At 36.5% G+C, this 144,179-nt stretch overlaps 1 protein-coding gene across 1 annotated transcript; it reads left to right on the forward strand.

The window, feature by feature from the left end:
• Window positions 1–10,448: 10,448 nt before the first annotated feature.
• On the forward strand, window positions 10,449–100,157 carry Vegfc (vascular endothelial growth factor C). The gene is made up of 7 exons (XM_090354167.1): window positions 10,449–10,651; window positions 71,533–71,758; window positions 73,249–73,439; window positions 85,728–85,879; window positions 93,391–93,497; window positions 93,804–95,712; window positions 99,657–100,157. Exons 1-7 carry the CDS (start codon window positions 10,502–10,504, stop codon window positions 99,769–99,771), a joined length of 2,850 nt encoding a protein of 949 aa, XP_090210293.1. The 5' UTR covers window positions 10,449–10,501; the 3' UTR covers window positions 99,772–100,157.
• The last annotated feature ends 44,022 nt before the right edge of the window (window positions 100,158–144,179 follow it).

Consider the following 144,179-nt stretch of genomic DNA (forward strand, 5'->3'; position numbering starts at 1 on the left):
TATATTACATAGACTATGACAATTTCCACAGTTTAACACTAAGTACTAAATATTGCAGAATATATAAACCTAACAAAAATAGAGACTGACATACACTAGGAAGTATATAGAAGATAATATTATATTCAGATATTGTTGTAGCAATTTTTTGCTGGAGGTGTTTCAGAAAAAGTTGATACTCCTATCTTATATCTACTTTAATAATTAACCATGGGATAAAAGTAAAAGAAGTAAATGTATAAATCTTATATCTATTTAAATAATTAACTATGGGATAAAAGTAAAAGAAATAAACAGAAGTAATGTTGATAACACATGAGATATTAACAACAAAATTATCTATTAATGAGTAATTAGTATTACTACTCTATACAGAATTTAATGAGACTTCCAAATGTCAACTGTCATTTTAGTTTCTTTCCTGTATTACTTAATTGAGTGTTCTCATAAACCCCATGTGTTCAAAGAAGGGTTCATGAAAGGTCACTGAAGGGTGATCTGATACCCAACAGTTACCTACATAGTAAGCCCTTCTTTTTAAGGTAGGTCCTAAACACAAACCATCTGTTTCTTGTTCCTTTCGAGTCTTTCATGAATGTTTGTTTATAAATGTTATCTCTAAGCAGGAATCCTCGAGCTTTCAGTGGAGGCACAAACCATTTCTCTTTCCCTAGAGCTTTAATTTATTTGTCCTATTGAATCCTCTTCCATATAAAATGTCTATTAGTGAATGATTGCAATTATGATTGAAACCAAACAATTTTAGATAAATGAGTGGTACTAGTTGGGTGGTTCTCACAGGAAAACATTTGCAAAAGAACACAGAGCTTGATTGTTTGTGTTGGCTACATGATGTTTGCATTTTCCCCAGTATGTGAGTTATACCAAAGTATGGCTAAGGAGTCAGAGAATTCAATTGCTCAAGAAAAGCTTGAGTGTTGACAATCATTGGCTAATTGTCCAGATCCTTGAGTCTACAGGGATGAAAGAAAATAGCTTGAGGAGAAAATGGAAAAGAAAAACACAAAAGCCATGTGTCATGCCTGTGTTCTATGGAGGACAGGCAAAAGCAGCCCATGTCCTTCAGGCACTCTCTGGAAATAAAGCATCTATATATACTAACATGGAAAACATGAGACTAGATATCTATGCCTTCAAATCTAACTGCTGCTCCAGTTAAACTTTCCTTCCATTTCTCCCCAGTGTTACTCTTTGGGATATTTTTCTCTGTTGTCTTTCATGAAGACAAATCCTTGGATTTTCGTAACAGCAGCCATGATGAAGCTGCAAGCCAGGTTCATCTGCTGGTGAAAGACTTGAGCTTGTTGTTTGAGTCTCTTGTGGTGCTTTTTCATGTCTACCCATGTACAGTAAGGATTTGCCTGCAAATGCAATATCCCCTAAAAGTCCACATTGTTGAAAATTTTCATCCTCCCATTCAAATGTCAATAATACTTCATGGTGAGGTCTTTGGGAAGTTAAAATTAGTCTTGGAAGAGCTTATGAGAGTGAGACTCCTATTATGATTTAATCAGATTCTAGGAGTCACACCTGGAAAGTTGGCCCCCTCTCTGTCCTGTGATACCTTCCACAATGTAACAAGACACAGTGTAGGCTCTTACCAGATGCTGGTTGTACTAGCATCTCTTGAACTTCCAAATCTTTACACATTTGAGCTATATAAGCCTGTTTTATTCTTTATAGATTATCCAGTCTATGATAGCAGTAAATAGACCAAGACAGACCCAAAATTAATGAAGAATATTCAACTTCAGAGGGAGACTTGTGAATTTTTCTTGTGGAAAAAGTCACCGAACACTATAATTTGATTTTTAAAATACAATGGCTTGCTGAGGTCTCTAATAACTATGAAATTCTCCCAGGTTGAGAGCACAAAATTAGTAAGTTCAGGCATTATTATCTTAACCAGAGTATATTTAATATTGTCATAATAATAATTTTTTTTGCTAGTCCCGGGCCTTGAACTGAGCACTGTCCTTGGGCTTTCTCAAGGCTAAAGCTCTACCACTTGAACCTCAGCACCACTTCCAGCTTTTTTCTATGTATGTGGTACTAAGGAATCAAACCTGACAACCACTCTACCACTAGGCCAAACTCCCAGTCCTAGAATGATAATATTCTTTAGGCAAAAGTTTCACCCTGCTATGGAAATCAGTGAACATTGAGATATTCAAAATCCATGCCTTGGAAAGAGTAAATGATGTCTAATGTGGAACTCTGCCACATCTTTATAGTAGTGCAAGAAATACAATGGTGCAGATGAGATATGCCAATACAGCATTTCCAGAAACTGTGATAAGATTTTCCCACAATGTGGATAAATATTCAGTGACCAATTTATTTCCTGTGGATGAATAATTTCATGAAAATTATTTGCAAGATTTCAGCTTGGCACCGCTGGTGCCAGTGAACAGCTATTTTGCAAGTGAACCAGATTATTTTATGTGTTTTATTCCTTTAATTCTTTCCATGCTGAAAAGCAGGTATAGTAACACACACATACACACACACACACACACACATTCCCAAGGAACTACATAAAAATGATAAATCTAGGATGAAACAGAGGTCTGAGTGTGAGTTATTTGATTGCTGTCACATGAACAGATGAACTCTGAAAAGGAGTAACTGTACCAAAGACAGCAGGCCTTTTGGTTCATCATATAGAGATGGTACCAACAAAATATTTACAATGCTACATTCATTAGTTACATTCTCTGTGTAATTTAAGGGTCAATAAAACCAGAGTGTTTGAATCACATTTAAAGTAGCTTCATTGATTGCCTACTTCCTTGTTTATGTGTAGATTTTACTCAATGGGAATTTGGAGTCTGACAGTAGGCCAATTTTCTGTTCTAGTTTTTATTTGTTTATTAAGTCTATTTCCCTGATTTAAAGCTATTTGGAGAAAGTGAGATAGGAGCTGGAGTTCCAGCTATTCTAAGGTGTTTGAATATTTTCTTTCTTTCTTTTTTTTTCCAGTCCTGGGCTTGGGCTCATGGCTTGAGCACTGTCCTTGGACTTTTTCAAGGCAAGCACTCTACCATTTGAGCCTCAGCACCACTTCCGGTTTTTTGCTATGTATGTGGGGTACCGAGGAATTGAACCTAGGTCTTCATGCATGCTAGGCAAGCACTCTACCACTAGGCCAAACTCCCAGCCCCTGTTTGAATATTTTCTAAAGGTCTGCAAAAAGCCTTCTCCCTCAAGCCTCCAAGATAGACATTTCTTTGTTTTTGTGCACAGCTTCCAAAAGGTTTGGAATTCTTCTGATTTTACTATCAATTTTGAGGGAATTGCATTGTTCTTTCCATCCCATCCATCTAATATGAAAAATGTAATCGCATATAAATCAAAACAGAGAAAGAGATCTTGAATTTGGTTCCTAGAACCAAAGGAAACTGCTCTGTACACTTCTACCTGTGATTCACAGCACTGGAAACTGTTAGCTCAGACTACACCTAGGGCTTAAATCCACTAGAAGAAATTCTTTCTAACTTGGCTGATTTTAAGATCACTTGAACTTGCAGTGTTTCTACTCGAAAGAAAGAGAAGAGAGTTATCAGAAAAAGTGCTGCAATCAAAATGGTCATATGATCAGAGAAGAATGGGAAGATCCAAGAAAGAAGATGTCTTTCATATCTTTCATTTTTCCCTCCCCTGGAAGAAACATTGAACCAATTGTGAAGTTTGGATTTCTTTCATTAGCTTGTTCAGATCAATCATAAAACTGAGAACATAGGTTTGTTCACTTTCTGTTCTAAGCCTGCCTATCTCCCTCCCTCTCTCTCTCTCTCTCTCTGTCTCTGTCTCTCTCTGTCTCTCTCTGTCTCTGTCTCTCTCTCTCTCTCTCTCTCTCTCTCCCTCTCTTTTCCTCCTTCTCTCTCTTCCTCTGTCAGTCCTTGGGCTTGAAATTGGGGAGTAGGCACCATCCTTGAGCTTCTTTTGCTTGACCCACAGTACTACTTTTTCTGTGTATGTATGTGGTACTGAGGAATCAAACTCAGGGCTTCATGTATGGGAAGCAAGCACTTTATCTCTAGGCCACATTCCTGGCCCCACTAAGCCATATCGATTTTTTTCCGTATATTTTTATTGTAATTAATAGAGGAGTCACATTATATTCACCAGATAGAAGGTGCGTTACTTCACATACATTGATACCCTTTCTCATGTCTTGGTCCCCATTTCCCTCCCCCTACCCCCACCCCTCATCTTATTTTCCTCCCTTCCCTATCGACTTCAAAAAACCAAATATGCATATATACAATATATCAGATAACAAGGTGAAATGCTGTAACAATATGAGATAACCAAGACACAGCAAAAGAGATGAGAGATAACATAGTACATCAAGGACAACAATCACTCATTATATGGCTTTTGTTTCTATATCCTGGAGGTCCTTTCATTTAGCATCATGCTATATGGCCTTACATATCTACATTTTGTTCTATTGTAAATCTCTGCTAGGAGAGCCCAAGGTTTCTACTGATTATGACAAATGAGAGAAACCATTGAGCCTATGTTCCTTTGAGTCTGACTTACTTCACTTAATATGATTTTTTTCTGTCTTTCCATTTCCTTACAAATGGGGCAATGTCATTCTTTCTTACAGCAACATAGAATTCCACTGTGTGTAAATACCACATCTTGTTGATCCACTCATCAACTGAGGGACATCTGGGTTGATTCCATATCTTTGTTATGGTAAATAGCGCTGCAATGAACATTGTTGTGCTGGTGGATTTAGTTTGTCTTTGTTTCTGGTTGGTTGGGTAAATGCCAAGAAGTGGAATTGCTGGGTCATACAGGAGTTCTAAGTCTTTTGAGGAACCACTATACTGCTTTCCATAGTGGTTGAACGAGGTTACACTCCCACCAACAGTGCAGTAGTGATCCCTCCTGGCCACATCCCCTCCAGCATCTGTTATTAGATTTCTTGATCATGACCATTCTAACTGGAGTGAAGTACAATCTTGTGTTGTTTTGATTTGCATTTCTTTTATGGCCAGAGAGGATGAGCATTTCTTCCTTTGTCTATAGGTCATTCTTATTTCTTCTTCAGAGAAGACTCTCTTTAAGTCTTTGGCCCATCTTTTAATAGGATGGTTGTTTCTTTGGAGATTAGTTTTGGAGTGATTCAAATTTTTGAGCTGTTGATATATTTTAGATATGAGGCCTTTGTCTGTTGTATGATTAGTGAAGATCTTCTCCCACTTTGGAGGCTTTCTAGTTAATTGGCTAGCTCTGTCCTTTGCCACACAGAAACTCTGCAGTTTAATGCAGTCTCACTTATCCAGACTTTGTCTGATTTGTTGTGTTTCTTGGTCCTTATTAAGAAAGTTTCGACCTGTGCCAGGGAGACCTATTGTATCTCCTATTGCTTCTTATAAAGTTTTCAGTGCATCTGCTTTTACCTTGAGGTCCTCGATCCATTTGGAGTTAATCCTGGTGTAGGGTGACAAATAAGGATCCAACTTTAGTTTTCTGCAGGTGCTTAACCAGTTTTGCCAGCACCACTTGTTGAAGAGACTGTCTTTCTTCCATCCTATTTTTTTGGGCTCTCTTATCAAAGATTAGGTGGCCATAGGTCTGTGGGCTAATATCTGGGTCTTCAGTTCTATTCCATTGGTCTTCAGGCCTGTTCTTGTGCCAGTAAAAAGTTGTTTTGTTCACTGTAGCTCTGTCATAGAGTCTAAAGTTTGGTATTGAAATTCCTCCTGTGCTGTTCTTTCTGCTAAGAATTGTTTTTGCTGTACGGGGTCTTTTATTATTCCATTTGAAATTTTGGATTGCCTCTTCTATTTACTAAGCCATCTCTTACATGAGTAGTTTTTGTTTTTTTATAAAAGGCCCTTACATGTCTACTGAAATTCTAATTTACCATTGGTAACATGATGGAATTTATAAAGAGAGTCAAGTGTATTATTTAAAGTGCAAGTATGGCCTGAAGCAGAGATGAGTTTCTGTACATCATGTGTTCAGCCCCTCCCCAACCCCACCTCTCCAGTGGTTATGTGATCTTTAGTGACAATACTGATAAACCTGTAGGTTTTGGAAGATGGGAAGTTTAGAATAGAGAACTCATTTATGCCCTTGTTTCATAGACTAAACAAAAGTTAGAACATTTTATAAGCTTTTGATAAAGTAAACGTCAGTCTGAGGAGACATTCTGTAAGCATCTAGCCCTCAGGGCGAGCTCAATGAATTGATATAACAGGGTTTATACTTTACCCTCTGTCTTCTCAACTTCTTGTTACCAACTCCCAAAGGAAAAATGAACACAGTAGTGATAAAAAGCAATAGTGTTGGTAATGTTTCATCCCTGAAATGGTATCTTAAGGAGTAAGATACAGTGATCTTTTGGTAGCTTGATGATTCATGACTAATTTTAATGCAAGATGTATTCCATCCTTGTAATTGTTGAACCGATAGTCCTGGGAGCAATAAGACAAATATCAACAGGATAAGAGTGAGGAATATTAGCAGAAAAACTTCTCAATAAACAAAATACAAATTTAGTAAAAGCTACTGCAGTGATCAAAAGTACCACTTTAACAGTTAGACCACTGTCTCAGACTGTTAGCACACTAACTAATGGGCTTGGGGTAATTTTAAGTAATTTTAAGGTTGGGGAAGTGTATGGGACAGTTTTCTAAGGTAGAGTCAAATGAAGGTTGTAATAAGTAAAATTGTGTCAATAAGCAATGAAATTATTATTTTATTTTATACATTTATTTGCTGGCATTTCTTGAAGCAAATAGAAAATTTCATTACCTGATTTCAATTGCATTCTATCCAGAATAAAATTTCAAATCATGTTGGCATGAATGGTTTCTAGTTTTGTCTATGTCACATTCACCAACTATTTCAGTTCTGAAAGCCTGCAATTTTCAGGAAAAAAATCCATCATTTTAAAACTGGAAATTATAAGGTATTAAAAAAGAAAAAGAGATCAAAATGACCTAGTATTGGGGGGGATATAATTGTAGAGTCTTGAAGTCATTCACACACACTATTAAAATATTACACACTTTATGTTCAAAATTAATACCTAACAAAAACCACACACAATTAGTCCAAATGTTCAGCCACGTATAAGACTGCAAAGAAAGCCTTGTTGTATTTTTGAAACCTGCATCATGGAAAGTATCATTCCCAAATAGATAACACAACAGCAAAATTCAGTATCTGCAAAAGACCTTTCGAGGCTTGAGACATTAAGAAAAACTACAATGTGTTCAAGATTCCAGGAACTGTGCATCTTATAGGTAAACCTTGTGATTGGAACTGTCATGAGAAAGCCATCCTCCACAGACATTCTCCTTAGTCCCCCAGTGGAGGCAATTGTCTCAGGCAGGAATTGAAGGAACTGAATTACTCTTTGACACTGAGTTTCCTGGAGCCTGGGGGAACTTCTCTACTAGAGTCTGAACTATTAACAACTGGATCTCAACTTCTTGATCATACATGAGGCTTGTCTCAATACCTTGCATCCAGGTCTTAGGATTCTGATTCTCTTCTTTCTTTCTAGAATGGTCACAGTGAATAAATTCTATTCTTGCTTTTCTACAATGCATCTCTGATTTGATTCTGGAAGCAGCAGGTGGCGGGACTCATAGAGTCTCCAGTAACAAAAGGACCACAATTCTAATGGTGCAGCCAAGCGGACTCCAGAGTTCAAAAGTTGAGAATCACTGTTCTGTGGCAAGATTACAAGGGACTTCGGTATAAATCTTAGCCCATTGTCCTCTGCTGTCCCCTTTCCATAGTTTGACCAAAGATTGAAGACAACAAATGTGGCAAATTGATAAATATGCATATGACAGGGAGACAGAGAAAGGAATTATATGCTGAGCATGGGAAGAAACAAATGTCCCAATAAGCCATGACAGACTGAGAGGAGAAAATTTCCAAAAGACAAATAAATATTTCAAGCTTACAACTTATTGAACCAATTCCACAAATGCAGAATAATATTGATGTGACTAAATAACAGTGCATATGAAAAATTCTGGTGGAGCTGAACGCTGGTACCTCATGCCTATAATCCTAGCTACTCTGCAGACTGAAATCTGAGGATTGTGGTTTGAATTTTCCCCAAGCAGGAAATTTCATGATACTCTTATCTCCAATATACTGCTCAAATAAAAGCTGGAGGCAGAGCTGTGGCTCAAGTACTAGCTTTGAACACAAAGGGGACCTAGGGATAGTGCCCAAGCCCTCAGTTCAAGCCCCAGGATTGCCTATCCACCCCCACCCCCTAAAAAAAAACTCTGGTATAGTTTGGTTGTCTTTAGAGTAGTTTGAGTCAACAGTGATTTGGCTTTCAGAAAATAAACTTGATCCAAGGCAACATCAACAATTGTGTGCTGTCTACATAAGAAAGATCATTCTCTGCATGCTTTGCTGAAGCACTTTAAGTCCTGAGTCGTGGTCCTAGCAGTGTACTTTATGAATGTAAACATGCAATATGACTGATGAGGGAAAACTGGTGTGTTGTCACGATGGAAAAACAGATATTTTGCTGGGAGGAAAGCTAACACAGCACAAACGTGACAGATTTTTCAGCACATCTGAAGGAACTTATATGTGGAAGTTAGATAAGATGTAGAATACACACTCTAGAAATCAGAAGCTGTGAATAGATGGAAGCAAACACTTTTTAGCAAAGCTGACATTCAGTTAAGGGACTGGACAGCCTTTAAGTTGCCTAGTAACTCTTCAAAAGTAAATATAGGTAAGAACTCCACATTTTCTAAAGATTTGAGTGTAATAAACCATCTTCTCAGCCTGAAGTTTCATAAGCCCGTGGGACTCTGCATGTTCTAATGTCATAAGCCTCTGGTGTCAGAGTATGTAAAGTAGTTTGAGGGGTAGAAGCAAGACTTTTCTTGTTGTTCACATTTTCTGGGTCCTCTGTGATTGGCTTCAACTTACCCCAATGATGCCACCAGAGCCACAGCACAATTTTTCCAGTTGGAAAACGCAGCTAAGTTTCTGCCAAAATCATCTCCTTCCTGGAATATGCTTAACACATGTCATTGTCCCTGTTTATGGTCTTCTTTCTCTTGTAAACTCAACTTTTTACAGAAATTTGACCCTGTGTTTTCTCTTCTCTCCAGGAGGATTCTAGCACTGCTCTTCATCTGCCGGAAGTTGAAGATTCCAGAGGGGTCATTCGCATCTGTCCCAACAGGCAGCATTTGATTCCCACAAGTCTGGTAGCTCTGCCTTGCAGCAGCTCCAAGTTAGGTTGGGGGGGGGGGGGCAGAAGAGAGGGGGAGGGAGGAGGAGGGGGGAAAGAGAGAGAAGAAAGGGGGAGGGGAATAGAGAGGAGAGAGAGAAGAGGGGGAAAGGGGGAGAAAGGGAGAAGAGGAGAGATGCTAATTCCAAGATGACTAAAAACGTTTAGAGCTCCAGGCGGTTTCCAAAATGTGCAGGGCACAGAGGACTTGGCATGTCCAGAGGCAGGGGTGGCCTACCTGCAAAAGAGCCAGCTCTCCCTCTCTCTCTCCCTCTCCCTCTCCCTCCCTCTCTCTCTCTCTTTCTCTCTCTCTCTCTCTCTCTCTTTCTCTTTAGCTCAAGCATACCAACTCTCTCTCCCCCTTCTCCAACTTGGCCGAGCATGGTAAATGGTGGGATCACCAGCCCTGAAAGTGAACTTGTCCCAAGTCTTCCGCAGCTCTCCCCCTCCCCCCCCCAGCAGCTCCTCACCCTCCTCCTCTCCCCCACCCACCCCGCCCCCGCCTCATTCCCAGGAGGAGGGGGAGGGAGGGCGGGAGGGAGGGGCTGCAGGGAAGGAGGCTGGGGAAGCGAGCGGGAGCCGCCGGGAGAGCTTCCGAGGGAAAGTGAGAGGGGAGGGCGGCCGGGCCCGGCACGCGCCCTCCCTCGCCGGCTTTCTCTCACATAAGCGCAGGCAGAGGGCGCGTCAGTCATGCCCTGCCCCTGCGCCCGCCGTCGCCGCCGCGCTGCCCCGCGCGCTCGGGAGGCTGCAGCCCCGCGCGGAGCTCCGGGGCCCCGCCGTCGCCGGGTGCCCCGCCGCCGCCGCCCAACGCCTCCCACCCCGGGCCGCGCCGCCACCGCTCCCGCATCGCCCGGCTCCTTTCACGTCGCGCAAGGGAAGGGCGGAGGGGGACCCGGGCTGCGGGGAGAAATCGTCGGTGAGCGGGGCCCGCCGGCTTCCCGCGAGGCCCGGTACCCGACGCCCGCTCGCCTCTCCCCGGGGTCTTGAGGGCCACGAAGACGGAGATTTGGCAAAGTCGGGACGCCCCGGAGCTCCCGCCGCGCTTCCCGCCGCCGGCGGCGCGCCCAGGGGGGCGGGGGGCGCCCCGGGGAGGAGACCCCCGGGGTGGGGAGGGAAGGGACGAGCCAGGAAGGGGGGAACCTCCAACCTCGCCGGGGCGGCCACGCCCCCCCGCCCTGCCCCCGCCAGCCCACCGGCCGCCCCACTCAGTCCCCGGGCCCGGCGTCCACCATGCACTTGCTGGGCTTCTTGTCCCTGGCGTGTTCGCTGCTCGGCGCTGCGCAGCTGCCCGGTCCGCGCCAGGCGCCCGCCGCCGCCGCTGCCGCCTGGGAGTCGGAACCTGGCTACTCGGAACCGGAGTACGGCGCCGGCGAGGACCAGGTAGGTGCCCCGGTCGCCCCTGCGGATCTGGGGAGCCCCCCCTTCTCCCCTTCGTCCCCCCCTGTCCCCGGGCCGGGGCCCAGACGTGTCGCAGGCGGCAGCGGGACTGTGGGGTACGGGTTTCCGGAGCCGAGGGGAGAGTTTGGATTTCCCCGTCCCGGGTGCCCCGAGTCCACGGCGGAGGCGGGAAAGCAGCAAGCTGTTCCCAGGCGGCCAGTGACGCGGGTGGAGAATGACAGGGTCGCCGTCGAGGGTGGTGGTGGTGGTCGTGGAGGGGAGGGCGGGGAAGCCTGGCTCCCGAGACCTTTCCCATCCTGAGCCGGAAAGGCAGTGCCCGTGGGGTTATTTTTCTCTTGGGCTCCTTCCTGGGGATCTCAAACCGCGCCTGGGACCCCGAGGCTGGTGGGGTCGGTGGAGACTGTTTGCCGGGGTGTTGAGGTTGGGGGAGCACCCGGAGCTCTGGGGAATCTAGAAATGGGTTGAGGGTTGAGGGCTGGTTGCAACTGGAGAATTACCGTCGTTTAGTTCGCCATCTGACCAGGCTTTTTTTTTTTTAATTTTTTTTTTTAAAGTTTTTCCACGTTGTGAACTCAGCACTTGTAAACTCTAGTAAAAAAAAAGAAGGGGGGGGGGGAAACTAACAACCGGAGGCGTACTTTTCCCAATTTGGATTACTTTGTTTTCCAGTATGAAGTGTGTAATTATTCCCCCCCCCCCAAAAAAAAAGATGGTGTCAAGATCCTTTGAAGACATTTGGATATTCTAAAGGAGTTCTCTGACCTAAATGTGTTGCACCTCAACAGATTCTTCTGGAGCGTATGCATTTACTTAAAAAGTTCATATCTTACATAGCCATGCTTAGGAGAGTTCGCAACTCCTGAAGAAGTTTTATTATATTTAACACACCGGGAAGTCTGTGTGTTTAAACACTTGCAGTGCCCCTGGCTGGAACCAGACTGCAGTGGTTTATTTAACTCGTGGAAAAAGTGGCAAAGTGCCAAGGGGTGTGTGACACTTGGCTTTCTGTTGACTTTTCTGATGAACGTATACCCAATGGGTGAAAGTAAAGGCCTCCTGAGATTCATTTGAGGATGCATTGAAACCTTTAACTTATGAGGATGCATTGAAACCTTTAACTTACATTGAGGGAAAAGTTAAAATAGAGCGAATAGAGCTCAATATAAGGAGTCGACGGGAGAAAAGTCTTTTGCGTAAAAACAGTGTGTGCAGAACTCAGTGAATTATGAGAATTGTAATTATTTAAAAAGACAGATACATGGGTATGACTAGAGTGATGAGGGTTTCCTTCAGGTCCTTAAATAGCACCGAAGTGTAGTTTGGGACCCAATAAACCTTCCTGTAATTTGAGCCCTTGAAGTTTGCCACACACACATTCACTTTCTGCCTCTACAGTCAAGCTAGCAGAAGTATGACTTAGGAAGGCAACATGTCTCCATCACCTGGTGAGAACTTACTTTAGTTTGCAATGAGTCAATATGAAGATTAAGTAAAAAAGAATTTATGGATAAGTCAGTCATGGATCCACAAGTCAGTCACTCTGGATCAGTCCTGAAAGGATTTACCTTTGAGTGTGTATGTGATTGATGTGTAAGATCTATGAGATTGGACAAAAGAAGAGTTATTTTCAAAGCTGTATTCATTAGTGATGTAATCAAGTTTTCCCTTTACCATGCCAAGTTTCAAATGTTGCTTTTGAAATGTAACTGTCTACTATATCCTGTATGTTGATTGTGGATTGGTGCTCTATAGATGATGCAATGATCTCCCTGATGTCTTGAAACACTGCCTAAATTTCTGAGTTCCATAGACTAGACAAGAGTGTACTATTGTCAGAGTAAACTTCTCCAGTAAGTGAGTAGAACTTTGACAGAGTCATCAGCAAAAATCACTATGTCTCTCCCTAGTGGTATATAAAAGCACTTCATTTAAATTTAGTAATGGAGAACTGGGAAGAACCAATTGTTAGTCTTCTTTAAGGGCCATCTATTTTACTCCTTAAAAATTGTGAAAAAGCTCACATGCTACTGTAAAGCAGGGTTTGCCATCTAGTGCTTCTGGTGACCCCAAAGCTATTCAGATAATTGGAGCTGAAATCATAAAGTGATCCAATGATTTGCAAAATGAGTTTTGGTAGGCTTTATTTGGGAAAGTTGAGTTGAAGAGTTTGATTTTAAGTGAAACCTGGTTTGTGACCAAACAAATGAAAGTATTACCTCAAATGAAGTATAGATATAGAACTTTCTATTCTTAGATGTGGCCGGATTGAGAATATTAATACCAGAGTCCTTTCTATATGTTAAATTTTAGTACACTGGATTGTCTTTCTCTGTTATTAACAATTCTATATACCTTTCTGCATGTTTTGTTTATTTACTGTTTCAACTTAATAACTAGCAGAATTCCTCAAGATACCACCACATGTGCTGATTGTATGTGAATTCTCTGGATATCTTTAATTTTTTCTCCTATTCTGACACCAAGCAAATCTTTAGGCTTGGATCTAAAATTTATAGATTAAATGTATATTTAGTATTTAAATTACAGTTCTCCTATGTAATAAAATTAGATACAATGATCTAATGGGTAATGTCCTTGGTTTTTTTATTTTGTTTTGTTTTTTGTTTTGTTGTTTTTTAGTCTGGGGTGTAAACTCAGGGTCTGAGCACTGTCCTTAGGCTTCCTGAAGACTAGATCTCCACCATTTGAGCCACAGCACCACTTTGGGCTTTTTCTATATATGTGGTACCGGGGAATCCTACCCAAGTGCATGCTAGGCAATCACTCTACCACTAGGCCAAACTCCTGGCTTCCTTGTTGTTGTTTTTTTTTTTATTTTTTTAAAACTCATTTACATAATTGTTTACTTTGCAAAGTAATCTATTGAGCATGGACCATCTTGAAAGTATAGCATTTTCCCTCTCTTCAAGGAGAGATCACATCTCAGGTGAAAAACTAATGAATTTTAAACAGAAAATACTCTGAGAATTAATTACTCTTTTGTTATGGGAGTTGGTATTGAAGTGCTGTCTGATTTTTGACATTTGGGTGAGAAACTACTCTGTGTGACTTTCTTTCTTCCTCTCTCTCTCTCTCTCTCTCTCTCTCTCTCTCTCTCTCTCTCTCTCTTTCTCTCTCTCCCTCCCTCTTTCTTTCTTTCTTTCTTTTTTTTGTTCTGGGAATCTTGAGATGAGATCAGAGCTTGATTTGTCTCTTGGATGTGAATTCCACATGAGATGAACTGATCAGAACCAGAGGTCGAATTCTACTCTCAGAATGACAAGCAGAAAAGGAGAAGTTTGGAAGTGAAGGGTTGTGTGGAGTAACGGTGAATTGTCTGAAGTTTAGAAAGATATTTCGGGTGCTATTGACCATTGAGAAAGTTTCAGAAGGCTAAATGTCATTCTGTGGGTAATGGGGGGTTACTCATAATCTGAGCAGTTGAATAACATAGGTAATAAAGAGAGCATTGAGGTCATTCATGGTTAGAAGACAGAAGGACTTTTACTGGTGCTGTCAGTGGAGGAGAGAAGGAGTTGGAGCTGTTATAGAATAGGAACCCATTGTGAAGATCAGCCTCAGTTAACAGAGTGGGAGAAAGTAACCCAGGCCTCAGTGTTTTACCCAGAGCAAGATGTTGGTTCTGTTCAAAGGATTAGCGTATTTCAGAGAAGATGATGGTTGTTAATGGCTTATCATAACAATTACTCCATGAATCTCTTAATATTTGCCTAGACATAGGACATTGTTTGAGAAGCAAAAATAAGCTTTACAAATTTACATCCAGTTAAGAGAAGACTTAAACTGTGTAGTATACTTAACATACTTGAGCACTTGACAGTTATTACTGCAATCCATATGAAAAAATTAAATGTGTGCATTGAAACTCAAATACATTTTATTCGGGCAAAATAGGCACCACAAACACAGCTGTAACATCTAATCATTTATTCATTTATTTGTAGTTTACTCTGTATATTATATTATGGTTCCTATATTTCTTAGCACAATATGCCCTGCCCCCAGTCCAAACTCTCCCTATCAATCTTGGATACGATGTTCAAGATTAGGAAAGGGAGCTTTTAAGTCTCTTCATTTTCCCTGTATCCATTTATGTTAAGAGGCTCAGGATTTGACTTCCAAAATCCCTTTTCTGAGGAGAGCATAATCACAAACTTGCATCCTTGTCCCTTTTTTCTGAGTTATATGATACTCCTACAGTAGCATTCTCATAATTTTTTAAAATGATTATATGATTATTTTTCTCAAGTTTTTGTCTTGTCAACTTCTTCCCTTAATTTCTGACATTTCTCTATCTAAGTGTGGTCATTAATGAATTTTGACATAAAATGCTCAAGTTATCTTCCAGTTTGCTAGTCACTTCTTTATATATTTATTATATTTATATTTCCATGATATTGATTGATTGATTTTTATATTATTTTTTAGTTGTTGTTTTTTTTTTTTTTTTTTTTTGCAAGGAAGGATGCAGGTCTGGGTTTGAACTCCTGGTTTCAAGCTTGGTAGGCCAGTGTTTTTATCACTTTGGACTTACCTTCAGTGCTCTATACTTATTACTTTTCTATAATGTCTAATACTTTTTTTGCCTTGGCTGGCCTGGAAACTCCTCCTCTTTTCCTGTCTACTTGGGACCATACTCTACCATACCTGACATGTTCTTTGAGATAGGTTTTAAATAACAAAAGTTATTCTGGTCTGGACTTAACTCATGATCTACATATATTCATCTTCCAAGTAGCTGTGATTACAGGCATAAACCACTTGGATCTTGATTTCCAGATTGGTGGCTATTTGTTCCTGAGACAGCATCCAGACTGCTTTAGAAAGCAGACAATTGCTAACTGATCTCAATGGCCTTTTTTTTTTTTTTTTTTTTAAATGACCATGGGTCTCTAGTCTTACCCTTTCAAGTTGATTTGAGTAGAGGTAGGGTAGTAATTATGGAAATAGCCTTTGGCTTTCTAGTTCAGGACATTTGGGAGAAAGGTCTTAGTTTCCTTGTTTTCAATGTGAGATTGACCTAGAAACTTTTGTCAGCTCTTTTTACCATCTTGGGGAAAACAAGAGGCAGTATGAGTGGGATGGCACCTTTTTGTTACTACAGCTCTGCTTTTGCCATAGGCAACTCCAGATGCCCTTAAAATTCAGCTCATCTTCAAGTTTTTTCCTACGCATATGGACGACAAGTATTTTGTAATACTCTGTTGTCATCCTCAGTACCTATAGGTAGGTACCCTGCACTCTGCCAGAGCTTTAAAACTTCATTTTAATTTTGGCTTTCAATGTAGCTGCATAAGATGGATGTTACATTTCAAGATGTTACATTAAAGCTGAGGTACTTAGGATTTATATGACTTAACGAGGAATTAAAAAAAAGGTTGTCTTTTGACTTTTGAAACATGTATGTTCTAGGAAAATGTGGGAATGGGCTTGACCCTTTCAGGATGATGAAAAACTCTCTGTGATCCCTTCTCTTTCTAGAAAAATACTACTCTCCTCTTATACATTGGAGCAGTGTACAAAAGGCAGAGAGACATATATTACTTCGCACTTAAGCCACCTTTTTACATTTATTTAGACTGTAATTCCCCATAATAGGATACATTGAAATGCACACAAACTTCTTTCATGCACTAGAGAGAAAGTGCAGTAAAATAGTAAAGACCCTTTGAGTAAAGATAGCTTATTAATGTCCTAATCTATAGAAGTATTGGAAGGAAAACTGGCTACTTGGAGCCCTAACAAGAGTTTATGATAGCAATATTGTAAGATTACTGAGATTGTATTCACATATTACTAATGATCTATCACAAATAAGTGGTTTAGAAATGAACAATTTCATGGGGAAAAATTTTACTCTCCAGCATATTGTGTTTTATCTTAAACCAGTTACACTATTCTTGCCAGTACATATGGCTCATCTTAAAGGGGTTTACCTTTTGTTACCTATCTGTAATGTGTCAGTTGAGTTACCATTGACTTTTATAATTGAGCAAATACAAAGAATGCACAGAAATTTGTTAAGGTTTTTGACTTATAAGGTAATTTAAAATGACCTTACAGATTTACTCAAAATAGTTTAGGTTTGTGTATATAATTGTATCTTCTGCAAATTATTTATATACATACATTTTATTAAGGTTATTTGATTAGGAAAGCAGAGATTTATTGATTTAATTTGCTTTGTTGAACATCTATGATAGATGCCAAAACATACTTTAAAGTATGTTTGGCTGAGAGATTCTTATGGTTTCTTTGTACCCTGTTTTGCTTTCAACATGACACATGATCCTTTCATGGTAATTCTGAAATCCAAAAGCTCTTTTTCATAAATTATTTGATGATACCACCCTAACATGAATTGACATAGCTATTTAAGGTCACTATCTTCTAAGTTTAAATATTGCATTTTTATGAGATGTCATTCTAGATGCTGCTTTGTTAAGAGGTAGTGCATATTGACATGTATGTACATTTGGTTCCTGACAATTTCTCTCATCTGAGACTCACAATCTCCCAAGGATTTAGAATAAGGGCTTGTATTGTAGAATTTTTCTTGTCCAAATACCTTCTTCATCCGTCATATAAGTCTGTGGGACTTTCTGACAGAAGCTGCAGAAGGAAATTGAGGACACCATATACACTTTGGTAGAAGTGCTTTTCCGACTCTACTTATTAGTTCTGGGTGTGCTGATCCAAATTCTCATATTCAATCCAGAAACATGTCATTTAATTCTCATTAGTGTCAGCTGCAATTAAAAGCAGGAAAAGAACATGGAGTGACAGATGTAGAAGGGTATGGAGTACTCTTGTTTATAGAAAGCACCTGCATTCATTTTTGAGAGACACTACATATGCTCATGAAAAAAACAAATGCAGACAGTGTAAGAGATTTTTTGTGCGAGGGCCATGACCACTTGTTTGGATAGGCTTCTGAGAGTTGTGTGGAGGCCTGGGAGAAGCAGAGCTTCAAGATGAAATGTGAAAACGAGTCGATGTTAATTGCAAGCATGAGAGACAGAGTCATATTTTGGATGTTGAAGAGAAGCAGTGAAATACAGAGGTAAGAATTGCCAGGGATGTTTGGGAAATACAGACAGAGCTCTTTAACTACAGAGACAAGAGCTTGAAAGGAAGCAGGAACACTGTGCAAAGTAAGAAAAGGCAAAGAGCCAGACTGAGTTTAGGGTGAAAGTGATGGGAGCCATTAAGAGCCCTGAATGGTATGCTGTAAGTGAGGGCCTAGGAAGTTTGACCTGTGCCCAAGTGTCTAAAGAAAGAAATTGGGAAATTGGGAAAGAAAGATAGAAAGGGAGAGAGAGAGCGAGAGAGCGAGAAAGCGCACACACGCGCGAGAGAGATCCACCCCTCAGACCCATTCCAATTGCCTTTCACATTCTTTGGCCACCCACGTGTGGTATTCTCATGATTTCTGATGATAACAGTACTAATCACTTTTGATTTATGCAATCACCCATTTGACTCTTCAATCTGAATACATTTATAAAATACATTTATAACAGAGCATGTTGCTATTATGGTTTTCTTTCCAAATAGAGTAAGCAGTATAAACAGAGGTCATGCTAGGATACACACACACACACACACACACACACACACACACACACACACACACTTCTTAATAGCACTTTGAACTATTGGGCTTCCTTGCTAGGCTAAATAGTGCACACAGTACATTTAAGTAGAACTTTAAAGAAAAGTTCCACACTAGACTGAATTATCCACACAGATCTATAATTGAGCTGCAAAATCTTGAAAGAGAAAGAGGTAATCCTAAAAATACCGTTAAAATCTGCTTGAAAATATCTCTGCACATTTTAAGATTAGAAAGGTAATTAATGGAAGAGGACCTAAATAAACTATACTTTTATGGAATGAGTGGTACCAGGACTTGAATTCAGGGCCCAACACTATCACTAGTCTTTTTTCCCTCCCTCACAACTGACACTCTACCATACCACCCATGTATCTTTTCTGATGCATAAATGGATACAGTGTTTCTTGTACTTTTCTGCTGGTGTTGGCTTGAACCCACAATCATTTAGATCTCAGCCTGTTGAGTCACTAAGATTGCAGGTATGAGCCACTGGAACTCAATTAAAATTCTTACAAGTGGGCAAACAAATTACCCCACCTGAGAAATGACCTAATTAAAAATGGATATACTATATTGTAAGAGGAGCATTTCAATTTTCGACTTTCTTTAAATAGCAACAGCAAAGCATTGAAGCATCAGAATTTTCTACAAGTTGATCTTCAACACTTCCCTTGTTTGCACAGATGGGTAGTGTTAAAGGTGATCAGAAAGATGTGGTTCGTGTGACATCCATACTTGTAAAGACATTTATTTTGTAGTTTATTCTATATTAAAACTTCATCCTCAAGTAATCATTTTCCTTTGATGTGGTACTAAAGCTTGCAGTTCTAAGAGGGGAGTCTGGAATCCAAACTCGTGTGGATTTATGTATTTATTCAGGCACAGCTAATGTACTTTGCATTAGTCTTCCTATAGTAGTATCAAGAACACCTCAGTCTTTGTGCTCTGATTATAGTCATAGAACTGTCAAGGAGTGACATAACTGCCACTGGCATAACTGTTGATATAGATATTCTGCATGGTTGAGTAGAATTCAGGTTCTGGATCTTTCCTACAGTTACTGGCATACCATGCCTACCAATGCTACCTGTGTTACCTGGAACATTTATTTTCCTTGATATATAAAATGAAAACATCAAATAATGACTACTTCATAAGAATATATTAGAGAGAGAAAGAGAGAGAGAGAGAGAGAGAGAGAGAGAGAGAGAGAGAGAGAGAGAGAGAGAGAGAGAGAGAAATGGTATATTGTAGACAGAGGAAAAAAAGATAGTATAGAGACAAAGGAAAGGAGAGAAAATGAGTACCTTTCATAAGTGAAGTTCGATATCTATAAACTTTTGTGAAGCAGAAAGAGTTCATTATGAAAATAAAACAATAGTATGAGTCATACTTTAGGCATATGAAGTAGCTGGTTCTTAAAAACCTAAAAATTGTCCATATTTTAAAGATTATAAATGATGTGAATATTTAATAGTAAGTATCTAACATTGATTTCATGTTGAGGCAGAAACAGGGGTTTAATCGTCCGTGGGAAGAGGCTTTGTGCATATTATAGTTCTGCTTGGAACACTTCCCCAACTTCTACTGGGCATTTGGGTTTATGCTTATGGCTTCCCTGTCCATGCAATAATAAACTAAGAAATCTAGGATTATGAGCAGCGCCTCAAAGAACTTCCCACTGAGGTCACTTGAGTAAACACACTTGAGTACACCCAGGGCTTTCTAATACAATGTCGTTTCACATGAGCTCATCCCGAATGTATTTGAAACTTTTCAAACACATTGAAACTTAACATGTTTATTCATGAAACACGCTAGTATTGCCGCTTCAGTCCATAAATATCTCAGATCTTCATTACAGGATTATATAGTCTAAATCTGATGTGATGTCTTTGCAGAGTATGTATACAACGTTGAAAATGTGCCTTGCTGGAAGAAAGTAGGAAGAAAATATAATGGTGTGGTGTGATAGGGTGTGATAGGTGTGATAGGTTAAGGGTATGTGAATTTGTTAGAGGGCTCTCTGCTTCCTCCCAGGTTGATTCGTGTATGCTTTTCTCTGTTGTCAGTGCCATGAACCATGGTGCAGACTCGTTCATTCTTTAGAGGCAAGTGAGGTCTGCTTGGATATTCTGATTTACTCCGAGCACTGCGGTAGATTTTGTTTGATGGTTCCGTTGTGACTTTACTAGTCAGGCACTGCTATGAATTGCATGGTCTCTGTGTACTGAATGAGGCTGGTGAGACGAGGGGATTCAAAATACACAATCGACAATCACAGTTCCCAGCTCTTGAGGAGCTGACAGAGTAACTGTTACTGAGAAGCATCTTGAAAGTATTCACTACATAGGAACTAGTGAGAGTATTTAGGAATTTGGGGTACTTTTTTTGCTCTCTGAATAGGCATTTGAACTCAAGACCTTACACTTGCCTGGAAAGTCATTCTAGTATTTGAGCATATCTTTGTGTCTTTCTTTTTTTTTTTGCTTCAGTTATTTTTTTGAACAAGGTCTTGCATTTTTGCCCAAGACAAGCCTTGTACGGAGCCTCTTGTGTTTATACTCCCACAGATCTGAGATGGTGAACATGTCCAGCTTGTTTGTTGAGATGGGAATCTCACTAACTGTTCTTTTTCCTCCCTCCAATTGTCATCTTTCTGCTTTCCATTTGCCTAGTAGCTGGGTTTACAGGTATATACCAACAAGCCTGGCAAGATTTCCTCTTTCTATACAAATATTAACAGGTACTCATACAACATGTGAATGAATTCACACTTAGTGCTATCTTATGCATACCTATCTCCATGAAGCTACTAGGGTTGGCTTCTTTAAGTGCAGTTTTCACCTTTTATTTCAAGATCAAAGCTGTATGTGATATTAGTGGATATGTATATCTGATCATGCTATTGCATTTTCCTAGTCAAATATTTAATTTATATACTTGTGGAAAATAGTTTTCTTTACAGCAGTTTTGCATTCTTATACTAATTTCCCTTTCTGACAAAAGTGCTATGCATTCAGAGTTCTTTTTCTTTTTTTATTTGATCCAAAATGTCAATAAAGTAACATGACTTATTTAATGTCCTTTCCTGTGTAGAGAAAAACTTCATGAGTTTGATAATACTTCTGGTTCTAAAAAAAAAAAGATGAAAGAAATAAAACAATAGCATATGTGAGTATGTGCCATTCCAACACAAGAAACACTTTCTCCTTGGAACTCACTGGAAATGTAGGAAACTCACTGCTTATCTGCCTCCTCAAACAAGTTTAATATCTTTACTGGAATGGGAAACCCATTTAGCTTACTTAGAAGATGTCATGGTAACAAGCCTCTAAAGGTTTGCCAAGGAAATAGTTCCCATTTTCTTTATTTTCTTTAAGCATATATCAGGTCAGACCCCTACCAGTCTCCCTCTCCTCTAAGATAGAGCTAATACATTTGACACCTAAAATCAGACTGACAGCTTAAAGAAACTGTCATTTAGCTGGATTGGCTACACAGCTGCCTTGCATCCTGTGCCTGCGTTTCTATCATCTTTGGAAAGCCAAGCTCTTTCCTCTCACTAAGAGTTCTTTGGAAGTAGCCAGTTAATATCAAATACCAGATGTTGGCCTGTTTAAAACCACTATAGTTTACTTTACTACAGTATCATCGCCTGCATGGAATATTTTCAATTCTTTCCTTTTGTTTGTGTCTGTTGTGTGGATTTAGTTACTTGATCCTTTTAAAAAGTCTTCTTCCAAGTTTATGTTTTGAAAAATAGAACACTTATTTAGATTCATGTTTGCTTATGGGTCATGACATTAATGACATCCATGAAAAACAAACTAATCCTTTTGCCTCCAAGCCAGATTTTGGTTTCAGAGATGATAGTGATTCATTGTTCTCTTTGAGTCCTTCCAATTTTCTTTTAATTTTGGTATTTTTCCATGCCAAATTAGAATTTTAGGCCAACATTGTTCATGAGTCATGACTATCACAGTTAAAAATTGGGTAATTTGAAACGTCTTTAGATATACAGATTGAGCAAATCATGATGTCATATCATAGATTTGGATGCAAGATTTTCCTCCCTTACTATTGGTAGAGGGGAGGCCAGCTCTGTTGGTATCAATTCCTATTTTGCTGTAGAAAAATGTGTCTTCCTGCCATTTACATATGAGCACAGAATTTTTATTATATTACTGCATATAACATATAGTGACCTATAGCTTGAGGAATTCAGTCACTTAAACCGATGGTCTCTTTGAGATCTCAGATGTATAGAAGGTTTGTAGTTCCATCATGTCTTCCTCTGAAGGAGCTACGTGGTCCTCCTCTCTTCTTATCTTTTCTTCTGTGAGTCCTTTTGATTTACCATGGAATCCATATGGAAATGTTCTGCTTTCTTACAGGCTCCAAATAGCAAAGCTAGTTGTCCAAGGACTGAAACCTCTAAATCCATGTTCTCAAATTTGTGTCTATTTCTAAGTAAAGATTACCTAAGGCATTTTGTGGCAATGATATAAAGTTAAATCACACAGGACAAGTTTAAAGAACCCTCAACCTCAGTCTAGCAGACAGTGTCTCTAATTCAGTTTGATGCCTTGTTGGCTGTTATTAAAGGCACCATTTATGTGGATTGTATGCTATTCTTGTGGGAATGAGGAAGATGTATATATTCATGACAAACCTGAATTAATATTCCAAACCCTCATAGCACTGGAATATTTTCTCCTTTAGGATTGAGGAGACTAATACAAACCTACTATAAGAATATATATATATATCTTTTTATTTCAAAATTGAAATGATCACCTGATATCTTACGTCTGTAACCCTAGCTAGTTAGGATGGTGAGATCTGGAAAATCTTGGTTCAAGACTAACTCTGGCAGAAAATCTCAGGAGACTCTATCTCCAAAATATCCAACCTCAGGCTGGGAGCGTAGCCTAGTGGTAGAGTGCTTGCCTAGCATGCACAAAGCCCTGGGTTCAATTCCTCTGTACCACCTACACAGAAAAGGCTGGAAGTGTTGCTGTGGCTTAAGTGGCAGAGCGCTAGCCTTGAACCAAAAGTGACACTGCCAAGGCCCTGAGTTCAAGCCCCAGGAGTAGCAAAAAAATAATAACCAACCTTAGGGCTGAAGGTGTGGCACAAGTAGTAGGATACCCAAGCAAGCTAAGGGATGGTGAGATCTTAAATTCAAATCCTAATAACCCTAATTTTGTTCCCAGGAAAAAAGAACTGAGGGATTGAAAAGAAATGACATCTCACAAATTATTCATATACCCAACTTAAATCTGTAATATTGAAACAAACTATACATTTTACCATGTTAGCGTTAAATACTTGGTTACTAAATAGGATACATTGAGTTTTAGTAAATATCTCTGTAAAATGCTCGGTCAGTTGGATTTAAATACATCTGGATCCTGTTTAGTTATCACATGTTGACTTGCATTCTGAGGAACTGATAACTAAGAGATAAGTAGACAGTAATCTTTATAAGTCTTGTTGAACAAAATAGCAAAGTAAGTCTCCGTTGTTTTATCCCATAATTTTAAATTACATAATACTCACTTCACATTAGATTATAATTCATGTGGTGGTACTAAATAATTGTGGCTCAGAGGGAGTTTTTTTCTTTTTATTTGGACATATGAAAGAATGGTTTTTCTCTCCAATAGGATTCTTTTCTAGAAGAGCATCCTATTTTAGCTATTTGCCGTTTTCCTAAATGTGTTTTGTCGTTGCTATTGGCATTGTCTTTCTTGCTTCCAATTACAATTCTTGAGTGTTTGGCACCAGAAAGCTTGTGTAATTCCTCACATAGTTTAAGCCATGAAAGTTTGTCAGTAATTGGGTCTACCAGAAGAAAACTGTTTGACTCAATGAGACCAGCAGCTTGTGAGCCACACATCCTTTGTGGTGCAGGAGTTTATCTACTTAAACTTTATTCTGACTAAATGTCAGTGTTCTGCTTATTACATTATGAACAATATAAAAGCCTATTTCCAGAATTAAAAATGTTTAGAGTTTCAAAACTACTTTAGACTTTGCTTCGAATTTCAAGTGAAAGAAGCAAAAGAACCAGGTGTATAGTCACATGCTTATTATAAAATTAATGCACATATGCAGAGTAGCTGTTTAATTTTTCAGTAAATAGCTATTACTTCTTAAGTTCCAGCAACTAGATGTTGAGAAAAATCTGAAGAAAATGGCCTGTAAGATGGCAGGTGTGTAAAGTGTCCCCATTTTCAAAAATTTCATAGTTGTATAAGAATGACTCATTTCTCAGGGTACATAACCAGACAGCATTGAATCTTAACCAAAAAACATCTCTACTTCAAATTTCAAATAACATATTAAGCTTGTATACAATATATCAGGTTTGAAATTGGATAGGGAAGGGGGAAAAACAACATGAGCGCCGGGGGTGAGGAGGGAAATGGGGACCATGACACGAGAAAGGGTTTTAATGTATGTGAAATAATGCACCTTCTGTCTGGTGAGTATAATGTAACCCTTCTATTAACTACAATAAAAATATATGGGAAAAATTATTTTTAAAAATCCCATACTTTTCCTGGAAAAAAATAACATCTTTGTGTGTGGCTAATTACAAAAGTTATAAAGTTATTTTTTAAATCCATATGTCCAGTTATGCCAATATTAAGTATTGAATTATTAACTATTTAAGCATGATGTAAATCTATCATTTAAGATATTAGTTAGTGATAAATATTTTAATAAATACAAATACAAATCCAAAGATGAAACTTCGCATTGAATGCATTTAAGTGTTTTTCTGATATATACAGGCAGAAAAGCCAACTGAACATTGTGTGTCTATTTTTGATGTAGTTCTTGGGCTGGAGTCTCATCTTTGCTTCGTAGAAAACAGCCTTTGTGCTAGAGCCACGCCTACAGGGTCAGGGTCAGCAAGAGATGATTCCTGTCTATCTTTATATGTTTCTCCATCTTCATTTCTTTAGCTCTTTGGGAATGTTTGTTGGAGGCATTGACAAAATCTGTGAACTATACCAGATAGATGTACTACTTTTTCTCCTCACAGACTTGATCATATGTTGTATCTTTTAGTGCAATTTAAAGTTTTAAAGTATTAAACTATTTACTTGCAGTAGGAATTAACCTGCATTTGGAGGCATGGCATGGTACCCTATGGAAAAAGCAAGTTTCCAGCTTCCAGTACAGCTTGTATTGCCACCATGGACTAAATGTGGCCAATATAATTTTAAGAATAAATTAAGTAGAAAACATTTACTTTTCTGCTAGGATTCACCATTCTTATTGTTCCCTGACCTTTCCTAAAGAAGCAGAAATCTTTTTTTAAAATAATTTTAGGTTTACATTTTTTTCCTAAACAGTACTTTTAGACTTACATGGACAAAAACTTTTCATAATTATTAATGTAAGCTCTTGACTATGGAGTAATGTTACAAATTTGTATTAGCACAATCTTCGTGGATGACCTCCAAGGTCAAAAGAAGTTGTATCTTTGTAATCCAATATTCTTACATTATATAACAGTTAGTTAAAATATTTATTATGTTTAAGCCTGTTGTAGAAGGAGATACTGTACAAGAAAGTATTTTATGAATCAGTGCATTTTGATCAGTTGTCATCCCTTTCAACATTCTCTGTCCCCACTGACAGTACCTCGCCCCTTACTTTTCTTAATTTTGTGGGATATACAATGAATTATTGACTACATTCTTCCCCTCTTCCCCTTTCATTCATCTACCCCTTTTTCATTCACCTCACCCCTCCTGTATGAACCCTCTTCCTGGTATTGATTTTGTTTGACTATTTTTGCTTAAATTTTATGTACACATAGAGAAAACATTCTTAAATGCCACATTTTAAAAAAATAACAGTTCAGTCTATTGGTAACCCTATACCTTTGTCCATTCTAGCTGTTAGAAGTGGTAGTAGCCAGGATGATCCCTGACTATCACTAATGGTTTGGAAAATAGTAACTAGAGAAGAGATGAAGACCAACTCTCATAGGATTGAGAGGGAAAAAAAGGTTAGATGAGACGTCTCAGAAGTGACAGGAAAAAATGTGAAACGAAGAAATTTTTGTATGTTGCTTTCAGAAGAATGAATAAAAACCGATTCAAAAAAATTCGGCTTCTCTTGAGTTTGCAAGCCTTCAATTTGTCATTGTAGTCACCAAGAGTGGAAATTAGGAAAGAATGTTCATTTAAACCTAAAACAGCTGGAAATACAATATATGGCTTATAAGCTTATCTCTGCATCTGTCAACAACTGCTTGCAGATGTCACATGAACTGTTTTAACTGCCCTTGTAAAACTCAATGGAATGTTTAGAGGTGACTCAAAAATGTGATTGGCTAGCATACAAAGGATCATCCTGAGAAATGCACTGCCCCACATCATTTTAAATATATCCAAACTCTGCTACACTAATTAAAAGTTTCAAGTTAGCAGTTTGGAGAAAAAAATCAATAAAGATGAAATATACTGTTGTTTTAAATGACTTTTCCTTATAATAGTTTATGTAGTATTATCTCAAGATGTTTCTCTCTTATTTAAACTTTTCTTTTTTAGCAAGTAAACTAGCACTGGAGTCTGAGGCTGCTCTAGTGTAACTGAAATGATTAAAGATTTTGTACTTGACAAGGCTTTTTCCTGTACATTATTTGCTTCTCTTACCCTGTAGGTCAACTTTCCCTCACTCCAGTATAAATGTCTACAATCACTCTTGCCACATTTCTTCCAATTTAGCTGATTGCTATAACAGCTCCAAGCCAGCAGTATTTGTTCAGCAAATTTCCTATGTTCAAAGCACTTTGACCACATCAGTTATTTAAATATGATCAGTTGCAATGAAACTTGCCCTAGTTTGAGGATACCTTACTTGAATTATTTCAAGGATACAAATAAAGTAGAAGAAACAACATTAATTAGAACAATGTTTTGATACATTCCTTCAAAACATCTAGATCATGAATCATGTTTAGTTAGGGTCTTTACATGGGGGTATCAACCATTTAAATTTCTAAGGTTGGTCATAGTTTTCCATTTCTTGATATTTTTAAGTTTTTATTATTAATTTCATATCTTCAATTTTACAGGTTGTCTTACTTAACTTATATGAAAAGGCAATTGTTTACCATATGGACATTTAACAAACTCCACACTGCATGGACTCACTGACATAACTGAACACAGTTGTTGAATAACAAGCAGAAATAGTTACCTTATTTATCACAAAAGCTTCTATACTCACTATATTATATATCATTCTTCATTCTGTCCCCCCAAAAGTACTCAATTTTCATAATTGTTGAGTTTAATGACTCAAAATATGAACCAGAAATTATTTAGTTTTGGGGCCAGGAGCATACCATACACAAAGCTCTCTGTTTGACTCCTTGGTACAACATACTCAGAAAAAGCCAGAAGTGGTGCTGTGGCTCAAATGGGAATGCTAGCCTTGAGCAAAAAGCCTCCAAGGTCAGAACCTAAGCCCTGAGTTCAAGCCCCAGGACTGGTTTAAAAAAATTACTTAGTTTCAATGCATTGAAATCACACATGAAATTATACAGCAAATATTATTTAAGAACTACTCTCCTAGCAGAGGATTACAATAGCTCAAAACCTATGGACATAAGGCCTTATAGGATGAGACTAAATGAAAGGATTTCTAGGATATGGAAACAGAGTTTTATCTTGTGTGATTGTTGTTCTTAATGTACTATGTTATTTCTCTTCCCTTTTGTTGCCCTTATGGTTAATCTCATATTGTTACTGTATCTGACTTTGTTACCTGGTATATTGTATATACATTTATTTATTTATTTATTTGAAATAGGAAAGGGAAGGGGGAAAAACAAGATGATTGGGAGGGAGACGGGAGGGAAATGGGCACAAAAACATGAGAAGGGGTAACAGTGTGAGAGAAATAACTACCTGACGAATTTAACTGTAGCCCCTCTATACATTATCCTGACAATAAAGAAGGATAGGAAGTAATAGAACAAAAAGAATTGCGAATAATGATCTGGCAGAAATCCATTGCAGAATGTGTATTCTATTTTTATTGTAATTAATAGAATGGTAACAGTTATATTTGCCAGATAGAAGGTGCATTACTTCACATACATTGATACTCATCAAATGTTTATGTCAGAATGTGTATGCTTGATTCCATTTTTTTTCTAGAAATTCCCTAGGAGCGAGGAAATTTCACAAGCAGAGAATGCTAAGAACAAATAGTTGTACTAAGGGGTTTCAGTTTAACATGTCTATGCATACTTACAGTGCTTCTTGATAAGTGTACCCCTTCTATCAGTCTCTTCCTCAATCCTGTCTATCCCATTCCACATGTTTCCTCCATTTGATCTCTTCACATATGTACATTATTATGACCGTGTCTGTGTACCATTTCTCTTTGCATTCAACTATCTCCTTCCTTTAGGCTTCACTCCCTTTAGTAAAGATATCTTTCAACTTCTTAGTACGCATTTTATTAAACTATAAGCTAATCATTCCAAGGGGTTATGCCATAAACCTCTCCCATCCTGTGTATACCATACTTGGGTCAGTTTGATTAGATACATAGCCATATGGCTTTCTGTGTATGTTCTACATGTTTATATTGGGTCTAACTTCCACATATAAGAAATAAAATAAACACGTACCCTTTGTCTTTCTGAGCCTAGCTTATTTCACTCAGTATGCTTATTGTCAGATCCAAATATTTCCTGGCAAGTGACATAGTATTCTGATGGATGAATAAAATTCCAGCGTGTATGGCTTTGTGTGTGTGTGTGGTGTATATGTATATGTGTAGACAGTCCATTTGAATTTGTCTTAATCCATTTTTGAGATATCTAGACTGTTTTCATAACTTGTCGATGATGAATAGTGCTGAAATGAACATGAGTGCGCAAGTGTCTTCATTGTATCCTGATTTGCAGTCTTTCTAATAAATACCCAACAATGGTATTGCCAGATCATAGGGGAATTCCTTTTTTAAGACTCTTCATACTGTCTTCCATACTGGTTGCACTGATTTATATATACACTAACAGTGTGTTAGGTTTCCTTTTACCCCTCATCCCTGCTCACATTTGTTGCTGTTTGTATTCTCAGTAATGGTCATTGTGATTGGGAAGAGATGGAATCTCAATGTTGTTTTGATTTGCATTTTCTTAATAGCCAAGGATGTATACTGAGTATTTCTTCAGCACATCTTAGATGAGAAGTTATCTTTCTAAATTCTTCATCCATTTATTATGTTGTTGACTCTTTGGAAGCTTAGTTTATGAGCTCCTTTTATCCTCTAGTTATTAGAAATTTGTCAGACATAGCTGGCAAAGATCTTTTATTCTGTAGGCTGGCATTTTAACTTAGTGACAATATTCTTAGCAGTGCAGCTTTTTAGCATGCTGTAATCTCATGTGTCAATTTTCTGTCCTGTTTTCTGAGTCCCTACAGTTCTGTTCAAGAAGTTCCTATCTATCAATGCTATTGAATTGTAGTGTTTTTGCTGCCCTTTCCTGTAGTGGTTTCAAGTTTTCAGGTTTTCACTGACGTCTCTGATACATGTTAATTGATAGTAGCACAAGATGAGAGACAGGTATCCAATTTTGATCTTCTGCATAAGGTTATTTAGTTTTTTTCAGCACCATTACTTGAACAAGCCATCTTTTTCCACCACACATTTTTTGACTCTTTTTGTCCAAAGCCAGATGGTGTAGTTGCATGGGTTCATTATGGAATCTTGGAACTTCTATGCTTTCTAAATTTTGATTAAAACATGAAAGGACAGTAAGCAGCTCCAGGTTGGTATATGTGCTCTGTTACATCATCAGTATGCTAGATTTCTGTTCTTCTGTCATTTGGTCACTTTTCGAATATGGCTTTCTTCCTCATGCTATATGTTCTCCATGATTTCTCCGTAGAACGATGTCTGTTTTCAAGGGAGGACAAATATAAAGAAGGAAAGTTAGTGCTCTAACAAGAAGGCTTTACTGCTTTACTGAATAAAATTGTGTAAGGGCTATTTCAAGCTGCTAGCAACACTGAGAAAGAAAAGTACATGTAGTTTCAAACAATAGTCAATTTTTCTTTGTTCAGAAAGGAGGATGGATATTGGATCAGCTACTGATACATTTCTCACATCTGTCCCTGTGATTTTTACGTATCCCCCACTATTGTTTGTATTTATAGAGTAGACTGAACATTTTGTTATCAAAATATTGATTTTCAGCTTAGGATAAACATTGGTCCATGTGACCTTATAAATATACAAGAAATAAATTTCCAGTTGGATAGAGGGTTCTGGCATGAAAATAAAATGTATGGAGATAAGAACTTAAACTTCCTATTTTTTACTTTGCTACAAGTTAAGTCTGTGATAAAGAAAAGAAAAACTTGGGCATGTTTCAGCTGAGCTAAATATCACATTAGGTAATTGTAACAATGGCATTTTTCTTTGTTAGTGAGTGAGATTGGAAACAGAACATCTTCAGATTTTATTTGACTTCTTTATGAGGATTTTCTCCCATTGGTTATAGTGTAAACTGTAATTAATCTTTCTTCTTCAGCCAACATGGTCACTTTTTCACAAGTGTCTACACAAATGGAAGAGGCAGCGATTGTCAGATTACACATTACTCTGTTCATGGAGTAAAAAAAAAAGCTTAGATTACAGATTACTCTGTTCATGGAGAATGCCATAATCCTGCCTTGATTGCCAGTTCCTAGACTGCATACCATGTGATTCTAGCAGAAGCTTTAAGTATAAAAGGAAAAGCAGTGGTTCTTGACCCAGATGGCAATCTCCAACATGGATGCCACAGATGAAACTCTTCACTTGAGTAGTATAGGGTCCTTCCTGTCTTTATCTCTTCCTGTGTCTCCTTCCTTGAATCATCTCTAAAGGAAAAAAAATAGATACATAGGACATAGAAGCCGCGGCAAACAAATTTAGTGTATTTCTGATGTTCATGGAAAACTTGAACACATTTCTCTATTGTTGCCTTGTTACTCTTGATATTATTATTCTTGAATTTATTTCCAAATTTATAATCATGTGTATATGAAACACATTTTTCATTAAACCAATGTGTAAAATTTAGTAAGGATTTGACAAAAAATTTGGACAGACAAATTTGCTTCAGAGATATTAGGACTTTAATTATTTTCTCTTTTGTATTTTCATGTCACTGTCTTGCATACTAAGATTTCAATAGCTTGTTACTTAAAACCTTTACCTACATGGTTTTATCTGATATGAATGCTTTGAATTATTTTTATACACCTAATACGTTTTGACCACATAAGCTGATGTTTTTAGTGGAGCCCACATTAGAATTGATTTCAAATATTGATTATTTTTTGACAAAAAATTAAGCAAATATCTTGGGATAAAGAAATGTTGCCTGTTTATATCTCTCATGTGTGCTGGCATTTAAATAAGGGGTAAGAGTAGGTTGGATTATTCTTACAGCTACTACTATGAAGTTAATTTGTTATTGCCCTGTAATTGGTAGAGGAATTATGGAGAACAGCTCATAATACAGAAGAGTATAAAAAGGTTCAGCATTCACCAGTTACAGTATTATTCATGTATTGATTGAACTCTAAATTCTAATTTCTTTAAGCCACTCAGGAGTGTGTCAGTTGCTAAACTCAGAGGTCAGTAGTTTTTCAGGGGCAGCGAAGGTACTAACAAAAGTAGGTAATTTCTAAGTTGAAAATATATCTGATTCTATTTTTGTTTTCTGTCTGGAAAGTCTGTATTAGAGTGTTGTTCTCCTGTCCCACGATATTCTGTTAGTTCCTTGGCAACACTATGTCAGATTGCAAAAGAGACTTCATCTTAGCCTCATAAAACTGCTGAATATATTTAAAAATCATTCTAGTGGTTAATATCATAAATTATTTGCTTACTAACAATTTGGGTAATATGGAGACTTACTTTTTGCATCGAAAGAGACTTTATGGTAACAAGATATACTACGTAAGTGTGCTTTGTAAAGACTTCTATATAATATAAAGTTAATTTTTTTTTTAAAAGAGTATGGTTGGCTGCCTGTGCCTTACACCTAAAATACTAGCTTAATACTCAGGAGGCTGAGATCCAGAGGGCTGAGACCCAACCTCTCTGCACAAAGATCCATGAGGCTTCCTTTCTAATTAATCATCAAAAAGTTAGGCTGTTGATGTGGCTCAGGTCATAGAGGACAAGTGTAAGAAACAGCTGAGCATGAGTGTGAGTCCTGATTTCAAGCCTTGGTACTGACAATTTAAAAAGTCTTAATATTGAGCAATCTTAATGACTGACATCATTTCAAACTTGTGAAATGGAATTGCCCTGTTTTGTGCTCTAAATATTTTGAGTTCAATGTGAAGAGATGATACCAACAACAATCAGAATTTTATGTTGTTTGAATTTCTTCTTTAATTATTCTATTTTGTTCTACTACTAGAAATTATAGTGAAGTTTCAAAAGCTCCAATTTTGAAGTATTACTAGATTTTAATTTTGAATTTTAAAAACAATTGATACTTTCTACCCCCTGGATCAGAGTTTCTTGACTATAAACTTGAAAACCTGTATATATCTTGCGACCATTGAAATAACTTAATCAAAATAATATCTTGGATTCCAGTAAAGCAAGGCTTCCTTTAGGTACTGTCAGAATTGTTCATACCACCAGTAGGGACTATATTTTTGTCTTCAGAGACCTTACCTAAGATTTTGTGACTGAAGGCCCACAAAAGAATTAAGCCTTATCCAAATATCTATGTATTAATGTACTGCTATCTTCCACATATGCATTTGTTATAAATAACAAATGACTCCTTTCAAGTTAATCAATGGCCTCCATATGACCAAAGCCAATACCAGTCTTCAAGTTCTGTTCTACATTCACTTACATGATGGTGTATCCCCTGAGGCAACAAGAAGAGATATATGAAAGACAGAAGAGAATCAAGTTCATTACATTTACAGGGATTTACACGATACCCTAAGTCAAATGGAGTCTTACTTGCCTTAGGTCACTAAAACAAAATTCCTTATCAGGTGACACATGAACAGTAGAAATGTATTATTTGTAGCTCTGCAGGCTTCAAGTTCCAAGATCAAAACATCCACTCATTAAAAATAGCTCTTTGCTTGTAATTGTAGCTACTCAGGAGGCTGAGATCTGAGGATCAAGATTCAAAGTCAATCTCTAGTTAATCACAGAAAAAGCCAGAAGTTGTTTTATAGCTCTAGTGATAGACTTCTAGTCTTGAGCAAAAAGAGCTTAGGGACAGAGCCCAGACCCTGACTTTAAAACCCAGAACTGTCCAAAAAAATTACCCCCCCCCAAAAAAAAGCATTCTTGCTGATGCTGTATGTAGCCTGCAACACTCCCTTATCTTGTGCAACTCTGTCTCCAGTGGAATTGTTTTAAGTGCTTGATTAAATTTCCTCATTCTTCGTTGCTGGATATTTTCCTTCTTATTCTTTTTCATACATCAGTGTCCAAGGCTCAGCTCACTTTATCTAGGCTCTACTCAGTGTTAGTGACTCCTAAATATTCCACAAATCTACATATTTGTTTCAGAGCTGCCTAACATTAGAATATAACTTCCTGTCTGATATTTCTATTTTCTCCAATAGAAGTTGTACTCTTCCATTTTAAGCCAAACTTAGCTATTTCTGATGAAATTTGCTCTTTCCATAGCCTTCCATAAATCAGTCAATGGGCACAAAAAATAAGTTATTTAAGTCACAGTTCATAGAATTTCCCTTGATTTGCTTCATATCAACCTCACATGCAAATTCTTCCATAGCTGTGAGTAGTCAATCTTGTTGTCCATGTCCTCAAAAATTATCTAGATTCTAATCACTTCTCTCTTCCTAGTTTAGGGCTGTCATGTGTGTTGATGATATTTATTTATATAGAATATTCCCTGAAAGCAGAGATAATAATTCTTTAGAATGTAGACCATGTTTCAACCCTTTCTTATTTTGTATAAGACCGTAAAATAGCTTCTACTTAAAAGTTAAAAAAAACAACATTTCTACAGAGTAATTGCAGAGTTGGAAAGCCACAGGTTTGTAATATAAAATGTTTTCTTTCCTATATGCTTTTTCATATCTAATTTAAGAAATATTTGTCTGACATATGATATGAAAATATATTTTTTGTTTTAGCTTTTAAGTTTCAAATTTGTATTTGTAGTCTTCTTGTTATTGATGATTATGTAGAATGGAATTTGGAATTCTGGTTAACCCAAGATCTTCTTTGCCCTGTAATACCCTGGATATAATGGTATCTCTACAAAGAATCCTCCTGGATTCTGTTTTATTATTATACAGAGTACATGTGTTGTTATTGACTCAATAGCCCCTTGCAAAAATAACTTCAGTTAATTTTTCATTGATAGTCCTTAAACTTTGTGTGGGAGATTGCATGGAACCCAAAAGATGGCTTACGGAATATTGACATTTTAGCAATAAGTAGCTTCCTATTTAGGCTTTTAGAAATAGCTTCTGTTGCATTAAAACTAAGTCATGCACCTACTATCTGGTGAGTATAACTGTAACCCTTCTTACATTGCAATAAAAAACTTGCATTTTATATAGATTCCCTGCATGTCTTTCTTATTTTCCTCTGTATGTGATATTTTGGAACTATTGTTAAATGTTACTTGGTTTTCATTTTTATTTCAAAATTTATTCTATGGATGTGAACTTTCTTCCTATAGTTTGCTGATTTTTTCCTCATTATCTTCTGACTTTTGCTCTCAATCTGGTAACTTCTTCTCTGAAGAAAAGATGATTTTTCATTGTTACCTTTCTTTTTTTTTTTTTTTTCAGTCCTGGGGCTTGAACTCAGGACCTGAACATTGTGCTTGGGCTTTCTCAAAGCTAGTGCCTCACTTGAGCCACAGGACCACTTCTGGCCTTTTTTGTGCATGTCATGGCCAGGAATCAAACCCAGGGCACTCTACCACTAGGTTACTCTCCCAGCCCCCACGGTTACCATTTTTGTCTTTGGGCTTCAGTAGCTCTGTCGTTATGATGTGGACTTTTAGATATAAGCTTTCTTTTGTACATAATCTGCCTGAAATCCATATCATTCTTGATATAGAGCTTGATGTTTTGTATTATCTTGAAAAATCTTCAACAATTATTTCTTCAAATATCATGATGCCCTATAGTACTTATCTTTTGTACAACGTATAGGAATCATTATCATTATCTCTTTTGTATCTTTTTGGTTACTTCATATCATCTAAATCCAGTAAGCTTTTTTCCATTGTCCCAGATCCACTGTCTGGGATGCTAATCCTCACTTTGACTTTGATAATATTATTATGATTTATTGACATCTGTTTTCAATTACAGCATCTGACAGTTTTCATGTTCTCTTTTTAATACAAATTTCATTGCTGTAATTAATGTTTTTATGTTGACTTCATTTTTCCTCACCTAGTCACAATGCCTTTTCTAGTACCTATTTTCAATATTTGGATTATGTTTACTCTCTATTTTCTGTAGTTTGTAGGGCTTTGTTAGACTTACTGAGTTTTTTAATTGAATTTTTGCTGGCATATGTGAAAAATATTAACTATCTGAATTATTCAATTTTCTCCTAATGAAAGTTAATATGTCCTCTATTGGTGGGGACATGTTATTCTAGTTCCACCAGAATTTCAGTCTTTTTGTAGATCCAGTTGATCAGATTGACCTATGTGACCTGCAAGTTACTATCTAACAGAGATCTGAATCTGACCTAGTGGATTTAGGAATCCTCTTTTATAATTTCTGAACTCCAGTCTAAGCATTCTATATGAATAAAATGAAACTGCTTTTTAGATTTGGGCTTCATTGTTTGAAAATTTAATGTCAGAAATTTATTCTCTAGTCTTACTCTTCATGATGGGAGATTCTCCCATCTCATTGCCTGTGATGCCCCAAACGCCCATGCTTTTTCTTCCCATCCCAGTAGAAGCCTGCAAGTCTTGCAATTTTGTTTGTTTGTTTTAAATTTCAAACTTCTTTATTATCCTCTGCCCTTACTTTCAACCTCTTACCATCTAAGGACTATCATATTACTTGGGGGAATGAAGATAATGTCTCTGGATTTTTGTTTGTGTTTCTGCCAATCATTGGCAAGTGAAACCTTGCCTGCCTTCTATGGCTATATGTTCAAATTGGGGGTTTGTTGTCTTTAATTTCACCTCATATTTTCCAGTTGCTCTAAGTTGGAAACATTGTTTTATCAAATGCAACGCCATTATTGACACAAGTAGAAACCAGTCAATAACTGGTCTAAAGGATTAGGATGTGACTAATGGAACACAATTTTAAGTAGGCCTTTGGCTCAATTTTATTGTATTTTAGTTTTCCATTTAAACTTTTCTTTCATCATCTGTAATCGGAAAACCAGACTCTTTGTTTTATATGGTTCTTACAAATAATTAGAAACTATACACATAATTCCTTAGTCACTGTTACATGGGAGATGTGCCACAAATGATACAGAATCCTTATCAAGTCTTTAATTATAAATTATGTATTTTTGAAAATAGAAATAATATTTACCTTTTTCCCGGTGGATTACCACCAAATTCCCCTAAAGCTTCATCTATTAAGTGTTAATTCCAGTTTATTTATTATATGTACATATTTAAGATTTGTGACAGTGAAATAGAAAAGCAAGTGATACTGATATATCAGTTCTTTATATATCTACATAATATATAATATTAAATGTGTATTATGTGTTATATGTGATTCATAGATACGTTTATCATATTTTGTTGAATTTTGCTTGAGTATACATTAAATGTGTATTATTATTGTTATATGTGATTCATAGATACGTTTATCATATTTTGTTGAATTTTGCTTGATGGCCGGGAGTTTGGCGTAGTGGTAAAGTGCTTGCCTAGCATGCACGAAGACCAGGGGTCAATTCCTCAGTACCACATACATAGAAAATAGCTAGAAGTGGTGCTGTGACTCTAGTGGTAGAGCCACTAGCCTTGAGAAAGCCCTAGGACAATGTTCAAGCCTGAGTTCAAGCCCCAGGACTGGGGAAAAAAAATAGATTACTCTGAATTTTGCTTGAGTATTTATTAAGTGTGTATTATTTATTATATGTAATTCATAGATACGCTTATCATATTTTGTTGAATTTTGCTTGATGGCCGGGAGTTTGGCCTAGTGGTAAAGTGCTTGCCTAGCATGCACGAAGACCAGGGTTCAATTTCCTCAGTACCACATACATAGAAAATAGCTAGAAGTGGTGCTGTGGCTCTAGTAGTAGAGCCACTAGCCTTGAGAAAGCCCTAGGACAATGTTCAAGCCTGAGTTCAAGTCTCGGGACTGGCAAAAAAAAAATAGATTACTCTGAATTTTGCTTGAGTATTTATTAAGTGTGTATTATTTATTATATGTAATTCGTAGATACGTTTATCATATTTTGTTGAATTTTGCTTGCTTTGGACCTCTTGTTTGGAATGATATATTGTTTTCCTTTGCAACTTGGTTTGTGTTATGTTTCTATGATATTTGTAGTTCTAGTTCCTTAATTTTATTTTACATTTGAGTTGAAAGATTATATTGTAAAACTAGGCCTCAAATATGTATTTCCTAAGAATGGAAATTATGCAACTTCTGATTTTCCAATTCTAGAACTTTTTCCTATTTCAGTCAGGGTTGAAGATCAATTTATGTAGAGAAGATTTGCATTTGGTTATTCTGCACGCTATAACACAGACCATAATGTCATACAAACCATTGGGTGTGTTTCAGACCAGGGGTCAGGCTTAGTGCTTTCATGTAAGCAGGTCACAGTAGATTTCATCCCTTGTGTTGAGGCAATATCCCTGCTTTCTCTTGTGGGAATGGGTTTTGTTGCTGTTTGACTTTCATGAATATTTCCTAGTTTGACAAATAATCACTATAGTTTGGATCTGGAAATTTTATTGAAAGACATTTAAAAGAAGGCAAAAACAATGAATTTGTTTATATAGTAAATTTTGAAATTGGTTAGACTCCTGATGACATTAGGAACTATTTTTTTCTTTTTCCTTTCTCTCTCTCTCTACATATATATATATATATATATATATACATATATACATATGTGTGTGTCTATGTATTTTTTTTAGATTTTTTTCCATATATTTTTATTGTAATTAATAGAAGGGTTACATTATATACGCCAGATAGAATGTGCTTTACTACACAAACATTGATATCCTTTCTCATGTTTTGATCCCCAGCTCCCTCCCTCCACCCCCGAAAAAATGGATTTTTTTAATGGCTAAGGGACTTGAATGGACATGCCTATAAAGAGGACAAATACATGAAATCATGAAATATGTGGAAAGATTCTCAACAAGATTTTTTTCTTTTTTTCAGTGCCAACTTCAAGCTTCAACTCAGGGCGTATGCACTGTCCCTGAGGGTTTTTTTTTTTTTTTTTGCACAAGACTAGCACTCTGCCACTGAGTCACAGCTCTACTTCTGGATTTTACGTATTTATTTTGGTAGCTTATTGAAGATAATAGTTTCACACTTTCCTGCCTGGGCTAGCCTTGACCCATGATTAGATCTCAGCGTCCTAAGTAGGTGGGATTACAGGCACAAGCCACTGTCTCCCATTTTGTTTTCTCTCTATATCTTTTATCAAGTTCGTGGCAAACAGCTCACAATTACAAACATGAACTGAATTCATAAACCTGGGGTGGAATCTTGACATTAGCTCATTCAGAGGCATGGATGATGGCCTGGCCATGGAAAACTAATCTATATAAAACTTGAGTAGGAGTGGGCATCAGTGGCTTACAACTACAATCCTAGCTACTTAGAACACTGACACCTGAAAGATGGTGATTGGAAACTAGTCCAGGTAGAAAAGTACATTTAACTTTGTCTCCAATTAACCAGCGAAAAGTATGGGTTAGAGACATGGCACCAGTAATAAGCAAAAAAGCTGAGTGAGAGAATGGAAGCATTAAGTTGAAGCTCTGGAACCAGCAAAAATAAAGAAGTTAGTTAATTTTAAAACTACAGTAATAATGACTACAGGAAAACAGCTGAGAGTAGTCTCTACTTTATCACCTTATTGTGTCTGACAAGATTTTCTTCTCAAACTGAAGATTCTTCCAGCCCAAATGAACCTTAATATCCTTTGGTATTTCAAATTCCAGTGCATTCCTCTCCTCTATAATAATAACCTCCATCTTCCATGAAGCAGTTATTTTTCTTTCACTTTTTTTGTATCCCAAAAGCCACAATTAACACAAATCCCAAGCATGTGTACATTTTTCTACAGATACATAGGTATGTATATATTATAGGAAGCTACATGAAAGTGACAGAAAAACTCAAATACACAGTGTTAACATAATGTCCTTCTACAACATTGAAAATCTACTCATTTTAAAATGACCCTTTGTTACTTACATTATGGAAGTTAACATCTGAAGACAGAATTATATCTATGTGTTCATCTTGTTTGAGGATCTATTTGGATAGCTTTTTAGACTTTGATTTGTCTATATATTATAAAGTTTTTTTAAGTTGAAATGTTTTCATGACATGCATTTATGTTTGGCAGATTTTATGAAGGTTAGCTATGCTCAGAGTGCTTTAATGACTTTTGAAGTATTGTCACTATATGATATCGCACTGCTATTAGTCTTTAAATCATGTTTACTTTGGTTCTTTTCACTTTGAATGAGTTTTCTGATTATTATAGGATTGCTTGAGATGTTTGTCTTTTTTCAGATTATTTTTACAATGTAAGTTGGGCAAAAATTTTCTAGGATTATTTTTTGCTTACATTTTTCACAGTATGATTTGCTAGAGAACATATTTGTGGCAATTTTAACTTAACTATTGTTTCAGTCTCACCTTCTCTCACTTATGGATCTTTTTGAATGTTCAGTTCTTTCAAGGTACATGCACTGTGAAATTTTAAGATAATCTGCATTTTGTAGTAATTGTGTTTAGAAAAAGTGGGTGTGTTCTAATTTTTATGGGGAACTGTTATATTTTTTTCTTTCACTCCCAATCATTTTTCTCTCAACCACATCTTTTAAAATGTGTGGAAATTAACCAAAGAAGAAGTTGAAACTTGATTACATTAGATTTGATATGTGAGTTTGTGTTATGTTTTTTGGTTCAAAATAACTTTGAATCCTTCATATTTCTTTTTTGATGCAGCTTTAACTCTCTTCTTATCTTACTCAAAGAGACTGTTGGAGTAGTGTTTAAAAAATGCACTCACTTGGGCTCTACTAGCAGAGATCTGCAATAGAGCAAAATCTTGATACATAAGGCCATATAATGTGAAGCTAATTGAAAGGACCTCCAGGATATTGAAACAAAAGCCATATAATGAATGATTGTTGTCCTTAATGTACTATGTTGTCTCTCATCTCCTTTGCTGTCCCTTGGTTATCTCATATTGTTATAGTATCTCACTTTGTTATCTGATATATTGAATTTATTTGTATTTGGATATTTGAAATTTGATAGGGAAGGGGGGAAAACCAAGACGGGTGGGGAGTGTGGGGGGGGAGGGAAATGGGTACCAAGACATGTGAAAGGGTATCAATGTATGTGAATTAATGCACCTTCTATCTGGCAAATATCATGTAACCCTTTTACTAATTACAATAAAATTAAAAAAAATTATTTAAAAAAATGCACTCAAACCACTATTTGTATATTACAAAGAAAAAATAACATGGATATTGGCATGTACAACAATTTCGTATTTCTAACTTATATTCAAGTAACAGTCAGAATATCCTCATCAACTTTTCCACAAATACCTTTTCACTCTGTTTTCCAGATGCATTAGCTCAACATCAAAAATGCCAATTCCAGGAAGTCTTCCCAAAGGGAAGCCATTGAATTTGATTTCTAAATACAAGTTGAGTGAAATTTATATTGACAATACTAATTTCCAGTATGCAGTCCAGTTTTTCAGTTTTTATTTTGAATAGATATTATCTTAGCTTTGTGTGCTGGTTATAAAATTTTAAAATTCATTTGTGTGTTTTTCCAGAGTTCTTTTTCTAAGAAAATTTTCATGAAAGTTTATTTTTAGAGGTTTCTTGTTTTTTTTTCAGAAAGTCTTATTTCTCTCAATAGGAAGTCTTAGAGAAGTTAAAGTATGATTCAATAATTGGATTGTCCTATGTAGTCTTGGCTGCATTATCATGGGCTTTGATGGGATAGGATGCTCCCACAAAATCTAGACTATCTGTGGCTAAATGCAATGAAGAAACTGCAGTTCTATTCTAGGAATGACCCTGTGTTGTGGTGAGTGCAGCAAAACATTAGATCAAGGCACCTAAGGATAAGTAATATATAAATCAAGTGGGCATCATGGGAAAGTTTCAGACTTTGCACATAATATATAAACTGCTGTCACTAATAACTAGTGCTAGAAAAGCATTCTGTTTTCCTAGGAGTCCATTTTTTTAGACTACGAAAAGCAGCAAGTCCAGAATGGTGTCAAAATCAGAAATTCCTCAGTAATATATCTTGATATATATATATATATACATACCTTGATATAGATCAGGATTCATGAAGAGAGGAAGGTGAGAGTACAGTAATAATATTCTGTGCATATCTGATGAAAGTGTGCAAATGGAGGAGGGAAGTTGGGTTGGAAGGGATGAGAAAGAAGGATGAAAGGAAATCCATCATGATGCATTGTATTTAACTAATGTGTTGCATGGTAACTCTTTTTTACAACTACTTAAAGATAATAAAAAAGTTACCAGAAAAGATTCATAACCACAGTTACCTCTGCAACAGTGAGTATTTCCAGTTGCCAAGACTAAAGTAATGTGTATACATTAGTTCTAGGAACTGCGTGGTATGATTAATGCTTGCTAATGCTTGTTCATCTAAATATTAATTTACTCCTGGAAAATAAACTAAGGTTCTGGATTTTAATTTGTTAGTTCAGCAAGGTAATTAAAGTATGCCAAACCTAAAAATGATTAAAAATAAACTTTGCAAAAAGAAACTCAAACAGTTAACCATATTTGCTCTCTAAATGAGCCCTTAAGTATATGCTAATGTTTCATTTCTTTCTGTTTATCAATCATCCCTTCCTTCTGCTAATTATTTATTCATAAATATTTTTATTTCTGAGTTTAATGAGACTGTATCTAAATTATTTACTTTCCTCCAAAAAATTACAAAGCAGAGTTCTTAAGTAACAAATTAATTTATATTACAAAATGAGTATTTACAAAAGAAAGTGATGAGAAGTAAAAATCCATAATTTCAGCTTATAAAGTACATAAAATTTCCAGTGAAATTATGCACTCAACTTTATGGAAATAGATGAAATGACAATATAGGGTTTCCTGAATGATAGTTTAAAATTTTCTGAATATTAATTTTCCTGAAAAATACCAAGTCATTATACTAATTATAATTTTGCACAACTTAAAGGGCACTATTACTCATTAAGCATGAGAAAAATTATATAATAGTGATGTGTAAAAGAATAATTAGAACCTAAAAGAAACCAGCATTGTTTAGTCAACTAGAAGAGACCACTTATCAATTGAACCTATGCTAATAAGTAATCATAAGAAATGTTAAAGGGCATATATTTTACTGTTTTTTTTAATGGTACTAGTTCTAGTTCCTTGGTTCTGATAATATAGTTTAGAATTAGAATTTAATGATCTGGGGTTGTAATAATGTTCCTGGGTTAGCAGGATATTTCCCTTTCTTGTTACATCTTTCAAAGACTTGTTAATAGATCTGCTGTCTTTTGTCATTGAATTCTCTGTGGCTGGTATAGCATAACTGAGAAGAGACACGACAGGTAATGTTACTAATGTTATTCTCATACTGACAATCTAAGCCTCTCTTACATCTGAGGGTTCTTTTGGCTTCTATCATGTGGAGAAATTTTTGCTTTTTCAATTTCAAATAGCATATAAAGGTGAACATCATGTTTGCTACATATCTTGCCCCTTTAACAGTCTCACCTAGTGACAAAGGGCTAGATCATGAATCACTCTTAAAATGTGGTTTCAATGAGGAATAATGATTCTAGGCATATACTTATTTTCACTACCTGTCATCATTCTATGTTCTTCCTCAGTTTACCAGAATGCATTTATAGTTTCTTGTCTGTCCACATCTGGCTGCCATTTGCTGAGTGCTTAATATGTGCCAGGCATAGAGCACAGTGCTTTATGTGTAATTCACACGAATCAACAAAACATCCTGGACTTTTTCATTTAACTTCATTGTCCAAACCCTTCAGGAATTCATCTGCAAGCCAAAGCTTCCTTTCTTCTAAAATACATCTCAGATCCTTGTGTTTTAATTGCATGTTATTACTCCTTCTTGGCTTAGCTGGCATCATCCCTTTTCCCATGATTCCAGCAAGACCTAATTGTCCTATCTATTGTTTCTTTGTATATATTGCAAATATAATCTACTCATGGAAGCCAGAATGCATTTCTAATTGTGAAATGATTTTATTCTTTACTTTCAGCCTACTAATAGCTTTTACCCTTTCCTTTGATATTACAACTCAAATATTCAAGATGGAAGGGATGATACTGAGATGTACTAGTCTCACAGATTGCCATGTTAAATTGAAACACCTGTGCACAGTAGCATAAAAGTAATTTTTAAAAACCCTCAGATATGTTATCATGGTTGATGAGAACTATCCTAATTGGCCCCAGAGTACTTTTTTTTTTTTTAACATCTTCTCAACCAGTGTCCGACCCACTCTTTGTATTTGCCTTATATATAAAAATATTTTACATTATTTAAATTTTATTTATTTTATTTTATTGTCAGTCCCAGGGCTTGAACTGAGGGTCTGAGCACTCTCCTTGGTCTTTGTCAAGGTAGCAATCTACCACTTGAGCCACAGCACCACTGCTGGCTTTTTCCATGTATGTGGTATCAAGGAATCAAACCAGTGCTCCCTGCATACTAGGCAAGCACTCTATCAATAGGCCACATTCCTAACCCTATTTAATTTTTTTAAAGTTGTACTAAAGGGTTTTAATTCAGCATGTCAGTTTTTGAGTAACATGCTTCTTGATCAATGTCTCCTATTTCATTTTCTCCCCCATCTCTACCACTGAGATGTTGGACTTCTAGCTTCCAAATCTATGAGTTAAATAAGTCCTCTTTTTGAATAAATTGCTGAACTTCAGAGTCTTTAGAACACAAAATAGACTGAAATGAGATGAATATCTATGTAACAATGGAGTCATTAATTTGTTACAGTTTTCATATTTTCATATAATGTCCATAACTGACACCTTTAAAAACCTCCTCTGTGAAGGCTTAGAGGTATAGTTTCCCTAGAAGTAGACTTGAAGCAAAAAATTCTATAAGGAAGATATTCAGGAGGGAATTCCAGGGAAATGATAACATGAGGCAGGATAAGTGAGAGACAATAGTAGTCCAGTGCTCTTATCTGGAGTTAACTTATACTTTCTTCCACTTTATATCTCTTGGAAATAGTATAGAGCATGCACTGCAGTTATCCCAAACAAGGGACAAGGAAATGGGGACATCTATACCTATTCATAGCCTCTTGTGGACCTTGAAGCAGGGATTCTTTGGGGGAGTTTAATTTCCAGCATGTTCACCCTGTTATGGGTGGGCATTATGGCAGCAAGGGCCTAAACCAAGGCAACAAAATGTAGATGCTGACAGATGGAATATAGACCAAAATTTGGAGGATCTAGACACATAGGTCAGTTTTAGATCGCACCATCTAAATTATCCATGATATGCATTTGTGAATGTCTACACCTGTGAAAATTGGAAATGAGATGAATTGTGGCTAAAATAAAACTATAAAACACAGGAATTACTTAGATATCCTAATTGGGATAAAAGAGACCATACTCCGCAGAAATTGGTTTCTACATGAAACTCTATATCCAGGTTTATAATCAGATAGTCTGTATTTTTTGAACTAAAGATATATTTGGAAAAAATGGCATTCATACAACACAAAACACTTATTCAGGATTAACTAATAGGTTACATAAGAAATCTTTCTTTATTTTCTCGTGTTTACTGACTCTCACCCTACAGTTCAAACCTACCTGTGGGAAGCAGATGATGGCTCCAAAGACATTCATGTCACCTCCTTAGAAGCCATGAATGTGCTCGCTTAGAATGGTAAAAGGAATTGACAGATAGGGCTAAATTAGGCTTGTAGAGATGTGACAATTGTGAGCCTGTATTTTCCTGGTGCCCCTGGTGAAATTACAATGGTGCTAATAAATGAAAGGGAGAGGGTAGAGGGTCAGATCCACAGTGATGCGGTGATGGAGAGACCCATCTGCTCATTGCTGGCTCTGACAATGAAAGGAGAAAGGTAAAGGAATGTGGATGGCTTCTAGAACTTGACAAAGGAAAGAATGAATTTTTCTATGAGTCCATGTAAATGTCCTGTAGACACTTTGGGTGTAGCCCCAAGAGAATAATTTTGAACAGACTTCTTGAATGACAGTTATTTGTGTTTAAAGTAATTATGTTTAAGGTAATTTTACATCTCTAAGAATTTATCAAGATTAGCACAAGTAACAATACTTATATAGTCATAATATTAATGCAACATTAATGTAGAAAATAGAATCTGGTAACTTGAAGCGATGAAAGGGGTGGGGAGAGGTGAGGAAGAATGATGAAACGGGTGACTTGGATAAAATTGCACAGAGTCTAACTTGTTAAACTGAAATTCCTTAATACAGCTCCTCAAAGATTCTTAAGATTAATTTGAAACCTGAATAAGTGAAAGTGTGTTGGAATATTTTCCTAACAAGTCTCTGTTTGATTGTAGATAACTTTTAATTTATTAGCTTTAAGTTCATCATTATTATGGTATGCTAAAAGTAATATTTTTACTTCTCTTGGGAGTTTGTTATAAATATTAATTTGGAAAATCCGTTCTGTATAAGGCATTGTGCCCCAGTATTTGTAAGGCTGAGACAGTGGATGAAAAGTTTGAGACTAACTTGGTCTACATAGTAAGAACTTGCCATAAAAAAACAAAGCAAGGGAGAGAGAAAGAGAAAAAGGAGAGAAAAGGGAGGTGAGCGAGACATGGGGGAAGGAGACTAGGAGAGAAGGAAGCAGGGAGGGAGGAAGGAAATATACTGTAGACTACAAAGTGGTGCATGCACATCCCAAATTCAAATATTCAATAGTATAAATTACAGCACATATTTCTACATAATTTATAGATTCTGGAGTATTTCTAAATCAAAGTAGCTCATGTACGTTTACCACGAGCAAGTCATAGCGCTGTATTATGTAGTGCCTTTATGTGGAACCAACCTCACTTCTGTGGCCTCATAGATACTAAACTTCATTTACTTTGGAGGCATACAAGAATATGTTCTAGTTACAATTTTCTTAAAATTGTTAGTAAATTGGTATTCTATGTTTTCTCTTCTTCACATCTGTCTTAAAATGAGCAGACTCTTTGAGGCCACGGAAAAGAACAAACTCTATCTGATCAAAGGGTCACTCTCACTGCCAGTGACCAAAAGAGTTGCCTGCTGACAAGACCATAGCAGGGCTCCAGGCAGCCAGGGACTCATGAGTGAGGAATCCACACAGCTAATGAATTCCATAAGGTGACTTCTCTGTTCTTGAGCCCTAGGCATAAGACATTGGTTCTCAAGTGTTTTATCCTTAGACTACATCAATCTTTGACACCCTCTGCCATTTCCTGCTCCTCCCAAAAGAAGCCCTAAGCAACATAAACAATTTTCTGTTTAATGTTTAGACAATACCACCATCTAACAGCCCATTAGATTTCATAGCCACAGGCCTTACTATTTCAGTAGCCATCAGGATCGTAGTAGAAGCAAGAAGGCAGGTAAAGCCAAAATATGTCAACATTAATGTGTACAGTTCCTTGTTCATTCTGTACAACATTTTATGAATTATGTTTCATAAGCATATATTCTTAAACATGTTACTAACTTTTTGGTTAATATTTTTGTTCCTATGCTTGTTTGGGGATAGTACTTGGATATGAACTCAGAGCCTCATGTGTGCTAGGTATGTACTCTGCAACTTAAGCCATGTTCTAAGACTTTTAGTTTTCAGATAGTGGTCTCACAGTTTTCTGAGACTGACCTCAAACTGTACATTTTTTGTGCTTCTGATATAGCAAAGATTACCTAACTTAATAGTTGAGTTATAATTTCACTAACTTTTTGCTTAGGCTAACCTTGAAGGTATGTGCTATCTAGCTAGGTTCTGATCTTAGAGACAAAGTTTCACTGTGTAGTCCAGGCTGTCTTCACATTCTGTATCCTCATATCTTAGTCTCCCAAGAGTGGTTCATGTCTTATTTTAGCAACTGAGTTATGTTGATGCGTGTGAACTTGGGATGTAAGAAGAAATATATGATTAATTTTTTCAGGTAGATTCATAGCTAGTTTGATTCAAGTTTTTTGATATTACAAATAATATTATTTTAGATATGCTATTGCCATATGAAGTTAAATTTGTGTGCAGGTGTGTGGGGGGGGTTAGGGGTTCAATCATTTTGTATGTCAACTATCAACTATGTGGTTGAAGGAATAGGAGACACACTGGGCCTCCGTGGCACAGGTCGAAACTTTCTCAATAAGGACCAAGTAACACAAATCAGAGAAAGGCTGGGTAAGTGGGACTGCATTAAACTGTAGAGCTTCTGTAGGGCAAAGGACATACCTAGTAAATTAAATAAAAAGCCTACAGAATTGGAGAAGATCTTCACTAAACATACAACAGACAAAGGGCTCATATCTAAAATATATCAACAGCTCAAAAAATTGAATCACTCCAAAATTAATCTCCAAAGTAACAACCATCCCATGAAAAGATGGGCCAAAGACTTAAAGAGAGTCTTCTCTGAAGAAGAAATAAGAATGGCCTATAGATGCTGGAGGGGATGTGGCCAGGAGGGATCATTGCTACACTGTTCGTGGGAGTGCAAACTGGTTCAACCACTATGGAAAGCAGTATGGCAGTTCCTCAAAAGACTAAACATAGAGCTCCCCTATGACCCAGCATTTCCACTACTTGGCATTTACCCAACTGTCCGAAAACAAGGGCATACTAAATCCACTAGCACAATGATGTTCATTGCAGCACTATTTACCATAGCAAAGATATGGAACCAACCCAGATGTCCCTCAGTTGATGAGTGGATCAACAAGTTGTGGTATTTATACACAATGGAATTCTGTGCTGCTGTCAGAAAAAATGACATTGCCCCATTTGTAAGGAAATGGAAAGACTTAGAAAAAATTATATTAAGTGAAGTAAGCCAGACTCAAAGGAACATAGGCTCAGTGGTTTCCCTCATTTGTCATAATCAGTAGAAACCTTGGGCTCTCCTAGCAGAGATTTGCAATAGGGCAAAACCTAGATACATAAGGCCATACAGTATGACGCTAAATGAAAGGACCTCTAGGACGTAGAAACAAAAGCCATATAATGAGTGATTGTTGTCCTTAATGTACTATGTTATCTCTCATCTCTTTTGCTGTCCGTTAGTTATCCCATACTGTTATAGTATTTCACTTTGTTATCTGATATATTAGATAAATGTGTATTTGGTTATTTGAAATTGGATAGGGAAGGGGGGGAAACAAAATGAGGGGTGGGGGTGGGGGGAAGGGAAATGGGGACCAAGACATGAGAAAGGGTATCAATGTATGTGAAATAATGCACCTTCTATCTGGTGAATATAATGTAACCCTTCTATTAATTACAATAAAAATATATGAAAAAAATCTTCTAGATTACCTACTAGCCATCTTTTTTATAGTTTAGTTTTATAAATATACTCAATATGTCCTTATATTTTTGTTGTGTATTTCATAGCTATTGATATTTCCATATTAAAATTCTTTGTGAATATTTGTCATTTATATTCATTAGATGACTATAATCTTGACATACTCAAGAAGCTTTTTTTTTTTGCCATTCCTAGGCTTAAGCTCAGGGCCTGAGCACTGTCCTTGGATTTTCTCAAGGCTAGAACTCTACCACTTAAGCCTCAACACCACTTCCGGCTTTTTTTTCTATATATGTGGTACCAAGGAATCAAACCGAGGTCTTCGTGCATGCTAGGCAAGCACTCTACCAATAGGCCAAACTCACGGCCCTCAAAAAACTTTTTAATGCTACGTTTGCTTTCACTTTGCTTTATTCTGCTCTGATATTATTCCTCTCAAAGTACATTGTTGATTTCTAATTTTTTCAGTTAAAGTAATCTGGAATTCATTATATTTATTTATATGACTTTTAATAAATGCGTTTTCTACTTTCCTGGCCCATCACCTTTCCACATCTCTGAAAGAGGAGAACAAGCATTGTAAACCTGTCTCAACCTCTAGTATCTGGCAAAGATTATTTTTTAACCATATTCAGTATTTTTACTTTCAATTTACAAAAATTGAAAATTTAATTTCAGCAGCAAAAATATCTGATTCTGCTGTGTCTGTAGAGCTGTGACTCACTCCTTTAATCCTACCTACACAAGAGGCTAAAATCTGGAGAATAGTCAATTGAGGCTAGCCTCAAAGAAAGAAAATTTTGAAAAGAAAAATTTGAAAGATTCTAGCTTCATAAAAACAAGCCAGAAGTCCAGCAGCTACAGATACAGCTCAAGTCGTAGAACATCAGCTGGGCAAACAAGCCATGGCCAAGTAATGTAGCCTTGTAAACCAAAATGCCCAAGTTTTCCATTGATATGGAATCTCCCTTTTTTTTGCCCAGGCTGGCTGGATCTCATCTTCCAAGGAACTGGTATTATAAGCATGTGACACCAGGGCCTAGATAGATTTAAAATGCCTAACCACATTCATTTCTTAAATCTTCAAATGGTGCTCTCAGAGTATTTGTGTCTACTTGAGATTTGTGACTTTATTATGCAGAGTTAATTTTACTGGAAGATTTCATTTTAGATGAGCGTATTGGTGCCAAACCATCTCTTTCTCCACCTTCCCACTCTTGGTTATATTTGAACTATCTAAAACATAGAAGCCATGTGCTCGTGACTCTTACCTGTAATTGAAGCTACTCAAGAGGCTGAGATTTTAGGATCAAGATTTGAAGCAGGCCAGGAAAAAAAGTCTGGGAGACTTTTTATGTCGAATTAACTATTAGAAAATTAAATGTGGAGCTGTGACTCAAGTGGTAAGAGAGCTAAACTGAGCTTGAGCAAAAAAAGAAAAGAATGACCTTCAATGGCTTTGTGATAGCTTGGACTTTTAGTAATGGTTAATGCTGTCTCTGTGGTATTATAAATGTAGCATAAATTGTTGTTATTATTGAATAAGTTATCAGCTAATATGTACTTCATTGATATGAAAAATTGTTCAAACTTCTGTATTAGATTAGTAATTATAAAATATTTTTAAAAATAATTTCAAATAAAAATAATAATTCCAATTAACTAAGTCTTCCTACTTTTGTGAAGTATTTTTGATGGCGATTTAAGGATATGTAATAGTTAATGTGAAAAGTATTGTCTTTTATTTAGTACTATCATTCAATTTTGTAAATAGTATAGGTTTTGAATAACCATTTAAAATTTATGCATATGCACATTCAATATTTTGTTAAAGAATTTGTAAAGAATGATTATCATTTGCTGAACTAGAAACATTATTTGAAAATGCATTCTTGTAAATAAAGTGAGTTATGTTTTACTCTGTATCTCATTGACTTATACTTAGTCTGTAGTTATTTTTTTTCCTATATGTAGTTAGACAAGAATTGTTTTTAATTTAGTTTATGGTATATTGCTTGGGAATGTGAAAAACATTGAGGTTATCATGAAATTGTAACTATACTAAAAACTAAGAATCTGAAAAAATACAAGAAATATTTTCATTGAAATAAATATTATATTTAAGCCTTCCATTCCCAATATGCATGACAATTTAAACCTTTAAATATGTAATTCTTTTATGAGCTGAGGGAAAATAACTTAATAGAGAAGAGAATTTATTAGGTGTATTAAGTATTAAAATGAATTCTACAAACACATCATTTCTTTTAATTGTCAGAAGAAATGATGAAATCTGTTGTATTATTTTTTTCTCTTGAAATTTGTATCAATTAAAGCACAGAGACTAAGGAACTCAAGTTCCATAGTTGACAATGAACAAGTGAATAAAACTCCCATGTCAGGTTTGAAAACTAGACTTTTAACTACTGCATTTGGATGCTTGACTAAATAACCAATCATTATGGAAGTTATGTAAAATCAAGAGAAAATAATGAAATATTTGCCTCTCCAATACTAGTACAAAACACTGTCGCATTATCATGAGAAGTTGCCAAAACCCTGATGAACTATAAACAACAGTGAAATTCAAGCAAGTAGTACAAAAAGCACCCAACTTTTTATTGTTGACCCCACATGTTCAAGAATTACCTTTTGGGCTTGACACTTTTCTGGAATTCTCTGTAACAGAAATTGAAGAGACATCATTCCAAAGTGGAGAAGAAGTTTCTAGCAGGAAACAACCCACGTAAATTTACCTTTTCATAAACAGATATTTGTCTTATTTAGCTCCCCAAACCCTTTCTTATTTTAGATATTATAAAAGGCTGGGTAATTGTGCCAATTTAGATATGATGTATTTCAGAAGAATTTTGTGTACCTCACTGAAACTGTTTTACGTTCCCTTCAGATGAAGGTTTTTGAAAATGACCTAAATGACAGACACTCCTCAGAAGCAGTAAGCATCATGTTGCCTGGTCCAGTGTCCCCTCATATTTCAGGTCACTGTTGAATTCTCTTGGGTCTCCCTTTTAATCTGTCAATAGCCTGTTTAAACTGTTCCTATTCAGAACCTGGAATTTGTGAAGTTTTTAAGTTTCATCTTACTATTCCATACTCATTGATTACTATGTGCCCAAATAGGCAAACGTAGAAATTAAATTTCTGGGAAGATTTATTCTAAGAACCTCTGTCCAAAGCCTCCAGTGCTGAAAACAAATGTACTAATGACATATCTTAGTTATATCTTATTTTTCTTGTCCTTTCTGTTTCATATAGTATGTATGCGCGTGCGCACGCGTGTATGTGTGTGTGCTTGTCTGTGTCTATACATTTATATAAAAACAGGTGAAAAGAATAATAGAACGCTCTCATTTTACATCTGAAAAGTTGAACTTTTACTTTTCTGAATAATAAATTAATACTATCAATTTTCTTTTTTGGACATTGCATGTACTAACATATAATGACTATAGATTGTTAAGATAAAGACATGCAGTCGATACTCCTGTCCTAGAGAAATGAGAAGAAGCAAAGTAATCTCTTTGTTTCTAAAACTGAAGGTCAGAGTACTGTAGAAAAGAAAAGTTGATGTTTTAAAATACTGGAAGTTACATAATAGAAGATAATTTTTCCTTGATATTTGAAAGTTTGGCTTGGAGATATTACAGCTGAACTTGAGGAGTTAGAATCTGTATTTGAAAAAGCTTGCAGTGAGTGATATAAAAAGGAACTCTAATAATAGAACCAAGAGAAAAAAAGAGACAGAATGAACAGTGACATTTCAGAACAGAGGATTCTACTCACAATAAGTATTTACTTTGAAAACTGAAAAGGAATAAAGGAACAATTATAAAAGATGAAAGTGCTAAAGGAATATCAAATGAGTAAAAGTGTGCATTAAATCAATGAAAAGATTAAATAGTATTTCCACAGAAAATTGTATCCACTTTATATAATGTATATTAGAAATGATTCATTTGAAATATAACAATAATCTATAATCTTTTCTTTCTTTTTCTTTTTGGTTGGTCTTAGGGCCTGAACTCTTGACCTGGGAACTGTCCCTGAGCTCTTCAGCTCAAGACTAGCACTCTGCCACTTGAGCCAGAACACCACTTCTGGTTTTCTGGTAGTTTATGGGAAATAAGAGTCTCATCGACTTTTCATGCTTGGGCTGGCTTTGAACTGTGATCCTCAGATTTCAGTAGCTTGGATTATAGGTGTGAACCACCAGTGCCCTGCTTCTATAATGTATTCTTATATTGCAGTATCACAATTATATATAATAGATGTTTATCCTATTTGTGATTGAAATTCAGAAGATCTCTGAGATCTTCTTTCCATTTAATTCACTTTGTACTGAAGTGAATTAGGAAGAAGGAAAATGCAATTAAGTGTTTGAGAAATTTTCCACTGAAATCTTTGAGAGGTGATGTTTTGTCCTCCTTTTTTATTTCTTTCATTCTGTTTAATGATGTTTTAATGAGGATTTTAAACTTAATACTGAAGTGTTTTATTTGATTTGTAAATTATTCAGATTAAAAGAAGGTAAATGTTCTGTTTGCTCTCCTACTTTTGACTTAACCTCATTGAAGATTTGAAATGTTAACCTTTATGGAAAAATGTAAAATGCAAGTGCTTTACTATTATGTCAATGTTCACTTAAAAAAGAAAATTGTAGTTAGACACTGGTAGCTCATAGCTGTAATTCTAGTTATTCAGGAGGCTAAGATCTGAGGATTGGGGTTTGAAGCCAGTATAGGAAGCAAAGTTTATGACAATCTTATCTCCAATTAACCAGTCAAAAGTCAGAAGTGGAGCTGTGCCTCAACTGGTAGAATGCCAGCCTTGAGTATGTTTAAAAGTCAGGGAACTATTATGTCTAATTCTTAAACTCTTGAATGAGAAATTGCTTCGTAAGGTTCAAAAAGATGAGGAAATCTGGGGAGGAATGAATTTGGATGTAACATTAATGAATTCCATTTTATATAGTTTAGAAATGAGATGGTGAGAATTTTAGCGGCTTTATAGGAAAGTTTTCATCAGAAAGCACAGATTTCAGTCCTCAGACACACATCATTTGAAGAGGATCAGAAACAGATGAGAGTATGCAAGAAAGCAAAATATCTACTTCTGGATCATTAAAACTCAAAATTAGGATTATGTTAGAGGACACTTATCGTTAAGTAAAACTTCAAAATAGTCTCTGGGCGATAAGCATTTGTTTTCATTTAATAATAAAATTATTAATAGTGCTTCTTGTAGTAGAAGTCAAATATGGCATAGAGAAGAGCTCATAGGAAGTTGTTGGGACCCAGTTCCAAAGGAGTAAGAGGAACTGAATCAGATTAGAATGCTGAAAAGAGACAGAGAAGCAGTTCTATGAAGAAGTAAATGTAGAGTCTTCCTTTTGCTTGCTGGTGTTATTTTGTCAGTACCTTTGTAGTTAATTTTTAAAACTTTTGGGAGCAAAGAGTTTTCAAGATAATACAAACACTATTTCAGAGGAGGGGAGGAAGATGAGAACAACTAGGGAAGAGAAAAGATACTAAGTGAAGGTAATTAATAAAAGTGTTTCTGAAGCAAGTGCAAAAAGGAGCCAGTCAATTTCCCTGTCCAGAGGACAAGGAGAAACAATAAATTGCATCTCCTGAAATAAGGAACAAAGATTGAGAGATTTATGTTAAATAACTGAGTTATGGTATGTCTTTTTTGTTTGTTGTTTGTAATCCTATTTCTTACCTGTTCCATGCTGTATTTGAGAAAGTGAAAGTTCCAGATTAGGCCCTCTTCGTATGACAGAAATATTGCTCTTGCTCAGAAATGCTAAAGAATATTCCTATTCTTGTTTGTAGTTATTCACTCTCTTGTATTTTATATAGATCCCATTTTCTTCTTGAGGAAATATTTACTTCTTGCACCTATCATGATATTTGGCAAATATTCCTCATTCTAAATATCCAATAAATCTCAATTGTATTCATAAATATGATTAGATTGATTTTCTATGGTGTACCTAGTTTAGGTTGTCTGTCTGTGTGCATGTGTGGGTCTCCTCTTTCTGAAGAAAATTCCTTGACCTCTTGGGAATACATAATTTTCAAAAACAAAAAGGAATAGGTAAGCAAAAATTTCACTTATCCTAAAGCCTACTTTTGCAAATTTGCCATACACAAATTTACCTGGAAAATATTGAAAAATACTTAATAAATTTGTCACCTGAATTGAATCTGCAATTGTCTAATGCTCCAGTCATACGTTAGAGTCAGGAAGTGAAGAGCAGACTGTTGTTCAAGAGTGTTAAGTTTCTCAAGTTTGTTTCCTTTCAATGGACAGTTTCCTAATGCAAAACCTAAAACATAATCCAGGTGCAGTGGCTCACACCTGTAATCCTAGCTACTCAGGAGGCTGAGATCTGAGGATCAGTTCAAAGCCAGCCAGGGCACTAAAGACCCTAAGACCCTTATCTCCACTTAACTGCTAGAAAACCAAAAGTGGTGATGTGGCTCAAGGGGTAGGGCGGTAGCCTTGAGCTGAAGAGCTCAGGGACAGTGCCCAGGTCCAGAAGTCTAAGCTCCATGACTGAGGAGGGGCGGAGGGGATCCCTAAAACATTAATTCCAGTTACTGATTACAGACCATTATCAAATGCAAGCTTTTTCATCTTAATCTGTCCTTCAGAAATAAGGTTCTAAAAATGGACCAAAATGTGGCCTAGAATTTATATTTATATTTCTCTTTTTTTCACTGTGTTTTTTATCAGAGTGATGTATACAGGGGTTACAGTTACATTTACATTCTTCAGATAGTGAGTGCAATACTCCTTGAACATTGTCATCCCTTCCCGTGTTTTATCCCCAATACCCTCCCCCCCCAGTTGTAGAGTTCATTACCAACATTTTGTCTTAAGAATATCACTGTTCATCCTTTGTCTTATCATCTTGTTTTTCTTCTTCTCATCACTGATTCACATACGCAACTAAATGTATATACAATACACCAGGAACCAAAGTCAAATACTCCAACAACAGAGGATAAACCATAAGAGATAGAAAAAAAAGAGAGTAAAAAAGGAAAAGGAGCAAAGAAATCACTTCACATAGTACATCACAAACACGGACCACAAGAATAAATCCCCTTATTTCCCTATCATGGCATTTATTTCTCTTAGCCTCTTCCTATATGGCCATATGCACATAGCTTTCGATGTACTGCACTCCTCTGCTTGGAAGATCCTAGACATATGCTAATTATTACAAATGAGGGAAACCATGGAGCCTAGGTTTATTTGGATCTGGCTTACTTAATATGATTTTTTCCAAGTCTTTTTATTTCCTTACAAATGTGGCAATGCATTCTTTCTAATGGCGGCATAGAATTCCATTGTGTATACATACACAATGGATTGCTTCTTCTGTTTCATTGAAGATTGATGTTGGGATATTGATGGATATTGATTTGACTTTGTAGATAGCCTTTGGCAGGATTGCCATTTCACAGTGTTAATCCATCCTATTCAAGAGCATGGGAAGGTTTTCTACTTCCTTAGATCTGCTTTAATTTCCTTCTTTAGGTTTTTAAAGTTTTCAACTGGAGGTCCTTTACTTCTTTGGTTAAGTTAATTCCTAAATATTTTATTTTCTTTGAGGATATTGTAGGAGTTGCATTGTTGAGTTCAACCTCACTCTTTTCATTGTTTGCATAAAGGAAAGCCATTGATTTTATACTCTACTACTTTGGCGAAGCTTTGCATTAGCTGGAGTAACTTGAGAGTGCAGTCCAGAGGAATCTTTGTGTACAAAATTATGTCATTTGCAAAGAGGGAAAGTTTCACTTTCTTTTTCCCTATTTGGATCTCCTTTATGTTTGCTTCTAGCCTTATTGCTCTGGCTAGAAGTTCTAATACTATATTGAAGAAGAGTGGAGAGAACAAACAATCCTGTCTCATTCCTAACTTTAGTGGGAATGGCTCTTAACATTTTGCCATTAAGTATAATGCTTTATTATGAAATGTTCCATGGATTCCTAGTTTCACCAGAGCATTTTTTTAGGATTAAAATGTTATTGGATTTTATGAAATGCTTTTTGTACATTTTTATGAATTTTATTAATTGTCTTTCGTATTCTGAACCAGTTTTGCATCCCTGTGATGAATCCTGTTTGAACATGGTGTATGATTTTTTTTTTGATGGATTGTTGAAGTTGATTGGCCAGGATTCTGTTGAGAAACTTTGCATCAATGTTCATCAAAGAAATGTGTCAGGGCTGCGAGTTTGGCCTAACAGTAGAGTGCTTGCCTAACATGCGTGAAGACCTGGTCTCAATTCCTTAGTACTACCTACATAGAAAGAGCCAGAAATGGTGCTGTGGCGCAAGTGGTAGACCTGTATCCTTGAGAAAGCTCAAGGACAGTGCTAAGGCCCTGAATCCAAGCCCCAGGATTGGCAAAAAAAATAAGAAAAAGGAAAAAAGAAGAAATAGTTTTATCATTCTCTTTCTTTGATGAGTCCCTGTCTGATTTTGGGAACAGGTTCATGCTGGCTTCGTAGAATGAGTTTGGTAGAAAATTTTCAGTTTTAGTTTCATTGAAGAGTTTAAGGAGAATTAGTGTGAGTTCTGTTTTGAAGACCTTATATCAGTCAGCTATGATTGTTAGATTCTGGGACATTCTTGGATGGGAGGTCCCTTATTGTGAGTTCTCTTATTGCCATTTCTATTTCATTACTTGAAATGCATCTGTTTAGTTGGGCTTGAACTTCTTGACTTAGTTTTGGTATATCCGTATTTGCTAGAAATTCATCTCTTTCTTCCTAATTCCTAAACTTGTTGACATAAATGTTTGAAAAATAGTCCCTTATGGTTACTGGATCTTGGTCATTTCTGTCATATTTCCATTCTCACCCCTGATTTTCATGTGGGTGTGCTCTCTTCTTTTTTTAGTAACATTTGATAAGAATCTCAATTTTGTTAATTTTTCCAAATAACCAACTCTTTGTTGATTCTTTCTATGTTTATTTGAAGCTAATTTATTTAATTCTGATTGAATTTTAATAATTGGTTTCCTTCGACTGGGTTTGAGTTTGGTGTGTTGCTCTTTTTCCAGAAGCTTAAGGTGCATCATTAAATTATTCATTTGAAATTTCTCACATTTATGAATGTGGACACTCATGGCTATAAATTTTCTTCTGAGTACTGCCTTTCCTGTCACTCAGTGGAGCTAGTACTTTGTGTGCTCCTTTTTGTTAAATACCATGAACTGTTAAATTTCTGTTCTGATCTCTTCAGTGACTCATTGGTGGTTCAACAATGTGTTCTTCAGTCTCTTTGAGTTATAGGATTTTCTTTGATGGCGTTTGGTGTTGAGTTCCAATTTTAAACCATTGTGGTCTGAGACAATGCAGAGGATAATTTCAATATTTCTGATTTTATGGTGTATTTTGGAGAACATTCCATGTACTGCTGAATCGAACATATACTCTGGTGTTGCTGGTTGGAATGTTCTGTAGATGTCTATTAGGTCTAGTTGGTCTATGCAGTTGTTTAGTTTTGAGGTTCCTCTGTTGAGTCTTGGCCTTGTTGATCTATCCAGAGTTGGCAGTGATGTGTTAAAGTCACCGATAATAACTGTGTTTGGATCTGTGTGTTTTTAGTGTAAGTAATTTATTTTTTTACGTTGAAATGTAAGCATCAGGTAACAAAGATAGTTTAATTAGTTGGATGATAATTACTTCTCTCCTTTATTGTGGATTTTATCCTCCCACATACTTCTCAAAGAGGACAGATACGTCTGCTGTTGAAGAGTGAAACAGCACAATACTAATCTGTCAAAATTCTTTTCTTTTTTCTTTTTTTTTTTTTTTGGTGTGTGTCATGGGCCTTGAACTTGGCCTGGGCACTGTCCCTGAGCTCTTCAGTTCAAGGCTACCACCCTACCCTTGAGCTCAGCCCCACTTCCTATTTTCTAGAGATTAATTGTAGATAAGAGTCTCAAGGCTTTTTGTGCCTGGGCAGGATTTGAACTTTGATCCTCAGATCTCAGCGTCCTGAGTAGCTAAGATTACAAAGTTATCACTTTTAAGGACAGGAAAAGAAAGCAGTAGTAGTATTTGTTAGAAAAGTTCATCACATATTTTTAAATTTCTATCTTCACTCAGTATAAGTCTATCATCCTTAGTCTCCACTAGGTATTTTATTTTTATTAATGTACCCGATGAAAATAATAATAAATATCATAATTGTTAACTTAGCTGAACATTTCAATAGAAGGAATCATGATGATGTGGATGTCTAAATAGCATACAATTCAGCAGTGTACTATGCCTTGATTCTCTTGTAGTTCATTGATACAGAACAATAGGTTGGGTGATACTGTTATTAAAGTAATCAATTAGGTATTCAGGAGAACTAGTGTTGAAAAGACTGTGCATTATGGTTTCAGAAAGTGCCTTTCCCTGTGTGGGTTGAGTGATACTGACCTCAGACAAATTTCCAAATCATTAATGATGAATTAGATAATCTTTAGTCATTTTTCCAGCTTGCTTATTTACTAAAAATATCTTCAGCACATTCCAACCACGCATGAGCACACATCAAGCACCCCACATACTCTGCTTCCAGAAGCAGCAAGAAACTATAGTCTAAAATCAACATCATGGAGTTATATAAATAGTTGAGTAATTTTTATAGAAATCATGCTTTTGTTACTTTGAGGTTAAGTTCTTAGTTATGGAGAGAAATTAGGATCGAGCGTTTGTAAAAGTGCAAAATGGAGTTTTTCTGTTTTCAGGCTCAGTATTTCTGGTTAAATAATTCAGCTTTGTTTTACTCAACATTGTTTCATAGCAACAAATTCCTTTCCCTACCACTTTTGTAACTAATCTGGAATCCCTTTTCAACACAGAAGCACATAGCACTAAGAAATGCATCTGGAATTAATTGCAATCTACAAAACAGGTATGCCCTAAAACCTGAAAATCTCTTGGAAGAACACATTCAAGTAGCTCATAAGTAGTATTTTAGCTCCCAAAATAAACATAAATGGTTTCTATCTTATAAACCCCGTAAATGAGTAAGTTTCCAAGAACATTCTTTGGCACATAATAGTCATTTAACAAAAGTTGTAAAACAATCAATTTTTTCTTGCTATTTATTTGGAATATTTATTAAGGACAAGTGTCTGCCTTGTGTACCTCCTTCTTACTGTGTATTTTACAGATTTAATTATAAAAACTGTAATGTAACAGCAGTTTTGCAAAGTATGTTTCCTTACCTAAGTTTTATTAATGGAGGAATACTTTTTAACTACACTTACAAAACAGTGGGATTTTTTTTTCAGAATATGTTAGTTGTATTCATTATTAGTGGAGCAATTAAACAGAATCAAAAGGAAAAACAGAAACAGAGAAAACAATAGAGGCCATCTTCAATTTCCCACACAGGTTTTAAAGCATGGACTTCAGGAGAATCTGCAACAAGGCTGACAGAAGGAAACTATGGATGGGCTTCACCCTTATCATTTACTTTAATTCTTTTAGGTCCTCCTTAACCTTGAAGAAACCTTATTACTGACAGCAACCTTGTAAAACCTCCTGACATTGGTGATTTCTTTGTGGCTAAAGTGCATGTTGTTTAAATTCATGACAAAAATGTTAACTGCCACTATTTTAAGAAATATACATACTCTTTGCATTAATCCCTGGGGATTATAAAAATGTCTCCTTTTGGGGTATAATTGACATTTGGCCAAACTGAAATAGGTGAAAGAATGGTGGAAGCTCTCAATATTTTTTAATCAGGGTAATGTACGTATAGAGGGGTTACAGTTACATTTGTAACTGCATTAAGCACATTGCTTCTTGAACACTGTTACACCTTCTCATGTTTTTCTCTCACATTACCTCCCTCCACCCCATCCCAAGTGCAAAGTTCATTTCCAACACATTGTCTTGTGAATATTGGCCCAATACCTTGCATAAGAGTAGGTATGCAATTGCTAAGCAAAAATCACTAAAATGATGTCAGGAGTTCAGAATCCATTTTCTGAAACATTCCTTGTTGTCCTTTAGTTCGTTTGACAAGCCAGGATGTGTAGTATATTTCCTCCATGATATTATTCCCCTCCCTCTCCCTTTCTCTCCTCTCCCTTTCTGCCTCCCTCCCCTCCCTCTTCTCTCCCTCTCCCTTCATCCTCCTATCCCCCGTCTCTCCTTATAGGCTAATTGGGTCCTAAATACCCAGGCATCTATCTCCCACATAAAAGTCCCTCCAGTCCCACAAAAATTAATGAGTCTGCTGACTTCTTGATTTACGTTGCCTTTAACGTATTACATCTGTTTGAGAAAACATTATTACTTGCCATATCTGTGAATCTTTGAAACACTTGGAAGTAGATAGCCTAGTTCTTCTATTCAAAGTAATATGAACAAAACAGGTTAAATACAAGTATTTCTTTGGGGGAGGGAACCACAGAGGAAGAAATTAATCCTCTAAATAAACACATATTAGCTTAACAATTTCAACTTGAACATGACAATAAAATAAAGTACAAATTATCCTAGAGAACTTAAAAAATGAATTTACCATAAGTAAGTATTTGGTGATTTAAGCCCTATTTAGATTCATGGTGGTTTATTTTTTTTAATTTTTTATTGTAATTAATAAAAGGGTTACATGATATTTGCCAGATAGAAGGTGCTAATTAATTCACATACATTAATACTCTTTCACATGTCTTGGTACCCATTACCCTCCCCCCCACCTCCCCACCCATCTTGGTTTTTCCCCCCTTCCCTATCAAATTTCAAATAACCAAATACAAATAAATTCAATATATCAGATAACAAAGTGAGATACTATAACAATATGAGATACCCAAGGGACAGCAAAGGAGATGAGAGACAACATAGTACATTAAGGACAACAATCATTTGTTATATGGCTTTTGTTTCAATATCCTGGAGGTCCTTTCAATTAGCTTCATACTATATGGCCTTATGTATCAAGATTTTGCTCTATTGCAGATCTCTGCTAGTAGAGCCCAAGGTTTCTACTGATTATGACGAATGAGGGAAACCATTGAGCCTAAGTCCCTTTGAGTCTGGCTTACTTCACTTAATATGATTTTTTCTAAGTCTTTCCATTTCCTAACAAATGGAGCGATGTCATTCTTTCTGACAGCAGCATAGAATTCCATTGTGTACAAATACCACAACTTGTTGATCCACTCATCAACTGAGGGACATCTAGGTTGGTTCCATATCTTTGCTATGGTGAATAATGATGCAATGAACATTGTTGTGCTAGTGGATTTAGTATGCCCTTGTTTCAGGATGGTTGGGTAAATGCCAAGTAGTGGAATTGCTGGGTCATAGGGGAGTTCTATGTTTAGCCTTTTGAGGCACTGCCATACTGTTTTCCATAGTGGCTGAACGAGTTTGCACTCCCCCCAACAGTGTAGTAGTGATCCCTCCTGGCTACATCCCCTCCAGCATCTGTTATTATTCGTTTTCCTGATCCTGGCCATTCTAACTGGAGTGAGGTGGAATCTTAGAGTTATTTTGATTTGCATTTCTTTTATGACCAGAGATGTTGAGCATTTCTTCATGTGTCTATAGGCCATTTTTATTTCTTCTTCAGATAAGACTCTTTTTAAGTCTTTGGCCCATTTTTTAATGGGATGGTTGTTACTTTGGAGATTAGTTTTGGAGTGATTCAATTTTTTGAGTTGTTGATATATTTTAGATATGAGGCCTTTGTCCGTTGTTTGGTTGGTGAAGATCTTCTCCCACTCTGTAGGCTTCCTAATTAGTTTACTAGCTATGTCCTTTGCCATGCAAAAGCTCTGCAGTTTAATGCAGTCCCACTTATCCAGCCTTTGTCTGATTTGTTGTGATTCTTGGTCCTTATTAAGAAAGTTTCAACCAGTGCCAAGGAGGCCTAGTGTATCTCCTATTCCTTCCTGTAAAGTTTTCAGTGTGTCAGCTTTTACCTCCAGGTCTTTGATCCATTTGGAGTTAATTCTAGTGCAAGGTGACAAAGAAGGATCCAACTTTAGTTTTCTGCAGGTGCTTAACCAGTTCTGCCAGCACAACTTGTTGAAGAGGCTGTCTTTCTTCCATTCTATTTTTTTGGCTCCCTTGTCAAAGATTAGGTGGCCATAGGTCTGTGGTTTAATATCTGGGTCCTCAGTTCTATTCCATTGGTCTTCAGGCCTGTTCTTGTGCCAGTACCAAGCTGTTTTGAGAATTATAGCTCTGTAATTGAGTCTAAAGTTTGGAATTGAAATTCCTCCAGCGCTGTTCTTTCTGCTAAGAAGTGTTTTTGCTATAGGGGGTCTTTTATTATTCCATAGGAAATTTTGGATTGCCTCTTCTATTTCTTTAAAGAATGCCATTGGGATATTGATGGGTATTGCGTTGAATTTGTAGATAGCCCTTGGCAAGATTGTCATTTTCACAATGTTGATTCTTCCAATCCAGGAGCATGGGAGGTTTTTCCATTTCCTTAGTTCTGCTTTAATTTCCTTTTTTAGGGTTTTAAAGTTTTTGTCAAAAAGGTCCTTTACATTCTTAGTTAAGCTAATTCCTAGGTACTTTATTTTCTTTGAGGCTATTGTGAAAGGAGTTACTTTCCTGATTATTGCCTCATTCCTGTCACAGTTGGCGTAAAAGAAGGCAGTTGATTTTTGAGGGTTGATTTTGTAGCCTGCTACTCTTCCAAAGTTTTGAATCAGCTCAAGGAGCTTGGGAGTAGAGTCTATAGGACTTTTTAAATACAGAATCATGTCATCTGCAAAGAGGGATAGTTTTATTTCCTCTTTCCCTATTGGATCCCCTTTATGCTTGCTTCTTGCCTTATTGCACTGGCTAGGAATTCTAGTACTATGTTAAAGAGTAGTGGAGAGAGTGGGCATCCTTGTCTCGTTCCTGATTTTAGAGGGAATGGGGTTAGATTTTCACCATTAAGTGTAATACTAGGAGTGTGTTTCTCATACACAGCCTTTATTACATTGAGGAATGTTCCATGGATTCCTAGTTTCTCCAGAGCTTTTAACATAAAGGGGTGTTGGATCTTGTCAAATGCCTTTTCCGCGTCTATTGAGACAATCGTGATTTTTGTCCTTGCTCCTGTTGATGTGTTGAATTATATTAATTGATTTGCATATGTTGAACCAGCTTTGCCTCCCTGTGATGAATCCTGTTTGATCATAGTGTATAATTTTTTTGATGAGTTGTTGTAGACGGTTGGCCAGTATTTTGTTGAGAAGTTTTGCCTTGATGTTCATCAAAGAAATAGGTCTATAGTTCTCTTTCTTTGATGAATCTCTGTCTGGTTTGGGGATGAGGGTTATACTGGCTTCATAGAATGAGTGTGGTAAGGAACCTTCATTTTCATTTTCGTTGAAGTGCTTGAGGAGTATTGGTGTGAGCTCTGCTTTGAAGACCTTATAGAATTCAGCTGTGAATCCATCTGGCCCTCGGCTCTTTTTAGGTGGAAGTTCTCTAATTGCCATTTCTATTTCAGAGCTTGAAATAGGCCTGTTGAGTTGGGTTAGCTCTTCTTAGTTCAGTGTGGGTATGTTAATATTGGCTAGGAATTCATCCATTTCTTCTAGATTCTCAAATTTGTTGGCGTAAAGATTTGAGAAGTATTCCCTCATGATATTCTGGATCTTGGTAATTTCTGTCGTGATATTACCATTTTCGTCTGAGATTTTGTTTATTTCGATACACTCTCTTCTTTTTTTGGTAAGATTTGTTAAGGGTTTGTCAATTTTGTTAATTCTTTCAAAGAACCAACTCCTTGTTTTGTTGATTCTTTCTATAGTTTTTTTGAATTCCAAATCATTTAATTCTGCTTTGATTTTAATAATTTGCTTTCTTCTACTTGGATTAGGGTTGGTTTGTTGCTCTTTTTCCAGGAGCTTAAGGTGATACATTAACTTGTTGGTTTGCGATTTTTCCAACTTGTTGTTGTAGGCACTCAGCGCTATAAATTTTCCTCTGAGTACTGCCTTTGCTGTGTCCCAAAGGAGTTGGTATTTTGTGTGCTCCTTACTGTTAAATTTCATAAACTGTTGGATTTTTGTTCTGATCTCTTTGATTACCCATTGGTGATTCAACAATGTGTTGTTCAGTCTCCATGAGTTACAGGGTTTTCGTTGGTGGAGATGTGTGTTCAGTTCCAATTTGATGCCTTTGTGGTCTGAGAGTGTGCAGGGAATAATTTCAATGTTTCTGAATCTGTCCAGGTTTTTTTTATGGCCTAAGATGTAGTCTATTTTGGAAAATGTTCCATGTGCTGCTGAGAAAAACGTATATTGTGTTGTTACTGGGTGGAATATTCTGCAGATGTCTGTTAGATCTAGTTGGTCTATATAGTTGTTCAGTTCTAAGATTTCTCTGTTGAGTTTTTACCTTGTTGATCTGTCCATAGGTGAGAGTGGTGTGTTAAAGTCACCGACAATCACTGTGTTTCGATCTATTTATGGTTTCAGTGTAAGTAAAGTTTGCTTGATGAAGTTCAGAGCTCCGGGATTGGGTGTGTAAATATTTAGGATCGTTATATCTTCCTGGAGGAAAGATCCCTTTAGTAGTATGTACTAACCTTTTTTGTCTTTTCTTACTGATTTTAGTTTGAAGTCTATTTTATCTGATATGAGGATGGCAACTCCAGCCTATTTATGGGGGCCGTTAGCTTGATAGAGTTTATTCCAACCTCTCACTTTCAAAAGATGATTGTTTTTTTGTGTAAGATGTGTCTCTTGAAGACAGCAGAACGATGGCTCTTGCTTTTTGATCCAACTAGACAGCCTATGCCGTTTAATTGGAGAGTTAAGTCCATTGATATTGAGAGTTAGGATTGAGAGATATTTATTAGTTCCTACCATTTTTAAAAGCTTTTATTTGGGCCTGTGTCTTGACAGTTCTTGTGGTACTTAGATGGTATGCTGTTTAGGTGCCATTTCTTTCCCTATATTGCATTTATTTTGGTTTTCTATGTATAGAACATCTTTGAGAATTCTTTGTAATGTTGGTTTTGTTGCTACATATTGTTGCAGCTTTTCCCTGGAATGGAATGTTTTTATTGTTCCCTCAGTTATGAATGAGAGCTTAGCTGGGTACAGTATTCTTGGTTGGTAGTTATTTGACTTAAGGGCATGCCATATATGCTTCCAGTCACTTCTTGCTTGCATGGTCTCTGCTGAGAAATCTGGGGTTATTCTGATTGGTTTGCCTTTATAGGTTACTGATCCTTTTTCCCTGGCTGCCTTTGGGATCTTTTCTTTGGTTTCTATTGATCCAGTTCGGTTAAAATGTGGCGGTGGGATGTTCTTTTCTGGTCAGGTCTGTTTGGGGTTCTAAAAGCTTCTTGTATCTGGATGGGCCTGCCCTTCTGGATATTTGGGAAATTCTCTGAGATGATTCCCTGAAGTATATTTCCAATACCATTGACCTCTTTCTCCAGACCCTATTCAATACCAATTAGCCTTGAATTAGGCTTCCTAATTGTATATTGGACCTCCTGAAGCGCTCTCTCATTTTTCCTAGATTTGGATTGACTCATTTTCTGTTCTTTCTCTATAATAACTAAATTATCTTCAGCCCCGGAAATTCTCTCCTCTGCATTGTCTAACCTGCTATCAAAGCTATCTACTTTATTTTTCATCTCCCTTGCTTCTAATTGCTTATTTTTGATGCCTTGCATCTCTTCTTTTAGATCATGTATGGATTTCTTTAGCTCCTTGATTTCCATTTGAGTGGTTAGCTCAGTAGCTTTATTTTCTTTGGACATTTGCTGGAGTTCAGTCACCTTTTTATTTGTGGATTCTATGAATTCATCCATCTTTCTTTGAAAAACCTTTATTATGGCCTCCTTTATGGCTTCTTCTTTTTCACTTATCACCTTGTTAATGGTTTCCTCTTGTTTAGCTATGGCTTCCTCCATTATCTCTTTATATTTTCACATTTTTCATTAATGATGTTTATCAGTTGCATTTGTGTAGCACTTGGAAGACTCTCCTCTAGGTTTGCCAGTGACTGTTCCATTGTCTGTTTACATTGGGTGGGGGATGTTGTTTCTTGATTTGACATTTTTCTTGAGTTTCTTGTTCTGCTCATTTGAAAATGGGAGCACGATTAATACTAAATACGATTATAGTTTTTCAGATATAACCAACCTAGACCTCTGTAGCTGGCAGACACTAGATGTTCACAAGTTTTGATTGGTGTTATCACTCTTTCTTTTTGTGCACTTACAGACCAGTCTAATACAACCACTGATAAGCGATTTATACCCAAAACAATAAGCCTCTCAATCCAATTTCTATTGTCTTTAAGTCCCTCTGAGCCTAGAGAACAATTAAACACCTAGATATACAGTATTGCTCAACAGCCATCAAGTGTAGATCCGTGCAATATAAGGGTTGAAAGACGAACAGAGATCCATTGATAGAAGAATAGAATGAGAGAGGTCAGGGGAGGTACAAAAGGATTAACGTAGGAGTGTAAGAATATTTTAGTAATGAAGAAAAGGTATAGCGTAAGGGTAACTGACCTACGTTGGTAAGTAGGTAGCGTATTTGAGTACAAAGTTTGGAAAGTATTAGAATAAAACTTATGTGTTGCTGCACGACTAGCTCTTCGCCCAGCCAGTGGCCTCACAGTGGACCATGGGATGGATCTGCGAGCTTCCGTCTGAGCGCGGCTGGCAGACGTTTTCCTGTGCTGCTTCCAGGGGCAGCCCCAAGCCAAGGGTCTGGGGGTTGAGAGTTTCCAGGGGCTCTCAGCAGGACCAGCAGGAGACGCCTCTGTTCCCAGGGGTGGGGCCCAGCTGAGGACGTGGGCACCAAGCGCGGAGCCGCGCCTTTTTGATTCTCAGAAGGGGAGCTTGGCTGCTGGTTGGCCTTTCAGATCCCTGCTGTGTTTCCACTGCATAGTCAGAGTCTGTGACTGTGGGGGGCCCCTTGCTCAGGATTCCCAGCTGGAGGATGCCCCGCTGAGGAATTGAGGGGGGGCAGATGCTGGCTCCTATTTTCCCGCACCCCCTACCCGCTGTTGTAAGGCAGGGTCCCAGCGCCCTCCACTCTCCAGATCCAGTGGCCTGGGAGAGGAGCCTGGTGGGCGGGTGGGGGCTGGGACAGCTCCGCCTCCCCTGGTGGGGTGCTGAGTCTCAGGGTCCGCCCGCTTGTCAGCCTCCAGTCAGAGGGCTGGGGGGTTGAGCCCGTTGGGCGGGTGGGAGTTGGGACAGCCCCGCCTCCCTTGGTGGGGTGCTGGGTCTTAGGTAGCCCACCTGTCAATCTCCAGTCAATGGCCTAAGAGAGGGGGCTGTTGAGGGAAGGGACAGGATTCTAAATTCCTTGTCCCCCTGCTCCCGCCAGTCTTTCTGGGGCGGGGTGGAGGGGTGTGAGTTAAGTTCTATTGCTTGGCACTGCTTTTCCAATGGGTTTGGGGACGCGCTGTATTACTCACGTCTCTGCGTTCCATCTGCGGGTGTTCCATGGTGGTGGGGAGTCTTTCACTCCCCTCGGGTCTCCGCTGCTGCTTGTGTTCTGCGTCTGGGTTCCACTGCTTGCTGTTCTGGTTCTGCGTCTGGGCTCCGCTGTTTCCGCCGTTCGCTGGCCCGGTTCTGTGCTGGTTTCTGCAGCAGTTGGGCTCCCGGCCTGGCGCCCTCCACTGCCGCCGCTTTTCGTGGCTTGGAGCTAGCGCCCACCGTCACTTTTCCAGAGTGGAACTGGCACCCGCCGCTGCTTTTTGTGGCTTGGAGCAGGCGCCAGCCGCCACTTTTCACAGCTTTCTGAGGCTTTCGCGGCTTGGAGCCGGCGGAGAGAGGGCAGGGAGGGGTCCTCGCGTTCTGAATTCTTTGAGAAAGTTGGATGTAAGCTTTATCTGGATTTCTTTTCAGGTTTGAGTCCTTCTCCATTGCTTTTTGATTTCTTAAGGTAGTTGGCTCGTGGGACTCCCTGGTTCTCTCTTTTTGTGAGCGAGAGCTAGGCAGCGTCCCTATTGTCTCAGCGCCATCTTCCTTCTCAGCATGGTGGTTTATTTAATTCTTATTTCTGGTACAATCTCAAAGTTCATGCACAGTAAGTGGAGAAGCTGAGATTCAAATGTGGTTATATCTGTGCCCAAAATATACACTCCAAGGATACTATAATATTGGAGTAACCGTGAGATTAGGAAAGTGGAAATTATACAATAAAATAGATTATAGCTAACAATTAACATGTTTTGAGAACTGACCATGTTCTACTTTTTAATGAATATCTATTAATATGATCATTCCCCTTGTTATCACCTCTATTACTACTGTTATGGATGATTGTATTACCATCCTTGAGCATCCAACACATACATATGGTTGGCTCTTCATTTGGCATATTTACTAGTTCTACCAAGCCCTTCACGGTTTTGGAATAATTAAATCTATAATGAGTTACATATGAAGAAGGAAATAAAATTGCAAAAAATATATAACATTATTATGAAAATGTGAGGCCTCCCATGTATATAACACATAATAATCTTAATTTCCAGTTTAATTATAAAGCACTTTTGTAGTGTGGTCCTAGCATAATCAGAGGCAAAAACGTTAAGGAAATTCAAAATCTCAGAAAAACTAAACAAAACTCATAGCAAAAAAATACCAATTTGGTACAATGGCTTGAAAGAAATTTAGAAATTTCAGTAAATACTACAGGATCAGTTATATATAAGAAAAGAATAGAATATTGATTCATACATCACATTGTGCTCAAAATCAATGCTAAATAGTAGCTCAAATGTTAAAAGTATAACTTAAATGATTCTAACTTTGAAGAAAAAGTTTAGACATCACGAATATTAAAAAAATGTTCTCCAAACATCATTTTGAGTGAGTAAACCCAAGTTATTCAACAGAAATTTTCAATACACATACTCAGGATACACAAAGAGCTCTTGAAAATCACTAACAAGTCAGCCAATGGAATGAAATACAGAACTTCTACTCATCACTTCTAAAAGAGGCAAATTCCACATCCTGGTATCATAAGTGCACATTATTATCAGTTAATCAAAACTATGCATTGATCCACAATGAGATATTTTCACGTATCAATAAGGATAACTTAAATTTTAAAACAACCAAAATAGTAGCTGACAAAGATATGAAGCAAGAGGATGCATATACAAGTCTAGAATGTAAATTGGTGCAGTTGTATGGAAATTGTTTTGGCTATATCTATAAAGAAAAATATATTTACTTTGAATAATAAACTCAGCATACAAATTTCATGGAAATTCACCTAGACCAAGGACTAAATAAATTGTAGTAGTTAGTACAATGGAGAGCCAGAGAACAGTGAAACAAATTGTTTCACATAAGGATCAGTTTTGAAAGAAGTAGTTGAGGAAAAGGGTCCAATCTCAATAAATTTCACACTGTAGGATTCTGTCTAGCTAAATTAAGAAACAAATATGTAAGAACTACTTAGGGTAGAAGAAATGTGAACAATGCTAATTGTATTTCATGGAGAGCTATAACTGATCAGAGGAGTAAAGAATACTCTCTGTCTTCACATGGGTATGGTAACAGGGACAACTCAATGTATTCAAACATATCAAAGTGTGACTTGTTCACATTCCTAATGAATAATTATATTAACTAAAAATTTAGCTGGGCGCAGTGGCTTACACCTGTTATCCTAGCTAATAAGGAGACTGAGATCTGAGGACTGTGTGGTTCAAAGTCAGCCCAGGCACTAAAGACTGTGAGACTCATCTCCAATTAACCACTAGAAAACCAGAAGTGGCACTCTGGCTCAAGGGGTAGGGTGGTAGCCTTGAATTGAAAAGCTCAAGGACAGCACCTAGGCCCAGAGTGCAAGCCATACGCCCCAGAACCAAGCAAAAAAAAATTAAAGCACATATTACTTTTGTGAAAATATTGCCACTAGTTTGTATTTGAAAGATTAAAGAAAAGAAAATGTACTAAAATAAATAATTGAACCCAGAGTGGCTTATATGTATAATCTCAGCCACTTGGCAGGTAGCGTTTAGAAGGATTGTGATTTGAAGTCAGCCAGGATAGACGGTACCTATTGTTACCAAGAGATGACACATGTGACAAACAATATAATACATTTTCCTTTTGTAACAGTTTAGTAAATTTCTTAAGTTATTAAATGAATATTTGGCCAGTGGTCCTCCATTGTATTATATATATTAAAGTAAATTAAAATATTAATACAACTCGAGCAAATAGTCATTCTTAAGTAATTCTGGAGGCATTAGTAATATTTTTACTATCAACTGTATTATATATAACAATAAATCTAAAGGTTTATGAAAACAACTGTTTCCAACGCTTAGATTGATGAGTAACTGATCTTGGATTTTTTTTTTCCTGGACAGGCTTATGCCAGCAAGGATTTGGAGGGACAACTGCGATCTGTGTCGAGTGTCGATGAACTCATGACTGTCCTTTACCCAGAATACTGGAAATTGTATAAGTGCCAGTTAAGGAAAGCAGAGTGGCACCACAACGAAGACCAAACCAGTTACCCCAAAGACTCTCAGAAAAGGGCAGAAGCCACTGTAAAATTTGCTGCTGCACATTATAATCCAGAGATCTTGAAAAGTAAGTATGGGAGAAAAAATCTATAAGAAGCATATACCAAACTGTTGAAAGTTGTCTGGGTGGTCCTCTAATTTCAGCCTTTATCCTACTGAGTATGCCTATATTGCCTAAAGAAGCAAACAGAACAGTAAATAAAGGATTATTCAGAGTAGAACATACTGTGGTTTCATTTTTGAAATACAGAAAGAATAAGGTACATGTATGTCACTATACACTTGCTTTTTAAATTGAGGTTGTAACCTATCAGAAAAATTTAAATGTACACAGTTAATCAATCAAACCTTTTGTCTCATTCAAAATAATTTTAGCCAGATATTCTGTTTTGGACTAAGAAATGCTTACTTTCTCATAACACAAACTCAAATCAGTTTTTAAAAATGATACTTGTTGCTTTGGTTGCCTCAAAGATAACTGGTGGTAAACGTGTTTTTTTTATAAAGCTGACAATCTAGTGTGTGGAGTTACATAAAACGGCATACTGTGAACTGGTGGGTTAATTTAAAAATAATGATCATTTAAAAAGTAATTTTCAGGGCCCGGAATTTGGCCTAGTGGTTAAAGTGCTTGCCTAGCATGCATGAAGACCCGGGTTCGATTCCTCGGTACCACATACATAGAAAAAAGCCGGAAGTGGTGCTGAGGCTCAAGTGGTAGAGCTCTAGCCTTGAGAAAGTCCAAGGACAGTGCTCAGGCCCTGAGCTCAAGCCCAGGACTGGCAAAAAAAAAAAAAAGTAATTTTTGTTAGATGTTAGATGTCACTCACTGCAAATATTGATGCTACAAAACCAGAAAAAAAAAATGCTTCATGGTTGAATAGCCACTGGTATATTTTCCAAAACATATTACAAAAGCCACAAATTCTATTGAAAAAAATTCCAAGAGGAAATACAAAGGGGCCAGGAAATTCGATTTTTTTTTTGACAAAAGAAATCCCCATTTAGGATACAAGTTCAGATACAATGTGGTCTTGTTCTGTGCTGTTACTGGCCTGACATTATCTAAATTTGGCAAATAGCTTACGTGCGAATGATTTTTTGAGTCTGAAACGGTAGTCAGTTTCTCATATACATCTCAGTTGAAAAATGAAAACACAGTGTTCACACTTACTCCAGGACCATGAAAGTAGTTCATGATGGAGCAAATGAGCTTGACTATATTTTTGCACATCTTGTAAACATCTATATATTAAATTACCATCTTTATAACCAAGGAAAACCACATGTAAGTGCTGTAAGTTTTAGGAAGCAGACTTTTAATTTAACTTGCTATGTGATTGTAGTTATGAGTTTTTAAAGACATACATTTGGCTATTTTGCTAAGTACTATATTCACTGGGCAAGCTATCATCTTTTCAGTTTATTTTTTTATTTCCTAAGTAAATTCACTGTATAATATTGAGATCTGAAATCAAATGTGACTTCCAGCTGCTGTGGGCTCTCCCTGCCTGGTGGATTCTATGTAACTTATGGAACTTCCCTATGACTCGACAGGTATTGATAATGAGTGGAGAATGACTCAATGCATGCCACGGGAGGTGTGTATAGATGTGGGGAAGGAGTTTGGAGCAGCCACAAACACCTTCTTTAAACCTCCATGTGTGTCCGTCTACAGATGTGGGGGCTGCTGCAACAGTGAGGGGCTACAGTGCATGAACACCAGCACAGGCTACCTCAGCAAGACGGTAGGTATACCGCATCTCAACTCTGACTGAGACCTTTTTAGGTAATTTGGAGACAAGGGGTTCAAACATCTGGTCCTACTAAAGTAGATATTTCAGCCCAAACTTGCTTGCATCTCTTAGGGAAATGAAGTAAATGTTTCAATTGTTTGGGCTCTGATACTATAGTATCATGAAGAAAGTAATGCTTTCTGAAAACTTTTCATATAATAGAGGTTCAAACACTACAGATGAAAATGTGAATATATATTTCTGTACACATGCAATCAACACATAAATGTGCGTATATAAATGTATTTGTATTACATATGTAAGTATGTATGTGTAACTTCAAGAATAAGTATCATTTGGCACTAAAATGTCTTTAAATGTAGAAATACAGCAAAATTACCTATTAAAATATATAATTGCATATGTATACAATTTGCCCATTTTATGATGTGGTATTGAAATAACTCTTCACATGAAGTATATTTTTTCTACAGTGAAGATAATTCTGCTTATAAATCTTAAAGTCATTTTATTTACTTATCAGTTCATCACACTATAGCCAGGTGCCTGTGGCCCTAGCTATTCAAGAGGCTGAGATCTGAAGATTGCAGTTAAAAACTGGCCAGGCAGAATAGTCCCAGTGAGACTCTTATTCCAGTGAACCACTCACAATGAGTGATGCTCTGGCTCAAAGTGGAAGAATGCTAACCTTGAGCAAAAGAGCTCAGGGAAAGTACCCAGGGCAAGTTCAAGTCTCATGACTAACCATATATATATATATATATATATATATATATATATATATATATGTATATTTCACCACACTAGATATAAAGCTTGCAATAAATAACCTACAAACTTGTCTTACTGTTGGGTTTGGATGTGGGTTTTTAGAGCAGATACACAGATCACAATGCAGATTTCATATGTAGAAATATGAAGAGGAAGCTGGAAGAGATGTGATAGGCTGAAGTAAACAGTGGAGTGTTTTCCTGTCCCAAGTTCTTCATATGTTTGAGGCCAGATACTGAGAATTTAATAGATATTTTGGTTTTATTGTAAAAGCAATGAAAAATAATCAAAAGACCTTTAGGCTTATGGATGATGTCAGATTTGTATATGTTACCATATCATCCTGAAGACAAGCAGGTACATAGAAGATAGACTTGAAAGAAGGGAGAGCAGAGTGGAAGGGCCATCAAAAATGTCTTGGAGTAATGCTAACAATGGCAGACAGAGGCATTCCAGGTGGCCCTTTAATGTTTCTCCAACATACCTTTTATCCGTCTCTGCACTTTCATGTCTCTCTTTTTTTTTTTAATTTGCCAGTCCTGGGGACTGTACTCAGGACCTGAGCACTATCCTTGGACTTTTCCTCAAGGTTAGTGCTCTATGACTTGATCCACAGCACCAGTTCTGGCTTTTCAATGTATGTGATACTGAGGAATCGAACCTGGGTCTTCGTGCATACTAGGCAAGCACTCTACCACTAGGCCAAACTCCTGGCCCCCACTTTCATATCTTATCTATCTTTGCATTTTTATTGAGGACTCCCAAACCTTTTATCTTCACTTTACACTACTACTCTTCTGATTTCCAGACCACCTACCTGTGGTTTGGCGTTGTCTCAAATAGGTCAAAATCAATTGTTTGACACTGATGTTGTGTCCTACCCTGTCTTTCCCAATTCAACAAGCAAGTTCTCATATCTTTCTTTTTTCTTTCTCTTTTTTGATTTTTCAAATTATTTTTAAGTTCTTGTACAAAAGAGTTGCCATCTAACAAAGCAATTTATGGCTACAATGCATCTTGACCCATATTACTGGTTTTTCTTTTCTTTTTCCAGTGTTCTCTGAATATTCATCCATTGGGTCACGCATTATTAGTCTAATGAAAAGCCCAGTCAGTGATTATAATTAGTATATATGTCTTCCAAATATCTGTCAGATACACCTGAAGTTCTCATTCTACTGATCTCATTCTAGGGTGGTCACATTTATTTCTCACTTGGACCACACTAATGCATTATCTCATATTGAAATTCTTTTTTCCCTCCAATCTGCTTTATTTTACTATCTTTTCTTTTTTTTTTTGCCAGTCATGAGGCTTGAACTCAGGGCCTGAGCACTGTCCTTGGACTTTTCTCAAGGCTAGTGCTCTACCACTTGAGTCACAGCACCACTTCCAGCTTTTTTCTATGTATGTGGTACCAAGGAATCGAACCCCGGTCTTTATGCATGCTAGGCAAGCACTCTATCACTAGGCCAAACTCCCAGCCCATATTTTACTAGTTTTTCTCCAAACTTTTTTGTAGCATTTCATTCTTGACACTGAGCCAGCAGTCATCCAGTATATTAATTATTTATTGGGTGTCTGTTTTGATTGTTACAAATGGATCAAATATTTAAATATTTGAAAAGGTATCCTTTGAGACAAAATATTTCCATTTACTGATTTTCTGTCTTTCATTATCTGTCTGCCTCTTCATTCTCCACCTTCATTTCTCACTTCTCTTCCCTCAAAAACTACTTTCCACCAGCACACAGGCTCTGTTAGCTCTTAGATTTTTGTCTCTCACCTGCATGTACATTATTCAAAGATCTTCAGATTTACATAGATGTGGTTACTTTTTATTCACCCTGAGACTAAACGTAAGTATTATTTGCATGATCTACTTTTGTATAATCCAATGCCATCCTTTGACTCATAGTTTGCTATCATGACCTCATTTATTCATTAGATTGTTTTAATTCGTAGTCTCTAAATTCCATGAAAGCATAAATTGAATTTGACTATTAATTTTGAGTGTAGCACAGTAGTTGGCACATGGTAAACTTGGAAATGGTTAGACTGAATACTTGAATAAATAGAAATAAGTTCAAGATCAAAAACCCATTTTAATATGCTGATTTTGAGTCTGCATGTCATTTTGATACAGATACCAGAAGAATATTGGATGTATTACTCTAATGAAATGATTGTGTTTTATTAAAAAGCATATTGATAAATATTATTTGAAGCCTTAGTGTGTGTATTCATAAAGACTTCGCTTAGCAGAAGCAAAGAATGAAATTTATTGCCAAAAGAAAGGCCAAGCCGGGTGCTGGTGGCTCACGCCTGTAATCCTAGGTAATTAAGAGGCTGAGATCTAAGGATCCCCATTCAAAGCTAGCCCAGCATAAAAGTCCTAGAGACTCATCTTCAATTAACTTCCAGGAAACTGGAAGTGACGCTGTGGCTCAAGTGGTAGAGCGCTAGCCTTGAGCTGAAGCACTCAGGGACAAAGTCCAGGCCCAGAGTTCAAGCCCCATATCAAAACACACACAAAAAAAGAAAAGTAAAGAAAAGAAAAGCCAAGATTAAGATTTATCATTCATTGACTCATCCATTTCTTGGATTTTAATTTCATAATTTTTCTCCAGAAGGAACCCATACAAATATTTTATTTACACTAAGAAAATAATTTTAAATTAACGTAATGATGTTTTATACTGTTTTACAACTAGTATACAGAAATGATCTATAGATCTTATCCCAGTGAAGTTTACATTATCAAAAACAATACACATTCATTAGATTCAAAGTAAGGGAACTTACATGTACAAAGATTTTTGAAAATACATCTAAGGAGCTTTACAAAACAGAGGAAGCTGAGGCAGGAAACTACTGAAGGCATTTCTGATAGTATTGTGATTCATAATATACTGAAGAAACATCTTTGTCCTAAATTTATTTGCAGTATTATTAAAGTGGTATACATGGAGTGTGAAAATTTATTTCAGATATACAAATAAGTTCAATGTGAAATTTTCTGTAGTAAAAAAGAACATCAGTTTTTTTTTTGTTTGCTGGCGTTCCAGGTATATTTACGTTAGTAATTTTAGTCACCAAATGGAATTTTATAAATTGTAAGGATCATGTACCTTATGTGAGACTCAAGTGTCTTTTGTTTTATAGAAGCTTCACAGAGATGTTTCTGTGGGGCTCTTTGAAGGGTGGGTTATCAGAATGTGTGCAAGGAAGCCAGCCATTTGTTGAAAAGTAAAACCATATGCATGGAGCATACCAAAGTGAACTGATCAATAACAACTTCAAAGTCTCCCACTATGAGTATCTCAGTGACTTTGAAAACTTCCTCCATTGGCTGACTTCTTGACCTCTTCCATAAGCAGATGTTCTCATTGTATTTTCTTACAAGAAGTTGTATTGTTAGGAGACAAAAAAAAGAATGTAAATTGCGCAGATGGTACAATATTTTGTGAGAAAGATGGAAGGAGAAGGAAGTCATCAGCCTTCCCTTGAGAATTTTAGGGATAAAAATTACTTGAATTTTTCTGTTTACCTTATGTACTTACCGATAGAAATGAAGAAAACCTAATTCCATAGTCTTGTTGAAATCGAAGGGTTAGCAAATTGTGCATCTATTAGTGTTTAATTAAACAAACCTACAATGTCTATGAGCTAGAAATAACATTAAATATCTTATTCAATATTTCTCCAAAGAAACATATTTTATTTTTTCACTGTTTTGTAGGGAAATCGTGCATGCATGTATAATGCAAAAGCATCCCAGATTACATTTGATTTACAGAAAATTATACAGCAAAATACACACTAGATTAACTAAAATATAAAATTAGGTGCTGTTGTTTTGCAGTGCAATTAGAGACGTTTCTTCTAGTAATTAAACTTATTGCTGTGGCTGTCTGAAATCTTAATTTATTCCAATCACATGTATTCATGAGTGATTTGTATTGTTTGTGTAGCAAATTAATACTTGGCAAAACTTCAGGTTTTATCCTGATGTGGAAAAGAAATGGTATACAATTAAGAGTGGTCAGATGTTTCTTTAAAAGTTCCTCTTTTCCTTTCTTGTACATTCTTTCCACAGATGAATGCTTCCATGATCACAGTGGGCTTTCTATCTCCCTCTATCAAGTAGAAATGCCCTTTGACTAAAGTACATCAGCAGTTGTGTTTCCTAACTAAAATAGCCAAACAAGTTTGTGTTTCTGTTCTAATGTGACTGGTGATCTTTGTTTCTTTAACAGAGCCTGGATTTTGCCTAACTCATAGTGAATTCGGAAAAAAAAACAAACAATTGTTACACTAAGCTGTTAAGCCACTAGCATCTGCATTTCTTCCTCTGTGCTCTTCCTTTAGGGGATGCTATTTGGTCACTTTAAATGTCTCCTCAGCTCACTCAAGACAAAAGTCCCTCCTTTGTATGTGTGAGTGATTGGTTGACTGGACCTTTACTCACATTTTCTAAAGATTCTTAAGAACTCATAGTTCATATTTTATTAAGTGGCCTTGGTAGCCACTAGAGAAACCACAGTGGTACTTCCTTGTATCCAATCCCTTTCCTGCCTGCGCTCGGGGCATAGCCCAAACTGTGCTCATTTGAGTTGGTATCTTCTATTCTTTGCTAACGGGTAGCTTTTGACCACAAAACAAATAATGCCTTGCTTCTATCTGCTAAATATTTTATGCCTGGTTTTTAAACTGCAAAACTCTGGGAGAAGGTGATTGGTCTTGACTCATTGGTGATATGTGGCTCCATTTCTCTTAGCATTCATGAAATCCTGATGTTCTTTCCTGTAGATTTTGGGATCCTAATCTTTGAGTTGGCCTGTCCATAGAGTACCCAGCCCAATCCTTTGCTTGAATTATCTACTCTTCTAGTGAAATTCTTTCCATCTCTTTCTTTTATGAGATTCACTTTCTTATGCATAATAGATGTTCATAAATATTGTCAGCTGCCAGTTTGTATGTCACATTGATTCACTAAAAGAAAAAAAGGGAGTTGTCTTTTTGATTGTTGTTCTTAATGTACTATGTGAAGTTATTTATCTCTTTTTTTCCCAGATTAATCTCATGTGGTTACTGTATGTGACTTTGTAACCTGGTATGCTGTATTTACACTTACTTGTTTATTTGAAACAGGGAAGGGAAGGAGGAAAACAAGATGATTGGGAGGGGATGAACAGGGAATGGGGAATAAAAACATGAGAAGGTGTGTCAAGATTAGAGAAGTAATGTACCCATTACCTGGCAATGCAACTGTAACCTCTCGCTACATTATCCCAACAATAAAATACAATATAATACAATACAAAAACTTCAAAAAAAAAAAGTAACCTTTGCCCTAGGAAAATAATGGAGGCATCTGTGCAAAATAATTTATTGATGATGTTCACAAATTTTTATCTAGTGTGTCTAAATCTCCTAATTTGGAGTTTTAGCTTGAATTATACTAGTGTACATATATTTTATCACTATGTTAAAAATTAATTCAGTGCCAAATGTAAACCTGTTGGGATATCTGCTGTCTGGTATTCTTTCTAGACCCAGTTAAAGTTCTGAGAGCTCTTAATTATTGTCCGTGTTACTGGAATGACTGGTTGATGACAACCCAAACTTTCCATTTATATTTTTACTTACTACTCCTTTAAATATTCTGTAGTTTTGAATCTGATTTTATAAACAAACACAATGTTTCGTTTTGTCCTTTGAAATTTAATGAACTCAACTTTGGGATATTTAATCTAAATAAAACATGGTAGAAAAAGAAAGCTGGTTGTATATTATGTATAAAGATGCTTTAAAAGAAAGAAGTGTAGGATCACATTTGTATTCATGCAAGCATTCCTTTTGAATTTAGCAGGAAACTGTGCCAGGATATCTTGGTAAGAAAGTTCAACACCTTTTTTCTTGAATAGCTTGTAAGACAAGTAGAAACAGGAATGTTGCTTTACAACTGTTACTAGGCTGGGTAAACAAACTATTGTTTCAAACAGTGCTTTATTTGAAGTCCATTCTTCTTGGTAAGAATTGACCATTTAATATTCTTTTTAAAGAATGCTGGTAGTCACCAACAGAGACCTAAGGTTAGGAATACTTGCTATTTTCTCTTGTTCATTTCAGTTTTCAGAATTCACAATCCACTATTTTTTTTTCAATTTCCAGTCTTGTTTAAATTCCTTTTTATCTAATACCAAAATTTATTCTAACACCAAAAATCATTTTAATAGGAATAGACTATTTATATATGTGTATATAACATCAATATTCCTCATGAATTTAATTATTACTACTTAAACCCAACATTCTATACAGGTGAATATCATCTATTATTCATGAACTGTTCACTTTATAACAATAAAGCATTTTAGGAAAACCATTTTCAAAATATTAAATTATGCTTATTATCAAATATATTATGGTACTATCTACTATTTATTAAATATAATAAACATAAGCTAACAGCTAGTCCTAAACATATTACATATATTTTCACTTTGAAGGCTTAAGTGTAGAAAAGGAAATTAGTATTCACATATTAAGATACAACTTAGGTTGATGAGTATTTATATTTTATTAAAATATACAAGGATCTGCCTATTGTTTTACAAATTTTTACATAATGCCAAGAACAGATATTTTATTCAGATCTGTTCTTCCTTTTATTTTTATTTTAGTTTTATCTTAATTTAATTTGTTATTGTCGGGGTAATGGATAGAGGGTTTACAGTTACATTTGCCGGGAAGTAGGTGCATTACTTCTCACACATTGACACCCCCTTTCATGTTTTTGTTCCCATTTCTCTCCCCTTCACAGTCATCTTGTTTTACCCCCTTCCCTTTCCTATTTCAAATAAGCAAATAAACATTTATATGATATACCAGGTAACAAAATCAGATATAGTAACAATATGAGATTAACCAAAAGGCAGCAAAGGAGAAGAGAAATAACAGCACATTAAGAACAACAATCAAGATGTACAGTGATACTGCCATTCAACAAAATACTACATGAATAGAATGAATCTTGATCCTTGTCATGCCTTTCAACATCCTCCCCATCCTTCCCTAGCCCACCTATTAACTGAATTTTCTTAATTTTGTAGAATATGCATTGAATTTTCTTAACTATATTTCATTAAACAGAAGGGGATTTCACTTTTATAGTTTCATATAGGTGAAGACAGATTACCATGGAATTTAAAATACAGGTTTTTGCTTGCTAATAGTATTTGTGGCAAACTAAATGATACTTAAGCAATTCTAATATAATCTCGTGTGTGTGTGTGTGTGTGTGTGTGTGTGAGAGAGAGAGAGAGAGAGAGAGAGAGAGAGAGAGAGAGAGAGAAAGAGAGAAAGTGTGTGTGTTCTCATTCCCTGTCATTCACCTTGTTAATATTGTTAGCTTTAAGCTGCACAGAAATAGGAATCATTATTGATGAATATTATCCTGAGAACCCAAGACTCCTATGTACATACCCATGTACATGCACATATGCTTACATACATATACATACATATATATGTATGCATAAATATATAACATTATTGAGACTAAACAAGTTAGATGTTAAATGTGAATTTTGTGGCACAAAAATATGCATCAAAATCTTGGCTAATAGTAGTGTTGGTATAAAGAGGAAGAGGAAAACAGAAGATGAGGAACCCAATCGCACTATGAAACCACCACCGCCATCTTCTCTACTGTACAGATAAGGAGATGCAGGCTTAGAGGAATTAAATGAGTGCTTAAATTGTAGAAGAATAAATTGTAGATCCAGAAAATCTGCATAATGGTCATTTCTTAAAACCAGGATCTAGGTTATTCTTACATAATAGGAAATAATCAAAAAGGGAAGTTGCCAGTTACTTGAAAAGTATGTATTTTTCTTTTGAAAGAGAGATTTGCAGCCAGGCGCAATGACTCACACCTGTAATCCTAGCTACCCAGGAGGCTGAGAACTGAGGAACAAGGTTCAAAGCCAGCCCGGGCACAATAGGACCTGAGACTCTTATCTCCATTTAACCTCTAGAAAAAAAAAAACGGAATTGGAGCTTGGCTCAAAGGTAGGGTGGTAGCCTTGAGCTGAAGAGCTCAGGGATAGTGTCCAGGCATAGTTTAAGCCCCATGAACCACCAAAAAAAATTACTTTTAAAATATACTTTTAGTTTATTAAAAAGCATTCATATTTTCTAAAAATACATTATCTGGCTAGGAAAAAAATACCAGATTTTTCTCTTGCACAATTTTTAATGCTTAGAAAAACACCTTCAATTTACAAGTTAAATAATCTGTAAGCATGATTTATTTTAATGTCACTTTACTAGTTTCATTATACTGTTGCTAATATCAGTGACTTCCCACCTTTTAAAGCCTTCTGTGTTTCCTTGTTTTTCCAGGAAGATGTATCGTATTATGTCAATAGTTATTCTCCATTCACCGGAGAATTTTTCTAAGCCCTGGTTTGAAATTGTAAACACAGTATCCACAAGCAGGTATATTGTCTCAAGCATACAAGTAGATTGTTATTGTGGCTTCTTTCTCCCACTGAAAAACAGACCAGTACGGAACTTGAAATGGCAGACATAACTGCCATGAGTTGGGGAGGGAAAACATCGATTCTTGTGCATAGCTCTTATCTACAAGAGTCCCTCCTTCATCGTTGTCAGGCTGTTCACTGCCTCTGTCACATGAGATAATGGCAGATCTTGTAAGTAAAACTTCCTGGTGCTCTGAGCTGTCTGAGCCCTTTCCCCCAGGCATAGGGGACTCTCTTGTTCCTTTGGCTCCTGCTGCTCATCTTCCTTTACAGTCTTTGCCTTCCAACAGACACTTCTGTTACTTCTTGTATCCACTCAGTTCCTACTCTATTTTGTTTTGAAAAGACATTGGATACATGTGCCTTTTAGTAACTCTTCCTTATTCATTTGGGGTTTCCTGTCTTCCCTTTGGCCTTCCATTTTCATGTTATACTTTTCCCCAGATATATCAGTAGATGATTTGCTTCCCTTAACCTCTTAAGTGCTCCTTTTCCTTAATTGGCATAATCTTACTTCGTATTTCTTTAGAAAGGAAGTGCCCAGTAATGAAAAAAATGATATCAACTAATCTAATTAATGTTTCAGTCTTCAATTACAACTTATGTATTCAAAACTTTTGTGTTTCCTGTAGCTATAGGCTATATATCTAGTTGCTATTAGACATGCATTCTTCAGACTTTGCTGATTTCTACACCTTTCCATTAGTCACAGTATAAAAAAGTATAAAAAGTATTCAAAGTATAAAAGTATTCAAAAGTATAAAAGGTATTCAAAGTATGAAAAATTCAAATAATAAATTGAAGAAACTTAAAAATAAATGACCAAGTATGTAGCTCAGTGGTAGAATATTTGTCAAGAATATGCAAGTCTCTGAGTTCAATCCCTCACTATAAAAGTTCTATAATTTAAAAACATATTTGAGTTTTTTAATTTTATAAACTATATTGTATATCTTCCATAATTGTGTCTCTTTATGGTGGGCCCATAAATCTTCTTAAAATGCAGAAAATTTACAAAGGAGTTTATCCAGTCAGCATTAGAAGATGTGTTTTGAGAGTGTTCAGAAGCATAATTCTGGCATAGATTGAAATCATATACTGAGGTCATTTTGTAGAATAGACAACATTCTGAAAAATACTTATAAGAAGTTTTCAAATAACTTATGAATATCTAAAAAACCATATGCATTTTACATTTATAAGCATCAGGTTATATAAACTATAATATCTCATGAAGTAATACTTCAGTTGTTATCATTTTACTAATTATTAAATAAAACACAGCTCTGAGAAATTAAATTACTTTTCAAATAATCCTGTGATGGCTAATTAAAAGCATCTTGTTACTTGTCTAGGTATATTCTATGCCTATCTCTCCTGAAACATGTTATTCTTACACTAAGAAACCTAGTTGAAGTTTTAGCAAATATATTCCAGTGAAGGCATACATCTTATAAATTAAATATTTGCTTGTTTCCACTAATTACATTTTTGTTATTAGAAATACCAAAAATTATGCCAGTTGTGTACATTGTATGTTTAATAAAAGTACATGGTGTAATAAGGTTTAAACATATCTTTTCGCAAACGAATTATTTCTGTATGGCAGAAATAATCACAGTTTCCAACTTTTAAGAGATACAGAGTACACAGTCACTACCTATAGTTGCCAACCTGTGCAAACACTCACTAGAACTTCTTGTCTTCCCTAACTACCCCTCTGTCCCCCCATTTACCTATCTCTCCTCCATTTCTCCCTATCCCCTTCTCTCTCCCTGGCTTCTGATAGTCACCACTGTCTTCATTTCAATCAAAGCAACTCTATACTGTCCTTTTATATGAGGTCACCTGCCATACGTTGTCTCTCTGGTTTACTTCATTTAACACAATCCATCCAGGTTACTGCCAGTGAGAGCATTTTGTTGTTTAAAACTCATTTTGAAAGTCTCCCTTTGATAATATAAATTCTCCTCAAGTAGTGGCATGAAATTATAGATGGGGGTCAATTTTCAAGACTCTGAAATAAATTACCCTTTGCCAACAGTGCTCAGCTTGCCTAAAGACAGCGAATAGCATGTGACTCAGCTAATTCTCAGGGGATTCACATTTACCTAATAATACTTGAATGTTAACATTAGAAATTGAAATTTACATGTTTACTGAGTCAGTAATTTGTGTGTTTGACTCAAAATATTATATATTGGAGGAAGACTAACGTGCTCCTAACTAAGTCATTAAGACTGAGATCTTAGTCAAACAATAGTTTAAGACAAGAATCCAGAATCACATAAAATGTGCTGCCTCATTTTTATAAGGCCTGTGTCAAAATTATAAAAGCACAGCTTTATCTATTAAATAACAAATGTGCCTGCTTTTAAACACAATAAATTCACAGGAGATCTGAGACATGTAAAACTACGTTTGTGGAGAAATTTACTTTGGACTGAAAATTAATTTTATGTTTATGTAATTTATGTCTGTGTGTTCAGTTTACATAAATAGGACTTCACCAAGCATTTCTAGGATGTACAGCCAAGAACTTTGCTCATGAATCACAAAGATTTTTTACTACAGATGATTCGTGCCTCTTTGAAAATAGCTGGAATATTTTAAACTTTGATGTTAAATAATTGAGAACTCAGACACAATCTTCTTTTCTCAAACACATTGCTGTGTCACATCACTGCTCTGGAATTATTACTTGTTATCATAATTCGAATATGCCTCAGAAATAGTGACATGAGACAAGCATATACACTATTCATTATTCTGATAAAAGGTAGTGCTTGGGGAGTAAAGCAGGTTTACTTTATTGCTATGGCATGTCTGCCATTGTTACCCAGCACCATCTTTTCATAGAGCGCTAATCTCAATTTTTTTGGCCTCTGACATTTATCATAAAAAGTGCTTTATAGCATCTACATAATTTATTTCTTGTTTTGTCCTTTCCTTGTAGTTGTTTGAAATTACAGTGCCTCTCTCTCAAGGCCCCAAACCAGTAACAGTCAGTTTTGCCAATCACACTTCCTGCCGATGCATGTCTAAACTGGATGTTTACAGACAAGTTCATTCAATTATTAGACGCTCCCTGCCAGCAACATTATCACAGTGAGTATGAATTAAATCTATTTTTTCTGTATCCTCTACTAATGCAAAATTATGTTCAAGTAAACCCAAATTTATTCAAAGAAGTTCTGTAAAATTTGCTGTACTTTGCATCAAATATAAAGTCACAAAAATCTATAGTATATACTATGAAAATTAAACTAAACTGAAGCTACATACTGTTGACCATGTCTGTAATCCTAGCTCCTCAGGAGGCTGAGATCTGAGGATTGTAATTGGAAGCCAGCCTGTACAGTAAAAGCTGTGAGACTCCTTATCTACAACTAACTACCAAAAGCTCCAAGTGAAGCTATGGCTTAAGTGATAGAGCGCTTGCCTTGAGCAAAACACACAGGGTACAGCATTTATGTCCCTGTACCAGTACAAAAATAAATAAGTAAAATGAACCAAGAATTGGAAATCCAGTATATAGGCCAGACATTTAAAAGAAGAATTATTAGGAATAGCATATCACTCTCCACACTGTTTGGTAGGTTGACCACTTGAATACATATTCATGAAAGTAGGAGTACTAACTCATATACAATGTCCAATTTTAAATGTCTTTCTGAGGTGTGGTACAATAAAGGTACAATGCTTGCCTAATCCCTGTACTGCCAATGAAACAATACTTTTTTTTAATTAAGCCTTGGTAAGATGTAAGCCTAAAGCAAAAGTAATATAAATAACCTGGCATTGATTAACATTCAGTTGCCTTACTTACATGCATAATTTATTGTATGTAATTGTAATACAATTGAAATAGATATCCCTGGTTCTTCTTTCAGCACAAATGGTAGTATTGAAATAGTGCTTAATTATTTGAAAGAATTTTCTCATCTTACTATTTCAGATTAACAAAGTATCATGTGTTACTCAAGTTGCTTCCCATCTCATTTTCTTAATTTGGAAGATACTAGTATTTGATCAGAGAGAAGGAACTGCATAAAACATCACATCCTGAACCTGGGAATAGCTTAGACTGAGTCAATATACATTATTACCATTTGATTCTAAGATTATAGATGCAGCTCAGCTCTTCATTCATTAGCATTTTGTTTGTTTGTTTGTTTTTTTGCCAGTCCTGGGCTTGAGCTCAGGGCCTGAGCACTGTCCTTGGACTTTCTCAATGCTAGAGCTGTACTACTTGAGTCTCAGCACCACTTCCGGCTTTTTTCTATGTATGTGGTACCGAGGAATCGAACCTGGGTCTTCGTGCATGCTAAGCAAGCACTCTACCACTAGGTCAAACATTCGTTAGCATTTATAGTGTATATAGAATGGATATGAATGAAGCATTCCCAAATATTTGTAGCACAAGTATAATTGATGGAAAGGCATCTATATTACAAAAATATTAAGGCAACTTTGCACTTTAGGATGCTTGACAATAAACATAATATCCTAAAATTCTCCCCCACCCCATTGAATCACTTGATATTATTATAGTTCTTAGTTTGGAAGGTTGTGATCTGTGCCCCAGGAATATCCGAAGGGAAACTTAAGGATAGTTTAATTTAATTGTCAGAAATCTGCCCTCTTTACCATGAAGAAAATGTCTGGGACAATGACCACCTGAAATAAAGAGAAAGGTAGTTTGAACCACTTCTTTTAGTCCCAAGAGTTCTCTTCACTTTGCCAGTCCAGTTTCCCTTGTTAATTCTTCTCTACTAAGAGCTGGAATCATATCTCTGTTCTTGTGGCTTCTGGAAGTACATTTGGAGGTCTTAACCATATTCATTATTAAAAGGAAAAAGAGAGGCCCTGAGTTTGACTTAGTGGTGAAGTGCTTGCCTATCATGCTTGAAGACCTGGGTTCAATTCCTCGGTACCACATACATAGAAAAAAGCCAGAAGTAGTGCTGTGGCTCAAGTGGTAGAGCTCTAGCCTTGAAAAAGTCCAAGGACATTGTGCTGTGCAGGCCTGAGCCCAAGCCCAGGACAGGCAAAAAAAAAAGAAAAAATGAGGGGCCAGGAGTTTGGCCTAGTGGTAGAGTGCTTGCTTAGCATGCACAAAGACCCAGGTTCAATTCCTCAGTACCACATACATAGAAAAAAGCCAGAAGTGGAGCTGAGGCCCAAGTGGTAGAGCTCTAGCCTTGAGAAAATCTATGGACAGTGCTCAGGCCCTGAGCTCAAGCCCAGGACTGGCAAAGAAAAAAATGATTTTTATAAGTAGTAGTGTATTTCATTGTGACATTCCCGTATGTACATCCTATGAACTCTGAAAAACACATCGCTTCTGTTTCCATCCTTTCCCCCTTCTAAAAAAAAAAAAAACCAACAGGTTTCATTGTTTTGAGCACATTTTGACCATAGTCTCCCTCATTCACTCTTTCTGTTGGCACTCCTGGCTACAGTGTGTACTCATCAAATGTATTTTTGACTTCTGTTTAATATGAACTTGTATGTCTATGCAATCACATCAGATTTAAGTACATAAAACATAATTTTTTTTCATTTTTACCATTATTCATGGTAGTGTTCATTCTCATGTTTCTGAAGGCTTTAAAATAAATTATCACTCACTGTTTCTTGTTTTAGGCCATTAAAATACTTTTTTTTATTATTTGGGGGAGGGAGAGCTATCTTTTCCTACTTATATGTCATTTTCATCCTTTCCTTCCTTTATCTACTTCATTGGATTCCTGATATGTCATTTCTTTCAAACCAGTTGTCTAATTGTCAGTTTTTTCTGTTACTCCTGTATACATAGATAAGGTTTTTTTTTCTTTTATTGTAAGGGTGATTTACAGAGGGGTTACAGTTATGTAAGAAAGTTAATAAGTACATTTATTTTTGAACAGTGTTATCCACTTCCTCATTTTCTAGATAAGCTTTTCAGGACTTCATTTATTCTTCTGGCCAGAAATAGTGACTTCTAACTGCTCAAAAAAACTAAACACAAATATCTCACCATCTTTGTCTACTAATTTATGACAAGTGGCCTTTACCCGAAAGATACTATGCTATGTGAAATACTATATTGTATGATCATACTGGTACATGAAACTGAATCCAAATGGATTTTTATGGAAAAATTAAAGTAGCTAAGCCAATCAGGTGAGGTTTGAAATCATAAAAGTAACTTTATCCTATATCACAGTTATAAGTCTTCTGGGTGGAGGAGAAATCATGTTTACCACATTCTCCACATAGAGGTACTGTGAAATGTACAGCCCTTGACTTTGTAGAGAAATGTGCATTTGATGCAGTAGTCTTTATAAATGACATATATGAAACAACTTACTTATTAAAAGTTAGGATGCATATGCACATTGATTTCTCTTGAACAATAATTCCAGGAGTACAGAAATGTTTTGCAGATTAAAACAGGATAGTGATAAGCATATTTTACTTGCCATGACAACATTTCCTGTCATTCTGAAATAAAAATATTTTAGAAATTTTGTTCACTCCACCCTTTAATGTTTTAATTATTTTAAATGTTAAGAACTTTCTACTTACTTTTGAGCAGGGAACATCATTTAGGAAATATGAGGGTGCATTTACTCCAAATACAGGTTTTTTTTTGTAATTCAGGAAAGTCTTATGGCTTTTAAATTTCAACATTAAAATGCATTCATACTGATGAAATATTCTGGGGCCACATATTTCAAATACATTTACTTTAGATTTCAGGACTATTGATTCATAAACTGCTTTCTTAAATGGCATCTCCTTTGTATAACCACTTAAAAATAATAATAATGAAAAGGAAAAAAATCTACCATAAGGAAGACTTGGTACACACACATGTAATGGCTACTACTTGGGAAGTATAGACAGAAAAATGGCAAGTTCGAGGCTGGCATAGAAATTTTAGTGAAACCTTATGTCAATAAAACAAAACATAAACACAAGGGTTGGGGATGTGGCTCAGCTACCTTTTTCTTGTTTCTGCCACATTACTGTGCCTACAGCAGATGTGACAGTGCACTACTTAAATCCAAGTGTTGTTCCGCACTGAGGCAACAGGGCCACAAATTACCAGCATTTGTAAAAGCAGAATGGGATTTTAATGATGATGGGAGTAATTGAGCTATTGTTAAAATTTGGTGGAGGGATGTTAAAGTCTAGATAGGATACAAATAATAAGTCGGTATGGAAAATAGATAAGTAGTATCTAAATTTAGCTAACTCATAATTTGCTCCAGTCATGTAATTGCTAGAGAATTTCATTGAGATTACTTGAAACTGTTACAGTGGTCTAATATACTACGGGAAATATTGTGATGAAAATTTTAAAATATTATCTTTTGTGAAAAAATTTGACAGAATATATGTGCACGCATGCACATGCATGTGTGTGTGCACACAAACACATCGGCACCTTTATTTGCAAAGAAAAGCCTGAATAAATAAGTTGAGACACTGAGGAAAAAACAACATATGGTAGTTTTAGACCAGAGAAGACATCTTTGAGTATTTTAAGTCTGCTAATTGAATGTATATTTTATATTTTCAAGATTAAAATTAAAAACCAAGCTGGTGGCTTATGCCTATAATCGTAGCTACTCAGGAGGCTAAGATTGAGGATCACAGTTCAAACCCAGCCCAGGCACAGAAGTCCATGAGGCTTTGATGTCCAATTAAGCACTAGAAAACTGGAAGTGGCACTGTGGCTCAAGTAGTTGAGCTCTAGTGGCCAGGCCCAGAGTTCAAGTCCCATGACCAACCAAAACCGTAAAAATAAAAAAGAAATTTTTAAAAAGCACATAGTATGTTCTGGGTAAAGGCAAACAACTTTTATATGAAGATTTTTAAGAGCCAAGATTTTAGAGGAATTTGGTACCATGGAGTCAAAGTGTACCTAAGTAATGTTCAATTGTGTTTGGAAATAATAATTTGATTTTTTTCCCTAAAAAATATACAAATATTGTTTGCTTACTGGCAATAATTTTTCTCAAAAACATACTTTGCATACATAGTTATTACTATTTTGAGTGGCAAAATACATAATATTATCCATCAATATTTATTGATAAAGTCACAATTGCTTTCTTTGTAGATACATGGACATTTGTAGGCTTTATAAGTTGTAGGCTACGAAATAGCCTAGCAAAAATCATATGACAAATTCAGGATTAAAAACTTAAGGAAATTCCCAGTAATGGATCTTTTCTCCAAGCTAATGGAGACATGGCTCTTAAAGAAAGTCAATAAGGGAAGAGTTACTTATTAATTTCTGAAGGTTATCTATGAGTTAAGAATAAGCTGGTCATTTTAGGCAAATGGACAGGAAAACCTTGATAAATCCTAGAGGAAGAGATGACTGTACAGCACTGATTTGCAAGCTAAGTATGGTGGTTCAGTACAACTTAGGGTCTGTATTTCCAGACCTTAAGTAGCCATGACAGAGATCAACAAGAGTTTAAGGCTATTCTGCATTACCTAGCCAAATCTGGTCTCAAAAACAAAAGGTGAAAGGAAGGAGAGAGAAAAACAATGAAAAGAGGGAAGAAGGAAGGGAGATTGGGAAAGAAAAGAAGAGAAGGAAAGGAGGAATGAAGGGAGAGAGAAAGGGCGGGAGGGAGGGAGGGAGGGAAGGAAGGAAGACAGGCAAATAGGCAGATTTGATTCTTTCAAAAATGCCTTTCTAGGGGCTAGGAGTTTGGCCTAGTAGTAACATGCTTGCCTAGCATGCGTGAAGACCCGGGTTTGAGTCCTTGGTACCACATACATAGAAAAGCTGGAAGTGGTGCTGTGGCTCAAGTGGCAGAGCACTAGCCTTGAGGAAAGCCCAAGGACAGTGCTCAGGCCCTAAGTTCAGTTAGCCGACTGGTAAAAAATAAATAAATAATGTTTTAAAATCCTTTCTATGGTGCTATAAGGCATTTCAGGATATTTTTAAAGGAATCATATCATCATATTGATCAAATCTCTGGAACTTTTCTTCAAAACATCCAAATCACATGCCTGCTTGGTTACACTTGGTGTATTTTTTAAGATATCTACATATGATTCTTATATTCTACCAATTCAGACTGTAACTGAACCTTCTTTTTACCACATACTGCTGTTTTGTGTTGAGATGAAAGATGTGGGAGCTATAAATAAATATTTCCATTTGATGTCTATACAAACATCTACTGATAAATCACACAGAGAGAGGTTTGTATATACTTCATAAGTTAGGATATGAAAAGTCATGAGTCTTCCTTCCATGTAAACATTAGCTAAGGAAACAGTATGTGCCTTTTCTAGCTGTGACCCCACAAAGAGCTAAAAAGGTTGTGCTAGTGTGTCTATAAAAAATTAAATTACCCTTGTAATCTAATGGCACTAGAAAAACTTGGTATAAAGTAATAGCTACTTTTTTTTTTTTTTTTGCCAGTCCTGGGCTTGAGGTCAGGGCCTGAGCACTGTCCTTGGACTTTTTCAAGGCTAGAGCTCTACTACTTGAGCCTCAGCACCACTTCCAGCTTTTTTCTATGTATGTGGTGCGAGGAATTGAACCCAGGTCTTCGTGCATGCTAGGCAAGCATTCTACCTGTAGGCCAGACTCCCGTCCCCAGTAATAGCTACTTCTAAATGTCATTTTCCAAAATCAAATGGCTTTTCAAAGGAATGATTCATGCCAACTATGGAGGAAATGATAAGCAATAGCCAGCAACATGTGTTCATCACAGAGGGCACACAACCTGGCAAATGAAAGGGTTCTTGGCATACATGCACCATTATGAAGACATCCCAATTAGCTAGCACTTAGAGACTCAAAGGAGTGTTTTAAGGGCATACTTAACTGAAATTCCTAAATTTTACTAATCCCAGTAAAGAAGATGAAAAAACAAAGTAAGAAGTACAGGAAGGGGAAAGAGAGAAGAAACAGGTTGGCTAGAACAAAAGAAAACAAAACATATACTTTGATTACTTTGATATCTTGTCGATGGAATGTAAAGTGGAATTTATCTATTGCAAAGACTTTGCAGTTTAAACTATATTTCAAAAATAAATTTGTAACTGTGTATATATAGATGTTACCTAAAATTACTTGAGAAAACTAAATAGATGAAAGACATGTTTCCTCAAGAAATTAAACAATGGTCTTTTATAGATTATCATTCCATTGCTAAGTTCATTAAATGTCACATGAAACATCCATAACATAGTCCACAGTGGAAAAGGAGGATTTTAGAGTATCATGAAAACCTTTATCATATCTTTTTATAAGCTGAATCCATATGGATTATACACACACACACACACGCACACACACACACACAACACACACACACACAGATATATATATATATACATATATATATTTGGCTTTAAGAAGATAAAAGTCTGGAGTCGTGTAAGATAATACAACAGGGTAATTTTAGAATTAGAAGTTCACCATGGGTAGAGGTTTGGGTATCTTGAGAAGAGCTAAGTTCATGTTTCATCCATATAATTCTATATATGCTAAAATCTTTATAAGTGTGTATTGATATGTAATATACACAGAAAGAAATGATTTATCGTATCTCCCAACTATAGTGTTTTTTAACACTACCTCTCTTCCTAAGGTGTGAAACAGCTAACAAAACTTGCCCCATGAATCAGATTTGGAATAATTACTACTGCAGATGCCAACCTGAGGAAGAGTTCTCATTTTCTTTACACACTGAAGATGGTAAGCAGAACCATACTTTGTTCCATATCTAAGCTATATTTCAATTAAGATATATTTTCCTACTTAACCTTCTTGTAAAATCTTCTGATCATCATTCCTTGAAATATGTAACTACAAAACAGGACAGTTCCTATTTCACAGTGGAATTATTTTTAACGTCTTTGTAGAGGAACTTGCCCATCTTGTAAGCACTCACTGCTTGAAGGCAAAACACAACAAAGAAACAGTATTTAAATACACTGAATTGTTGTGCAACATATTTAGAATCCAATAAGGTACAATGAAAAATGTCCTGTTTTCATCTAGATATGCCAAAATTCCATGATATCTGTGGACCCAACAAAGAGCTGGATGAAGAGACGTGCCATTGTGTCTGCAAAGGACATCATACTTCCATCTGCGGACCTTATAAAGAACTAGACAAGGACACATGCAATTGTGTCTGTAAAGGGGGACATCATGAGTCCAGGTGTGGACCTTTCAAAGATCTAGACATGGACACGTGCGAGTGCGTCTGTAAAGAGGGGAATCAGGATTCCAGCTGCGGACCTTACAAAGAACTAGATAAGGAGACGTGCCAGTGCGTCTGTAAAGTGGGGAATCAGGATTCCAGCTGCGGACCTTACAAAAAACTAGACAATGATACCTGCCAGTGCGTCTGCAAGGCGGAACTTCCGGCTTCCGGCTGCGGCCCTTTCAAAGAGCTCAACAAGGACACGTGCCAGTGCGTCTGCAAGGCGGAACTTCTGGCTTCCTACTGCGGACCTTATAAAGAGCTAGACAAGGAGACCTGCCAGTGCGCCTGCAAGGCGGGAGTTCTGGCTTCGGGTTGTGGACCTTTCAAAGAACTAGACAAGGAGACGTGCCAGTGCGTCTGTAAAGGTGGACCTCCTAATGCCAGCTGCGGACCTTTCAGAGAACTAGACAAGGACAGATGCCAGTGCGTCTGTAAAAAGGAATATCAAGATCCCAACTGCGGACCAAACAAAGTACTAGACAAGGAGACGTGCCAGTGCGTCTGTAAAGAGGGGAATCTTAATTCCAGCTGTGGACCTTACAAAGTACTAGACAAGGAGACGTGCCAGTGCGTCTGTAAAGAGGGACATGATTCCACGTGTGAACCTTACAAAGAACTAGACAATGCGACCTGCCAGTGCGTCTGCAAGGCGGGACTTCCAACTTCCAACTGTGGACCTTTCAAAGAACTAGACAAGGACACGTGCCAGTGTGTCTGCAAGGCGGAACTTCTGGCTTCCAACTGCGGACCTTATAAAGAGCTAGACAAGGAGACCTGCCAGTGCGTCTGCAAGGCGGGACTTCTGGCTTCCGGCTGCGGACCTTACAAAGAACTAGACAATGCAACCTGCCAGTGTGTCTGCAAGGCGGGACTTCCGGCTTCCGGCTGCGGACCTAATAAAGAACTAGACAATGCAACCTGCCAGTGCATCTGCAAGGCCGGACTTGCGGCTTCCGGCTGCGGACCTAATAAAGAACTAGACAATGCGACCTGCCAGTGCGTCTGCAAGGCCGGACTTCCGGCTTCCGGCTGCGAACCTTTCAAAGAAATAGACAAGGACACGTGCCAGTGCGTCTGTAGAGGGGGACTTTCGGCTTCCAAGTGTGGACCTTATAAAGAACTAGACAAGGACACGTGCCAGTGCGTCTGTAAAGAGGGACGTCCTGAGTCCAAGTGTGCACCTAACAAAGAACTAGACAGGGACACGTGCCAGTGCGTCTGCAAAGGGGGACATCATGATTCCAGGTGTGGACCTTACAGGGAACTAGACAGGGCCACGTGCGAGTGCGTCTGCAAAGCGGGACACCATGATTCCATCTGCGGACCTTACAGAGAACTAGACAGGGACACGTGCCAGTGCGTCTGCAAAGCGGGCCGTCAGCCTTCCGGCTGCGGCCCTTACAAAGACCTAGACAAGGAGACGTGCCAGTGCGTCTGCAAGGCGGGACTTCCGGCTTCCGGCTGCGGCCCTTACAAAGAACTCGACAAGGAGACGTGCCAGTGCATCTGTAAAGGCAAACTTTTCTCCAACCCATGTGGGGTCAACAGAGAATTCGATGAGAACACATGCCAGTGTGTGTGTAACAGAACCTGCCCCAAACACCAACCCCTAAATCCTGAAAAATGTATTTGTGAGTGCTCAGAAAATCCACACAAATGCTTATTAAAGGGAAAAAAGTTCCACCATCAAACTTGCAGGTAAGTTACCTCCATGAGTAGCATCAGACTCTTTGGCTGAAAATCAAAAATTCTCAGCCCAGGAACAATTCTCTTAACTAAGCTCATTAGAACTTTCATGAATGCTAACCTTTCATGGCAATGAATTCATTGCCCCCCACCCCACCCCCCCAAAAACAAAGCCAGACATGAATTGTACGGATTGTTAGTTATATTCACAATATAGCTACAAAAATGTTTGATATATTCAGATGTAATTTAGGACAAACTGTTCCAAGTTTTAATATAGAAGTCACAATGTGTGGAATGGCGATTCTCACTGGAGGATGTTATGTAGAAACGAGAATATTTACGTTAAAGTATTTAATGGACTTGTGAGGTAAATGAATAAGCTCAGAATTACTCAAACCTCTTTACTTAAACCTTGGCTTTTTGCCCAATTTTCATCGCAGAAGAAAAACATTAAGCTATTGGATCCACTGATTTTCAGTATTAATCTATGGGTTTATATCTCTATAAACTTGAAGAATAAGGAGAGCTGCTATTTAACTGCTTTTAACATCTATAACTTTTCAACAAACTTCGAGCACCCATACCCTCTCACATAAGAAACTTTAATGTCTCCAGTTGTATAGACAGTTCTGTATTGTTTCCATTTTATTAACATTTTACTATGATACTGAGCAACCACGCTCTGTCCTCTTCAGACTTTCTCAGGAAGTAAGCATGTGTGGTTTTTTTTGTTTGTTGTGGAGATTGAACTCAGGGAATGGATGCTGTCCCTGAGCTCTTTTGCTCAAGGTTATCACTGTACTATTTTGAGCCACAGCCTCACTTCTAGTTTTTGAGTTATCAATCAGAGGTAAGAGTCTCTCAGGGACTTTTCGACCCAGGCTAGCTTCAAACTGCAATGCTCAGAGCTCAGCCTCTTGAATAGCTAGGATTACAGCCATGAGCTACTAGCACCCAACTGTAAGCTGGTGTTTTGGGGCTTTACCTCTTTTTCATCCACCACTTAACCCATTGCCTAGAGTTTGGTTTATGCCCGCTGAGTAAAAGTTTTTTCATCTATGGTCAGCTTCCAAGTCACCAGAACTAATGGAGACGTTGTATTTGTCCACTTTGTCATTTCTGGTGCCCTTCCTCTAACCTAAAGCCTTTTTAGTCTGTTCCCATGATCATAGTTTCCTAGCTGTCCATTTAATTATCAGATTATTTATTTTTAATGGCTTTCACTAGATTCTCTTCTCCCATCAACTCTGTAAAGTATGAATAGACAATGACATTTCAACAGATGAAACTGAAATCTTATTTGTATGTGCTTTAATTTGTATTGTTCACTATAGCTTGTTCTTCTATAGTAGTACAGGCCATCTAGCTGATTCTCAGGAGTTTTGTACTCTTATTTTTATTTGTTTTACTGTATTTTCTATTTTCTTTTACGTAGTTTTACAAAGGAATTGCCAATTAACAAAAATTTATGAATACAGTGGGTGTCTTGATCTATGTCACCCCTTTCAACATTCTTACTAATTTTTACCAACTCAATCTTTCCCTCGCTTTTAAAATTTTTATATGATATGCATTGACATTTTTACTGTTTTCTCTTTCTTTCTTTTCTTCCTTTACCTACCTACTCCCCATGACTCCATCTTACCCTTTTCAAGTACCTCTTTCCTGATGTTTATTTTGTTGAATGTTGATGTTTATTATTTTGACTTTTTAAAGAATTACACTTAGTCCTATTCTGAATGTGCCATGTTTCAGTTAGTACATTTATGTTCACCTGCATACCAAAGTATTTACTTACATATTTATAAACCAATTGTAATTTCTGAGAAGAAAAGTAGTACATGCGATCTTTGTCTCTTTGGGTCTGATTTATATCGCTTAGCCTTCCATTTCTTTGCAAACAGTGCAATAATTATTCTTTCTAATGGATAAGTAAAATGTAATTCTGTATATGTAACATGTTTTCATGATTCATTTATTCACTGAGAGGCATCTAGGCTGATTCCATACAATTTTTATTTCTGATGACCTGTCACTTTAGCTACTACATAGACTTTGATGAGTCTAATTATCTTACTGCTTGTATTTTTTTCTTCCCCTTAAAATCCTAGAGATCTTTATACATACCTTTTCTTCTTTAAAATATTCAAGCAATAATTACATTTTAAACTCTTTACATAGTTCTACTCTCTTGACCAGTAAAAATATTTCTATCTATCTATCTATCTATCTATCTATCTATCTATCTATCTTCTTTTTTTGGTCATGGGACTTGAAACCAAGGCCTGAGTGCTGTCCTTCTACTTTTGAGCTCAAGACTAGCACTCTACTAGTACCAAAGAACTAGAAGTGGTGCACCACTTCTAATTTTTAGGTGGTTAATTGGAGATAAGTCTCACAGACTTTCCTGCAGGGCTGGCGTCAAACTGAGATCCTCATGTCTCAGCCTCCTGACTAGCCAGTATTACAGGCAGGAGCCATCAACACTCAACTCAGACTACATTATTATATCCAGAAAGATATTGTTATGTTTTGTTTCATTTGCCATACTGAGGATTGAACTCATAATTTCATGTACTCTAATCTAGTATTAAATCAGTAAGCACTGAGCTTACTTTCAATTTGCTGGAACTTTTCATATGTTCAAGTTTTCTAAGTGTATAAATCCCAGGTTTATAGAGCAAAAGAGAATTTCAGTATTAACTATTTAATTGCATTTATTACATCTCATTTTCTTTTTTTGCCAATCCTGGGCTTGAGCTTAGGGCCTGAGCACTGTCCTTAGATTTTTCTCAAGGCTAGACCTCTACCACTTGAGCCTCAGCACAATTTCCGGCTTTTTTTTCTATGTATTTGCTACCGAGGAATCGAACCCGGGTCTTCATGCATGCTAGGCAAGCACTTAAACCATTAGGCCAAACTCTCGGCCCCTACATCTCATTTTCTTGTATTTCAATATTTGAAATATTCATTCCAAAAGTATTCATTCCACAAGTGTGAATGCCATGTTAAGTCCTTTTGTCTTCTGCCTTAATCAGCAGCTTTCATTGACCATTCTTTTTAAGTAAAAAATTATATTTATAATATGTTGATAGCTTTCTATTTAAGATAAGCTTTAAAATATTGACTAGTTATGATTTCTCTTTTATAATAAAAGAGATAGAATTTAAAACTAAAATGTAGAGTTTTATTATAGCATAATTCTAAACTTTCACCCTAAGCCATCATGCATGCTCCCTACACACACCACACCTCTGCTGCACATCCTACATGTTAGGTACACATATATTCCAGAAAGTTCTTGAAGAAAGTCAGCTCACTAGAGCTACTAAGTTACTGACAGATTAGCTTGTAATTTGCCCTTTCAGCAACACAGGAAATTGAAAGTCTTATAGGGCAGGGCAGGGATTTCCAATGTTGAGTGCTATTGGCTGCCCTCCTTTGCCTCAGACCAAAGCATTTCATATGGAGCCCACCGTCACACAGGCAGCAGCTGCTAAGTAGAAACACAAGAGTTGTGGGCAGGGCTGCTCAGCACGGACCACCAAGATGCAGCCAAGATAGCTGGGTTTAATTGCCTAAAAGTCTGGGTCCCATACAAATTCCAGACTTATGAATCCTGTTTATGTGATTACAGTAACTCAGCAGACCTTAAATATTCATCTTTTTTCAAAATTTCTGTTTTATGTTCGCTTTCATCCACGAAACAGAAAAGTACTTCAAAAGAAAATACACCCGTCATTGTATTTGTTACCTCAGCAAGCAAGACATGTTCTCAAAGTCTTTTCCATTCCTCTAAAATCTGGGTTACTCTGTCCAACCTGTTTATGATCCTACAACACAGTTGTGATGAAATTAGTCATTTTGTTCTAGTTTAAATTCACAAAAATATGCAAGAAACCCAATGAAGTCATTGTTTGGCCTTTAACACCTGTGCTTCTCTGTTTCTCTAGTTGTTACAGGCGACCATGTACAAATCGAGTGAAGAATTGTGAGCGAGGACTTTCATTTAGTGAGGAAGTTTGTCGCTGTGTCCCTTCATATTGGAAAAGACCGCATATGAACTAAGATTGTACTGTTTTTCATTCATCATTTTTCTATCATGAAAAACTGTTGCCATGGAGAACTGTCTATGAACAGAGAGACCCTGTAGGGTCGTGATCACAAAGACTTAAAAAAGTCTGTTTCCGATCCATGTGGATAACTTTGCAGAAATGGACTGGCGCTCGTCTGCAAAAGGCCTCATTCAATGACTGGTTTTCTGCCAATGACCAAACATCTAAGGTGTTTCTCTAGTGATTTAAAAAGAAAAAGAAAAGAAAGAATAATGACTATATAATTTATTTCCACTAAAGATATTGTTCCTGCATTCATTTTTCATAGCAATAACAATTGGTAAAGCTCACTGTGATCAATATTTTTATAATATGCAAAATATGTTCAAAATAAAATGAAAATTGTATTATAAGCTTGTAAGTTTGATCCATTTCCATTCATTCCTACAGTATAAGCTGAAATATAAACATATATACACCATGAAAACAGAATTTCCTTCTGGTTTTCCAACCAGTTCCAAACCCAGTTTTTTGTTGTTGATGTTGTTTTTGCCAGTCCTGGGCTTGAGCTCAGGGCCTGAGCACTGTCCTTGGACTTTCTCAAGGCTAGAGCTCTAGCCTGGATCTTTGTGCATGCTAGGCTAGCACTCTACCACTAGGCCAAACTTCCCGTCCAAACCAGTTTTTTTTATTACTCTGAAAACATGTAAATGGAAGATAGTAATGTCATAACATTTTGTTAAATTTTATTTCAAGATATATCACAATTACAAACATTTGAGCATAAGATACTTTTGAATTTATAACTAAAACACATTGTCATACTGGATACAGTCTTAAGGAAAATAATGAGGGAAGAAAAGAAAAAATAAATTTAAGAATTTATATATATTTGTAATTTCTGCCAACAACAAATTCATTGGTTATTATGGAAAGTCATTTTTAGATTCAGTGCACATGGAGCTCTCTATTAATTCTTTAGCTAATTAAAATAAAATGCTAAATTTCTATAAGCTGTACCAGTCCATGTAAAGTGTATTAAAACCTAAATTAACAGCTATTATATTACATTAATCTACATAGTAGTTCCCATATGTTTGCCAACAAAATAGAGACAGACAGAATGTGGGAAAGAGACAGGGGCATTGAGAGAGAGAAAGAGGGAGAGAGAGAGAGACAGAGAGAGACAGAGACAGAGAGAGAGAGAGAGAAAGAGAGAGAGAGAGGGATTGCTAGACCAAAAAAGAAAGCCATAGCATGCCAAAAATCTAATACTTAAATCTATCCTCAGAGATGCAATAACTTTGATTCTCTTAAAGAGTAGCATGGGCAATGATAATACAGTACAGGTATTTTTTTCTACTTAAATCCTAACAAATATAAATAAAGCTCAAGATGTCATTTTTCTTGAGTCCAGCATATCAAAAGCAATCACATATGAAGGTTGAAATTTTTCTTTGTAATAACTTGGGAAAGAACCAAAACCATATAAATTTTTACAGAATAGTAAAAGGAAATATAAGATTTCTTGTTAATTACTTCTAAGCCAAAAAATTACTACAGCTTAGAAATGTGTATGCTGAAAATTCTCATCCATCTTTAGTATATTTCAACTTTAATTTTATTAAGAAAAATAAATTTACAGATATCCCCTGAAATCCAGTGTAGCCTTCTTGAAATACAAAGAACAAAAGGCTCAATATAGTTCAAGTAGCCTTGAGCCGAAGACCTAGTGACAGCACCTAAGTGCAGAGTTCAAGCCTCATGATAGACAAAAAAAAGAAAAAGAAAAAAGGAAAAAAATGTGTCCTCTGCCCTCTCATCACAAATTGTAGTCTAAGTCCTCTTCCCTTAAATCGGAAAATTGTTTCAACCAATTGCAAACAGTACAGTGCCATCATAAAATATTAGGTCATAAATACCAGACTGATTTTTATGGTTTCACGCATTTGGTTTCCCACACAGGGTTTCGATATTTCCTCTTGGTGCCTTACAGGACCTGTGCTGAGAATATCCCAAACCATGAAACAGTCTATGAGTGGGTGCTCCAATTAACGTTCTCAGCTAAATGTGGCCTTTAAGTCATGCCAACTCAGACATTGGAAATTTGAGGGAAGTAGCCTGAAGATGATTTCAACCCTCAGATATTCAAATCATCCTAAATTTAAAAACCAGACATTATGGGACAGACATAAGTCATCCTTTCTACGCCTTGTGCACATTCCTGAACCACAGATTCGATGAGTATTGGTTGCAGTTTTACAGTGATGAGTTTAGAATGGCTTGATATATATAGCCCTGGTGACCAAAACAAGAAATGAAAGTGACTGAGGAAGTGACTGACAAAGACATTGGACAAGTGAAGAGATACCAATATTGTAAAAGTTATTATATACTTGCCTACAACATTTCTATAATTTGTCCTTTTATAGGATAGAAAACTCCTGGAAGCTGGGCTAGACGGCTCACGCCTGTAATCCTTGCTACTCAGGAGGCTGAGATCTGAGGATCAAGGTTCAAAGCCAGTCTGGGCACAAAAGGACCTGAGACTGATCTCCAATTAACCTCTAGAAAATGGGAAGTGGGGCTAGGCTCAAGGGTAAAGTGGTAGCCTTACCCTGAGTTGAAGAGCTCAGGGATAGCGCCCAGGCCGAGTTCAAGCCTCAACTCCCCCTCCCACACACTCCACCTTCTCCCACACACAAAATCTGGGAAGGGATAATGAGACCAATTAATGCTCTTTGTGTTATAAGGGCAGAATCCTATCCAGGCACAAAGGCAGCACAAAGAAAGCATGCTGGAGGTTTTTATGTGATTGTTAGACAGATGCTTGAGAAAATATATAAGCAAACTGTTTATAAGATTGTCTAGTTTACAGGCCTGGAGTTTGGCCAGGTGGTAGACTGCTTGCCTAGCATGCACAGAGACCCGGATTCGATTCCTTGGTACCACATACATTAAAAAAAAAAAAAGCCAAAAGGGGTGCTGAGGCTCAAGGACAGTTCTCAGGCCCTGAGCTCAAGCCCAGGACTGGAGAAAAAAAAAAAAAAAGATTGTCTGGCATACCAAAATACCAGTGGTGCTTTAGGCATAGCAGTTGGAAGTCAGGAAAGAATGGGAAGGAATGTAAACCTGTTTAAAAAAAAAAAAAGTTCCCCTGCAAGCCATTTTAATGATAACAAGACTTTATACCAAAAGTTGCCAGATAGTAGCCAGAGGATTCAAAACATTTTTAATTCTGGACAGTGCACAAAACACTTTTTTTTTTTGGCTACGGTATTTCTTTCACAAACACACACATTTTGAAGACAACACTTTTCTACCAGTAACACTTTACATCTCTTATTTAAAAATATGATCTACTATTTATGAATACAGGAAATGTTCTTTACACTAAAGACATTAGACAAAATTCTAACATCTAAAAACTGACAGAATCAATTTGAGGAAATCCTGCTTTAATAAATAAATAAGACAGATGAAGAAATCTCATAAATACTAATTTAAAAAAGCACCCATTTATCCAACTAATCCTAATACTAATCTATGTAACTAAGTTCAAGGTTCATTTGAGCTTAATTCAATCTACTGGTTCTCTGTTACAGTATTATAAATGACAGATATGTAACAACCTAAAACAAAACTCTGACTTTGTTAACATTGGGGTTTCAGAAAGCTGACTTCTCTGCTTACTGCCATAAATCTCTTCATGGTGTGTACTGCGCTGGAATGTTCTCTAGAAGTTTTCAGGGTGAATCTTCTAAATTCATTCACCTTGTTGGCAGACTTGATTCTTTGATGTTATAAAAACAATGTTTTACTTCAACACATAACCTCTGGTTCTCCACATTTTTTTCTCATCAATGTCTCTTTATAGAGTAGCCTCTAGGGTCCTCTTGGCATTTCTATTAATTTACCATGTAAAATATTGGTATCTATATTTTTCAAGCTACAGATAATTTTAATGTGTTAGACATATCTACTCAATCTCACTTTGAAAATCAAATTTGAGATGGATTTTAGTAGCCTTTATAGTAGAAAGTGATTTTAAGAATCCATGGAATTTTTACAATACTGCTTTACCTGCCTGATAAGGGCCCTTATGCTACTACCTTCAGGACTATCTTTTTATTGTTCAAACATTTCTACCAGCACCTCATGGACAACTTGGTGTCATCTATAAGTGTAAGCTAGACACACAAAGCCAAGTTAACCTGGGTTATGTTTGTTAAGAGCTGAAAATGCTTGTCAATCCAAAGTACATATCTGCTAAATTCATAAATGTCATACTGCCAAGCATATATATTCCTATTCATCTTCAGAGAACAACCCGTAAAACTCACCTACATTGCAATCCATTGTTAACAATGGCTGAGAAAACGGCGTGGAAAGAATTGAAGGAAAACCATTGGCACTGGGTTTGGATTAATTTTTTCTTTGGTACTGAAAAATAGTACTAAGAAAAATTTACTCTAATTGAGTACATTTTCCTCATAAAAGAAAGAAAAGACAAATTTCTCCTATAAATGGCTTCAAATGTACTGCCAAGTATCAAAATTTACCAAGGTGGCATTTTTATGGACGCTTCTGTAACTAATCCTAAGATTTGGAAGTATAGAATTAGCCTTCAGCATTGAAGTTTCAAAAAGAAAAAGAAAATGTTGGGAAATGTAGGGAAGAACTCTAAAATTTTATCCCCCAATTAAAATTTCCTCCATTCTTGGATGCATTCTTTTAGAAATATAAGTGAGTTCAACTATGAAAGAATTTAAATTAGTAATGCTCATTTGATAGAATTAAAAGACATTAATATACATTTGTTTGGAGGTAACTGAAAAAAATCAACACAGAGTTATGTCTTTACATTTGTTTATTTTTTCCTGATTCACTTTGATTATTCGTTCCTTGCTTTATTTCCAGTAAAATTCTCAAGCTATATAACACTTCTGTGAGCTGAGAGCTATATTTCTAACACCAAATCTCTAATAATAAAAAGGACCCACCATAAAAATACTCTTCTAATTAAAAAGTTTAAGATGAGTGTTTTCTTCTTGCAATAGTAGTTGTACACAGGAGTTTTAATTCAACTTGTCAACTTACGCAATGCATCCTATGTATACAATATCACCTCTCTGATCATTGTTAAGTTTTGGTAGTTCTTAAAACTAGTCTATTTCTTGAAGAATTTGAGTAAGGAAGATCTGTAGAAAATTACTCCTTGGTAAATGAGATGATTTCTGTAGAGTCCAACAAAGAAATGTGGTTCTTTTGTTCAGGGACCATAGACTTAATATATGATTTTCCTTTTACAGTCTACAAGCTGGTTTGACTCACTGGTGGGTTCATGCATATCAAATATCCTTTAGTCTAGTAAGAATGGATTCAACAGCCTTGTCTTGCTTCATCTATTCCTCTCTCGTCCAGTTTTCATTGTATTTCAAACTAAACACCATGAATGTAGTAGTCTTCCTAAAATACTATGGCATTATATTTTCTACTACAATATTTCTCATTCACACAGAATTTTCTCTTTTGCTACAGAAATCCCCATAAAACTTTCCCACTACTATATGGATTTGGTAAGTTTGAGCTGAACTCTCAATTTCTCCTTCATACTTCTTCTCTGGTACTTTAACAATCTTGTGGCCAGCCAGTCACGATTCTGATATTATAGGCCAAATTTTCTCTCAATTTTTTTCTATTTTAAGCTAGGTAATAAAAGAAATATAACTTCATTATAACCCTCAGGAAGTATTCAAAGGTAATAATAAAGGTTTAAATTCACCTTAATTTTATCTTTGAGATAATTACCGTTAACATTTTAAGGTGGTTTTATATGTTTCATAGTATGTTACAATTTATCTTTCTACTATTATACTGTAACCAAGCAAATAAATAGCCTTCATAACTCCTTCATTAATTAGTTTTCTAGAGCTGGGTTTTCCATAGCTTTATATATACTACTTAACAACCAGCATTAAGAGTAAAATTCAATCACACAGAGAACCACCATTTATAAGATATTGTGGTTTTGTGTACCTATTTACAACTCAGAGAATAAGAACTAATTCACTGACATTTACTTGTATTCTTAGTTAATTTTATACTACAATTATTTTCATATAAGAAACCAGAAAAGCCAGGTGGCAGTGGCTCATACCTGTAATCCTAGCTACTCAGGAGGCTAAAATCTCCATAACACTTTTTTTTATTGTATTTTTTCCAGGATGACTTTCCTTCCCTTACTCCCTCCACATCATCGTGCTTTTTCCCTTCCCTTTCCTATTTCAAATAAACATATATACAATATACCAGGTAACACAGTCAGATACAGTAACAACGTGAGATAAACCATAAGGGGTTAAAAAGAGGAATAAAATAACTTTACAACAATCCAGCATCACTTCTTGAAGCCAGCCCAGGCAGGAAAGGATGTGAGACTCTCATCTTCAATAAACTACTCAGAAACATCTTGAAGTGGGGCTGTAGTTCAAGGGGTAGAGCACTAGCATGGAGCACAAAGAGGCTCAGGGACAGGCCCTGAACTCAAACCACAGGACTGGCAAAAAATATATAAAAAAGTAAAAGAGAAAGAAAACCAGATGAGTAGCCTTTCACATAAATAATTAAATCATATATTTAAAAATATTTAAAGTATCATATAATTATTATGCAATAACACTTAAACATGTAAATCCAAAAAGACTCTAGAACAAAGATTTGTTAACATAAATTGAATCAGAATCAGAAAAGGAAATCATCTCAGAAAGAGAAGTGCTTTTGAAAAATTTTTAATATGTCTTTAAAGTGATCCATATGACAAAAGGAGTGGAGGAGATATGTCAAACATCAAAGGCGTGACTTTCATTACATGAGAAATCTCCGCATGTGCACCCACAGGCTGTCTGAAATTTGAGTAGTGGAAGAACCCACCTTGAAGAAAGGCTTGGGAATCAATTGGACATAAAAATTCACGGGTGTAAGCACCATTCCTGACTCAATTCAACAAATTGACCCTGATGTTTAAATTAGGATGTACAAAGAAGGAACTTCTCCAAGGCATTCTGGTCAGGCGCCTTGGGAGAAAAATTTGGCACATGCAAGATGAACATACTTAAAGACCTTTTTGGAAGACTGTACTATGTGATCTCTGCCTCACAAATAAAAACAGTTGTTTTTTTTTTCTTTTTCTTCATTGCTGGGGTAACAGATAAGTGACAAGGGAAGTAATTGATTGTAAGAATGATCCCTAGATTAGTGTAACTGAAATGGAAGCAATTGTGTGCTCAGATTCAGAAGCAGTTGAATTCAGCATGGATAAAGAACATCAATTTTCTTTGCTTTCTTAATCTGTCTGTATTTAGCAATTCCCTCAGTCCCTATCCCACTTATAACTGTCTTCATCTTTTATTTCATCACACAGGGATGGAATTGAGGCTGAGAACAGAATAGGCATATGATGCAGCCACTATGACCAGAAAACTTCAAGTTGATGTGGTTCTTTGTAGGAAATCTTTTTTCCATAAAACAAAAAAAAAATCTACTTTCTTAATTCAGCAGGAACTCCTAATCTCACTTTTGACTGTGGCTTGCTACATGATCTTTCTAGAATCATGATTTCTTAGGCCAGGATTTCTGATATTTCTGTTTGTGGAATTCAAGGATTGTAAGTAAGCCCTGTAAAAAAAAACAGCTGTGTGTTCTTTTACATCTAAGAATTGGATTCAAGTGTCCCATATCATCTCTTCAACATTGTCTTACAAGTGAGTCACTGCTTTCACAAAGGCAGAGGGCACTCCCAGAAGGTTCCATGCATCATATCCAAACACAAGGCTCATCAGGTTCATTAGAAAACAACAGTGTTATCATTTTTACACATGTTTAAAAATAAAGCATGCACATGTTTTCATTCAACCCTACCCTTCTTTTTGGTGTAATGTTAGTTCAAAATCAGAGCGCCTTTCAGAGTTTAACTCCATAGCATCTCCTTATCTGATGCACAAGGCAAAATGAGGCATCTCTTGACTGGCATTTGCATAAAAGATGGGTGTCTGGTCCTGTCTTGGTTAGTGACCACTGACTGTGTGTCACTTTTTGACCTGAATATTCAGGAACCACATTGTTATTCTCCCTACTGTAGTCTTCCAAGGTTCATTTATAGACAGGCCTGGGAGCATAGATGGTGCTTCTGTAGAGATCCTTACTGAATTCTTTGCTTCTTCCCAGGATATAGCATCTTAAATATGAACTAGGTGGTGGAGGGGGGGAAACCCAGCTGTTCTAATGCAGTCTCTATTTGTTACAATTTGCAAACCTTCCTTTTGGCATTGGATACACATGCTAAACAAAACCAGCTTTTCCTCAACGATATGGACTCAACAATCTATGTTAAAGCAACAACAATGGCAAACATTGATCAGATTCCTGTTTTAAGAACTGGATTGTCAGGGCAGTAAGTATGAAACCTGATGGCTGATGCTCCTTGAATGTGGAAATGTATCAGAAATGAAAAAAATGCACTGACCCTATCTTTTCATGTAAAATACTCAGAGCTGTGCCAACTATATAATAAGCACTGATGTATTTCAAATATGTAAGAGATTAACAGAGCATATATATCCTCACATTTTCACAATGTAGGAAAATTGAAACACAATGAAGCAAAAAAGGAAATCACCATATACATAGGCTCACCTGTGTTTCTTTGCATATTTTGGTTTTCTTTCTGGGATATTGTGTGGCCATAGGGAACAGGTTGGAAGTAACATACTCATTTATAGTTCATGTATGCCAAGGCACACATGAAGTTCAACAGGCTTAAATAAAATGGCTGCTTTTGAGATGTATTATAAGCCATGATCCTTTCTACAACATTGCATCTTTTTCTTTTTTCTGTCTCATTTTTCGGTCCAAGTTTGGGACTCTAACTTAGTATCGGATACATTTTGGCTCATTATCTGGTCTGTCAACTGAGCCATATCTCTAACACCTAATATTATGTCTTCTTTTTGCCAGTCCTGGGGCTTGAACTCAGGTCCTGAACACTGCCCATGAGCTTTCTCAAGGCTAGGATGCTATCACTTGAACTACAACACCACTTCCAGCTTTTTACATGTATGTGGTACATGACCCCAGAACTTCGTGGATGCTAGGCAAGCACTCTACCTCTAGGCCACAGTCCAAGTCCACTAATATTGTATCTTTAAACGATTGATTTCTCTGCTGCCCAATATGCCATTCCATACATGTAGAAGAGCATGAAATCTTCAGGCATTTAATTAGAATGTGGGAGTAGCAATTTGTTTTGTGCATATTTTGTAGATCTTTCTATAGAAATACATTTGTCTAGGATTGAGAACGGTTATAACCTTGGTAAGTGTAAGAATATAAAAGCAAGTGAAAGTGGGTACTAAATAATAACCACCTATAAAAATCCAGCATGAGGAATAAAGTAATAAAAGAAAGTATGTGATATTAAGTTTTTAATAGACAAATTTGTAAGGTCACATTCAGGGGTTTTGTTAGCTCAGTGAATTTTCTTTACACTACTTTTAAAAGGCATAAGGAAAAAAACAAACACAGTAAAAAGGTGATAAACATATTTTATCCTGGCTCCTGGTGGTTTTTGTTCAGAACCAAAGGAAATCTCCAATCCAATTTAGGAAAAATAGGTGGCGACCGTTTTGGAATTCTTAATTTCCCAGGAGTTTGGATTGTATATATAATATGCTTGTATAATTCATTTTTATAAAGAGGGACAAAAATGTCAATGACAAAACTAGGGGAATAATTTAATAATAAACTTTTACTTTAGGAAGTCTACTTCATTTTTTCCTTTCCTGGGTCTTTCTCACTGAAAAGAGCTCTTATTCTGTTAAAAAATAGGAATAAAAAAATTTAATGGAACCAAGTTTATCTTCTGTAGAAGCAAGAAAGAGACCCTGGACAGACATATGTAAAATAGCCATTCTCTCTGTGATTATATTAAAAATCACCAATAATAAAACACTTTTGGGGCCAACTGTGGTGGCTCAAACCTATAATTCCAGCTACATGGGAGGAGGAAATAGTGAGATCACAGTCTAAAGCTGACTCCAGGCTAAAGCTCAAGAGACTATCTGAAAAATAAATTGAAACAGAAAAGGGCTTATTTCTAATTGCTTCATAATTCATGTTTTACTTTTAGGTCTAGGTTAAAATGAAGATGATGTTTCTGTTTTTGCCAATGAATGTCCAATTACTGTAGCACTATTTGTTTAATGGGCTGCTTTCCTCTCTTGAATTGGTTATCTATCTTTGTTAGAAATCAGTTATGAATATTCATTTCTGTCTATTTCTGGGCCCATTGCATTAAATCTACCTCTCTACTATTAAGAATATTGTCTAGAACATTGTAACTACGCTATGCATCATAAAATTGGATAGAATAATTCCATCCAACTTACTCTTTATGGATTTTTCATTTAAAAGACTTGTTGTTTAAAGCATTTCAGTTGTAATTTCTTAAAATACTTTCTCCGTTCTTTCTTTTATTTCCAGTTCTCCCAGGATTTTGATGACACAACATTAGATCTTCTGTTGATCTCCTCAGATTGCTTGATTCTGTTTATTTTTCTGCCTTTGTTACAGTCTCACAGCATTTACAGATCTTTCTTTTGTCTCCTCCGTTCCACTGTTGGGTCCTTAAACTGAACTTTGGATTGGTTTAGTATTAATTTCTGAAATTTCCATCCTATTCTTCTTCATGCCTTCTATTATTTGCTGGTGCTTTCTATTTCTTGATGAGGCTTTTCAGTTCTTCATTTATTTCAAGTGCATGTTCTCAATCGTTGGATTATTTTAGTATCATCATGCAGTTTTAATATCTCTATCATCTGGTGTTAGCACTTTTAAATTGGAAATCAAATTGCAGCTTTTCCATATGTTAGTGTAACAGTTTTCCATTAAACCTGAACAGAATGTGTATCATGTCAAAAATCTCATTTAAACCTTCTCTTCCAGCCTCTGTCCTAGGACACCTTATAGTCAAAAGAAACAGCCCTGCCATCTTGAGAATGGGGGTAGAAATCGCCAGTCTCATTCTGAAAGCTGTGAAGAAGAAAGACTTCAGGGCTCCTTGGTCCTCTAGGTTAATGATGAGGTTCTCTCCCCTGTAGTTCTCCTCTGATAGCATACTGGCTCAGAGGGGTTTCTTCTTTAATGCCCTTCAAATGTGTCCTCTGCCAACACCAAGACATAATACCTCCTTGCCTCTGGGCCATGGTAAAAAAAAGTAAAATCCATGAAGCATCACTTGCTATCACTCCAGGCAAGAGGTTAAACCTGTATTACCAATATCGGATGTGATTTTTAGGTCTTGATCCCCAGAATCTCTATTGACAATGCCAGGAGGAGAGGTACTTTGTTATCATCCAGCAGAGAAGGAAATACAGGCCTACCCCCCTCCCTACCCTGGTCACCCTGGTGGAGAGGAGCACAATGGCTGGTGAAGAAGGCATTCAAGGTGTCACCATTTAGCTGCTTGTTGATTCTAGTGGGACTTGAATTTCCTCTATTGTTTTGCTAGTGTAGAATTGTTATCATCTGCAAATTTTCTTTACAGATGCTCTCTATTTATTTCACTTCTGGCTAGAGAGTGCAAGATGCTTTTGTGTTTTGTTTGTGCACCCACAGGGGGTCTGACCATCTCCTGGCTAACCTCCTGGGACCCAGAAGGTTTTAGAGAAAACCCAAGGTACTGACTTTGTGTTCTTCCTTGGATGCTGAGATCTGTAGGCATTCTTCCTGCCCCCTATTTTTCAGAAATTGTTTTTGTGTGTGGTTTTACATTATTTTTAATAGAGGGAAATAAGGAAACATGGGTCCATCTCTTCCCAGAATGATAGTACATTTTAATGGAACAATCGCAAAGGTATTGTGGAAAAAACTACATCATATTACTATACTAGTTCTACGACACAATGTCAGCCCCAAATTGGAATTACTGTTGCAGAACTGCCATATGGAATTGCTTTTGGAAATCCTCCTGTAGAAATTACCACTAATAACATTCTTATGATTAAAGGTATGTTAACATAAATAATGACCCCATAGGTCAATGGATTTCTAATTTTCAGAACACCATTACCAGACTTCTCCAAAATGATCCTTCACTTTCATCTTTATTTCTATGGAAAAAGAGAAAAAAACATACTAGCTAAAGAATGCCTTTGCATCATCAGCTTGAACCAAGTGACTTTTCTCACAGTTAGTTCCATGTTTGTTTATCATTATTGTCTGACTACATCAACTGGCTATCAAGGTGAAAATCATCCAGAAACCTGTCCAAGGGGCAGGAAGATGCTAAGCAGTACACCATGGAACTTCAAAATGTGCACTATTGACACTGTTCCAAGTAACTACGTGCATTCCAGATAAAGAAATAAACGGAATACTTGCTATTCTCATTCCTATAGGGGGTCATTACATCCCCCCCAAAATACATGTTTACCACTAGAAGTATTTGAGCCATGCAGCAGTGGTTTGTGCCTGTACTCCCCGCTATTTGGGAGGCTGAGATCTAAGGATCTTAGTTAGAAGTCAGCCTGGACAGAAAAAGTCCTTGAGATTCTTTCTACAATTAACCACAAAAGTTCAGAAGTGGCATTGTGGCTAAAGGCTACAGTGCTAGCCTTGAGCAAAATGATCTCAGGGTCAGCACCCAAGCCCCAAATTCAAGCCCCAGGACAAAAAGGGTTAAAAAAAAAAGTTGAGGGTTTCAAGAGAAGTTCACTATGAAGACACTGTTGTTTAGTATAAGAAGAACAAAGCGGGGCCGGGAGTTTGGCCTAGTGGTTAAAGTGCTTGCTTAGCATGCATGAAGACCCGGGTTCGATTCCTCGGTACCACATTCATAGAAAAAAGCCAGAAGTGGTGCTGAGGCTCAAGTGGTAGAGCTCTAGCCTTGAGAAAGTCCAAGGACAGTGCTCAGGCCCTGAGCTCAAGCCCAGGACTGGCAAAAAAAAAAAAAAAAAAAAAAAAGAACAAAGCCCAGTCTGTTCAAAGGCCATATTTTGTGCTATATTTTCTTAATATCAAGATTCTCAATAAAGTCTATCTGAGCAGCATCTCAGTTTTGACTTTGTAGCATCAATGGCATGAGTTTAACATTGGTTTGGGTATACAATAGACAATATATAAAATTTACAGATATATTGAAGGGGGAACTAAAATTGGAAATGGGAAAGGTAACAGTAGAGGAGCTCATAAGCTTTTTTAAAAAATACGACAGTGTCAGACTTAGGGTGAAGACTGCAAATGCATTTGAATGTATAACTTCAGAAATGGGCAGATTATTCTCCTGCTTTAACACCATCTGTTTCCAGTCACAAATCTAATAAAGAGAAAAAAATCCTCTTGTGACATTTTCATATTAATTGATTTGTATCTTATTTTTGGTAGCAGTTTGACAATTCAGGGTGGCTGAAAGGAAAGGCATAATTTAAGCAAGATGTACAAATTTTCATTTCAGATCAAAAGACAAAAATCATACACACACAATATCTATATTCTAGAAATTTAAGCATTGCAAAATTTTTAGTTTCTATACTGAATCATTTAAAAATTGTCTGACCTAACGACTCAAATTGCTTAAGTACAGTCAGATCAAATTTCTTTTTAATAATTGCTATGAATGATTATCCCAAATGTTATAATTGCTTCAAGAATCCTTAACAGCATCAAGCTTCACTTCCTGCATAAAACCTTTCCTCACAATCAAATAAACACACCATTCTCCACTTCTATGAATTCTCACATATACAGACTGTCCTCAACTTAAGGCTTCTTCCGTTTGCCCATTTTCAACTTCATTTTAGTGAGAAAGCAATGCAACATTCTACAGGAACTATACTTCAAACCATGAGAGTTGTGACCTTATCCTAATCAAGGGAAACTGTGTAAAATAATTTCTCATGCTTCAGAGAATGAAGCTTCAGAGAAGCAGATGACTGAAAGGCTACAGTACACAAATTTGTGCTTCCATGCCATACCACTATTCTGTGTTAGCTTCACTTTCAGCAACGTATTTAATAAATGAAATGGCAACATTTTATTATATAGTAAGGTTTGCATTATATTTTTTCACAATTCTGGGGTACTGTATGCACTGTGGCCACATAGAATGTAAGCTAGAGTAAGCTATAAAGTTCCCTGCATGTTAGATTTATTAAATAAATTTTTCAACTTAATGTTCTTGATGTACAATCAGTTCATGGGATATAACACCATTGTAAGTCAAGACGCATCTATATTTAAACCAGTGGTTCTCAACTGAAGGTGATTTTTTTCCCATCCAAGAAGCATTAAAAAATGTCGGAATAGCTGGGAGTTTGGCCTAGTGGTAAAGTGCTTGCCTAGAATGCACAAAGACCCAGGTTCGATTCCTTGGTACCACATACACAGAAAAAAAAGCCAGAAGTGGTGCTGAGGCTCAAGTGGTAGAGCTCTAGCCTTGAGAAAGTCCAAGGACAGGGCTCAAGCCCTGAGATAAAGCCCAAATGTCTGATGTTTTGTAAGTATCAGGATGCTAGTAGAAACTAAAGGAGAGGCCTAAAGATGCAGATAAACAGACTACAACTCATAGCAAAGACCTCACAACAAAGAGTTATTCAACCAAAAATCTTCGTATCACAAGATAGAGAAATCTTGGTCTAGAATGAGTTTCCAGAATCTTCTGGCCTGATTTTTTTGAATAGTGTTATTATTTCCTGTCAAGCCTCATTTTGTCTGCCCTCAATTAAAGCAGCTGGCTCATCTTCCCTTCTATAGTTCACACCAGTAGAAATCAGAAGAATCTCAGGAGCTTCTCTTTGAATTTTAAAAGTTACCCAATGGCTTTCACACATTGTAAAGAGTTAAAGAACTCTGCACACTTCAGATGAGACACACAGTGATCCAGCTTTCTCTAAAGGCATTTGGCTAGGAACTAAGCATTGTGAAATACTATTAAGAATGTTGATGTCAGGGATGTGCCTTTATTGCTAACATACTTTTAATGTTTACTTTTGCTTTAAAGAAATTATGTTGGGGGCCTATCTGATTTGACTTTTTTACAGTTGTCAAACTTTTTCCCTGGTGCCTATCTGCCTTTGTCAACCAACCAATTCTCTGTGAGCCAGCTGTGCTGTCATTAATACCTCTGTTTGGATACCCCACAGACACTTTGAAGAAACTACACTCCAGTCACAAGAACATTGTTGTTGAAGCTTCATTGTATCTATAATAAAATGTTTTGTTTTATTTTCCTTACAGGTTCTCTTTACACTTGAGAAGGTATATACTTCTGGCCAAGCATCGGAAGAATTATATAGGAGATTTATCTTAACAGCTATCATGAATTTATTGATAGATTGTAGAGGACTGTAAAAAAATATCAGCCTGGGATCAGGAGTGTGGTCTATTGGTAGAGTGCTTGCCTAGCATTCACGAAGCTCTGGGTTCAATTCTTCGTTACCACATTCACAGAAAAAGCTAGAAGTGGTGCTGTGACTCAAGTGGTAGGGCAATTCATGTAAAAATGCTATTCCACACTAATAATTCTTTATATCAGATATGATGTGAAGTACTTCAGAAATTATCTTCTAGTTATTGTTATTTATCTACTTGCAGTATCCAACTATACACTCAGGAAGGGCAAGAATTGGCTCTCATTCAGTGGTTGTTATCTACTATAGTGTTAAAGTATTATCATTACCAATAGAGCTTATATTTACAGAACTCTTACCATAAGCTGTGCTCTATTATATGTGATCTCAATAATTCACATAATCATCACATTGTTAAGTAGGTATAATTTTATTTAATGATCATTCAGATGAAAACTAGAAAGCATGGAGCAGTTAAACTATTTGTCTGACATCATACAGTTGTATATGAGGAGCCAAAAGTCTGAACCAGGCTGTCAAAAATAAATTATACATTTAAAATTCCAATGGTAATTTCACATGTTATGTACATAATAGGCATTGTTTTGCCACTCTAACAGTTTAATATGCATCTGTAGATTTGATTTAATATAATCTGAAATTAATTTTCATAAGAATTAAAATTTGACAGTATCAATTTGGAATTTCAGGGTATTTTACATTTTGCACTAAGCAGACTTTAGGTCTTCTAATATTCTAGAAAATCCTTGAAACAACAACGTAATACTTCTTTATTTGTAGGAGAAAGCATATTATTTATTGATGATGAATCTTCCTTGCATTTTGTTTGTTTGTTTGTTTTACTTGGAGTACTTTTGTTTGTTGTGTTTATGAGGAAGAGTTTTGAACTACTAGAGTTTGAACGTAGAACCTTATGTTTGCTTAGCTTACCTATTCCACTGGGTCTTTAGCACTTGAGCCATATCTTCAGCCCTGCTTTCTGCTGGTTATTTTGGAGACAGAATATAATGGATTTTTCTGCCCTAGCAGCCTTCAAATTAGAAGTTTCATGATCTCAGTTTTCTGAGTAGTTAGGATTGCAGCACAAACAACCAATGCCTGGCCCAAGGTAAATTTAACATCCAAGTGTGCAAATATTTCAGACAGCAAAAGAATCAGAACTTAGTATTTCCTAATTCTTTTCTTTCGGTGTTCCTTTCCTTAAATAAATCCTTAAACAAGCACATTGATTGGAAAAACAATAAATACATGTTTGGTGAATTCATATCAATAACAATTTCAATAATGTTGTCACTTAAGATACACCTACTAAATTTTCAAGATAATTTATATTCAGATTGTGAGTTTCACCTTGATCGCCTCCTAATTATGTTTAATAAAATTTTAGTATTTTGATATTTGAAATTTTAGTATTATGATAGTTTTATTTACCACGACCAATGTTTTGACATTCATTTACAAAATGAGCAATGTATTGTTATTGAAACAAAAGTCAATTTAGTTGACTTTTGAGTCACAGTTTCTTACTTCAGAACTAGAAACAATTAAGTTGCTATCTGCCCATATTTTTGAGGCATTTTATTTTGCATAATCATTCAATTCATACTTTAAGTGGGTAGCAGTAGAGTTTTAGTATCTTTGATTCTTTCTTTTTTCATTTGCACTCAAACCCAATTGCAATGCATAATGTTGAACAGAAGTAATCATCTTTCATAAACTTCCTCCATTATTTTTCTCAAGATACTTATGTGTTTAATACTCTTCACTGCATCTCCGGCAGAGCTATCTGCACTCTGGCTTGGAAGTTACATTGTTTTCATTGACTTTAGGGTAACAAAGGCTTTTTGGCCAAATACTCCACAAGCTTTTCTCAACAGAGTCAGCCGTCTTCTAGCTTTTTCTGTGGTAACTCTCATTTGGTGGTTTTGTTGTTGTTTAGTTCCAGAAAATTCTCTCAATCTCAGCTTCCATTCTGATACTCTAAATGGCATTACCTGAGTTTTCAATGTGAGTGGAGTCCATGACGCAATTACTGCTTTTGTTGTTATTGTTGTTTTGTTTTAATTTAATTTTCAAGGTGATGTGCACAGGGGATACAGTTGCATACGTTGGGTAATGAGGACACTTTCTGTGGAACACTGTTACCCTCTTCCCCCACCCAGGCCATCCTGGTGGAGCTGTCAGAGCAATCAGCCTCTCCAGGAAATGAGAGGAAGTGCCAGCCCCAATGGAAACTGATTTAGTCCACATTTGAAGGCAGCTAAAATCACAATGCATCATTAACAGACACACCTGTCTTACACGAGGAAACAGAACATCCTCACACTGAGGCAGGGAAGGTCCTCCTGGAAGTGCTCCAGACAGTGCTCTGACAGCACTCCCGCACAGAGAAGGCAATCCTGCGTACATTTATATATCGGGGACAAATTTTCCTTGACCCAATTCCTTGCAGGAAATTTGCTCAAAGTAGGACTCGGCACCAGCCAGGTCAACCGCTCCTGCGTCAGAACAAATGCTTTTCTTTGTTTTTTTTTTCTTTGTTTTTATCCTCCCTCACAATCATATTATGTTGGGAAATCCCTTTTTCTACGTTCAAAAGAGTTCAAAGAAAACATTGCCACTGCCCAAATCGGTGGTGAGGGCAATCATCATTTCTCAGACCAGCAGAAAAATTTTAGCATTGAAAGTCATGGTTACTTCCTCTTCTTTCCCCAGCAGCCCTGTGCTGGTTCCTGAGGCAGGGACCTGGGGTCAGGGGACAAAAGGATCCCTCATCAAAACTGTTCTTTTAATAATGTGTTTGAGTTTAAGACTTTGTATCTTTCTTTTACTTTCTTTGCTATATTTTTTAGTTTCCTCAAAAATCTCTATCAATCACTGATAAGAGAATTCCTTCCTCTATGTATATGATGATGATGATGATGATGATGATGATGATGATGATGTATGTGTGTGTGTGTGTGTGTGTGTGTGTGTGTGTGTGTGTGTGTGTGTGTCTGTGTGAGAGAGAAAGAGCAAGAGAGACAGAGAGAGGTGAGGTTTAGTAACATTCTATTTACAAAAAAGGAGGGAACAGAAAACATCGTCGAAATGTCTATTTTCGAAACTCTTCCAGAGAACATTGATCTTTTATTGACTTTATGTCGCATAAGCTGTTTTATTATAGTTTGTATTTTTTTAAGATTAGACTTTCCCAGTGTAATTGAAATTAAACAGAAGGAAGGAAGAAAGGGAAAGAGAGGAAGGAAGGAAGGGAGGGAGGAACAAGGAAGGAAGGAAGGAAAGAAGGAAGGAAGGAAGGAAGGAAGGAAGGAAGGAAGGAAGGAAGGAAGGAAGGAAGGAAGGAAGGAAGGAAGGAAGGAAGGAAAGAAGAAATTTTAACAGCCTCACCTACAGATACAGGCCCCAATGTCTGAAGTGTAACCCCATTCATTACTATTATGCACTGGATGCTACATGTAGAATATGAGTATGGATGTACTACTTTTATCTTCTCAGTTTACTGGAGTGCCAAAAGGAATCTAGAATGGCTCAGGTCCAGGCTAGTCCTGCTACAATCAATCCTTTCTCTTTTCTCACATTCATTACATATGTACTATCACTTTTCATGTGCACAGTGAGTAGAGAATATTTAAGAGAATGATTTGTTTGTTTGTTTGTTTGTTTATTTATTTATTTATTTATTTATTTTGCCAGTCCTGGGCTTGAGCTCTGGGACTGTCCTTGGGCTTTCTTGGGCTCTACCACTTGAGTCACAGCCCCATTTCCAGCTTTTTGTTTTCTATGTATGTGGTACAGAGGAATCGAACCTGGGTCTTCGTGCATGCTAGGCAAACACCCTACCACTAGGCCAAACTCCTATCCCCTTAAGAGTATGTTTTAGAGAACCTCCAACCCAATTGATAATCTGTCCTGCTTGCCAGATACATGCTTTAGAGAGGAAATTCTCCACCATTTTCTAAAGAGGCCCTTGTGGGCTACACGATACTGGCAACTGGAAACAGAAGGACCCTTTGAAAACATTGGGGGCCCTAACTGGCCATCTCATAAGTGGCTTACTAGCAGCTTACTTTATGCTTGCACTAAATTCCAGGTTTCTTTGGCTTTCCTGGCATTTCCCTTACTCTGGTTATTTTTATTGTGAAGAGTCAACTTTAAAGGAGAAAATGCAAAGACTTGAAAGTCTAACACAATGATATTGCAATGGAACATCACAGTGGACTACCACAGTGGTATTGAGAAGAATGGAATAAAGAAGATTCTGAAATGATCCTTTCATCTTTAATTCTAATTCTTTTAGAATTAAAAAATGTCCTGTGTTCAGAAGCACTGAATAACAACTGTATCTGTAGTTCACTTGAGATACAACAATTGCCTTGAGAGAAAATAGAAAAGTGAAACCCTCTTAACTTCATTTCACATATGGCTGTAGATGGCTTATCTTCAACAATGGACACACCTGCTTTCAGGCTTCAAGATTCCTCCATTTGAAGGGACTTATGCAAAAGGAAAAAAAAAGGCTTTACCAGCTGCACAAAAATATATAGAACAATTTCATAAGAACTAATTCACAGTTTCAATGAAACCATTCATCTTTGGGAAAATCTAAAGCTTCTGGTCTCAGAAACTGCTGTGGGGAAAGCCAAGAAAATAGGAAATAAAAGAACAGAAAAAAAGACTTCAAAGCTCAAACACACTGCAGTAGGTTGTGAATGATAAAGAGGACCAGTGAAGATCTCTAACTCTGTCTGCCCTGAGGCAGGATGACTTTTTTTAAAGAGAAAATTACATTAAAGATGGAGAGTAGGGGTTACAAAATTTATTTAAAATGATTAAAGAGGAGTTAGAGATTGAAATATGGCTAGCATAAGTAAAGAACTACAAAAACAACGTAAGATATATCTGGTGGAGTGGGAGAGGGAAAAAGGAGAAAAACAGGAAAGGAGAAAGGAAGCAAAGCAAGGATGGAAGAGAGGAGGAAGGGAGGGAGAAACAAAAGAAGGGAAGAAGCAGAGAGGAAAGAAGGAAAGGCAGTAAGGCTCAGCTTATCAGTTATTATGAAACTATTCTGAAAAAAAAAACACCGTATCCATGCTGTTAATGCAGATGTTTCCTTTAAAGGGCTTGAAGAAAAAATACAGTATAAAATTTTTATTTGGAGAAAATCATATGAATAACTTACAAACAGCCTCAAAACTGAGCAAGCTTGTTTGCAATTTGAAGACTCACACATTGGGAGATTCAGAAGCCTTGGCTGAAATTTCAAACAGGCATGTCATTCAACTTTAGAGAAGACCAGTGGGGTGGAAAATGTGCTGCTTAGAAATAGAGAATAAGCTTCCTACAGTGTAGAGAAACAATTATATATCCTAGGAGCACAACCTCTGCAAAAAGATGGCCGAAAATATTGACCAAGAATAGGAAAAATAAAATGGCTTTGTTCTTCAAAACCATATTCTCTTTTAGGGCACAGGGGCTAGGAAATCTGGTATGTTGATCAAGAGAAGTCTCAATTGGTTAAGAAAAGAAAATGACCATAATAGATATTGACTAACATAGTTTGAATTCCAGGCTTTCTCAGTGTATTCTCCGCACCTCTCAACCCATTCATTCTAGCAACAGCCTAAGAACGACAGTAGCCTGCTAGCATCACAATTTACTGCCATGAGTTCCTCAGGGAAGGAAGAAGCATAAGCTGAAAGGCCTCAAGGATCCAGAGTGACGTGGGAGTTCTCAGGAGGCATTTCTCAACATCCAAAGCAGAACTTTGTCTTTCCTTTCTTTAGCTTCATACTTTTGGTCTCCTCTGTCTCCATTTCTTTTCATTAAAAGTAACTTTCATTAATCTTTTTAGAGTTTACCTGCTGTCATTTAATTGTTCCTATTGAAACAAGAGCATTATAGTTTTCAGCATATGTATTTAATAGCATTCTTATGAATACGTTACATCCAGTTCATCAGACTGTCTAGAATTAAAAATGTTTTTGTTTTTTTCATATATTTTTATTGTAATTAATAGAAGGGTTACATGATATTTGCCAGATAGAAGGTGCATTAATTCCCATACATTGATACCCTTTCACATGTCTTGGTCCCCATTTCACTCCTCCCCACCCTCACCCCTCATCTTGTTTTCCCCCCTTCCCTATCCAATTTCAAATAGCCAAATACAAATATATCAGATAACAAAGTGAGATACTGTAACAATATGAGATAACCAAGGGACAGCAAAAGAGATGAGAGAAAACATAGTACATTAAGGACAACAATCATTCATTATATGGCTTTTGTTTCTATATCTTAGAGGTCCTTTCATTTAGCGTCCTACTATATGGCCTTTTGTATCAAGGTTTTGCTCTATTGCAAATCTCTGCTAGGAGAGCCCAAGGAGAGCCAAGAATTAAAAATGTTAATCACTATACTGAATAGCAAGTACTATGTTGCTTTTCTGAAAAGATAATGTTGACTTAAATGACCAGTGAATTTCAACATGGGATCAAGATGTTGAAAATAAGAGACTTTCTGTGTACTAAAAGATAAAATGTTAAAACACATGCAGATCTCCACACAAATTTTAGTTGTAGCTTCACACATTCCAATTTTTTTTCTACTTTAAGATATCCTAGTCACATCCACTGAATTTTGCATTAAGACAAAGAGAAGTATTTTCAGAACGCTCTTGTGAGAGAAAAGTAAAATGGAAAGAGTAAAAACAAAACAAAAGAAAAAGTAGGACATTCTCATCCATGAAGCAAGTTACCCATACACTAAAAGCTTTTAACCTTTCTGTAGTTACTGCAAATACACCGTGAATATCTGTTGATTTTCAGACCCTGGACTGGGTTTGAGAAACTCAGAACAGGTCAGGGTATAGGCTCCAGTTTCTTGAGAGGATTAAGAAGGCAGTGAGAGACTAAGAGGGCTGGACATAGAGGAAGTCCTAAAAATGCAAAATGGGAGATGTTCCTAAAATAAAAAAAAAAATCTGACTTGGTCAGGGAGATAGGATGAAGAACATAGGAAGTGAAAGACTGAAGGAGAATGTGTTGGTCACTTTCCATGACTGTGACAAAGTACCTTAGAGAAACAATTAAAAGAACAAATGTATTTTTATTTACCATTCCAGGAGTTTCGGACCAACATCAAAGGCTCCTTTACATTCAGGTCTGTGGCAAAGCAAAAAACATGAAGGTAGAAGGGCGAAGGAAAACTGCTCATCTTATGATAACTGAAACAAGTTATACTTTCCCAGGTCATTCTTTCAGTGACTTATTACACCCAACTAGGCCCACCTTCTAGCTTCTTCCACCTCCCAAAAGTGCCATCAATTTACAAATCCACCAATGGATTAATCCAGTGAGGTTAGAACCCATATGATGCAATCACTTCCCCCAAATTTACTAGCTGGCAATCAAGTCCTTAAAACAGGAGCGATCAGGAAGCTTGTAGATTCGAGCCATAATAGAGAACATGAACAAGATTGTCCTTCTGGGTAAGATTAACTCTTTACTGTGATTGTGGGAGAACAGTAGAAATGAAAACTGACTGTATTATAATAAGTCTTGCCTACCATTCTGAAGTGTTTGATCAGGTCATGATATGTAATTTAAAAGCCATTTTCCCTCTCTCAAACTAGGAATTCAACAAATCATGTGTATTAACTAATCAAATAACTGAGACCAGAACATGGAAGTCAGGTAAATCCCCAGTAGTGGTAGGCATGGTTGTTTTCCTCAGATTTACCTAAGAAATAGAGAGCAAAGGTATGGAATTAACCTAGATGCCCCTCAAAGGAAGAATGGGTCAAGAAAAATGTAATATATATACACAGTGGAATTTTGCTCATCCATTAGAAAGAATCATATACCATTTGTCAAGAAACAAAGGACCTGGAAAAAATTATGTTAAGTGAAGTCAGGCCCAGATGTACATTTTTCCTTCTATGTGAAAGCTAGATTTCGCTAATAAATGTATAAGTAAATACAGAAGCAGTGTAGAATCAAAACCTGTTTCTCTAGAGAAGGCATCTCTATTTTGGCTAAGGGTTGGGAGAGAGGGTAAGCTCTATTGATTCTATATAACCATATTGATCGATATTTATAAAATTTGTTTCCCAACAAGATTTGAATGACAAAACCAAAGGGCTTCTGAACTCTTTAATCTTTTTATTTTCTATAACTTCTTTGGAAATTGGGGCATTTTCTCTCCTAGCAGATCTATATAGCACTCATTTTATTCCTACATTCAACAAATGCATATTAAGTTAGAATTAGATGCTAGGTATTTGGGTAGATCTCACAAATACAATGCTGAAGAAAACAAAATCTTTGCCCTGTAGGATTATAATTAATCACACTGTGCTAAGTGTTATAAAGATTTTAATAAGGAGGAGGTAGTCCCTGATCTATTCTTGGCTGAGTATAATAGAGAAAAGCTTATGAATATGTAATTTCATAATGATGAGATACAAATGAGTACTGGCAGACAGCTAGAAGAAAATTTATATTCCATTGCCGTGTCCTTTCCATTCCTCCTGCCTCCACTCTTAGCCAAAACACAATATCCCTTCTGTGACCACTTTACTCTCCAGATAGGAGACTTATCCTCCCATTTCTGTTCCACTATGTTTAATAATTCTTTTCTCAGTAACCCAAGTACATTTTTCACAGTATGAAACAAACCATGCTATTATAACATGTATAATAATTATTTTGCTTGATGTGAATCCTTCCTCGTGTTATTTTATTTACTTACTTGTTCATTTGTGACAAGGTCTTGATATCTATGTAGATCAGGCTGGCCTCAAACTCATGAACCTCCTGCTTCTACCTTCTAAGTGCAAAGTTTGTAGGTGGGTATGACCATACATGGCCTCACACATATGTTTAATAAAATTATCACGGTTGGAGCATGGTTCCAGTACTATCAAAACTAAATTAATTCTTATTTATAAAGTCTACAGAACACAGCTCAATGATACTAATAACTGTCATTTGGTCTTTCGCCACTTGCTGTCTCTGTGTCCACAGTGATCCAGCTAGAAGGCTTCGTTTACTGTTTTCATAACAGGTCAGCACGTAGCTTTTTATGGATTGAAATGAAGTCTTGTGAAACTATTGCCTGAGCTGACCTTAAACTGTAATTGCTTTTATCTCTTTGCCTCTGAAGTAGTAAAAACTACAGACTGGAGCCATACCACCGACAAATGAAATGCTTTTTTCAAGTCAGGTCTATTTTATCCTTAAGCCAAAACTCTCTTACACTCTTCAGTTATGTCCTGTGTGTGGGGTTGAATCTAAATATGTCAATCATTTCCTAAACAAAATTGCCAATCAAAGATAAAACTGTCTCCTATTTATACTACAACCAGTATCACAGAATTTTTTCCAGGAATATTTTCTTCTATATAAATTATATGTATGCAGTAAAACTAGATGAATGCCTTTTAGGTATGCATAATATTGTATCCCTGTCTTCCTTAGGCTTATATTATTTTGGCCATTAAAAATTCACAAGTATTAGCTGGGTGTAGTGGCTCAGGCCTGTAATCCTAGCTATTCAGGAGGCTGAGATCTGAGGATCATGGTTAAAAGCCAGCCCAGGCACTAAAGAATGTGAGAATCTTATCTCCAATTAATCACTAGAAAATAGAAAACAGGGCTGTGGCTCAGGGATAGGATGATAGTTTTAAACCAAAGAGCTCAGGGACAAAGCCCAGGCTCAGACAAGCACATGAATCACTAAAAAATAATTCACTATTTGTTTTCGTTTTTTTGGCTACAGGTTGTTTTTTATAGTTCTGGTTATTGTTTTGTGTTTGTTTTTGTCTACACAAACCATGTCTAACTCAATTGCTCATGATACGAAGAAAGGAAAAAGAAGTGAACCTAGCTAAGATGACATAAAAATCTAAGCCTTCACTAAGTAAAAACTAATGAATTAGTGGGATAGTTTAACAAGTCTCTGCAGTAGCCGGAAACCTATTTCTCTGTTCTTATTTCTAGAATTTTCCATTTGTGAATGGAGGTGGTGAAGTATTATGAACTTCCTAAGCAATCAGGAAATCAAGTCCATTCATAGATGCCTTTAAAGATACTTGAACAGGAATAACACACCCTGTGGTGCCCATTGTCTCAGGGGTTATGAGGTCATGACTTTGAGCTAACTACAACAAACTCACCTCTGATTAGCTAAATGAACTAGATGTCCACATGTCTTTCTGCCAAGCCCATGTATTGGGCAGAATACTGATAAACACAGTTTAACCTTATACCTGACATTTTCATTATGTAAACCGGATCCTACAGTATACTCTAAGGATTGTTTCAATAGTAATTCCAAATATCTCAACCCATTTTACAAATGAGTATGGGCATACATTTATTTGGTAGCTTGAAAGCTATTCCTGGAGATGATTGCTTACTTTTAGAAGTATTTCTCTCAGATAATAATTTATATAACTATGATTATTTATATAACAAAGCTTGGGCTTTGTCTGAGTACTGCTTGTGCAATCTAATACCCAGCATTAAAAATAATTCATATTAGCTAAATGGGCACCTGTGAAGTGGGTTTCTTGGCAGATATTCTTTCCCATTTTCCCAGCACCATTGCCCAAATGCCTAGAAGGAATGCAGGAAAGCACAGACTTTTTCAAATGAAATGTTTCCCAGTTTATGAATAAGAAAATAGCCTGCTAAATTAAAGCTGGAATATTTCACAAAGTTTTCTTCTTGTATGCGCAAAGTATAGGCAAACTATGACAATTGAAAGCATTGCTGATTTGCTAACTCTTGAGTTTTGATTATAAACCTCAGGTAAGCTGATTGTTTTTTAACTGACCAGTGATTTAGGTTATACACCTAGAGGAGCTTTTATTTTCTACCTGATGATGAAAAAGGTATTTAATCATGTATAAACAACCCAGAAACAACTCAAAGCAATCCATACCTTAGGATGAAATGCAAAGATTGACAGCAGAATAATGAAACTCAACAAGATAAACTTAAACAGCAGATTTCAACTATGTTCTCTTAGTTACACAAAGACAAAGTCAAGTAGTATTGCTCCTATCACACTATTTACCATTGCTTTTATCTTCAGTGAATCCTCTGAATCCTCCATTACTCATAGTATTGACTGAACAAAACAGCAATGTTGTCCAGGCATTTGGCCTAGTGGTAGAGTACTTGCCTGGCATGCAAGAAGCCGTGGGTATGAAACCTCATTATCACATACAGGGAAAAAGCCAGAAGTGCTGTGGCTCAACTGGTAGACTTCTAGCCTTGAGAAAGCCCAAGGACAGTGCTCAGGCCCTGAGTTCAAGTCCCAGAACTGGCAAAAAAAAAGGATATGTTAACTAAGATTTATACCATATTTTTTAATGCCTCTATGAATGATATCAGCACACTCATCAGCATGAAGAGTATGCTCTTTTCCTTATAATTTCTACAAAGTTTCTTCCATCTGAAGAAACTGATGGCTTGTATCTGACAAGAAAACCATTCTGCTATTGTGATATTATATAGTTCTAGGAAGACCTTCAATTTGACTTTGTTATATTAACATTATTCATATAAGTTTGTGTGTGTGTGTGTATGTGTGTGTGTGTGTTGTACCATAAAATGGCCAATCAGTCAAAAAAGTTGAGAGAAGTGTAGATATGGTTTTGAAAAATGAAGATATGATCTTATCTTCGGTAATTTGTCAATAGCTAAGACTTTGTTTGAAACTGAAATTTATAAGTTCCTATTCACAGTGGACTTTATTCTTAAAATTATATCTTCTTGAAGTATATAAAAACAAACTGATTAAACATGCAAAGTAGCAAATTTTTTTTCTGTTGCTGTTTTTATTTTAAATTTCAGTGGTCATCTAGCTAGAAACATTATGTTTCCAAATTCTACAAATGAATGTATTACTAAACTACCCATTCCCTTTCCTAGTATATTATAGATATTGAAGTCAATTCCCTCATTAGATTATACAGGCAACATTTTAGCATTTTCTAAGTCTAATTCTATATGAAAGAAACGTATTTACGAAAAAAAGTTCATCTCAAAGAAGTAGTTAACTTTATACTTTTCTATTTTGTAGTATGTACTTGTTTTCTGAGAGGTACTTAGAGCTTTTTAATAGGTAAGGAATGTCCTTGGCTACATCTCATTACCCATTGTATTATAACTGACAGAATGTTCTCGGCTAAGAACACTTAAGGTTTGGAACAACAGAAAGTCAACTTGGGAAGATGTACTTAAAATTCTGCAACATAGATTATCATTTGATACACTAACATGATGCAGCAAGTGTTTAAAAGTAATTGTGTGACTGAAACATTGAAGGAGTTGAAAGGACAGCCTTGGATGAATTTAAATCTAAGGGCACAGTCAATGACTATGCTTAGTGTCCAAACAGCTCCTTGAAAAATTTTCTAAATATATCTGCTGCTTTACACCTAAGCTTGTTTTAAAACTTGGTTTATCAAGTTGCAGGAAAAAAAAATTCTGCTTGCTTTGTAGCAGATTGTATTTTGATAGCTAGGGTACATCTGAGTGATTTTCAGGTAACTGTTTTGCCTACCTGAAAAGGATTTGGATTCCATACAGTACCTGTATTTGGGACTAATAATCCACCAAGGAATGTTTAGATTTCCTAGCTACTCGATAGTACCCCCCAATTAAATAATATGGCTGGAAAATGTATTGGTTTTAATGTAATCCAGGCACATTGTTCTTTTTCTTATAGTAGGCTACCAGAAATCAATGCTCTTATTTAAGGAAACGTCATTCATTTTTTAGTGCATTTCTCTACTACCAAACCATGATTTCTAAAACTGGAAACCTGGTGTGGAAGAACATTTGCATCTGTTCTTTTGGATCAAGTGAATAACCTTCTTGCCATCATTTTCTTTTGCATCACATGGAAACTTCAGTACAAAGAAACAGATGGAATCCTTAAGAATCTTGAAAACAGTAATGCAGAGCCGAATGAAAGAGGGTTGACCTTTGCTGATGGCACTGATGTCCCTGAGCTTGAGAATGTGGATGATGTCTTCCCTGTGCCCTCATTGTTCGTAGCCTGTGCAAACAAAGTCCACACAGGAGTGTGCAGGACTGTGTGCTGCCCTGGGCAGAAGCTCAAGTCTATTCTCCAAGCAATGGGTGGAGCATGAGGAAGTTTTGAACTGCCTTTTGTCAAACCCTGAGTTCTAAAGAGTACAGGTAATAAGAAACAAGATCAAGCACAATGTGAATGTTGGGGATAAGAGGGGTGGGGAAAATAACAGTGTAAGGAGATTGCATTGAATTCTGAAATCAATCTGTCATGATTCCTAACTATTTTATGTTTATATACATATTCTTATACCTTATTTCTATCTTATTTCTATGTCTTCATTTCTACATGAAGCTTCTATAAATGCCAAAACTGAATTTCCAAAACCAAGCTTAATCACTTTCTGATAAAGAGCCATTTCTGTAATTCATGATAATCAAGTAGATATTAAGCTGACACTTTTATCTTTGTGTGGGATATACAAAAGGATAACTTCACTACAATGCTTCAGAAAAAGACATGATTCCATTACATGAGTTGTCACTTAATGTGAAGTAAGATAAACAATTAAGTGCCTAACTGAAAATGGATAGCCATTAATACTCAAGAACTACAGCCCCAAACTTCTTTTTCCCCATTTCCACCATAGAATGCCCAAACAGAATGCCCACCTGAGCTGTTTATCTTTATTTGACAGTTCTTGTACTTTTTTGAGGCCACAGAAAAATACTGTAAGGACTTTCAGTTATTAGAGTTAGTTAGAAGTTGTTTTTAAAAAGCAAGTGAAATAATCACATCAAAACATAAACTTCTGTTTTCTCTTTAACAGCCTCCTAAATCCATTCATGGCTAGTGAGTTAAGCCCCTATTGGGTCTGAATAGTCAGACCCAAACTATTTAGGAATAGTGTTTAGGACCCAGAAGGAAAAATTATACTGTCTGAACAAATACTCATAACTTTTCCCATCCATTGTGTCTCATATCCTTATTCTTGGGAGAGTGTTATAGACTGTGAGAGAACAGATGTGATAGTTAAGTGGGAGCCAAGCTTTGAAATGGTTTAAAATGTACTTCATCTTCCCTTGACAGATGCAATCTGAAGTGTTAGGCATTGCTAAGCAGTCACTCTTGAAGTATGGTCTACAGAGTCTCTGCTTAATAGTGTTCATTTCTTCTCCTGCCCTAGCAGGAAAATCCACGTGGGAGTCTCAAAGGTCTTTACTATCTAAGATATATGATCCAAGATCTATGCATCTTACAGAGACAAAATGGCCATTGGGCATTCCTGTACTCAGCAGAAGCTTTAAAATATAATTCGCTGATTCTCAAAGTGCCCAATTGCTAGAACTCTCTGATGATTAAGAAGCTTGTCTGTGTCAAACTGAGGTTCATTTCCCATAAGTAAACTCTGAGTAGGCAGGAGGGTATCATTCATTATCCTGTATTTATTTATTTATTTTTTTTTTGCCAGTCCTGGGCTTGGGCTCAGGGCCTGAGTACTGTCCTTAGACTTTCTCAGGGCTTAGTACTCTACCACTTGAGCCTCAGCATCACTTCCAGCTTTTTTCTGTGTATGTGGTACCGAGGAATCGAACCTGGGTCTTCGTGCAAGCTAGGCAAGCACTCTACCACTAGGCCAAACTCCTGGCCCATTATCCTGTATTTAAACACACTGAATTGAATAGATGTTGTAGTAGACCTTACTGAATTAAAAAAACAAGATGTTCCCTTCGTTCTGAGAAGTGTGATGATTCATTTATAAATTCATGCCTCCAAATTCACCCTCTGCCCTCCTTTAATGGGCTATGTCTATCTAGTTTTTGATATATTCTATACCCTTGTTTTTTCTTAAGATTCTTCCCAGAGCACTCTATGCACTGATGTTCCCTGAACTACTACTTCTCTCCCTGTATTTGGTTATCAGAGGCAGTGCCATATTGTGTTAGAAAACACTGGGGCTGAGGCAAGCAGAACCAAGATTGTTTATGTTCAATCTGTTGAATATTGTTAAAAACCCATTGAAATACCTGATGCTCTTACATGTGTCCTGTGAAAATCAGAATATTAAAATAGACCATTGTGTCTTTTTTGTGTCTGAAAACTGATGCTTAATGGATAATTTTTAGAGTTATTTTAAAAAGTAGACTGATTTTTTTGTGTTGAGCTAATATAAAGCAATAAAATTATAAAGCAAAACACTTTCTTACTTCCTTTACAATCCTGATTTTCTATTTCTTAAATCTGTATGCATTAATTTCGAACATGAAGTCAGAAAAAAATACTGAGACATTAGTGTCAATTTGTGTAATCTTTTTCTACCTTTCCTCTAAATACTTTTAAATACTGAAATACTTTCAAAGGGACGTTGAAATTGAGTCTTACTCTAAAGATTTTCTAAGAATCGAAGCTCAATAAAAAAAATTTTGGACTAATATATTTAGGTCAATGGATTTCCACCCCAGATATGCAATAAAAGCTTCAGTGAAAGAGTCTATACCTGAGAACCTATCTGAAAAAGAGAAAACAAGTTTTCATTACATACTCTACCTGCTTAGTGAATAATTGAATCAAATTGAGAAAAGAAGTGATTCACAAACAACCCTTTGGGGCATCATTATTTATACAAGTAGAAAGTAATGGGGGAAGAGGCTCAGTAACTTGCTTGAGGTCAAATAATTAGCAGTCTCTCAAAGTCAGCAGTGCAGGCAGGTTTAGAATCCAATTCTGTCTGTCCTAAAGTCAATGTGCTTTCCCCTCTGCCACATCACTCAGCAGATTCCCCTTGGATTTGTCAATATCGTGGACGTGAACTTTGAGGCAAAATACAAATCTCGTTTAATTTGTAATGTACTACAAATATTTTTATAAATATTTTACAATATCAATAATCTAGGGCAGTGGTTCTCTACTAAAAAACAGCTTATCTTCCCAGGGAGTATTTGTCTACAGTGGGAATAGTTCACATGTCATAACTGATAGCAGGCATTATTGATGTCCAGCTGACACTGCTCAGGGGACTGGTGCACGTCTACGATGCACAGTACAGTGCCTTCCAAAAAGAATTTCTCTGCCCCAAATGTCAGAAGTGATGAGTATGAAAAACTTTGATCTAAACGTGCCTACTTCATGCCTAGGGAGATTCTTTGAACTAACCCTCTCATTAAGATCAAATTTCATAAATTGATAAAATGCACATAAATATTTTTAAAGCATTGAAAAGACAATAAAAAACTGAGACTGAATCTGGAATAAAATGCAATATCACAGAGACATAGTCTCTGGAAACATATACGCATCAGAAGAGCAGCTGCTAGGCTAAGATAAGATTCTGATTGTGGTAGGTTTTTAGGGAGAATGGGAAAAATCCCAGGGTATACTGAGTGTGGGAAATTTGTTTATCCTTCTCCTGCCAATTTACACAAGGAGCCACTAGCCATTGCCCAGAGCTTCTCTGAACTAGAAAGCAATCAGCTGCTGTTCAGATTGGCAGTCCAAGTAGTTGGTTATCAGCACAAATCCGGGGACCACAAACTTTAATTTTTATTTCAGATGTTCCCACACTGATCATGCTAAGGGTGCTTGGCAAAAGCAAATGAAAATTTTTTCTTCAAAATGATTTAGTTCCATTAGACCAAAAGTTTCTTGGAAATACATTTTTCCAACTAGAATGATTATCAGACCATCAAAAATAACCTGCCCTTAAGTAAGTAAACCTCCATGATAAGATATTCTAGAAATAAGTTATGAGAAACATGCCCACAGGAACTCATCATATTATAGAATAGATATAAGCTGTCATATAGTGATAGAGCTGTGAATGTTAAACACCTTTACACTCATCTGTACCTGAAGATTTCCTGAATCCATCCTCTTCCTCATTGTTTGAAGCAGACATGACTGTGTACTTTCTTTCTACCATACTCTGGATAGTATAATTTTGGCTCTAGTTCCCTGTAGAAATGCTGTGACAAATCCAGTTAATTATACTAAATTCTAAACAAGTAGCATAGTCTGAAAGACTTACGCTTTAGCACTATTGCACAGCTTACCTCCCTAGATTGCAGATGAGAATGACATTATGAATAAAAGGAGCTCTTGCTCATTGGATAATGAACTCTTTCATCCCAGGAGGTCACTTTCAGTCCTACACCAGTCTGACTTGACCCCTAGCTCATCTCCTTCTCTGATATTCCAAACAAATCTAGCTATGTCTAGCAACTGTAATTACTAGCAACTGTAATGTTCAGGCATCAATTTCTGGTGCTGTTCCAGTATTTATAATTATTCTTTATAATCTCAAACACTCTGCAATTTTTCAAGGCTAGACTTAAGCTCTTTATTTGATCATTTCTGGCACAATGCAGAGAACATATAATGCCATGCACATTGGGATCAGAGGTGTAAGGAGAATACAATTCCCAAAGAAGTTGTATCATGCGATCCTCAATTATAACATTCTAATCTTTTAGAAAAATACTTTTGAGATGCCAGCTTTAGGAATTTAAATATTTATGACATCAGTGGCTCATACTTACAACCTAACTACTCAGGAGGGTCTCAATTCAAAGCTATTCTAGATAGAAAATTCTGTGACTATTATCTTCAGTTAATCAGCAAATAGCTAGAAATGAAGCTGTGACTCAAGTAGGAAAACACCAGCCTTGAGCAAAAAGTTTAAAGACAGTATCCAGGCCCTAAGGGCAAGCCCCAGTATGAGCACACACACACACACACACACACACACACACACACACACACACACGATATATATATATATATATATATATATATATCTTGTGCACATGTGTATATGTGTGTATATGTTTATACTTACAGACATTGAGAAAACTAGATTTCTCTGTTTAACTCCAGACTATTTGGGGCCTTGTGAGTTAGCAGATAATCTTTATCACCAATAATATTATTTAAATCATGATATTCTCTGAAAACTAATCTTGATTTGGATCTAGCTTAGATCGCCATAGATGGAGAATCCTATACAGAGCTAAAGAAGGTCTCTGACTCATATGGCTATATTTGCTCAGGCACACAAGGAAAAGAATAAAAAATCTTTTTTAATTGTATGTTATTGTATAGAGCGGTTACAGTTACCGTAATCAGGTAGTGGGTACACTACTTCTAGAACTTTGATACCCCTTCTGAAGTTTTTGTCCCCCTTTTCCTTTCCCATTCCCCTCCAGTCATCTTGGTTTCCCCTTCCCTTCCCTATTTCAATAAACAAATAAATGTATATACAGTATACCAGGTAACAAAGTCAGATATAGTAACCACTTGAGATTAACCATAAGTGGAAAAAGAGGTAAGAAATAACTTCACATAGTCCATTAAGAACAACAATCACAAAGATAAACCTCTTGTTTCCATAACCTAGAGTTCATTTCATCAATCTCATTCTGTATGACCATATGTACATAGCTTATGAGCTATTGTTATCCTCTGCTAGGAGAATCCTAGATGTGTAGTAATTATTACGCATGTGGGAAACCATGGAGCCTGTGCGCCTTTGGGTCCGACTTACTTCACTTAATATGATTTTTTCCAAGTTGAAAAGAATACACAATCTTTTAAGTAAAAAGTAATTCCCCACCAGGCACAGTGGCTCATGCCTGTAATCCTAGCTGCTCAGGAGGCTGAGATCTGAGGATCAAGGTTCAAAGCCAGCCCTGGCACAAAAGGACCTCAGACTCTTATCTCCATCTAACCTCCAAAAGAGGGGACTTGGCTCAAGGGTAGGGTGGTAGCCTTGAGCTGAAGAGCTCAGGGACAGTGCCCAGGCTGAGTTCAAGCTCCGTGACCAGCACCCTCCCACAAAAATAGAAAAGTAAACCCTGAAAATCTCTTGGAATAGCATAACTAAGACTGTTCATGTGAGAAATATCACATACCCTTTGAAATAAAATCATTAATCGTTCCTTTGAAATATAATTATTTTGTTGAGACTTGTGTGTCTTGCCTTTTTAATGTGAAGTTTATCTTGCTTAATAGTTACTTAGTGCATAATTTAATGTGATGGATTTATTATACAAAGTTTAATTCATTTTGAATTATAGAAGACCACTCTTGGGTAATTAATACCTCACAGTAAATATTAGGTGACTACCTACATAATGTGTAAAATTCATGTCCCCAAACACAAGCATTATGAAATATTTAAAAAATCACTTTCTTTTATTTTTTCTCAGCCAGAGAAATGTTTCATCCTTCGTAGAAGGAAGATTTTGATTCAGGATGTGGACTACAAGCCGGCAACACATGCAGCTTTTGTGAGTATTGGAGCGGGATTGTACCTCTTCCTTACTTAAAGCAGCCTAAATGGTTTATTTTTTTGTGCTTTTAAGCTTGCCAATGGTATAGCAGCTGTTTTAAGTAGTAGATAGACAATTTAGTTCATCTCCTGTGCACAGTTTTCCAAGAGAATGAGAACAACATCAAAACAGCAATATCTGCATGGTTAAAAAAAAAAAGGTCTTTATTACTCTTTTTAATCGTAGTTCGTGGAAGTGGATCAGTTCTGTATTCGTTTGTTCTTGAATGCCTGTGTTCATTGAGCACTCCTGTGTTTACTTCCCATGGCTTCTATAACAAAACACTACAATCTGATTGGCTTAAAATAAGCAGAAATGTATCATCCCACCACTCAGGAGGATAGGTCTTAAATCGAAATGACTACAGCACCTGTTGTCTAAAATTTCCAAAGGATGGATCCTTTTTCACCTCTTCCAGCTTCTGGTACCCTCATATATTCTTATATATCGCAGACAGGCCTAATTCCAGTGTGTAACTTCACACGGTCTTCCTTGTGCTTGTGTCCAAATACCCCTTCTCCTCTGACTTCTTTTATAAAGAGCAGTCAAATTCAGTTAAGAGCTCATCTCACTCTAGTATGATCTCATCTAATTAGATCTGAAGAGTCTATTCCAAATACAGTCACATTCTGTGATACCATGAGTCAAGATTTCAGCACTTTTGGGAAGTTTCAACTCAACCCCAATAAGAATAAGTATTACCCACTAGTAGCAAGGCAGACTCAGGCTGAATCATCTGTGTTCTTGGAATTTTCTGAGTATCAAAAATCCCTTTTGTATTTTCTCCTAGTACTGCCACATGCCTGTCAATATGATACTGTTACAAACAAGAGATTCAACTTCTGTGGAAAAGGTTCTCTGAAGAAGGGGGTTACATCAAAACAGAGCACAAGATAAAGAAACTTCAGAAGGGATGTTTGCTGTGATCCTGGAAGGGCAGAGATAACTAGCCTCATATAAAAGCTGAGTTTAACAGTGTGATCAAAATTAGTCTCTATCTCTATCTTGGATTTTACACATTTGCACAACCTTGTTTCCTGTTGTCAAGTTCTTTATCATCTAGTGTTTTGTTTTTAAATATACCATGTTTGTGTGGCTAAAAGTTCCTCGAAACTTCAACAGTAGCAGGGTTGCCTATACATCACAGCATAATAAAGACATAAAGAAGAGATAGTGAATGAGAGACTGCTGCTGATGAATCGCCACCCTCCCCCACACACATGTAAACTCAAGTAAATATCAAAGCAGTTAGAAGAGAAAATGCATGCACATAGTTCACAGGCTGCATCATGCAAACCTCACAATAAGGAAGTTTGCTTTAGGATTCTGCTGTTCACACAGTAGAGCAGTCCCTTCTCATAAAGCAAGCAGTGTCGGGAATGATTATGCTGCAATTTGTGGTCATTTATGTTTCCACTGAAGCAGAGTGAAGGGCGTGTGGGATTGAAGGAATGATTCATTCAAGAAACATGCTCAGTTCAAGAGAACACTGAAACCTGTGCTTTTGAAGATTTCCCAAAGCTCACAGGAAAATCTTTGGCTCAGAGCTAGTCATTATGTGAGATATGTAATTTGTTTCTTTCAGTGTTCACACCCATCACTTGCACACTTATATGGCTCTTTAATGAAATGAATGTTCTATCCATTATGTTTTTTCTAGATTACTCTTTATTTTATTTGTATATATTGTTTCATTGAAACTAGTACTGTCTTTTCTGGAGAATTGAGAATTGAGATGTTTCTAGAAAGTCATTTCTAATTCCTTACATTTTCACTTAAATTTTGGGCAAGTTACATGGAAATATCCTCCTCAGAACTGTGTGTTTGTGCTATTCAACTTTCAGAAGAGAAGTTGTATCCATTTCTAGAACAAAAAAAAAGGATAACCAAAAATAAATGTTGAACAGGTGTGGTAGAATGTAGTTTAACTTATCACCATGATAAATGTTGCAAATACTTTTAAGTTGAAGAGTACAGAATGAACATGTTACTCTCTAGGTCACATTTAAACAGCTCATACCTAGAGGATTATTCAGTCTATCATGGACCCTGGCAAGGAAACAAGAGTAACATTTTAAAAAGGATGAAATGTTCTTGAAATATATCCCAAAGGAATCAGATGCGGATTCACTACTTTCAACACTATCCATGTTTCTTTGCCTCTTTCTCTCTTCTCTCACCAAGAAGTAGAGAACTTAAAAAAAAAATAAATGTAGAGAAAAATGTCATTTCTAACTTTAATTCCATGTTTTGGATTACTGTTTGTACTTGATAGACTCATCATGGAAGCAATTTTCTGTGAATGTGCATATATTTTATTTCTTTGAAGTCAAATGATAGCAAAGGCTATAAATCAAGAACAGACAAAGCCACAAAATTCTGACCTGAAGTAAGAGGTCAAATCCTGGAAGTAATTTTTTGTTGTTGTTCTTTGTGTCTGGTTGTTTATTATGCCAGTGATCCCACAGAAGAGACTTTGCTCAAACACACACACACACACACACAGACACACACACACACAAAGATGTTATACAATGAAATGAAAAAAGAAAATGAACTATTTTAGCAAATAAATGTATAAAAATAGTTTCATTTAATGTCTTGGTGTATTATTTCCAAACATTGCATAGTTGAAATATATTTTAAGTATTAGTAATTTTAAATGGGGTGAAATATCAAAATAAACATTTACTACATGCATAGCCCCATGGATTACTTAAACTGACAATTGAAACATGAGGTCTGAAAAACTGTAGACTTATCTATGGATTGACTGCTCTGAATCTTTGCTGAAGTGGCAACCTCAATATTTTTCCCCTTATGTCTTACAAGAAATGTCCTAGCTGATCACAAAGCAAACAGGCAACTGTTTTTGCTAACTTGAGAGATGCTCAGTTGTTCAAATGGATAATTACTAATTAACAGAACCACTACTTGAATCTGAAAGATAAAGGCAAAAAATGATGACATCAAGAGATACTGTTTCAGTTATTTGGTTTGTTGAGACTACCACAGAATCCAAACAAATTAAGAGTTTTACTTATTATTGCCAACCTACAGGGGTAAATAAATTCGAAAACAAATGAGGAAAATAAGTTTTGGAATTTTCTGCAAGGAAAACAGATTCTTCAGATTAAACGTAGCTTCCATATACTCCATAGAATATTTTTTTTAACTGCAGACAATCTGGGAGTGAAAGGGAATCCTTGGAACACTAGGAAAAAGGTGAAATAATGCAACAATGATATTCATTTGACGCTACATTGGAATGGAAATCCAATAATAGAAATATACAACTTTGGGGGGGAAGGGAGTAGGGAGGGGTAAGCAGGAGAAAACAAGAGGAGTAACTATTTAAAAAGAAATACATTCATTACAATGCTTATGAAACTGTAACCACCACTCCTTCCATTCATCACCTTTACAATAATGATACTAAAATATATAGATAATAGATATTTATTGAGTTCCTATTCTTGGGTATGCATGATGTTGCAAAATGCTGGAAAATAGCTTATTTTTCTTTGAATAAGAAAATTATAGTCACCTCCCTGTGAAATCTCAGCACACCAAGAATAAAACAAAGATCCAAAGAGATGATCATGGAGAAAGATATTTTTTTTTCATTTATACAAGAACCATTATCTCATTTCATTGACTTCAACATTCTTAACAGTCCAGAAAACAAAAAGGCATTGGGGAAATGTTTCAAAATTCTGAGGGAAACCTATTTTGAACTGAAAAATTTTCTAACTCTTCCCTAACCCCACCCTCCATCTTGACCTTTTCCCCTTTCCACTTCCTTACCCAAATACTTCTTCAAAACTTACAAATGGAGCAAAGGTAGCCTAACTGAAAGTATATAGCTTGTTAGCAATAGGTACCATTTGATCATTTGAATCTCCATAGACTTTCTTTTTTTTCCGGTGGTGTGGCTTGAACTCTGGGCCCAGGTGCTGTCCCTAAGCTCTTCAGCTCAAGGCTACCATCCTACCCCTTGATTCACAGCCCGTCTTCTGGTTTTCTAGTGGTTAACTGGAGATAAGAGACTCATGGACTTTAGTGCCTGGGCTGGCTTTGAACTCAGTCTCCCGAGTAGCTAGGATTATAGGCATGCAGCATCATGCCTGGCCTCCATAGGCTGTTTCTGTGTTCACATTAGTTACCATAGCAATATCATTGGAACCAGAGAATTAGTTTTGCTTGATGAACCTAACTAGTTCAAACCCACACATATACCAGAACCACCAATTCTAATGTAGGATATCCTAGTCTAAAGAGGCCTCTGTATCTTTTCTTCTTTCTAATCCCACATTGTGAAAGATTAAACCAGTTTTATTCCACACTATATAAATAGCTCAAGGCCAGATGAAAACTCAGAGCAGATATTAAGCTCTATATTTTGCACTACAAATTGTTGGGGTTTTTTTCCATTTCAAAAATTCTCTCAATGTCATGCCAGTATTTTTCTTCCATATAGTGTCTTGGGAAATCTCTAAGCAGGCTTATTGATTGCATTCAAATCCAGCAGGAAAGGAAGCATTCATCTTCTGCATCTTCCTTCTTTGAAAATGCAAAGCATACACACTGGAGTGCAGCATCTTCCGCAAAATGAAAGCATTCACTTTTATTATCATGTGCAACAATTCCCTAGACTACCACAGTTCTGCCACTCAAACAAGTAGCTTGCTTGTATTCTTGCACATCCAAATTTTTTGTGTCTTCACAGATACATGGATGATTTTACCCTGTCTGCCTTGTTAGGATTATCTGTGAGGTCAAATTTTTTAATTTTTTAAATTCTTGTTTATCTCAAACATTTGCTATGGGAATGGAAAGCTGATCTTGGAAAAATTATATAATCATATACATTCAAATTTCTCATCTTAGATATAATTCTTAGATAATGAAATTTTATGAAGAATAAATGGGGACCATAGGTGTAACATTCTTGCATACTAATAAATGCTTTAATAATACTAACTGACATCTCTGTTATTATTGGGCTTTCCAAAGCACTTTATTACCACTCATACAATGATAAGTCTAACACTGTAGTCTAATTTGATGGTTTGTCCAAGTTTATTACAACTTACATTACTAGCTGCTTACATTCATCACCCTCCCTCTTCCTCCTTTCCTCCCTTGCTCCTTCTGTTCCTTGTTTCCTCCTTTTCTTACTGTTTACTTGAGCTTCACCATTATGTTATTCCATTATGATACATCAATCTAATGATGTAATATGGAATGGATTTATTCCTTCTATAATCCCCGATGGGATTTAGGTGAGGCTTTTCCTCTTTCAGAAAATTAACTTCCATTGTGAGCCTGAAATAAACAACCTTTATTTCTCTTATGTAGCTGTTCTATAGGTGATAATATTATCATATAGTATGTTGGAAAATGTTAGAGTATTAAAATCAGTGAGGGCACCAGCACATTTGAGTAACCTGTGAAATTGATTTTTAAGCATCTCTCTGAGACCAGGTTGGTTTAAATAATACCCTATAGAAGTAACTGAGGCTAAGAGAAACGAAACATGTTTCAAACAGAGTGCTGTTTGGCAAATGGCAATCATTTTTACTTAATACGCTTTATAAAATTGGGGAAGATCCCAATTATGAATGACTTGGGGAATGAAAATGAGCCATGACCTCCCAACCCTGACACTTAACAGAAGCAATATGAAAATGATTGCAGCTCCTACTTTGAAGCTGATTCATCGAGAATCACTGGGAGAAAGAATCTTTGTGTCCCTCTGGAATGAGGAGGCACCCTAAGAAGAGAAAGAGAGCCTCAAATGTGGGGCTCGGTGTTTAGAAGCTGTTCCATGGTGCTTGAATCTCTTTCACATTCCTCTATTTAGTCCTAATATGATAATAGCAGGCTGGTGGCAGGAGTTCGCACAGAGATGTACAAGGGCATGAAATGTCACTCCAGCCCCAGAACCTGCACTGAGGATTGGCATGAAGTCGGCAAGAAGGCTGGAAAGCGAACATCTATTTCCCAAGCAATTCCCACATTCTAGTCCAGACAACTGAAGCTAACAATAGTGTATCTTGGGAAACAATGGTAGACAGTATCGCATTACCTTCAATTGAGCTAAACTGAAAAAAATCTGAAGATTCAGTTTCAAAGTCAAGATGCTTTATTCTAACATGTACCACAACCACAACTCCCAAATTCTCTAAGAGCAAACTTCAGAGTGGATGGATAATAAATCACCTTTTCTAAGAAGAAAAATCCAGATTAAATAAGAATTCTTATTAAATATTGTCAGATGTGACAGAGAAAGTATTAGAAAAGATGGACAAGAATTAAAGAAAAAAATTCAAGATAGAAATGACACTTAATAGCAGACATTAGGTATGAAAATATAGGTAGGATTCACCTATTTGCCTGCTGAGTTTTAACGACTGTGAAAATAGAATCAAGTAAGCAAACTGTATTCAGAATATACACAAATTAGTGGTGACAGAAAGGCTCAAGTGAACAAAGGTGAGAGGTAAGGGGTGGTTCCATTGATGGCTCACAGCTGTAATCATAGCTACTTAGAAGTCTGATTATAGAAAAGATCTAGGCCAACTGTAGGTCAAACTCGAAGTTGTACCCAAAGTAAAACTGAGAGACCAAATTGGCTGAGATGGTGTCTCTTAAACATTTCTCTACAGAGATTGGATTCAGATCTTGATCTCCGTTGTCTGGGGGTGAGGATCAAATGGTAGAGTGACTGTCTTGTATGCACGCTGAAGAGCCTCTAAGTTCTCTCACCAGTACTACAGAGAGAGAGAGAAAGAAACAAAAGGAGAAAAAGATGTTTGTTTTAAAGAATGACAGTGGCGTCCATGTCCTCCTTGTCTCGGAAGAGAGAGGGTAAAGGGGAATTTGGTATTCCTTGTTTGTTTTCTGCAAAGTAGAAGATAGTGCTGTTCTTCAAGTCTCACATCCTGGAGGGGAAGGAGGAGTTTTTCAAAACAGCAAGGTAAGTATAGGTGTGTGACAGTCTGAAAATGACAAGTGTCATTTTTGACACCTCTTTATCCACATATATAATTTATCCCCAACTCACATTTCATAAAAGTGATTCCTGCCTGCAGCACAAAGATCTAAATACATGTATATCGTCTCCCAGAGAGTAACACACAAATTACCAGTCACAGGCTGCTGCTGCATCTGTCTAAGATATAATCAATTAAGGCTTGTCAATCACTCCTCAAATTCTGTTGTTTTCTTGTTTTTACAGTCTGCCAGTCACAGAAAAAATGATGGACAAAATAGTAATATAATAATATATAAATAAGTGTGTATCACAGCAAGGAAAGTAGAACTAAGTCCCCATTTTTCGAATGATCACACACCTGGTTTAGCGTGTCTCTTCTGCAGCAACAGCTCAAATTTTCTTTTTGTCAATGGCTAAAGTCTTAACTTGTTGAGGGTTCATTGGCTGAGGATTATCTATGAAGTCTTTCCTGATAGGAGTAGGCTCTTGTTTGTCCTATTTTGCAACATTGCCCTACATTTCTATTAACTATTTTTATTAAATTTAGTCACAGGGAATGTTGGTTACAACCTGCATCCTTATTTTTTCTTTTTGTGGGTCATGGGGCTTGAACTCTTGGCCTCGATGCTGTCCCTGAGCTTTTCAGCTCAAGGCTACAGCCTTACCCCTCAGCCACAGCCCCACTTCCCATTTTCTAGTGATTAACTGGAGATAAGAGTCTCAGGTTCTTTAGTGCTCAGGCTGACTTTGAATGGAGATCCTCAGATCTCAGCCTCCTGAGTAGCTAGGATTACAGGCAGAGCGGAGCCTGGTTACAACCTGCATCCTGTCATAAACTTTCTTTTCAAAGTATGTTTCAGCAACCTGATTTGACCTTGATGGGAAGGATGAATCATCTGACTAGCACCGAAATTAAGTTAAAGTCTAACAAGGGCTGCGTTTCAAAGCTGCTTACACAACACACTGGACACAGTAGAAGGCTTGACGTTCACCCTGAGTGATCTCCTAAATATTGCTCACCTTCCTTCTACAATTCAGGGAAATCTCTAATTGCTGTGAAAATGCAAGCATTAAGAACATTCCACTTGAACATGGAGGAGGTATCCTCCTATGTTAGTTCTGGTGTTTTGAGATTCGTTTTATCCCTTTATTGTATGTGTGGTTCTCATCAAAACATGCAGAATGCCTATTGTTTCTTACTCCTAAGATTCTGTCTTGAGAGGACAACGTAATCAAAGCCCTTAGGAATTTAACAAAACCTCAGGAAACACAAAGCTAATTAATAAAACACTTGGCAAAAAAGGTGAAATTCCATAGCCTACCTTGCCATATTGAAAGCAAATTATTTCTGGTATTCTTTGCTCTATAAGATAGACAAAAAATTTTATGAGTTTTAAGGAAGTTATTCCACTTTTCCTTGCATTGAATTAATATATTTTATTATACTCACATAAGATTGACACATGTTTACCTGCCCCTCAAGGGGTAGTATTGCTTTATAATTAAAAGAGAGCTCATTTTTATAGAGATCAAAAAGTGAGTATATGTAGATAAATATATAGGACACATGTATATATGTATAGTAAGTATGTATGTATAGACACAGAGATTGATATTTTTGTATATATATATAAGCAAAAATGTCACATAAGTATTACACTATGTATAGCATTATATATGTTATACATACCCACAATTTGTAGACCTGGTGTTTGGCCTAGTGGTAGAGTGCTTGCCTAGCATGCATGAAGACCAGGGTTGGATTCCTTGATACTACATACATAGAAAAAAGCCAGAAGTGGTGTTGAGGCTCAAGTAGTAGAGCTCTAGCCTTGAGAAAGTCCAAGGACAGTGCTCAGGCCCTGAGCTCAAGCCCAGGACTGGCAAAAAAAAAGACCATCTGTTTTGATATACTCAATATTTGTAGAAATAAATATGAGTATATGCTTTGTCCTGATGGGCCTACCCTGAAATTTAGGCCTCAGTCCACTTATTATATTATTTTTTATAATCTCTCCTTCTGAATGGTAGGTGGAAAAGCCATTCTCGGCCTACATTAATTATTTAATTTCAGAGTTACCATCCACTGAAGTACTTAAGTAGGTCAATTCTTTCATTTACTGTTTGAACGATAGAAGTATACATTTATTTTAGAAAAATCTAGGAGGAATATTCTTTTAACTTGCTAAAGTTTTTTTTTAATTATGGGGGCACTTCTATACTATGGGGTTTCTGTTCTAATTTCTCATCACAGAAGGTAATATTTCTACACTAACAACAGTTTGGTGAGCAAATCCGGAAAGTATATGCACCGCTCATGTCCTATCTATTTTTTAAGGCCTAGGGAAAAAAGCATCTGTTTAAACTGAAATTTTTGAAAGGCACACTGTAGTGTTCTGGCCACCAGTTAAGAAATTCTGCTAGGATTAATGATCTACCTTAAACAGTGCGCTGGGTTTATAAAGAGCTTAGAAAGCTAATTACACAAGTCAAATTTATGCTAGCATACAATGGGCTTCTCACTAGGCTTCAGGATTTTTTTAAGCAACACAGCATAATACCTTTGGCTTGACCATTAATTAAAGGCATAAGATGTTACAATCCAAAATGTTCTTTT

This window comes from Megascapheus bottae, chromosome 20 (genome assembly GCF_031878675.1).
Source record: "Megascapheus bottae isolate mThoBot1 chromosome 20, mThoBot2.hap1, whole genome shotgun sequence".
NCBI lineage: Eukaryota > Metazoa > Chordata > Mammalia > Rodentia > Geomyidae > Megascapheus > Megascapheus bottae.

Bases quoted from the DNA above. Each gene is read 5' to 3' on its own strand.
- Vegfc (XM_090354167.1), top strand. From the start codon at position 10,502: ATGCACTTGCTGGGCTTCTTGTCCCTGGCGTGTTCGCTGCTCGGCGCT. The intron at 71,759-73,248 runs GTAAGTATGGGA...ATGACTCGACAG, and splicing joins TAATCCAGAGATCTTGAAAA to GTATTGATAATGAGTGGAGA. The intron at 93,498-93,803 runs GTAAGCAGAACC...GTTTTCATCTAG, and splicing joins TTCTTTACACACTGAAGATG to ATATGCCAAAATTCCATGAT.